Genomic DNA, 144,179 nt, shown 5'->3' with positions numbered 1-144,179 from the left:
TTACAAAGGTATTTATTACCCTGTGATTCAGTAGGAGCAAATGGGATGTTTGAATGAGGGGAGACAGCAGAGGTTGCATGCAAGAAAATCCTAGCCATCCTAGGAGTGGAGAGGGCACCTATGAAAGAACTAGACATGATCCTAAAACGTAAAGATATACAAATGAGCGCTAAAGTGAAGATTGTCCAAGCAATGCATGGATACAAATACAATAGCTGGACAGTGAAGAAACAGATAGGAAGAAAATCAATTCCTTTCAAATGTGGAGCTGGAGAAGAGTGCTGAGGACACTGTAGATCAGTGGTTCCCAACTTGTGGGTCGGGACCCCTTTGGGGGTCAAATGACCCTTTCACAGGGGTCACTTAAGACCATTGTAAAACACATATTTGCATGTAGCAATGAAAATAATGTTATAGTTGGGGGTCACCACAACATGAGAAACTGTATTAAAGGGTCACAGCATTAGGAAGGTTGGGAACCACTGCTGTAGATGGTCAAAAAGACATACAATTGGATCCAAGAACATATCAAGCGTGAATTCTCCCTGAAAGCCAAAATGATGAAATTGAGGCTGTCATTTTTTGACCACATCATGAATAGGCATGACTTTGTAAAAAAGGCAGTAATGCTTGAAGAGGTAGAAGGTAATAGAAAGAGGGGAAGATCACATGCCAGACTGACAGACTCACTGTGGGCCTCAATTTGCAGGACCTGAACAGAGCAGAGGAAGACAGGGGGGCTTGGAGTTCTCTCATCCACAAGGCCACCATGAAGTCAACTTGAGGGCAGTTAACAACAAACTTCAAATCAGTATCTCTCCCTAATCCACTTGAAGAGGAGAGAAAAGTGAGTTTGGGTGCAATCATCTAAACTCTTAGGAGGAAGGAAGTCACTCTTACCCAACACAACAGCATGGAATAGACTTGTAAATTCTCCAGAAATCACAGGAGGGTGTCATGTAGACACTTGGTCCTGGTACAGACTGCCTTGATTTACCTTTCCCTCCTACTGAGTGGACCCCAGACTTGTTTTGGTTAGGGTGACCAGATGTCCTCACCACAATGGAGGGCATGGCACCACAAAATATAGGACATTCAAGAGAAATGGAGGACATTCCCAATTAAAAACTAAAACCATTCAGAGAAATGTAAATTAACTATTCTTAATCTTGCTCAAAATGGAGGACATCCTGAAATTTCTCCTGGGCAGAAGGATAACATGTAGGAAAGGTCCTGGAAAAGGAGGATCACATCTGGTCACCCTGGTTCTGGTGGGCTAACTAATTACAGCCAGCTGGCCTGGCCTGTCTAGTTAAACTCACCCAGAAGAAAGAGTTAGGCATGCTTGTTACTGAGACATCACCATAACCCAACTTTAGGGGTGTCTGAGGAATAGAAGACCTCTCCAAGCTTCCTTTCACCCAGGAGAGTCGTCTAAAAAGGAATTCAGCCTCACAATTAGAAATGGAAACTAAAGACCACTTAAATTCGGAAGCATGCACCCAAATCATAGCTTGGAAATTTACAATCAAAGCACCCCCCAACACATGGCCATCCAGCCTCTGTTTAAGGACCTCCAAGGAAGGAGACTCCACTACACTCTGAGGGAGTGTGTTCCACTGTCAAACAGCCCTTACTGTCAGGAAGTTCCTCCTAATGATGAGTTGGAATCTCTTTTCCTGGAACTTGCATCCATTGTTCTGGGTCCTGTTCTCTGGAGCAGCAGAAAACAAGCTGGCTCCCTCCTCAATATGACATCCCTTCAAGTATTTACATGGGGCTATCACATCACTTCGTAAACTTCTTTTCTCCAGGCTAAACATCCCCAGCTCCCTAAGGCGTTCCTCATAGGGCAAGGTTTCCAGACGCTTCACCATTTTAGTCGCCCTCCTTTGGACATGCTCCAGTTTCTCAATGTCCTTTTTGAATTGTGGGGCCTGACCAGAGCAGAATATAGTGGCACTATTACTTCCCTTGATCTAGACACTATACTTCTATTGATGCAGCCTAAAATTGCATTGGCCTTTTTAGCTGCCGCATCACACTGTTGATTCATGTTCAACTTGTGGTCTGCTTGGACTCCTAGATCTCTTTCACATACAGTCTTGTTCAGCCAGGTGTCCCCCATCCTATATCTGTGCATTTCATTTTTCCGCCCTAAGTGTCGTAACTTACATTTCCCTGTATTGAATTTCATTTTATTAGCTTTGGCCCAGCTTTCTAGTCTATTCAAGTCATTTTGAATTTTGATCCTGTCCTCTGGGGTATTAACTACTCCTTCTAGTTTGGTGTCATCTGAAAATTTGATAAGTATGCCCCCAATTCTGTCATCCAAGTCATTGATAAAGATGTTGAATAGCACCGGGGCCAGGAGACACCCCTGTGGGTCCCCACCGGTCACTTCTCTCCAGGATGAAAAGGAGCCATTGTTGAGCACCCTTTGTCTTCAGTCAGTCAACCAATTACAAATCCATGTAACAGTTACATTGTCTAGCCCACATTTCACTAGCTTGTTTGCAAGAATGTCATGGGGAGCCCTGTCAAAAGCTTTACTGAAATCAAGATATATTATATCCACAGCATTTCCTTCATCTATCAAGCTGGTAATTTTATCAAAAAAAGATTAGATTTGTCTGGCATGACTTCTTTCTCTGAAACTCATGTTGACTTTTTGTGATTAGAGAATTGCCTTCTAGAGGTTCACAGATTCTCTGTTTAATGATCTGCTCCAAAATCATTCCTGGTATTGATGTCAGACTAACTGATGATAATTGTAGGATCCTCTTTTTTTCCCTTTTTGAAGATGGTGACAACGTTTGCCCTCCTCCAGTCTGCTGGGACTTCTCCTGTTCTCCAAGGGTTTTCAAAGATTATTGCCAATGGTTCCAATATTATATTTGCCAGTTCTTTTAATACCCTTGGATGTAGTTCATCTGGTCCTTGAGACTTATATTCATTTAGATTCAATAGTCAAAGTGCTCTCACTATCAAGAAGCTCCTTTTAAAGTTCAACTGAAATCTAGCCTCCTATAACTTCTACGCATTAGACCTGGTCCTACCCGCAGGGGAAGCAGAGAACAAACGCTTCTTCTCTGTGACAGCCCTTGAGGTATTTTAAGAGTGCATTCATATCACCCTTCAGCCTTCTCTGCACTAAGTTGAACATGCTCAGCTTCTTCAACTTTCCTCATGCTTTGTTCTCCCTACCTCTTATCATCTTTGTCACCTTTCTCAGAAGTGGTTCCAACTTGTCTGTATCCCTTTTAACATGAGACACCCAACAGAACACAGTACTCCAGATGAGCTCTGAGCAGCACAGAATCTAGTGGGACTATTTCATTGGACCTTGGTATCTATTATGAGTTGGTTCCAGGACTCCCATGGATAACAAAATCCATGGATGTACAAGTCCCATTAAATACACTGGATAGTAAAATGATGTCCCTTATATAAAATGGCAAAATCAAGGCTTGCTTTTTGGAATTTATATTTTTTTAATATATATATATATATATATATATATATATATATATATTCAAGCTCTGTGGCTGCTTGAATCCATGGATATGGAGGGCCAACTGTACTTCCCTTGCCTTGGAAGCTATGGTTCTAATTAATGCAGGCTGCAATAGCATTTGCCTTCTTTGCTGTTGCATCACACTGTTGGCTCAGGTTCAAGTTATGATCAGCAATAATCCCCAGGTCCTTTTCACACATAGTATTGCTGAGCCAGTTATCTGCCATCTGTATCCTCAAGTATCCCCCATACTTAGCCAAGTATGCCCAAATGTGCTTTTTGGTTTTTGTTGCCTAAATTCAGAATTTTGCATTTGTCTCTGTTGCATATTTCAGCCCAACTTTCTAGTTTATCAAGGGCCTTTTGGATTCTGCTCCTATCATTCAATGTGTTAGCTATCCCTCCCAGTTTTGTATCATCTGCAAATCTGATAAGGAGTCCCTCCACACCATCATCTAAATTATTGATAAAAATATTGAAAAACATCAACCCCAGGACAGAACCCTTCAGCATTCAGCATGAGACCTCCTTTCAATCTGAAGCACAGCCACTGATGCTTTTTGACCCAGGTTTTCCAACCAATTAAGGCTCCATCTGATGGTGTTCTCATCTATTCCATATTTAGTTAGTTTGCTAATCAAAATGTCATGGGGCACCTTATCAAATGCTTTGCTGAGATCCAGATAAATCCAGATAAATTACATCCACAGCATTCCCAACATCTACAAAACTAGTGATGCAATTTCTTTTTTATGCGGATAAGTTTGGCAGGATTTGTTTTTCACAAACCCATGCTGGCTCTGGCTGTCAAGATACTTGCAAACAAATTCCTGTATAATCAGTTAAAATATTATTCCTGGTATTTTGACTGGCCTGTAGTTTCCTGGATTTTCTTCTGTTTTTAACCTTTTTTAAAAAAGAGAATATTTGCTCATCTCCAGTTCTCTGGTATCTAAGGTTGTTATTTTGAAGGTGAGTATAGTGCCTAATCTTCAATGGATTAAGTTCAAGTGAATGAGACTGCCTGGCTATCAAGAGTCTTTCTTCCCTAGACAGGTTCCCTAATCAATTTCACTGCTATGGAAGAAATTAGATCATATAATGGGAGAGGAAGAAAGATCTTAAACACCAAACTTAAACAAACAACCAAGAGACCAATTAGCTGAACTAGGTGGTATTGATGGAATGCTCCAGGCAGGAGAGAAAGTAAAAGTAAAAAAGGTAGAATATCCCATCATGAAATCCACCCAGACTTTAGCCAATCATGCCTTTTAGCATTACACCAGAGTTAAACCTTCTGCATAGTCTGGACTGCAATTCCCATTGCTCCATATTATTGTTATGCCGGCTGGGGCTTCTGAGACCTGAAGCCCAGAAAACCCAGTTGGCCAAAATGTGCTCACCCCTGGCTTTATATAATAGTGGCTAAAAATAATTTTTTTAAAAATAGAAAATAAATGTGCTGAATCCCATTCCAATTCAAACACTGCAACTCATCAGAATATGTGTGACTGAAAGGGACCCCCTCCTTCAACCTCAAATACTTTTACTTTTAAAAGATCTCACAGGTGGTGATATGAAAGATCTCTTGCTGAGATCTTGGTGACCTACTGCCAGTCAGAAGTGAGAAAACAGAATTAGGTAAACAAATAGTCTAATCCGATATAAAGCAGCTTCCTGTGTTGCTAGTATCCTAGCTTTTGCAAAGGGAAATTGTGTGCAGTTCCTTCCAGGGTAAATGGCCCAGTGGGAATGGGGCCTTAGCTTGTTCCACAATTGGTAGTCAGGATTGCAGTTTTGGAAACTATTTTCAGAAGTGCATCCTAACTTCATCTGGGGATGAAGAGAGGAAAGCAAACTTGGTGATATTAATGGTTGCCAACAGCAACAACTGCAAAACAGGCAAAAAACAGGGTGCGGTGCCTTGTGGAGGCGGACAGAAATCTTTGGTTTCCATTTCCCTGGCATGAACTCCAGAACAGGTTAAGAAAGAGGGCTTGAACATGCCTAAGACTAGGATAAGGGTGGGCTGAATGCCCCCCCCCCCCCATGTGACAAAATTGGACCAAGACTCCTGGATAGTTGAACCTTCTCAGACATAATCTATCAGAAGTGTACTAAATGATTAAGCACTAAGAAATATTTGGACAGAGATTGTATTCCAGGACTAATAAAAGCTATCTGCAGTCTAGCCTATACAGACTTGTTTGGAAGTATGCTACGCTGAAGACATGAAGGGCACTCCTAAGTAAATATTGTGCTTGTGAGAGTCTTTATATTTAAGGAGATCTTGTAGCACCTTTGAGACTAACTGAAAGAAAGAAGTTGGCAGCATGAGCTACAAGATCTCTCTACATACTGATTCTGCATGCTAACATGGCTATATCTTTGAATTCATATTTAAGGATACTTGAATGATAATGGAGGAGAAATGTAATTTGCTCCCCCTCCCTGCAAACTGAACTTGCAAGTAAGCAAAATTAATAACCACTGGCCTGGTAGTGTTGAAGTCTCATTCCCCTTTTAGAAACAGTTCAAGGGGCCCTGGCTCCTGAGTTTGTTGCTTCTTGCTTTCTCCAAGCAGAATCTGAGTATCTCCTAAACACACTGCACCCATTTCTCCAAATGTCAGCTCGGTCTTAAACTCTTTCTGAAGAAACCGGCCAAGAAAACCTTATGATAGGTTTGCCTTGGGGTCACCACACAACAACAACAACAACTCTTTGGCCAAAGGGACAACATCAAGGTTCACTGCATAAACCAGTGAAGAAGCAAAACAGGGATTTTGCCACTTGTAGGACCTGCAATACTTCACTTGCAGGACCCTCCGTGCCTTGTCCAGAGCACCTTATCCTTCCAGAGCCAGATGAGTTCTTTCTGAGATCCTCAATCTTAGGGCTGCATCTACAATGCAGAATTAATGCAGTCTGATATGCTTTAACTGCCATGGCTCATTGCTATGGAATTCTGAATATATAGTTTTCTGAGATAGTTAGCCTTTCCTATCAGAGAGTTCTAGTGCCACAACAAACTACAAATTCCAAAAATCCATAGCATTGAGCAATGACAGTTAAAGCGGTGTCAGACTAGTTTACTTCTGCAGTGCAGATGCAGCCCCAGAGGATTCACTCAACAGTGAGCTTGCCTGGATCTGACCTTGAGGTCCTTAGTAGTCCCCCTCTCTCATTCTCAGGGGAAGGCCATGCCAAACCTCCTCTGAACAAATCTTGCCAAGAAAACCCTAGGGCGGGGGTCGAAAAAGGCTTGAAGGCACACAACAAGAAGTTAAAGCTTTAAAATAAAATTAATTTAGGAACAAAGTTAAGCCACACTAAGTGCAAAGGGAAGTTCTTTTTTTTTAATTAAATTTTTATTGAGTAAAAAAAGAGGGGGGAAAAAGAGGAAAAAAACCACAAGGGAAGTTCTAAGTGAACACATTAGCTCAACTGAAGGGTTAGAGCCCTTCAGCATTTATCTCATGTGTGAAAGTGAATTACAGCTGCCAGAGTGAAAATACCTTTAAAGGTTCCTATACCTTTAAAGGTTGTGCAGAAGAGAGAGATTCAGCAGGAGCTGCTTTTTGAGCAACCAGGCTGCATCAATAGAAGTATAGTGTCTAGAGCGAGGGAAGCAACAGTACACTCTATTCTGCTTTGGTCAGGCCTCACCTAGAATACTGTGTCCAGTTCTGGCCACCACAATTCAAAAATGATGTTGACAAGCTGGAGTGTGTCCAGAGGAGGGCGACCAAAATGGTGAAGGGTCTGGAAACCATGCCTTATGAGCAGAGTGTTCCTGCATGGCATGGGGTTGGACTGGATGGCCCTTGCGGTCTCTTCCAATTCTATGGTTCTATGAATTAACTGTTTAGACATCCTTCTCTGGACGTCTCCAAGAAGAGGCTGGACAGCTGATGGGATGTTCTAGCTGGAGATCTTACACTGTACAGGGGACTGAACCTGATTGTTCATAGGGCCCCTTCCAACTGTGTGACTCTATGATTCAATGAAATAATTCTGTATTAAGAGGAGGAGCAGGATGGGATGGTATTTGTCTTCTTCTGAGAAGGTAATATTGGTGCTGGACAAACTTGCCTAGGAAAGGAGGTCCCACAACCAAGAAAGCAAGCCTCTTCTTCTCATCTCATATGGAGGGAGGGCACCCTGGAAGAGAGCCTCTGAAGATGACCATAATACAGAGGCAGGTTAAGAAAAGATGTGCCGTTTCTCCCATCAGCAGACAGGTTAGCCTTCCCAATGCACATCTGTTGCTCGGTCCAGACATGCATGGGAGACAAATACCCCACTGTGGGCTAAGAAACATTGTTTTTCCAGAGAATTATAGCATGCTGTCAACCTTTCTGGAAACCATGCCCTTCTGTTTCAGAACTGCAGATCCCAGGGTTCTTTGTGGAGGAGGGATGCAGGGGTAAAAGCAGAGTTCTGAGCTATTTGGGTAGGAACTTTCTGCTATCTTTTCTGAATGTATGTCTACTTGGTCCACCAAAATTCAGTGTTCACCATTCTTTTACTCCATTGGCCTATTGGTTAGTCCACCTAGAAGAGACCCACTGAATCAATCATTGAATGGTGGGTCAATACAAAGGCAAATCCTATTGATTAAATGGGTCTACTCTGGCAGGGCCCAACAATAGGATTCAGGCCATAGTCCCTCTATGGAAAACGGAGGACAAACTAGAGTGCATTAAAGCAGTTTGACACCACTTTCTACCTTGACACTTTCCTACAGAATCCTGTGCAGACATGATCAAGAAGCCTTACATGGATCAGATACTGGACACAGTATTTCAGGTGGGGCCTGCCAAAGCAGAATAGAATGGCACTATTACTTCTCTTGATCTAGACACTAGAAAGGGGTGGCATTTTATTTTATTTATTCTCCCTTTTTAAAATTTTTCATCCAGGTTTTATAGTGGGACATCAGCCAAACAACTGGAAACACAGGAGGCCAGTCCACACGCTTCACTTGCTTCACTTTGGTGCCTGCTTCCTCAGATCTGACTGGGATCTCCCTGTTGAGATACTGTGAACAATATTGCAAAACCCCTGAGGGGCTTTTGCCTGAGAGAGCCAGCCACAAAACTTGAGCCACCCTCCCGGATTGTATCCTCAGGTAGGGCTGCCTGCTGGACTGCCTTGTCTGCCTTGGTTTCTGTGGGACGGTTCTCTCCTCGTTTGTTGCATTGTTTGTATTAATGGGAATATCTTGTTCTGTTTGTTTTGTCTCCTGGGAGCCAATAAAGCTGTGAAGTTTTTCTTTACACCAAATGCAGCTCTACGGGCGATCAATCAATGGGTAGTTTTTGGATAATCTGTGAGAGTGAGAAATCTAATAATGCAAGCAACAACAACAAAAAAGGAAAAACAGACTATTTTCTCTTAGGTTAGCTGAGCCAGGACTAGAAACATATAGTGTGTGTGTGTGTGTGTGTGTGTGTGTGTGTGTGTTTGCATACATTATATGTAACTACTCCTTTTTTATAGATAACATATTTAACCTGGAAATATATGGTCCTAATCATAGAACAGAAATGATCAGAATCCATTTGTCACTGACAGAGAGAGTATGTGTGTATGGGTGAGAGAGGGAGAAAGACAAAATAATTATTTTTAAAACCACAGACAGGAAGAAAAGCATGGAGACATATTGCAATTGTCAATTGATGCTGTAGAAGAAAAGCTGGCCATGGTCTAATTACTTAGGACTAAGATTGCAACTCTTAACACATTTCACCAGTTGGATTCAAGGGGACAACCCTTTTAATTAAATGTGTGTGAATGGACCTGCTCCCCTTATGGTTCTTGGGCTACGCCTCTTCTCTCAATGCTCTTGTTCTGATATAGGCAATTGCACTCACATCTTCACTTTCTCTCTCTGGCAGGAAAATTTACATTTCAATATCTGGAATAGCGGAGACTTAGTGTGGTATAGAAGTTTGAGTACTGGACTATTATGACTGCGGAGATCAGAGTTTGCTCAGCCATAGAAACCCCTGGGTGATGTTGGGCAAGCCACACTCTCTCAGCCAAAGAGGAAGACAAAAGTACCCTCCCCCCAAAAAAACAAATCTGGTCAAAAAAAGTGATAGGGTCATCTTAGGGTCCTGGAAAGTCCAAAACTGGAGGCACACAACAACAACCAGAACTATCCCCCCCCCCCCCCCAATAATACGTAACAAGGAAGCCAATACTTCCTTGCACTTCAGTATTTGCTCTTCAGCACACTGGCTGCTGGGAACACACCTTGAAGGCACACAACAACTACAGCAACAATCTGGAATAGTGGCAAACCAACATGGTGTAGGGTCAGGATATAACATACAGGTAAACCCAATGGATGATCTTGGGCAAGTCATACTCTGTCAATCTCAGAGGACAGGAATGGCAAACACCCTCTGAAGAAACTTATCAAGAAAACTCCAGGATAGGGTCACCATAATTCCAAAACAACTTTAAACCACACAACAACAACAACAACAACAACAACAACAACAATGTTTTGGATTCAGGCTTCAGGAGCCTTTATTTGAGCTACAAGCTCATTCTATGTTGTGCACATCTGTTGGGCTCCTACACACATTTAAAAGATGCATACATGTTTTGTTTGCGGGTGTGGGGAACTGCTCTGAGAACAAATGTTTGTAGGAAAGCAGCATATACCTTAAAAAAACCAAACACAAACACAACTCTCATTGGCCTCAGAAGGACCCATAGCACAAGTCTGCCTATGTCTACTCAGCTCCATTATTTGTCAGTGTAGGAGGAGACGTATTCCCAAGAGGTAGATATCTAGAAACTTAGTTGCAGATTCTGGGGAAACATGGGTTGGAGCCAGGTTTAGTCTGGGACTTGAAATAGACCCATGAAAATCAATGCGACTCCAATGGATTTAAATAGGCCTATTCTACCCAAGATTGAGGGCGTAGCCACATTGCAGAATTAAAGCAGTTTGGCATCACTTTAAATGTCATGGCTCTCTCCTACCGAATCCTGGTATTTGTAGTCCTGACAGACCAGGCTGAATGCCCCTTCAAACTACAAATCCCATGATTCTGTAAGATAGAGTCATGGCTGTTAAAGTGCTGCCAAATTGCTTTCATTCTGGAGTGTGGCTAGAGTAGACCCTAAGTCTGGATCTCACCAAAGTATGGACAGGACTGGGCTGTAAAAGAGTCCAGCCCACCAGTCAGTCCCCTCTTAGTACCTGCTTTGCAGTGAGAACCCCCAATGTGACGGGACTGAATTGATAAAATTGCACTAGCATTAAAAAATTAAAAATTAAAATTACCATAATCATCAAAACAAACTGAAGTCACAACCACACATACAACTCTGGAAGTGACAAACTTAACCCCCCCCCCCCCCCAAAAAAAATATATTTCCCTGGTGGCCCTGTTAATAAATGTAATTTGAGGTGGGTTTCTAAAAGAAGAGGGAACCCTCCCTCCTCGATGATGATCTCAGCAGCTAAAGCCTTGTTAGGAACCAGTCACATCTCCCAGATGCCTATGGACTCCTCGGAATTAGGTGTGAAAGAGACAAAAATGACCTAAACCGCCTTTAAAAGCACAGCATGACCATGTAATTCTTTTCTTCTTTTCCCCCCCTCACCCCCCTTTTCTTTTTTTTTTAAAAAAAAATATGATGAAACTTCTTTCCAAGTAGCTATCACCCAGATTTAGTGTGAAAAGTAGTGTAATTGTAATTCACGCCATCAGGGTCTATGGCTGATAGACTATCAGCTGTTCTGTAGTTAGGGGAGGCCGCCTTCTTCGCTTTTGCTTTCTCTCTCTCTTTCTCTCTCTCTCTCTTTTTTCTTCCCTCCAAAGAGGAAAGCTGCCAAATGCTCTGCGATACCTCCAGCAAGCTAATCGGATGCCAAAACAGCAGCTGCACACATATGCAAATTGGCAATTAATAATATAACATTCTGGAGTGGGGAGGGGGGAGGAAAGACAGAAAAAGAGAGGGGGAAATTATATATACACACACACTCAAAGGAGGGGAAAAGGAGGAGATAGGAGCTACCTGAACATATCATTGCCAAGGAAGCCTTGATCAAAATGGTTGGGGAGAATGAATGAGCCGCCTGGAGTTGTCACTGTTAGAATTATGGTTTGGGTTATTTGTGGGTATAAGTTGACCTCATGTATAAGTCAAGGACAGGTTTTGAGGGGAAATTAGTGATTTTGATATGACCCGTGGATAAGTCAAGGGTAAAACTTAGGGGCATATAATGAACAATGTAAATGACAAAACTAAGGAAAACAATGCCAAAGAACTTACAAAATTACAGCAGGCATAACTGTTTGTACTCATACTAAAGGCTTAACAGATGAGTGAGTGAGTAGAAGGGGGTCAGTGCTTCCAGGGCAGATAAAACTCTTGCTTTTCACCAGGGGATAGGTGTGTGTGTGTCTGTGTGTGTGTGTGTGTGTGAGAGAGAGAGAGAGAGAGAGAGAGAGAGAGAGAGAGAGAGAGTGTTAAAGTACAGTACTTATATTGACCCATGGATAAGTCGACTCAGGTTTTTGGGGTCAATTTTTTAACCTAAATTTCTAGACTTATACATGAGTATATATATTAAATCAGTTTAGCAGCAGCAGCGACAAGTGTGTACTCCACAGATATTTGGTAAAAACAACTAGATCTGAGAAATAAACAGGAGACATTGGGGCTTGACAGAAGGGCAGCACTGCGCCGCCCTTCTTTGCCCTGAGTTGGTGCTGCCTAGAGCGCCTTCTTTTTTGCAGCGCCACAAACAGGAAAGGGCGCTGCCATGATGTCACTTCCTGCCAGCAACATCTGAAGGTTGCACTTGCATCATCATGGCGGTTCTCATGTGGACAGGAGGCCGCCATGATGGAGCTGCCATTCTGTATTAGGGTTCAGGAGTGTGGGGTTGCTGCTCGCTCCTGAACCCTAATTTTGGCCCGAGAATGGCGCTTTCCGCCCGTCTGTACCAGGCCCTTGGTAGGTAAAAAGAAACTTACTTTATTACTACATCTAGGTTCTACAAAATAAATAATCAGTAGTGAAAATATACTTGGTAGAAGAGTCCCTAGAGCTAACTCTCATGTGTGTAAGCAAGAAGGAAAAACATATTTAGTAGCATAACCTGGTTTCTGCATCCATGTTTGGGGAGAACAAAGAGGGGAAAAAGGACAGAGAACAAAAGGCAATAAACTTTATTGACCTCTAGTAATGGGAGGGGTATGGGAAGTCACCTCTTCACAGGCAACACTGACCAAAAGACCATAGAGATATAATCAGTGTTCCTGCTAAAAGATACCCCCCTTCTCAAGAAAAGAAAACATAGATCTACAAAACAAGCATTGACGTTAATACACCAACAGTCCCAGCCCCAACCCTGATTCCAAAAAGGGACCAGATGGTACATCTACAACATAGAAATAATGCAGTTCGGCACTACATTAACTGCCAGTGGCTCCCTCTGACAGAACCCTGGGATTTATAGTTTGGTGTGGCACCAAGCAGCTCTTTGGCAGAGAAGGTTTCAAGACCTTGTACAAGTACACATTCCAGGATTACATATGACAGAGCTATAGCATTTAAAAGTGGGGCCACATTGCATTATTTCTACAGTGTAGATGCACCCTTAGCTTCATCAGTTTCACTTTGTCTTAGAAAAGTTGGGAGGCAATAATTGTACAGTGGACCCTTGATATCTGCTGGGATTTGGACCAAAATCCATGGATGCTCAAGTCCCATTATATATAGCTGAATAGTAAAATAGTGTCCCTCATATAAAATGGCAGAGTCCAGGTTTGTTTTTTGGAATTTATTTATTCATTTAATTTTTTCAAGTCATAAAACCATGAATGAAGAACCTTATGAACAGTTGAAGATAACTATGAGTAAATTAGGAGAAAAATGTTTCACACAATATATTACTTTCATATATGTCCCAAGGCTGGTTATGGCTGATGGATTCAGTTTGGAGCTGAGTTTAATGTGACTGAATTGACATGTTCACAACCCTTTTCCAGAAAGGAAACAGGTATGCTTAAAAGGGATGGAGGATTATACTGAGGCATTAGTTGTTTTGTCACAGTGGGCTAGAAGGCCTGAGTAAACCATTCCTATAGATTACTATCATCAGAACTTTCTGGAAATCTTGGCTCCTTCACAAACCTTTTCTTACAGTAAAGAAAACATATTGTTACATTTAACTTAATATTCCTTTTCAGAGTTTAATGTATATTTAGTTTCCAAATGCTATCATTTTCATAGAGCTAATTTTGAAAAACAGGATGCATCTTAATATTTGAGATATACTGGTACACACAGTATGTGTGAAAATATGGAACTATCAAGCAAGGGCAGTTGGGAAGAGGACAGTGGAATGAAGTCAGGGCTTTACTTTTGTCATACTTGCTGTTCTTTTTAAGGGTCTTTAGCATTATAAATTTTATCCCCTAACTATCATTATTATGCTGTCTCTGAGCCTCAGGGACATTTGAAGTATAAACAAACTCTGTTTCAGAATATGAAATAGAAAAGTAGCCAGTACATTTTTTAAAAGATAACTTTCTTTTCTAGCTTTTCATTTTACAAAAACATTGCATCTCAAAACAAAAATACATAAATAAAATAAAAACAACAGTTATCACACAATATGCTAATTAAAAAAACCTTGGAAATCAAATGCAAAACATTAAATTTCCTGCATGTGTGTATGTATATGTACGTATGTGTGTGTGTGTGAGAGAGAGAGAGAGAGAGACAGAGAGAGAGACAGAGAGAGAGAAAGGGAGAAAAATAGGGGCTGATCAGACAGATCAAGATAGTAGGAGCTGAGGCTGTGCTATCTTGGCCTGGGTCCCAACCTGAATTGGTCCCTGGGCTGGCATGGGAATAGGCAGGTGTTTATACAGCTGTCTGTTACTCCACCACAGACCCACTATTGTCACATGTATGTTGCTAGTGAGAAGACCTCATCACCTCATCTGATTTGGAAATGGGGTGCCTGGTGGCACTGACCATGTGTTCTGCTTCCACATCAGATGCAGCAATGGGGATCGTCTCACTAGTGGCAACGGTGGAGGGAGGTAAGGGGCACATGGAGCCACCTGATGTACCAGGGCTTCTTACAGAGTTTCCATGAAACTCTGCTGCAAATGGCAGGTAATTCTGACTTGTGCTAAGGCCCCTTTGACCTGGGATCAGGCCAGATCTGCTGGATCCACATCCAGTCTGCTGGATCCCAGGAGGAACACAAGCCTTTTGGCCTATGCAGACAGCCACAGAGAAGCAAATAATATTGTTCAAGAATGTGGCTTTTACTTCTACAATATTATTGTTTTGTAATCATTTCTTCATATATGAATATGGAGCAGGGCCATTGATACTTCCTGATTTATTATGTTTGCACACATTTGCTTTCTACTAAGTTTCTTCTAAATAAGTTGTTCTATGAAAACATTTATGAATTTGAAATTGCACAGCATATGGATAAATCTTATTCTTTACCTTTAGCTAACAGAGAAGACACATGAATACTGCTTATCTTCTTGAAAGACTCATTTAAATAAACACACCTACGGTGAAAATATATACAGTTTTGTTCCTCGGTTCAAAATAAAATCAGTCAATTGCCCACAATGTTTATGAACCTTTCTGGATTGTTCCCAAAATGTACATACACCAGATACAAAACATCAATAGCAAGTAGCAATAGCAAGTACATTTCTATACCTCTTATCAGTGCACTCAAGTGCTCCCTAAGTGGTTTACAATATGTCAGCTAATTGCCCTCAACAAGCTGGGTATTCATTTTAGCGACCTACAGAAGGATGCAAGGCTGAGTCAGCCCTGGAGCCCTGCCTGAGATCAAACTCACAACCTTGTGGCTGTGAATGGCTGCAGTACCAGCATTTAACCGCTGCGCCATCGGGGCTTTTGTTTTGTCTTATACATGAATGTGACACATCATCTTCTCTTTGCTTACATTCTTGTCTCTAGTTATATCAGGGATGTAGCTAGGATTTTAGGAAGGGGGGGTCCAGACTAAGTGCCACCATTATAATGGGGCTTGGGTGCAGCAGCGCAGCAGCACACACCATTCATTTTTCTAATGGAAGGGGGGGTCCGGACCCCAAGAACCCCCCCCCCCTTTGGCTATGTCCCTGGTTATATGCAGAATGGATCCTCTTCCCCAAATAGTAAATTGCTTTTTGGTGTTTCAACCATGCACATTCTTACAATGCCACTTCAGAACTATAGTCCTGGGCTAGGCAAGTACTACATCTTAAGTTCTTAACTATTATACGTTGTGGTTCTTGCCTGGATGCTGCAATATATAGAAGAAGGTGTGATCAGCTTTGATGGCAATAGCATTCTCCTCATCCACCAGACAATTGGTTTACCATCCTACAGTAAAGCAGGTACCTGTTGTGATGGGACCTCCTCTCAAACCTTAGCTTACCATTTCCTCTTATCCACAGAAGACCCCTAGTCACTGACACTTGCCCTGCATTTACCTTATTAATACTTATTTTGAAGTGTATACAGGCCAGGGGCAGCTTGCCTTTGTTCATAGTTCATAGAAACCACTCAGAGAGAGACATCTACTGTAAAAAAAATGAACAATAACTTTATTAAATAACATCAAGAACGTTTCTTATGTAGGTAACTTCAAGCTTAGTGTGGTTACATTAACAACAACAACAATGGCAAGCTTTTAAATACTCTGTACCCTACTCTATGACACTCAGTAGGAATACCAACCAGACCTGTCTAGTCTAACTGAATCACCGTACCCTCTGGAATAACTGAACTGAACTCCTTTGCCTGTCAAAATCTTTATCTGATCTTAACTGAAAACTCTCCATTTTTCTCTCTCCAGCTTTCTCCACACACACACACACACACACACACACACACACACACCAGATTTTATACATTCAAATTTCCCCCACAGCCCTCCTCTCACAGTCTTCCTGCACTGTCATTGACTTCTAGGAAGCGAGGCCTGGCTAGCAACTCTGCCACACCTGTTTTGGTGACATATATCCTATACTGCTCTTCTAGCCATCTTCCTCCTGTGGAAATGAAGTCTGGGGCTAGTAAACGACAAGTTAATTTCAGCAGAAGTGGAAATTGTGAGAAGGAATGTAAGACATAGAAAAGGAGGTACAGCTATCAGGAAGGAGGGACATCATGCAGTCTTTTACATTTAATTCTGAGTTTCTTTGCCTACCAGGCAAATCTATAAATCTCTTTCAGTCATTGCAAAAAATATATTTTATTTCTTAGAATAGGGATTATTTGAAAAAGAACTAAAAGCCTTGGCAAAACAGTTGGTTTTATTATAGCCATTCTAAAATGGATAAACAGAATTTTCCCCATTTTCCCAAGTCTCTTTTAATCTCTTGCCAGACTTTTACGTAGGTCTTTTGAAATAATAAACGGTGTTCTTCGTGATTGTAATGCCCTAAAATTTAATCCCCCTTTTCAATTTAAAATTTGAAAGAGCTGTTAGTTCATTGTCCTGTTCTTTTTAGTCAACAATTTTTGGTTTTTTTGCAATTCCATTTAAATGTGAAATATAACTCAAATGCCCCCCCCCCCCCAAAAAAAGTGCCTTCATTGAGTCCATTGAGTTTTCTGCCATTATCACAAAATCATCTGCATAAATTCTCACTTTTTGGGTTGATACAGATGGGCCCTTTGTGGCATGGCGGTGGTGATACTAGGGTAAGGGACCACATGGCAACTGCACGGTCCCTAACCCTAGTACAGAGTGGTGGCATAACAATGGCGGCATCCCATGTACACGGGTGCCACCATTGTGATGTAAGCGCTGCGCCACACCTACATGGTACTGCGCATCGCTTACGTTGTGAATGTGCTATTGGCACACTTGTGACATCTGCCCTGTGGCACAAAAAGAACCCAGTCTTTCCAGGTTCTTTTTACTCCGGAGGGAAGCTGCGCAGTTTGGCGGCTGTGGCTTCCCTCCAGAGGGAATTAGGCTGCCAGCAGGCTGCCTTTTTTACGAGGTCTATTCTGGGCCATACTGTTCTTTTTTTACCCTCTCCCCATAGATTCTGTTGTCTAATAGTGCCCAATAAGCCAAATTAAGTAGTAAAGATGGAAAGGACACCTTTCCCTGGCTCCCTTTGTATTTTAGTTGATCTCAGTATATTACCATTTGCTATAATCTGGGCTTTTTTCTTTTTCTTCTTTCTTTCTTTCTTTCTTTCTTTCTTTCTTTCTTTCTTTTCTTTTCTTTTCTTTCTTTTTTTTGCTGAGTAGATTGTCTTTATTGTCAGAATAATATTTTCACCAATATCCATTCTCTCCAATATTTGAAATAAATAGTTCCAAGAAATATTATCAAAGGCTTTCTCTGCATCTAAGAAAAAGTAAAATAAAATTAAAACATTTTTTTGTTATGATGTTCCAAAAAAAATCAGTAATATTCAGAAAAGTTCTTACATTATCCCTTAGTTGTCTTTTTGGCAGAAAACCACTCTGAGAAAACACATTTCTCAGAAAATTCATGAAAATCAATCCACTTGCCATGATGGTAATAAATATCTTAAAGTCATTATTTAGTAGTGAGACAGGTCTGTAATCATTTGGTAATGTCTCATCTGTATTGACTTTATGAATTACTGTAATATGAGCATTTCTCCAATAATCTGGCAGCCACCCTTTTTCTAATAATTAAGCACACACAATTTTTATTGTTTGATATAGCTCATCTTCAAATTTCTTACAATATGATGGATATAGTCTATCTACGCCTGGCGCTTTTTCAGATTTAATCTTTTAAATCACTTCAATAAGTACCAAAGTTGTTTTTGGCCCCTTCACGCCTTTTTGTTCCAGGCATAATTTGCCCAATTGAATTTTATTCAAGTTATCTTTCATATCTAAAATTTTCTCATTACCCTTTGTATATAATATCTGTAATATTCTTCAAAGGATTTTTAATATTTACAAATTATATATTACAAATTGATCACCTTTCCCATTCTTTCTTACATTTTTCTTTATCCTCACCTATCTCAGTTTATAGGAAAGCCATTTCCCAGGTTTATTTGCTAGTTCAAAGTTGTTTTGTTTAAGATATAATAATTTGGCATTTATATCTTGGACTTAAATAATTAGAACTGTTGTTGCAGTAACTTAATTTTTGTTGAGCCTCCTTATCAAAATGTCTTTTCTAAATTTTCTTTCAGTTGTATGTTTACTCAAATCTCTGGTTGGACATCTTGGATATTAAGGCTTAAATCTTAATGAATATAGGGTCAGTTTTGTATAGCCCAGCCTTGGACATTTTTCTGGTGGCCATGTAATAACATGTAAATCATTCTCTGTTTAAATTGCAGGATCAGAGACAATATTTATTTTTCCTTTTCTAAAATATGGCTTCCATATAGACCTTTTAATTGTTTCAGTTTTGTGGACAACAGTTCTATCTCTTATTTCTTGGCCACATTGCCACTTAATTTGATCCGGCAGGCCTTCCCAACCTAGCTAAAAAAATCCTAGCTTCCTCCCTTTGTGTATGTTTACAAATATGATCTCAATTTTGTGATGTATGTCTTTATGCCCGTCAAACTGTTTTTAATTTTAACCTAATGCTATATAGAATTTTATTGTTTTAAAATGTTGATTGTTTAATTGTAGTTTTAATATTGGGGAAGGGCTTGGGAAGGGATCAATTAGTATTCTATTGTATTTCTAATGCATTTTTACTGTTGCAGCCTGACTGGATTCCTAGTGGTTGGGCAGGCTATAAATAAATCATTTATTATTATTATTGATTATTATCTTCAATTTTAGAGCACCATGGTATTATTCTCTTAGACCGCTAATTTTCGCTTTCAAATTCTTAATGAAGACTGCACTTTGAATATTTATGATGCAAACTGTACTCACTAATGTGTAATAATTCACCAGCTGAGCAGGGGATTTTTCTATCCCTGTTCAGCATGGGCCACCCAAGCTACTTCCATCATATCTTTCTCTGGAGAAGCTTCTGCTAGTCAGCCTTAATGAATCCCTGTAACTCTTCAGTTTTACAGTAGGAATGCTGTAGTTTCCAGGGTGCGCATGTCTACTAGAAGCGCCCCAACCCACTCCTGAGCTGGGGGGTTATCCGGGAAACTACGTTTCTGCCCTTGTGGAATCATTCCATTTTTTTTATGCTTAAAGAATATAATAAATCCTGCTAAAATAGGAGCAGCATGGAAATTGTGCTACTAGTGATTAGTCATCTTGGCCAGAATCCTCAGAAAGGAGGGGAAGTTTCTCATCAAGGTCCAGCAAAACCATATTCTGAGCATGCTGAAGACACAAAATTAAGCCATAAGCTGTAAATACATCCCATTGTTAAATGACAAATAAAGCTAAAGTGTAATAATAAAGTTAGCATTAGAAAAGAAGAATTTAATGTTACAGTTCTGTTGCTTGCATCATCATTAAGTTTAATATTTTTGAGCTCCATGGAAGAAATACAATAATATGCATGTAATATTATAATAGTCAGTGCCTACATGGCTTGGAACTTAAATAGGCCTATAAAAATCTTTTCAGACTGACATGGAATCTAAGCATCTTTAATTGTGGGGAAATCTTCCCTGTCTCCAGTATCAGCCGAAGTCAGAGTTCCCCAAATTTGGATATTGACAGGAAATAAAACTTATCACTTTTCTAACGCCAAAGTAGACAGCCCTGAAGGAGTGGCCTCTGGCTGCTCCAGCCCCAATCGGGCCAGGACCACAGCAACCACACGGCTCGCTCTGAAGAGGGCTGCCACCACAATCCCAAACCAGCAACTGGCAGGAATGGATTAAATCCTAAAAGAGCCTGCTCTTGCTCGCTTGGAGTAGCTTCCAGATGATTTGAGGGTGTGCATCACCACGCTCCCAAAGTAGTCCAAAGCCACTTATTTGGCCCATCTGTTTCAGGTCACAGCTTCAAAGTTCATACTATTCTTAACATTTTTTAAAACATACATCAGGGTTGTAGGCACTCCATATATCATTTACACATTGAATTCCACCCAATTTTTTTAAAGGGCTTTCTGATACATTCCAGTTCATTTTTGAATGACTAAATAAAAAGGAATAAAAAAATGAAACTACATGGGGCCTTCAGGCATGGCTGCAGCCTCTGAAAGGACCATTTAGAGTGAGCGGAAAAGTGCCCTTTCTCGATTGCCCAGTAGTTGTGCCAGTCCCTCTGGGTATACCATCTCGCCAGGTGACACTCCCCTCTGGAGTGTCACCTGGTGCAGTCTGAATCCTCCACACGCCTCTAGCGATGCCACTGGTTATACTTTGCTAAGCATTTTTTCTTTCACTCTTTATTATTTGCACTAGGATTCTTGAGTTCAGCATGGCTGGCTTGCTAGAATCCTATACTTTGGGCAGCATTCATACTGTCTCCTGTACTGATGCATGTTGCAGCCATTAGTATTCCACAAATGACACCACCCCACTGGTGGAATGCAGGCATAAAACTAGACAACAAGAACACAAAGAATATTCAGTACAAGAGAGGCATCTATCAAGGGGCTTCCTTAAGCTAAGTCTGGATTTGTGCCAGTGTCAGCTCTGGAAAGTGGACCTGGTATTATTTGACTCCAAAATGCCAAAAAGAAATAGAATCATACAGCTTTTATATAGGTATTCTTCTTCTGAAGCTCTGTCTGGTGGCATTGCTGGTCAGGTTTACACAGGAAATACTTTTTTTTGTAAAATCCAACAGCTTTGGTGGAATGTTTGATATCATATTTTTAAAAAATCCTCTTGACTTCTAATGTTTAGTCTCTTTCAATTATTTTACTTGATTTTGTTGTTTTGTTATACAATAATTTGTAAAAAAATTATCCACATTTTGATACATGTGGTACTTTATACAAATAATAACTAACTGACTGACAGACTAATATGGTTAGTGACTAAATCTCTAGCTGACCTCAGTACAACCACAAACATTTAGTGATGACATTAAATGGTTGTTTTGGCACTGAACAACACATGGAAAATGTACATAAATACTTACATTAGATGGTGATTCCACTCATAAGGTCCTGAGAAAAAATCAGAAAAGCTTCTGAAGTTGAAGTCCTTATTGGCATCTCTATAATAAGTGGTTCTTTTAAATACTGAAAGCTGACTTTATTTAAATGCAGGTAACACCTGGGCAGCCCCAGCTCCAACATACTTCAGCCCCATTCCCACTGGCCCATTTACCCTGGATGGAACTGGGCAGATCCGGGTCCCCCCCCTCCTGAATCTCTCCAGAAGCAAGTTCCCACTATAATTTACCTTAATCAGGGTAATGTATTGCAGCTCTTTGTGGAGAGTTCACATTTGCAGGTACCGGTTAAAAAGAAGGCTCCTTTGCTGTCAATCAAATTCAGTCCTGCTTTTGTCAAGGTGATGTTTCCTACAGCAACTGGGCAACCGGATGGGTGCTTCCCCCCTCCTCTTTTTTAAAAAAACTGATGGCAGTGTGCACATATTTTGTCAAATTTAAAAACCTCCAGATGTGTGTGTGTGTGTGTGTGTGTGTGTGTGTGTTGTGTGTATTTGGGTCACTACAGATTATGGATCTTCCCCTGCCTCCATTTTCAACCCCAAAATGCAATCTAATGCCATCTCCTCATCCTCCCTCCTTGTGATCCCAGAATGCCTCATACACATACAATAATAAATTCCTCACCTTGGAATGCCATCTCTGCATCCTATGCTTTCCCTCAGCCACCCCAAAATTCCTTACAGACACATAGAGTAGCAAAAGCATTCTGTATCACTTTGCCAAATTGAAAGAGATACATTTGTAACATTCACATTGTAGCATTTGCATATAAAAAGTAATTTAGAAAAAAAGCCTCTTTCAAAGTGAGGTGCCACGCTGGGAGCAAGCTAATGAAAGGGAATGTAGCACAAGCAGACATATTCTATCTATATATGTATCTACCTGTAGAAAAAGTATTTGTATAGTCTATCAAAATAAAAATACAAGAGAGAGAGAGAGAAAGAGAGAAAGCTGCCTGTGAAAGGGGAGGCATGTTCTGCCTTCTGCCCTCCCGCTGACTTAAATCCCTCCCCTGAACTTGACCCTTCGCCCTGCTCCTTCTTCCTCCTCCTTCTGATTCTGCTCTTCATGGCCCCCTTCTTTCCCCAGGCTCCTTCTTCCTCCTCCTCCTCCTTCACCCCAATGAAGGGGAGGCATGTTCCTCCCTCTGACCTAAATCCCTCCCCTGAACTTGACCCAATCATGATCGGGGACAAGTTCATATTTGCCGGACCTGGTTTTTCTCAAAAGGTACAACTTTTACTCCGCTTTCAAAAGACCCGCGCCAAGGGATGTGAAAGCCTCGTTTTCGCTTGTGGAAGGACTGGGGCCAATATGAACTTCCCGTGGTTAAGTTGGGTTCTGATCTGGAGTAAAAGGTAGTCTGAATGGCCCCTTCAATAGTCAGAAACAGATTTTAATGAGACTGATAGATTAACCTATAGACTCATGATAAAGTTCAGACTGCATCCCCTAAATGGCCTCAATGTAAGGGCCATACATCTCAAGCTCTCAAGGACTGGATACCAGACTGGTAGTCAAAGTTCCTGGGTGTTAGATATTGTTAGGTTGCAGCTCCCAGCATTCCTCATCATTGACTATGATCACTAGTGCTGATCAGAGCTGCAGTCCAGCAATATCTGGAAAACTACATGCTTCTCATGCCTGCTCAAGACCAAAGTGATGAATAATTTCTACCCTCTTCAGTATCGATAAAGGAGAGAACTGAAATGTGGAAACCCAAAGGTAAACAAAAGGAATACCCAGAAAATCCAAACAGAGAAAATGCTTCATCAGCAAAGTAGCTATAAGAAGATCAGCTCAAAGTGGAAACATAAGATCCTATCACTGCAATTTACGTGTGTGTAATTGCTAGCAGTAAGTACAAAAATACATGCAGTTTTACATAATTAGAAAGCTCTTTCTAGCTCTCATATCAACTGCATGCAGTTTTGAAGGTTCTGTTTTTATTTTTACATCTTCAGAAGCAGCATAATAAACTAAATAAAAAAAAAGAAATATAGAAGAAAGGTGAAGATTAGGAAAGACAAACTGAAATCTCATTAAGCAAACAGGTACCAATCTTAAAAGTTATTTTTAAGAATTATTAAAGTGACACTCTGAAGACATCCCTATTGGGCAACGGTAGCTCCATCTGGAACTTTTAAAATATAATTTGTCTCTATATTAGCTGCATTTTTAAAAAAAGTTATTACTTTATTACTTTAAAAGTAACTACGTGCAGTGCTTGTTGCATTGCTTCTTGTAATTTCTCATTACTTCTTCTTACTTTAAAAAAATCTTAATAGAATGGCATATAACTTGAAAGAATCATGTCAAAATACTTTTCAATCACACTTTAAAATTATTTTGAAAGGCTAACTATAAAATCTTATTTATTACACCAAATAAAATGCATTCATTCCCACTTGAAATGTCCTTCTGTTACATCCTCATTACAAAAAAGAAGTTAAACTACATTAATTGTGACTTGTTATTTCAGAGCCCTGGACAAGATAATGCTCTGGGCACCAAGCCATCATTATACCACTGCTCAGTCATGGATTGCTTCAGAATATATTTATTGTACATAGCAATATCTTTCTAGATTAGCAGTTAGCAAAGAACAAAAATGCTTTGTAATAAAGGAACATATACCCACAGCTCTTTCGCACTGCAGAAATAAAGCAATTTGACACCACTTTAACTGTGGGATTTGTAGTTTGGTGAAGTATTCACCCTGGTCTGTCAGAGAGCTGTGGTGTCTCACCAGTCCTCAAATCCCCAGATTCCACAAGATGGAGCCATGACAGTTAAAGTTGTGTCAAGCTGTTTTATTTCTGCAGTGTGTATACACCCCTGATTTTCCATTCTGGTTCTAGTACAGCTATTACTAATGTTTGAATGAAAATTTTTTTTAAAAGTATGCTGGAAGTATTCCTTAAAAACAATTTTCTGCAATTTTATTATAATTATTTTATTCTAAATTATACCATCTTTGTTCTATTGTATACTTCCCAGCAGAGGACATACATATATTGAATAACTCACCTGAGCAAATCTATACAGTTCCAGACCCTGGAAGGTGAAGCACTTGAAAAAGCAGATACCAGATTGGCAATTCAAGACACCTCATTTGTTTTAATGTGCTTCATGCCCAAAGCCACACATAGCCTGAAAAACCCACAAAAAACTATGGGTGCTGGCCATGAAAACCTTTGACTTCCCACATCTAATTCTTTGCTTCACCCTGAAGCCCATCTCCTTGACCCATTCTTTCCTTGCTTTCCCCATCTTCTGCACTCAATGTCTTTGGATCCACAATGTGTTAGTCTAACATCTTCCCCCTTTCTCTAAAATGCCACATCCCTCAGGCCACTGCTTTCGCATCTAGTCTCCAGGCTTTTATAACAAAACAACTGTTCAGTGACACAGAAGAGTTTGCAGATTGATAGTTTGTGTCTGCCTTTCATTCTGTCAAATAAGTCAAATCACAGGTTTTCTGCTGAAAATGTACTTTAGTTTAACATCTCATTCATATCTCTGCAGCCATAAGAAGTGTGATGAAATAGCATCCATACAGAAACTTTAGCTTTGGTATCACATTATGAAAAATTGAGTATTTCCCCTCACCTTGTGGTTTTGTAAGCATTAACAGTCATATTATTTCAAGTTATTCTACTACATTCCCATATTTATTACAGTGTGCTCAGTTTATGTAGAACTGTGTGATGTCCACAGAAAGGCTATTATTTCAGGTAAGAAGTAAGCAATTAAATCACACTGAGAATGATAATCCTTGCAAATGTTGTAGGTGTCAGCCCATTATGAAATACTAATTGTTCACTCCTCCTGGCATATGGAAATCAATCACATGGATAAAATCTACCTATATGTCTCTACTCAGAGATACACTCGTGTTTTCAAGGCAAGGAGACCCTACTTACAAGTACAAGAGCATCAGCACTTAGGGAATACATATTCCAAGTCACCAGTGTCAAAATATTTCCCAAGATATCTACTGATCTTTGCCCACATATGACTTGTTTATACAAATACATTGAAGAGGTACAATATTTCAGTGAGATATATTTAGCTCATGCATTATATCTCATTACTTCTTAGGTTTTTAATGATGTTTCTTGCTAGTGGGCTAAACTATGCTATTTTTTATCATTTTATGACTGAAACAATGTAATCGTATTAATAAATGAACTAAATGAAGAAGGCCATTTAGGGAGCTTCTCACAGACATTTGATTAATGTCATCACACAATGCTCAGCTCTCCATTTGGGGACTCAAATGATTTATGCTTGATTTATTTAGATGTACATGGGTTCAATGTAAATCTCATCTGAAATTGCAAGAGCTTTCTCAGAATTAATTTTGCATCTTTGTTTTCACCAATCAACTTCTTTTATACTTCTCCAGTGTAATATTTCCAAAGAAAAGTCTTTCACAGAAAAATATGGGGAGCTATACTTTAGGGAGAGCTCCTTAAGAGATGCCCACCACTACATTCTTGAACATCATCCTTCCTTTCCAGGGCTTTATGCCAAGGTGCTTTTTATGCTCCTTGAGTTTCAAAAGTGGCCTATCATATACAACAAGTGTACAGTGTTGTTTTCTTTATGTCTTAGATACTCATATAATCATTGAATCATAGAGTTGGAAGTTGGAAGAGACCACAAGGACCTTCCAGCCCAACCCCCTGCCATGCAGGAACACATAATCAAAGCACCCCCGGCAGATGGCCATCCAGCCTCTGTTTGAAAACCTCCAAAGAAGGAGACTCTACCACTCTCTGAGGGACTGTGTTAACTGTCTAACAGCTCTTACCATCAGGAAGTTTTTCCTAATGTTGAGGTGGAATCTCTTTTCCTGTAGTTTGAACTACTCAGCTTAGTAGTTACTAGAATTGTAACCAAGACGGTAAGAGTAATTATTTAGACTAGAAGTCTCCAAATTCCCCAACCAATGTGGCATTGCCAAAAAGTAACTTTCCAAAGCTCTGGTCTAACTTTTTTTAAAAATCTTCATTACGAACCCAGTCTTGTTTTAATATTGTAAATAATGCTCCCATCAATTGCCTTAGAAGATGAATTCATGTCATATTTAAAGGAAACCATTCTGACTAGGCCTTGTTGCTTCATAACAGATGATTGTTTCCCATTTGGAAGAGAGAGAGAAATAACAGTTACTGCACAAGCAGTATCACACAGCCTGAAAAAAGCAAGGAATTTCTGAACCCATCATTGACCTTTCACTTCCAACCTTCCCAGCCGCCATATTAGTGTGCTCCCACCAAAATACCAGCTTGTGTTTACAGTCTGATTCCTCCTGATGGTGAATGGGCGCGTACTCACGAGCACTCGCTCTATGTGCACTCAATGGGATCATGATCTGGAGAGCTGAAAACGTAAACACAAGCTGGTATTATGGTGTAACTAGCGGTTTATGGAGCTTTGTTTGAATATTTAAAAATGGGCACACTGGGCAGAACAAAAGGAGGCAAAAGCTGTGCTGCTACACAGAGGAAACTTGGAAAGCTCTTGATACTCCTTCATAATTCAAGTCTGGATCTGGGAGAGGGGGGAGATGACTCAGTGAGAAACCCCTCCACCCGCTCCTCTGCTGTTGATTGTACCATTTTGTTTTCAAATGTGGTGGTATAGTTAATGTTTTGCTTTTAGTTTTATCTCGTCTCAACCATTATTCGCACCAAAGATCTACAACTTTCAAGCATGAACTCAAGCACTTCAAGCCTCAGGCTACTATTTCCACTTTCTTGGTTTACGCTCTGGTGTAATACATTAAATAGTGTCTGCTAGTATATACTTTAACATTTTAAAGCCCAGTAGAAGTCATGCTATTAATGATTTTCATGGACTAAAGACCAGGACTTGGACCTTTCTCATCAGAGGCTGAGGCTTCAGAATAAGGGTCATCCTCTTCCCAGACCATAGCAAGAAGCACACCACAAAAATGGAGGTTTCTATTGAAGAAAAATAGGAAGAAAATCAAAGGACATCTTCTGCTCCGGAAGTGTGTTTAAATGTCTAATTTTAAGGTAAATTTAAAGGCATATGAGGTAGCAGTTGGTAGCATATTGGATTAGGACTAGGAGAATTCAAGTTCAAATTCCCATTTAGCTATGAAATTCACTGAGTGATCACTGTATCTCAGCCTAAGCTACCTCATAAAATTATTGTGAGGATAAAATGGATGAGGAAGGAAATCGTGTAAGCCACCTTAAGAATCTTGCAGGAAAAGTGGGGTATAATTGATTTAAAAATATAATTTATTTAACCTATTGTAGACATGTTGTAGTTTATTTATTTTAATCCTATGCAGTCTTGAAGTGCACACCTCATAAACTGAATGTGGCCCTTTAAGAAGACAAAGTTTAAAGTACTCTGCTCTCTGTAGGAGTACGTTATTCCTTGGTAGTTCAGAAGAGCTTTCATGTCAGCAAGGTTTAACATCTTACCATCAGCAGTCCTGGAGGGCAGATTTAAAAAGATCCCTTACAAACACAGATACTGTCCTTGTGGCTCAGAGGAAATCGAAAATATTAATCATGTTCTCTTTGGCTGTTCTTTGTCTACAGAAATACATGCTTTATATATAACACCAATTGTGTTGCAGTTTCCAGGCAGACAAGAGAAATTTTATACACATTTTCTACTTGCAGATCAGAAGGAAGGTATAACGCAAGCAGTTGCACTGTTCTTTGCAGCTGCCATTGCAAATCATAAACAGTTTGTTAAACAGATGTAATATGTTATAATATAATCTCAAAATCTGTATAGATGGCTTGATTTAACGGTAAAATTTGTAAATGAGGAGGTATGGCCGTATTTTACCATACCATCAAATTAATCTAGTTGGGGACTAAAGTCTAATGAAGTTACCCCAATCAGTTGCATCTGATTAATGGCACTTTGTAGTTTAACTCTTGCTTGGATAGGGGATATGATTGTGATTTTGAACTAATATGTCTTGAATGTGGTGCTCTGTTACACAAAATGATAGAGTTGTTTGCGAGGTGATGGCAAGCCTACTCATTGTTGTGTGTTTACCTGATCGTGCAGTCCTATCCTTGCTTTTTATCCTTACTTTTTATAGACTGTCATTTGTTTATACTCTCCAATCTGCCTGTACATGAACCTATGTTGTGTTTTAAATTGGAATTTTGTAATTGTGCTGGTCAAATGGCCATAATAAAGTTATTATTATTATTATTCCTTGGTAGGCTTGAGTCCCGCATTGAGACTTTCAGGTTTACTTGGTCTTTGGCTTAGAATTGAAATCAGATGGTGAGTCAACTCAGGAGAATGAAAAAGTTTACCCTCTAAGGATTAAACCTATGAGTTAACATAGAAATTGAAAAGTACTGTAATGGGGACAGGATGCATCAGGACATATTGTTTCTGATATTTAAGGTATTATGTATATCCATAATGATAAACTGTCTGGCAAATATCTGCACATCTGAAGGTGACCAAAAAGGCATCAATGGCCTGTTACAGACTGCCAAAATAAAACTGCTTCGGGTCTCTTTGGAGGTATGCTGTTTAAATGATGCATGCATCCGAAGAATCTGGAAGCTGCACCAAAACTGCACTCTGGCGCTTAGGAATGGAGTGTGCCTTTGGTGCGACCTCCGGACTCTTAGGACCCATGCATCATTTAAATAGCATGCCTCCAAAGAGACCCGAAGCAGCTTTATTTTGGCAGTCTGTAACAGGCCAATGACTTTCAAAATAACTCTGGAATGGTAGTCCCTGGTCTGTGAGGATGTTCATTTGAGTGTGCCAGCAGCTGAGCAACCAAAAAGTGGCAGCTAATAGAACTGAGATCTTCACAATAGTACTCCAGTACTGAAAGACATTATGGGATGAGTTTATGCCCACCATTCTGGTAAAATAACATGGGTGTCAGGCAAGCCACTCCAGTCAAAAAAAGGATGTTATAACTTTTGAATGGCTAAGGTTCAGACTATATGGAAAAATTATCCCTCTGTAAAGACATGACAGAGTCTTCAGATCCTCAGATGAAGGCTTTATCTCAATCCCACCATCATGACAGCCCTGTCTTCTTGGTGGCTGCTCTCAGGTTTTGCAGTTCCCTTCTACAAAAGGCTAGATTGGCCCCTTTCTGCTCTCTTTTTGTTGGCAGGCAAAGAGCTTTTTATTCAAACATTCATTTAATGATAAATTGATTGGGGGAGTCTTTATTATGGAGTGTGTATGCTGTATTTTTTTTAACTTTCTTGTTATATTGTATTGTTATGTTTTAAAATGATTTTACACTTTTAAAAACCTAATAGTGTATATTATAGTGCATAATAACTGATTTAATTGTGTTTTAACTTTTTTCATTACCAGGCCGTAAGCTTGTTCTTGAGCCAGCTTGATAGAGTGGCTTGACTATGACTCTGGAGACCAGGTTTCAAATCCCTGCTTGACCATGAAAACCCATTGGATGATCTTGGACAAGTCACGCAGTCTCAGACTCAGAGGGAGACAAAGGCAAACCGCCTCTGAAAACATCTTGCCCAAATGGGTTCACCATAGGGTTGCCACAACAGCTTCATAATGCTTTAGCCTTATTACAAACCAACCCGGGTCCCATGCTGGCAGAAAGACAGGAAAATAAATAGATAAACACCAACAATTCTTGGTTTTGGGGCCAGGGCAGGTAAACAACTTTGAAGTAAGTTTATTGTTAAGCACATGAATCTAACAAGAATGCAACTAGAACAAAAAGGACCAACAAAAGGAAAATATTGTTCTAGCAGATCTATTAAAAGTGTGTAGCTGCATGAAGAAAAACATTGCGTTCAGTTTCCATTCAGGTTGATCAGTAATTTTGTTTCAGCAATTCTATTAAACTTTATCGTGACCCAGTAACTGGTTCAATCACTCTAGATTTTTTTTCATAGCAGTTCCAATATAAAGGTACATACCATTATTATTTCTATAGTTGCAGAGTAACTCCTGTAAAAAACAAAAATTGATTCAAAGATAATTATTCAAACTGAGGAAAAAATGATGTCCTTCCCCTGTACTGTAAATATATTGTTTTCAATATACTAAAAAGGCCACAGCTTCCAGAGCTCCATTACCTACAGAGAGAACAGAACAAATTTCAGTCCCAAATATTCTTACTACATTGACTTGCATAGCAGGAAAGTAAACACAATTTTAGCACAATTCGGGGGGGCTTTGTTTGTTTGTTAACTTTCTCCCAGTAGCAAAGAACAAATATATAAATCTCTGGCACTACTACATTTATAGAATATGGTGTAGAAATTCCAGACTTACTTGGATGTATTGCTTGCTTACTGGGATGTATTTACTACTTTTCAGAAAAACCCCATGACAGAGTTTACATAAACTTGTTAAAACAGTATTTTTAAAAAAATCTCATGTGCTTAAACAATAAACAGAAATTACACAAGTAAAAAACATTTTGAAAATAAATCTCCTCTCCTCCCAATACACAATTCCAGCACTATTCATCCGCTTTCACTGCCATGCTTTCACGCACCAAAGCACTCTGGCTGAGAATTTATAAAGAGCCCTCCCTCAACTGCCTATTCCAGGATTCAATAGGACAGAATTGTGGTAAGTAAAGAGAAATAATAATGCTATAGTTCTATACTGTGAATGGGCTCCAGGTGGTACCAGTTGGTAGAGTACAGGGCCACTTCAGTAGGAATTCTGGGAGTGAGGTGCTAGTCAGCCTGCATGATGATGATGATGATGATATTATTGTTATTATTATTATTATTACTACTGTTATTATCTTACCCACCCCATGGATTCCCCATGCAATTCTGGTAACTGTATTTAGTTGTGGCACTAAAGCTTTGCTCTGCTGCCAGAACCAACTGCAATTCCCAGAATCCCATAGCATTAAGCCATGTGAGTTAAATTGGTATCAAATCAGATTATTTATGCAGTGCAGATGCAGGCCAGACTGATTGTTCTAAGCCCTTTTTTTTGGTATTGGCATTAAACTGACTGGCTGACTGGCTGGTAGTTGGCCTTTTTTGGAGAAGAGGAAAACATTTGTCCTCCAGTCTGCTGGGACCTCTCCTATCCTCTTAGGAATTCTCAAAGTTTATTGATGGTGGCAGATGGCTCTCTGGTTCTTCAGCTGGCAAGGGACAAGGAGAGGGAAAGAGGACCTCTCCCCATCCCTTCTATTCTCTGTGTCACTCTGCAAATAATGTAGCTAGTAGTCCCTTGGGAAAGCAATTTTCCCCAAGAGCTGTTGCAATGTCAGTACCCTTGGGGAAAAATAAAAGCAAGGGAAGAGAGAGAGAGAACCCTTTCCCCATAGCTTGCTTTGACTTGCCACCATTACTGGAGCTTTTACCACTCCACTCCACTCCACTCCAGTCCAGTAGGTGGGATGTGAGGGAAGGGGTGAAGGGGTTTGAGGGATGGAGGAGGGGAAGACCTGCATAGGAGAAAGGTAAGGAGTCTGAGGAATCAGGCAGGAGTGGAATTATTTTTCTAAGCCTTAGGAGAATTTTCATATATATATATATTTTAAATTTAAGGCACGTTAACCTTTTCTTTCTTTCTGGGTAAGCCCCTTTTAGAACACCATGAAAGCCATGGACCCCCGTCTCTAGAAAAATGTACATAAATATATGCACAGAGAATTTTGCATACAGTTTATATATTTCATTGGAAATCGATTTCCTTCCGTAAACTAGTTTGGAATGGGGAAAAATGCAACATACACATCACTAAAAAGATTGTATTTTTACTTTAAAATTCACAGAAAAACAACAAGAAAAAAATCAAAGCAACAAGAAGGATATGGAACATGTTTTGCACCGAGTACAAGCACCACCTGAAGCTCATCCATAGACTGCAGGTTGTACTTATTTCAGGTATTTATTAGTAGGCCAGGGAACGCGTTGAAGGTAAAGCTTGGCAAAGTCACTCTTTGATACAACACTGGGGGAATTCTGCAAACTGTATCCCTACCCCTGGCATTATTTAAAGTTCTGTTTCAAGCCCAGAAATATGAGTCTTAGGACTTTACCACATGATGCAGTTAATTGGAATTAAAGCAAGATATTAGCGTATTTAGCCATTACTTATGACATGATGTTATGTTTACCATGTTGTTGCTTTTCATTTAATTTCTTTCTGTAGAGTACCTTTCCACTCACATGGGTAAACCTGTAAATGGCTCCTCCTATCAGTACTATACCATTAGTCTCCCAATGTGAGAGGTCCCTTCCACAGCAGTAATGCTATGATGGCAGTCACATGGCATGAAGGGATGTGGGTCTCCTCCTCTCCCCCAAGCAGTCCTAGGCTGTTTTCACTCCCCACCTTTTGTCATTTTAATTTTAACTGTGCTTGTGTAAATACAGTGAAATGATAAAACAATTTTTAAAGTAATTTCCTAGTAATTATGGAATCGCAGCAAAAATAAAAATTAAAAAATGGAAAGACACACATGCGCAGAGTAGAGCATACAAAGGTAGGAAAGTGGGGTCATGGAGTCAGTGTGGAAGAAACCATGGATGTACAAAGCAGCACACTCACTTGCCTACAGAGAAGTGTCAGACAGAACATTTTCAACATGATATGCCCCCATTTGCTTCACTAACATGACTGTTACAAGCTAGTGTGATAAAGTCCTTAGCAATATTCCTATCCTATTCTGACCTATCCTACAGGGAAGAACATGCTGTAGTGTTATTGGCAGAGTGCAACAGGGTGTAACCTCTAAAGCTGGAGAGCTTTCTGAGAAAGGGATTGAATGGGTGGCTGCATTTTAAATGAAGACAAAAGCCCCTTGGCAGTACTCTGAATACAAAGACTGTGAACTGCTGTCCCAGTGGACCGGTTTTCCCGATCTTTTGTAACGATTGACAAAAGACAAGTGTGTTGACAAAAGACAAGTGTGTAGCTTGCATGTATTCTTTTCTGTTTTCTTTGTGCATTTCCCCTCCCACCACATGCTTTGCACAGCATAATGTGTTGGGGTTTTATTTTTTTTTACATTATTTATGACACGTTCAATTGCTTCTTACAGGCTGCACAAGTGTAGCTGCCATGATAAGGTAGAGAACATCTTGCTTCTTTGTAATACATTATTCTATGTACAAACCCTTACAAAGACAGCTTGTGAGCATTTCACAAATTATAATAATGGAACCACCTACATGTATAGCAGTGCTGACAGATCTGGATCATCTTATTTTCACCTGCAGCAAGTTCACACTCAGCTGAAAACCAAATTATACAATGAACAGCTCTGCTCTAGGAATATGCCTTGATCTTCCACTAATATTCTGAGAATGTAGGCATGCTGCTTTGCACAAATGTTGAACAGCGATGGCTTAATGAAAATGCTTTTAATGAAGATGTATTTCAAAGAGCACGGGAACTGCTTGGAAAGGAGTCGGGTTAGCATGCTATAAAGAGGAGTGATGACACATTGCAGACTCAGCTAATCTGCAGGCAGTATCCTGTTTTACATTGCATAGATAGACATTGCACTAAATATGTAGGAATCAGAAGAACCCTTAAGTAATTTGGGGTCCACCACTGGTTGATTCAAGTTTGCATTCCAGAACCCCTAGCACCTTCTCAGACACTTCTTATTGGAAGAAATGCTTATCCTAGGCTAAAACAGGCCAGCCATCCACTCTAACAGAACTGACCTCGTCTCCCCCCCTCCCCCGGAGTGCTGGGGCATTGGGGGAAAATTAGAAATTTGGGGATGTGGGGCAGGAGAGGAAGCACTCCAAGATCCCTTGGGTGGCCATTTGTTCCCTTAACTTGCCCTCTCCCCAAGTTGCCCACTCCTGGTTTAGACCTATGGTTGCCATCTGAGGCAGGTCCAACAGGGAGGTCAACATCTAGTAGTCTACCATGCTGGCCAGGGGATTTTGGAAGCTGTAGCCCCCCCCCCCCCCCCGTAACTTTTGCAAGCACTGGCTGTGATACATACTCAGTCAGCTGCTTTCACCTTGGTGTGATCAGAGGAAAGTGTGACTGATTTATTGATTGATTGATTCGATTTATACCCCACCTTTCTCCCAGGGTGGGATCCAGAGGCTTCTAGAAGTTTAAAACAAAACTAAAATCATGACACAAATGGTTTTTTTAAAAGAATTAAAGAACAATATATTAAAAGCACAGTTAGAACAAAAACACATTTAAAACATAATTGCAATTAACAAATGGAAAATAAAATAAAATCTAGGAAAACAGGGCCCTTCCTTCTAGCAACTCAAGCTATTTGTCCAGTATTTTCTACTTTGATCTGCATTACCTTTCCAGGGTATTTCTTGTTATCACTGGCTACTCCGTCTTTTGTTTGGCAATACCACAGATTGTACTTGGCAACCTTGTACATGCACATATGAGCTCATTCACTGAGGTAGGGTACCTCCTCACTGGAAATGCATAATACAAGAGCAAAACCACACTGTTGTTATTTTTCCAGCAAAACAAAACAAGTGATAAACTCTATTCTATATTATTTGCAAAAGTAATACAGCCTAGGTCACTGTCTAATTTGGAAGGAACTACTGGAAATATTCACAGCCAGTCTACTCCTGAGCAGAATAAAAAGTGTGAAGAAAATATGCAAAATATTCATGAAAAGGAAATAATAGGGCAGAGTTGAAATAAGTGATACATTCAAATGAAAAGGTCTAAATATTATTTTACATGATGTCTAGGTAAAAAGTCTAGGCAAATATGTTATATGCAAAGAGTGTTCAAGGTTTCTCAGACAACAAAAGGAATCTGCAACTGAAAGAAGGAAACATCTTTCATCCTCCCCTTATGTTCAGCCCACCAGCTTCTCTCCAAGACCTGAATACCATGAAGCCTCATTTGCACATGATACCATCACCAAACTGGGTGGCCCCTGGAGAGAGCTGAAGCACATGGCACATGATTTGGGCACAATGGCTCCCCACACACCTTCAATGAATTTCATCACACCATCATAAATCATGGTGTTGAGCTCATGGGGAGCCACTTTACACAAACAGTGGAGATTCGTTGCAGAAGGTGTTTTTGTAATGGCTGTCCGTATGGGTGGTTGGTTGTGTAAAATGCACCCAAGTAACATGCTGTTTGCATGTGTTTTAGACAGACATGGTTGTAGTAAGAGAAGGCAAAAGACCTACATATGAATGCAAAAGTGTGATGCTTGTTTTGGGAATTGGATGCAATCATTCAGTGTGCTTGATAGCCACTCTCCCACCCTTTTGCCCAGGGCTTCAGCTCACACTAGGCCTCTCTGTACAGATCTGGATAAAGATGTTTCATATTCCTCATTTTGAACTGTGTTTCATTAACCATGAATTCTAAGTATGATGACATATACTCTTAGTTGAAAATGTGGCATTCATCTTAACAAAGAGAGGATAATCTAGTCATAGTTTTTGTGGGGTTTTCAGGCTATGTGGCCATGTTCTAGAAGAGTTTATTTCTGATATTTCTAGTCAGTTTGGTAATTTGGATACTTTTGAATGACATTCAGTAGTTTAAATTTGCAAATTATCTGTTGCTCTTCCTAGCCTTAAACACCACAGTAAACACAGAAGCAGGAAAAGAAATGTATCATCAATTCTGTGGTTCTTGCAGGAAAAGACAGAAATTTAAATGTGGTTAATGAAACATAGGTAAGTAAAATAAGTTTTCTGTACTTAAAATAATGATGCAAATGACTGTGTAATTTGTACAATAATTATTTAATTAATAACCAAATTTTTTTTGATTACATGGTTAGTATTGGTTGTAAATATTGCAGTTTGAAACTCTTACTGAATTGGCATTCAGTGACTAGATTGCACTTTTAAAATATCTAAACAGCTGTTACAGAGAGAAGAATACATGTTTGTTCTTTACTGCCTCAGAAGGTAGGATCATATCTAATGTTTTTACGTAACGGGAACATAGATTTCGATTGAACATTTTTGGAACTTTTTGATAATAAAGTGATTTGGCAATGGAATCAATTACCTGAGCCTGAAACCCAAAAAAGAGTGGCTTCCAGCATGACATGCAGACGATGCATGCCCCCGGATCAGCCAGAAGCTGTTCTGCAGCCACCTAAGGCAGCCTGAAGCAGCCAGAAAAGGAGTGGCAAAAGTGTCCCTTGCCAACGGCCTGTTCAGGGCTGCAGTAGCGGCCAACTTTGGAATCACAGCGTTCAGTCACCACAGTCCACACCTGATCGGGAATGACTGGGGCTGGAGTGGCCAGAGCCACCAGAGCCTTAATACATGAGCAAAGAAAGCTGAAATGGAGCAGGAGTGCAGTGGTTTTCTCTGTGTCTCTCCACATGCCACTGTAGCACTTCCATTCTCCTCCAGAGGAAGATAGTAATAAAAGTGTGTCTTGTGTTATGCTAGAAAAATCTGTTTCACAAAAGACACACTTTTACTTCTATCTCCCTCTAGAGGAGAATGGAAGTGCTATGATGGCACGTGGAGAGGCACAGAGAAAGCTGCTACTCTGCTGCTCTGTCTTGGCTTTCTTTTCTTGTGTGATAAGGCTCCTAGAGGGATGGTGGGATCTGAAGTCGAAGGCTTTCATGGCCGGCATCCATAGTTTTTTGTGGTCACACAGCCCGAAAAACCCACAAAAAACTATGGTGGGATCTCTTTCTCTGGATGTCTTCAAAAATCCTCAACAACTAACTGCTGGGGATGTTCTAGCTGGAGATCCTGCATTGAGAAGGGATTGGACTCAGTGGCCTGTGGACCCCTTCCAATTCTATGATTCTATCATTCCATGTTCATCATGGTAAACAGGTCACTTGTTACATGAATGTCTTACTTATCCTCCAATTAGGCTTCATTTGGTGATACTGATTGTAGGATTGGACACCAGGTTTCAAGATATGCTTGAAGAAACTTTTGCATAACAATCAAAAGCTGCCAATCTGGCCCTAGCAAACAGAGCAAGCAGAATGCAAGGAAGAAGCCAAGCAAAATGTTGACAAAAAGAATCTATGGGTGAATAATATGTGAACTACAAGAGGAGTAGCTCATATACATTGCTATTGGGAAAGTTTGTTCTTTTCTCAGCTATAGTGTTGAAGAAGAACAAGAAGAGAGGTGAAGAAGGAGAATAGACACTAAATTCCTTTAGCAATAAGAAACTGAAAGGGCTGTCATGCGATGATGTGCCAGGTCATCAGAATGTTTCAGCACTTTGACCCTTTGAGTCCTTGCTTTATGACGCTACTGTAAACAGATGAATCAGCTGATCAAACCAGACAGGATGAGTAAATGAGGTCTAAGGAGAGAAGGATGCCCAGAGATGCAGGGCAAGCTAGAATTATTATCAACAACATTGGGTAATACAGTCAGCCCTCTGTATCCATGAAGTCTGCACCCACACTTTCAACCATCCATAGCTTGAAAATATATATTTTTTTAAATTCAAAATGCAAACCTTGATTTTGCCATTTTATGTAAGGTACAACATTTTACTATCTCATTGTATATAATGGGACATCTCATTGTATATAATGGGACTTGAGCACCCACGAATTTTGGTATCCATGAGTGTTGGTGCTCCTCCTGGAACCAAACCCCAGCAGATACCAAAGGCACGCTGTATAGAAGCAGATGATGCACACTGTTTTACACTGTTTTAGCTTCAGAGTTATTAATTTATAATTGTTACATAGAAAGAAAGATAGGGTATAACATAGATGTTTATTTAAAATAATAAATTTCTGCCAAACATTGGCACCTATTTACTTTATTTTATCTATTTCATTTATATGCCACCTTTCTCTCAAGATAAGACCCAAGGCAACATCCAGAACAACAAATTAAAAATGTTAACAAAAAAAGGTTTTAAAACAATTTAAAATCCCCATATTAAAAGGTTATAAAACTGTTTTAAAATTATACAAATGTTAAAAACAAATGAAACAGATAAAACATACATCTATGAATATAGATATAAAAGAAACATAGAAAAGAATGAAAACCTTCAAGATAAAAATATAATGACAATGCAAAGTGAACAGCAGGGGAGAAAACCTAGTTCTCAGAACTGTGGTAAAAATAAATCAGAAACTGTACTAGCTGTCCAGAAATCATTACAATAATCATAACTAATTTTCCACAGCTTTGACTGTTGCACCAGCTGCACCGTTTCCTAGGGAAGGGAAAGGAAAGGAAGGGAAAGGAAATTTGATTACAGTCACGCATGCCTTAATTACGGCCTCAGATACATGAGCACTTTGTGGCGTGGCAGCAGCGATATTAGGGTTCAGGAGCACACAGCAACCGCATGCTCCCCAAAACTAATACATACGGGCACCGGCATCATGGCGGCCTCCCATACGGGGGCGCCATGATGCCGCCACTGTCGTAGAACAACCAGACGTAGCTGGCAGGAAGTGGTGTCATGGCAGCACCCCTTCCTGCTTCCGGCATTACAAAAAAGAACCCACTTTAAGCAGCTCTTTTTTTTGTGGCACATCTGTGCTGCAGCATGGGGATGCTGCAGCACAAACACAGGGCTTACAGGGGCGGCACGGAGCCTCCCGTCTGTACTGCCCCTACTTTACAATGAGACTACTTCAATTCTTTCTATGTGGGGCTTGAAAAGTGTTAAAAATATGGCAGTTGTTTGCCTAATAGCTGTTTCAAAGACAATACATCACTAGTCTTGAACCAACTGAACTGTTTCCAACCTGAATTCCATTTTCTGGTTTTGGCGTAGAAAGATCTTAATGGTTTAAACCCAGGATATTTGAAAGACAATCTCAACATATGGACCAAATGCCGAATTTGATATATTCCAACAGAGGCCCTGTTGCATGTCATGCCATCCCAAAAGGCTTGATTGGTGTATATATGAAACTTTCTTTTTCCTGTAGCACCGTCTCAGCTGTGAAATTCCCTTCTAAGGGGAGTCAGACTGACTCAATCATGGTGGCATTTGGTGATTCCCATTTAATAGAGTTTACAGCCTAAGACACCATGTGTTGTTGTACTGATATATGGGTATATCAATTTATTAAACCTTTTTTAAGCAAATGCCTTGAAGGTATTTCAACGCATGAGGAAATCTGGATTCTTTCTTCATATCTTTCACTGACCTGCTTTTCAAGGAGTTTACCATGCAAGTGGATTATTGGGGAAGGGTCTCTTCTTGTTTATCTGTTGCACCACAATGACTGGTATTATTTTGAATAATCTAGCTATGATATGAAATCACTAGCTAGATTTTAGAAGAGTCTTCACATTAAGGCTTACTGCTGCATGTAGCTCATGCAATTAATGGTATTTTATTAAAATGACACAGATGGTTTGCTTAACATTCATTTGCATACTGTTATTTAATGCTACAGTTATTGCAAAAATCTTTGTTCCATCATTACTGCAAATAAAATGAATCCTGGAATCTGATCTTAGGCTCTGACCTCTTAGAATAGCCTTTAATTTATCCCTGCTTTGGAAGTACTGTAACTGCTTTCATGTATTTTAGAGGGATAGACATATAGGCCTGATGACATCATAGAGACACGTTTATTGGTACACGAGATAAAGTTTAAGTCAGTGTGTAAGTACTAAAGATACATGAGATAAAGCTTAAGTCAGTGTGTAAGTACTCAAGACTTGTTGCTGTTGTTGAAAGAAACTGTCTTTCCCAACCTGCCATCTTCCAGATGACTTGGACTACAATTCCCATCATTATTTGCCATGCTTGTTGAAAGTCATAGGAACTCCAGTGCAACTGAAGGAACCCAGAAAACAAGTTTTATAAGTGGAAAACCTTTGCAGTGATGATGCTAAAATAAAACTATGCAGCACATATTCTTTATAGGCAGGCAGCAAGAACAAGTAGCAAAGGTTTGTGAAGTTAAGAAAATCTGGGTGGTTTTTTTCGGGGGGCGGGAGGACAGCTACCCATAGGTGCTTGACGGAGCAATAGCAGAATACTATGTACAATAGGCATACTAATGTTGGTTCACATACACAAACTTGATCACCACTTGAACACAGCATCAAATGATGGTATGCCTCTTTGGGAAGGTGTGCCAAATACACCTTTCAACAATGCCACTGCTTCTCTATGGCACTATTTTTACACTTGAGCAAGTGAGTATCAAGGAATCAACTGATGGCAAATCAAGTGATGTACAAATCAGGTATAAATCACATGATGGCAAATCTACCAGGGAAATGTAAACTGGCTCTGAAGAGTAAGTAATATTCTCAGATATAATTGCTGAATGGGTACAAAAATGTAATCTTAAAAAAGCGCTATTAGAATTGGTGGCACAAAATTGTTTTCTATAACACTGAGCAGGTTACCAGATTTAAGGTCCCTGAAGACATTTTGTATAAGTTATTAGCTTATTTGTACAAGATGTTTAAAGAGATTAATATGGAGGTGGCAATTAATTTAAGACATTAGTAAACTCTTGTAAAAATATATGTTGTGCCAACAACAATACAATAAAAATATGGTATAACAAAATTGGCATAACAAACAAAATATATTTAGTTTGTTGACAAACTGTTTGTACCCTGATTTTGGTGTGTTTTTCAGGCTATGTGGCCATGTTCTGGAAGAGTTTATTCCTGACATTTCACCAGTAGCTGTGGCTGGCATCTTCAGTCCAATAACAGATCCAATAACTTTCAAAGATGTTAATAATAGGCAAAAAATTTAAAAAAACCCACACTAATCAATAAAAGAAACAATGCAACAAAACAATACATCAACAACAGAAAAAAATGAACAAAAGAAAGCAACAGAAATTAGTGTGGTGAAGATTCTCAAAAAATAAAGCAATATTTGTCTTAAGCTAAACCAAAAGGGAGGGAGGTAGGTGCATCTGTATGCAGTGCAAAAGGCCTATCTTGCATTTCCAACATTGGCATTTATTTATTTATTTGTTTGTTTATTTATTTATTTATTTATTTATTTTGGTATTTATACCCTACCCTTCAGCCCTAAAGGCTATCAGGGCGGCTTACAATTATTATTTATAATTAGATGGTTCCCTGCCCTCAGGCTTACAATCTAAAAGACATGACACAAAAGGAGAAGGGAATGGTGCTGGGGAAGGGGATGAGGTCCAGTGGTTCTTCTCTCCCTCTGAGGCCTGGACCAAGGCAGATGGACTGCAAGGAAGGCTCTTCTTCTTCAGGCTAGCCCTGGTGGAGCTGGGCCTGCCTGTTCACTCCCTTGCAGGCCAAAGGATGACAGTTAGCATGGAGGGATAAGTGGTGAGGGCAAAGGGAGGGTTAAGTGGGAAATGCTGAGCCATTCAATATTATGGCTTCAAGCTGTCTGATCTGAAAGCAATTGCCTTGACTTAGGACTTCTGATGTAAACAGATAATGCAAACTTGGGGAGGAGATGAACTTAATAAAGCATCATGATTTCTTGACATGTGATGCAGACCCGGAAGGGGAGGCTAGGTGCCAGCAGCACCTCGCCCACACTGTGGAAGATGGAGGGTGTGCCAGGCAGCCTGGGGGTGACAGCATGAGTTACTGCACAGGAGTGACATCAATCCTACTGACACCATTGTCTTCAGGTCATTTCCGAATTAAGGTGACTCTACGACAAGGTTTTCTTGGCTACATTTGTTCAGAGCTGGTTTGCCTTTGCCTTCCTTTGAGACTAAGAGAGTATGATTTGCCCAAGGTCACCCAATTGGTTTGCATGGCAGGGATTCAAACCCTGGTGTCCAGAGTCATAGTCCAGTGCTCAAACTACTATAATATACTAGGTCTCAGTGTAATCCCATCCAAAAAGATTCAGCCTAAGTGTCTTTCCCCCAATTCTTACAGTTATTAGCCATCTGAATTTAACTTCATAAAATGCGGGAAAGGATGACCCAAGATGTATTATAAAAGCAATGAAAAATCCACAATGCAATTACTAGCAGTCTTGGAGAGCATAAAAAGAGACGCCTGAACAGTACCTAGACTTTCCAAGTGAAGTATTAGCAAGCCACGGTTGCTCAATGTTTCCATGTTCTTTTCAATACCATATGCAAGCATCACTTTGATTTGATTGTCACTTAGAATGCAATTCCCTCTATCTAATTAGTCTGTCTGCCTTCTAACAATTCAGATTTGCATCACTTAGATTTATTTTGTAGCTGCAACATTGCTTGCATTTCCAAAGCATGTTTTGGAAACACACACCAGGGGCTTTCTTGCATAGACCAAATTGTTCTTCGAAACTTTGAGCTTCTCTTCCTATTCATTCTCAGTTATATATTAGTAGCTAACAAACAACAAAAGAAAGAACCATTGCATATGACAGTGTGAAGGATTTCAACCTTCCCACTTCCAATTCTATTCTCTCCAGTTTTCTACAGACTTCGCCTTCAGCTTAACAAGATTCAGAAGGCTTGATTTGATTTCATCTTGACTCACTTCTCACACCATATAAAATGTGATACACATGAATACTGTCCTGGTTTTCATTTCCTGTAACCAAGGGTATAGCTGAAGAGAAGAGAGAGTAAAATGTAGTTGCTGTTGGTCATACATCCCCATGCCTTTTCCTCTACCCATGCTCTTTTAAGCACCTATTGCCCTATCTTTAGTCATGGCCCTTCTCAATCAATTTTTAAAAGAAAAATAAAAGTGCTTCTAGGCATGCCCAGAGTTTTTCCCCTTACCACCAAACAACTTCCACTTTCTTCCCATGTATATGGAATTAAGATAAATGTTTCTTTCTGAGCCCAATGGTAGTGTTCAACAGTGAAATATCTCTTTTTAGGAATTAACCATCTTCTATGCATCCCTTAGAACAGTCTGAAGAATTTTTTGAAACTTTTAAACATTCTTACGGTGCTCACATTCTGCTTCAGAGATGTTGAAAGATATTGCTGTCTTAGGGGCAGTCAAATGGGAGGCTCCATGCCGCCACTGTAGGCCCCATGTCTGTGCTGTAGCATCCCTATGCTGCAGCACAGACGGAGTGCAAAAAAGAGCCACTTCCTGCCAGTGACGCCTGGTCACTGTACGGTGGTGGCAGCATCATGGTGGCCCCTGTATGGATGGAAGACCGCCATGATGCCAGCACCCATATGTATTAGGGTTCAGGAGTGTGTGGTGTCTGTGAGCTCCTGAACTCTAATATCGCCGCCACCATGCCACAAAGTGCCTGTGTATACTGGGCCTTTGTCTGTTTCAGCATAAAAAAGATATAAAGGGATCCTGTGGACCCTTTAAGAACCAAGACAAATAAATTTCTAGTGTAAGAGTTCTTAGACTCCAGTCCACTTCATCAGATACAAGTGGACTAGATTCCAGACATGCTGATTTTATATTTTTTTCTCAGTTGGTCATAAAGGGGCTACAGGATGGCTTTATATTTTTTGTAAATAAAGTCTGATAATGCACAAATATAGAAACAGATCTCTGTTCTCACCACAGTCACATTAATGAAAGTGCATACATATCATTTTGGGAGCACTCCCTACTGCACAAACATTTATTAGCACAACCAGACTGTTGCTGGTCTTGTGTTCTCTCTTCTACCTCCGTCCTTAAGTCCGCCTCCGTGCCCTGTGCCCTACACAGCATGCCTTTTTTTGTGTGTGTGTGTTGTTTTTTAATGCAATTGAAGAGTTATACTAATGTGATTTAATGAAATAAATAAATAAAATATATATTTAAAATAGGCTGTTCTGGAATAGTGAAAAGAAGGGAGTGGGGGAGAGGAGAAGACACTGACACCATGCCCAATCCTGGAATTGCTACAGGAGTAATTTACCACACTTACCAGCATGATTGGGAGTTTATTGATGAGCTGACCATACTTTGGGAACAAGACAGTGGCAAAAGAGAGATGGCGTTGTGCAACAGGTATCTCCAAAGGCGCTATTATCAAGCTTTGATGGTGGTTTAAAAGCTGTGTGTAATAAAGTCCTACATCTGGGAAATCCAGCTGGGTGGAGGGAAAGTGTTTCCCCAAAATTTTCTCAAAATGTCCAAGCTGCAATTTCTGAATAGATCACTTGGGTGAATCAGAGAGCATTCTCCTGTATTTCAAAATGGCACAGTAGAAATTCCAAAAGTAACTCTTCCTTTCTGGATTGCAGTAACAGTACCAAGTCATTACTTTTTAGATAATCAGGGTAATGAATACAGAAAGTATATCCTTTAAAAAATAACATTATAAGCTCTGCTTGCCTCACAGATGTCCATACATTTTGCCTCCCCCAATTCAGCTCAAAACCAAGACCATTTAGACACCATGGCGTCTAACACCGTCAATTTCCTACCTTTCCTACAAGTTATGTTTTGGACTACAGTTCTTAGAATCATCGAGTCAGCATAGTCAGTTGGTACGCTAGCTGGGATATTCTGGGAATTATAAAAATAAAAAAATTAAACAACCCCTCCTAGTTCTGATCTTTCGTAACATCTTGCCATTTTCAATGTGGAAAAATAAAACAAAGAACTACTTCTATCTACCCTGAGCCTATGGCAATGTTGAGCCTCCACATGTCACTGGACTACAACTTCCATCACCCCTAGCCATCATAGTCAATAGTGCAGAATACTGTGAGTTGCAGTCAAACAACATCTGGGAGAGTGCCGGATTCCTGCTCCTGGTCTTGAAGTATCATTTCAGCATTATTGGAGAAACTGCACTTATGGTCCTTTCTCCATTACCACTTCACTAACCTAGCTTTTCTTTTTGTTAGTGGGATAAGTGACAGTCATCTTGTGGCACATTTATTAATAAAACAACAATTGTATACTAAAAGGGCAACACAAGGATCTCTCTTTCTGAGGATTCACTTTGCTGTGGACCACTCAGTTATGGGAAAGAGAGGATTTGCTGGATTAGACCATAACAAAAGGAGGCTCCAGAAAGATTGCCCTGCATAATAAATGATGATTTGGAAGTGTTTAACAACATATGGTCTCTTTTGCTTGACATATATGATTAAGAATATATATATTTTCCCATCAAAATATAAAATACCATCTGTCATAAGTAACAACTTGGATATGCAATTAATTCACTGTACTTCCTAATGTAAATATTTCTCTTGTTTCCTCTCTTTTCTTGTTCTGAATATGTATTTATTTTATGAGATTCCAATATATGTATCATTCATAAATAGACTATGCTGTGACTTTTCATCTCCTTAAGAATAACTGTGTAAGTCTGTTTCCACTTTGTGTCTTAAAAGCCAAGAACCAGATCTACAAATAGCAAAAATCTGTGTAGTTCCATTGACAACTATGGGAAACCCAGCATTTCACTTCAGTGCTTTTTTTGATAGCATATATGGCCCTCCAGATGTTGTTGGAGTGCAAGACCCAATGACCCTAACCAGCATTGCCAGTGGTGAGGAATTCTGGGCACTGCAAATCAACAATACCTGGAGAGCTACACAATTACTGCTGCTGCTGTACATTTGTTCAGCCCCACTGAGGTAAGGCCAAGGTAAGCAGGTACAGGATCATGGTCATAGCGTGGCACAATAGACAAGAGATAGGCAACCTTAACTGCCACTGATCAGCAGAACATAAAGGATGTAAGTAAATGAAGGAAGGAATACAGCCTACATGTGTTACTATATATGATCTAATGTTGCTGTGTTGGATCTCACAAACCATGGTTGGACTCAGGGGAATCACTAGGGGGTATGGGGAATGCAGACCATACCAGGTGACACCCTAAGGGCAGGGTGACATCACTGCTCCCCAAACATCTGACTTTGGCAAGAAACAGGCTGTGGAGATCACCTGCATCCCTTTAAAACATTGGAGCAAAATGGAAAAGATGATGTGAGTGGGACAAGGCTCAGTGGAAGGAGAAAGGAGAGGCTTCAAGTTTTTAATTTATTATTATTATTATTATTATTATTAAATTTCCTTTAAAAATCACATTTTATCAAATTTTCATTTTAACCACATTAAACTATATACATGTCAATACACTGTATGCTATTGTAATTGAAAGGTATGTTTTTAATTTTGCTAGTTATAGCACAAATATTGCCATTACATTCAGTATTATACAGGAATTGTGATTTATGAATAACATTAGTACAAAAACATTACTAAGGATTCTGTATGGCATGGTATAGGAGGAGGTCAGTGCCGGGGAGATACCATGAGTTACTGCACCAGGTGACACCAACCCTAGTGACACCACTGGTTGCTCATGAAATTATGGTTTCTTACCTCATATCTCTTGGCTGTGGCCCCTCCACCTTCAAACAACTGTTTCAGAAGGTCAGGCAGCCATACTGAATGGCTAGTGACCAGTAGTCATGATGGTTGGGAGGTTCTGGAAGTTGCAGTCCAAACAGGTAACTTTTCCATGCATTATAGTGCTGTGTATATGTAACTGCAAAACATTCATTTGGCATTACTGATGCAAATTATTCAGTGATGGAGGAAAACAAAATGCAGCTGTAAACATTATATTATGCTATATATAGCATGTGTGTTATCATATACAGTTACTGAAAATGAAGAAAGTCTTAATGTAGGCCTATCTGCACAGCTTGTGACCTACCAAGCCAAATACACCTTTTAATAACAGGAGCTAGTCACAGTCCTAGTTGCTACTAACCTGTGACTGTAAAACAGATGCTTCTAGGAACCTGATAGGTTGCAATGCATGCCTGGATGGCTGTGTTTGGCTCTGAAGGGAACCCAGCTGTCTTAATCCCACCTTCTCCAGAGCTGGTGTTTTAGACTGTAACTCCCACCTCCTATACCAATACCCATGCTGTCTGGGAAAGATAACAGATAAAGTTGAACACAGCTGGAAGGCACAAGGTTTCAGAAAGTTTCCTTGAGAGATCGTCTGTGAATCTGATTGAGCGTGTACCAAACATTACATTCTCCTGTCTCTTTTGGTAAGCACACATACAAAAAACCCTCTTTCAGAGCTGAGAGGGCATGACTTTGCATCAGGTCAACTGTGGTCCTCCAGATGCTTTTGACCTAAAACTCCCTGGCCAGTATGATCAGTAGTGAGGGATTATGACACACCAAAAACATCTGGAGGACCACATTTACTCACCTTTCCTTTGCACCATGCAATCACTCAGTGTATTTACAGTATCAGAAGTAGGCAACCTCGCACTCTCTAGCTATCTGGCCTGTAACTCCCATGATCGCTGACCATTGGCTGTGCTAGCTTGGGGTTTGGGGAGTTGAAATCCAAGCTATTTGGATAACCCCAGTTTACCAAGTCCTGCACAGTAGCATTCAGTTCTTTTCTCAGTGTCATAGTTAAATATACTGTATCTTTGAAATATGCTGCATATATGAGATACAGGGAAGTCAGTTAATATGTGTTATAATTCCATTCAAGTTGTGTAAAAACCTGTGGGGTAAAGACGGTGCATTTTAATAGTTATTTCGACAGACGTTAAGTACTCATTTGAGACTCAAATGTACTTTGGAAATACACATACTTGCTGTTATCTCTTTTGTTTGTTAGTGCAAATCGGAGTATGAAATTCCTCTCTGCAAAATAAAGGTTGGGAAAAAAATACACAATTGGGTGCATACTTCATTTTTACATGGACCATCCTCTAGCTTTCTTTCTTTCTTTTCTTTTTTTCTAGCTGAAGCAATTAGAATTAGACTGTTCATTCCTGGGAATGTTTTATGTGTATTTATGTATTTTATGTGTACAGTTGGCACCATTTTGCAACAACAACAACAACTTTAAAAGGATTTTTAAATTAGGAATTATGGTAGATATAGGGGAAGGAAACATGATGTGTAAAAAAAAGGTCATCTGTGGCATGGGCAAAAACGTTCTGTTTAAAAGATTACAAGGTTGCTACCACACTGCACAATTAATACAGTTTGATGCTGCTTTGTCTGTCATGGTTCCATCCTATGGAATCCTGGGATTTATAGTTTGTTGTGGCATCAGAGCTCTCTGACAGTGAAGGCTAAATATCTCACAGAAGTACAACTCCCAAAATTCCATAGCATTGAGCCAAGGCAGTTAAAGAGGTGTTAAACTGCATTCATTCTGCAGTGTAGATAGAGCCCAAGACATCTGTGGCTCATGGGGAAAATAGAGCATGCCCAATTTGTTCTTAGTAGGACCAAAATGGGAGCATGACAGGTGGCCATGATATGTTTCTGTGGGATCATTGCTTGAGTTATGGGAGAAAAAAGAAAGAACAGCAGCCCTGATATTATGCCCACCTACAAGTCCCAGTTTTAACCCAGTCATGCCTCCTGTCATCTTCTAAAAATAGTAGCTAAAGGAGACATCTTTTCCATCCTCTGTCATGTTTGAATATAAGGAGAACTGGTTGATAGTCTGAATAAACAGAACAATGCAAAGCAGGAAACCATCTTCAGCCAAACAGAGGGAGAGATCTCTAAACAATGATGCCATGGTGGGTTTTGGACATGTTATGTCTCCATTCTGCTCCCTAGTGCACTGTGGCACGTCACTGATGCAAGCACGGTGCCCGATATATGGACGCGGCACCGCGCTTGCGTCATCATGCCAACCCCCATGTGGATGGGAGGCCGCCATGATGGTGGCTTCCATATGGACTAGGGTTTGGGAAAGTGCAGTTGGTGCGCGCTTCCAAACCCTAGAATTGGCCGCTTCCCACCCGTCTGTCTCGGGCCATAATGTCCATACAGATAAGCTATAAGGAGGTATTTTTATTTGCAAATTATAGGAGAAGCAGAATAAAATATACGGACAACTGGTTTGGATTGCATATGTCACCAGGCACAAGATAATAAACCTTCCTAATGTAATTCTATGTACATAATAAAAGTGTGGACCTCACAGAACAGAACTTCAGGACCAGAATAACAAGAATAGAGTGAAGAGACAAAAGCATGAGGATGAGAACAAAGGAGTTAAACTCACTTCTATAACAAAATCATGTAGTAACCCAGCTGGACCGAATTAATATACGTATGAGGGACTGTAAAACTCTGGACTTCCTAGCATCACGACATACAGTACTGGGTTGCACTGGAACTCAAAGGAAATTAACGAGAAGGCCTCTTGATTAACCTTGAGAAACCAAAACATGAGATAGCAAAGGAGATCGAATGTAGTACGTGATCTCAGGCTGGTGAAAGATGAACTCCACTGAAAGATACAGAAAAGGAATTTGATTTCCTCACACAGGATAATTTTTAGGACAGTCAGTGTGAAGGGCTGATTCTCCCCTTCAGTTATCTCCTACCTAAAAACCCTAAGGGCACCAGATCCCATCTGATCTTGGAAGCTAAGCAAGGTCAGCCCTGCTTAGTACTTACATGGGTGACTGCCCATGAATACCAAGTGCTGCAGGTTATATTTCAGAAGAAGAATCTGGCAAAACCACCCCTGGGTATTTCTTGCCTAAGAAAACCCTATGGGATTTGCCATAAGTCACCGAGCAATTTTAAGGCACATACACACAGACATATTACTAATATGAGACAAAGGAATTTATCACACGGGAGGAATTTCTCTTAATTTTGAATGAAAAGAAAGTGGGGCCAGAACACATTCATGTGAATTTACTAGTTCAGTGAATTTACGTGAATTCGAATTGCATTCGAACTGACTTCCCATTGCCTGAAAATAGCTTGCCATTGCCTGAAATTGTGTGTGGTAGTTTATCACGCAATAATGTGAAACCCCATGATTGCATTCAGGCTGATTTCCCATTGCCCGAAATTGCGTGTGGTAGTCTATCACACAATAACGTTAAACCCCATGATTGCGTTGGGATTGCCATTGGATTATACTTCCAATTTCTCTTGTATGATAAACTCCAAACACACCGTAAGGAACCCCAGCATTGCTTTGTGAGACACACCTCCAAGGATAGTCTAGGGGCACTTCATACAACTACAGATGACTGTAGTTGTATGATACAACTACATCCAAAGAATGTAACAGTTGCTCTTCTGGGTCAGATCAAAGGTCTTTTTCATCTAGAACTCAGTATCCAATGGAAGATGGCCAGATGATTCACAAGTAGGGTACCATGGTCATATTGCCATCTGTGATCACCCTGGCCCGTTTGACATGGCTACTGCAAAAGCTCCATTTTGGGAGACTGCCAGAAAAGCTAATGTGTCTTGTTTGATATATGTATGGGTTGCCTGTTGCCTAGACAACAAAACTTATCTCTCTGTCCTTTTCCTCCGGTTTAGTTAATGGCCATTTCCCTTAACTACCAATGAATTTTTTATGGAACTGGTTGAAGTAGAATGGGGAAATGTCAGTCAAACTTTTGGGAGGATTCTCTGCATAAATGCAAACATGCGTTATTATTTGACTGAAGCATAATACCATCTACCATTTGCCCAGGTCTAACTGGCTGAAGTGGGACCACTGATATTCACCTTTTGCTCCCTCTCACTATCTAATGCTTATCCAACTATGGAACTGCTCTAAGTTTGTGTGTGGGATAGCATGCCCTCTAACATTTCAGATATGGAATCTAAGCCAAGCAGCTACAGTGTGAAGAAGATGGTAAAAGGTATTAGTAAGGAAGAATACCAAGCTAGGAGGGGCTGCAGCAATTTGCTTTTGCCTGAGTCTACTGGGAAGGATCAATTCCCCTCCTCACCCCCCTTCTGAGTTAATTGAGTGCAAACTACTTTTGAACTTTGAACTCAGTATGTAGTGACTGAAGTAAGCTGAGGACAAAGGGGAAAATGAGAGGAGGAGAAAGAAACTAGGATATTTTAAAAGCAGCTGGGATGAATGGTGCCATCAAGTTAAAACACGGTTTGGGTGTTAACTGAGTGATTTCCTCCACTAGCATTTAAAGACAGTTTGAAGGAAGTAAAACAAAACAAAACATTGTTATCAGTACTGGAGAATCTGTGGCTCTCCCTCCAGATGTTGTTGTACTCCACTTCCCATCAGACCTAGAGCGGGTGACCAATTATTAGGGATGATGAGAGCTGGAATACAGCAATATCTAGGGTGAGCAAATATGGAAGGCTAGGGGGTTGTATTAGCCGCCTCCTCCAAGATAATGGAGGGCTGTGTTCTCCCACCACCCCTGATTCAGCAAAAATAAAGAAATTAAATTAAATTAAATTAAAAGATGTTCTCCAAATGACATCAAATGCCCTGTGTTTTAGGTCCTTCCTGTGCCAGTGCAGGCCTAAGAGAAGCCTCTTTTTTACCATAGGAGGTGATGGGAAGTAACTGGTTCACTTTTCACAATAGAATCATAGAATCATAGAATTGTAGAGTTGGAAGAGACCACTAGGGCCATCCAGTCCAACCCCCTGTCATGCAGGAAATCCAAATCAAAGCATTTGGCCCAGCTTTCTAGTCTATTCAGGTCAATTTGAATTTTGATTCTGTCCTCTGGGGTATTAGCTTCCTGTTCACTTCCTGTTTTATAAAAAATGGGGGCTCTTCTAGGCCTAAATTGGCTGATAAGGGGGCTCAGTGTGATGGAAATGGTCCACAGATCCCTAGACAGTGTTTAGGGGCAACTTTTTTTTTATTTTTTGCAGTTTGTTTTGACTCCTGTGGGGGCTTCTAACATGATGGAAACTCCCTTCTCACACCTCCAAAGGGGGCATTTGGGAGCACTTTGGGGGCCACAAAACAGGTCTGGGGCCACATGTGTCCCAAGAGCTGCACTTTGCCCATTCCTGATCTAGAAGTGCAGAAGTCCCCAGTCTTAAATCAACTGCTGTTGTTGGCTTCCAACAACTGAAGTTCAGCTGAGTCTTATGCACCCCCAGTCCCCTTTTTCTCTTAGTCCTCTTTCTACCTCAAAGTGTTATCTTAACAGCATTGATTGGGATGGTGATGAAACAGGGCTGGGGAAACAGATTTTTGGTATTGGGTTGCATCATAAAATCTGCAGCAAACAATGCAATAAAGAAAGCTGGGAAAGAACAGGCAAAGTAAACAGCAGCTGCCTCCAGAATGCCTTGGTGACTATGCATGAAGACTAAAGAGAAAAGGGGAAAGTGGATAAACCTGCTTCACTTGGGCTGCATTCACACTGCAGAAATAATCTAGTTTTGGCCCCTTTGACAGTCAAGTTTCAATGCTATGGAATCCTGGAAACTGTAGTTTGTTGTAGCACCAGAACTCTCTGGCAGAGAAAGCTAAATGTCTCACAAAACTACAAATCCCATCATTCCATTGCATTGAGCCATGGCAGTTAAAGTGGTGTCAAACTGGATTATTTCTGCTGTGCAGATGCAGTTTAGGACTGCCTCCTGCTGTTAAAGAAGTGCAGATATATCACTTTGTCTTCCTAACTGGAAATCATAAGAAAAGGGGAGGCTGGTAAAAGCAAAAAATCATCCCTATATGCATTTCGGAAAGAGCTTTCAAGTGATCTGTAGAAAGTTGAACATGTTTTTGTTTATTTGTGCAAGGCTTATCTGACTTAGTTGTTTCACTTCACATCTGCCTGTGGTTAGTTTTGATTTAAAAGTCTGCTGAAATATTTTGAACCGCTTTTCTTTTTGTGATGTAGGAATCCATTTCTGTTCTTTCCATGTTATTTCTGAACCTGGTACCAAACTTTCTGTTAAAAGACGTAATGTTTTGAAGCACATCTACTTCTTTAACTGAGCTTTGCCTATATACCACCTTCACAGGATTTGTTTTAGGTGTCATAGTGAATAACTGTTCTGGCCATTAACTCTTGTAGTTATTTTAAAGCCATTTGAGGACCAGGGTTTAATATGCACTGCAGAAATAATGTAGTTCGACACCGCTTTAACTGTCATGGCTAAATGCCATGGGATTTTAGATTTGTGAGCCATTTAGCTTCCTCTGTCAGAGAACTCTGGTGCCACAACAAACTACAATTCCCGGGATTCTATAGCATTGAGCCATAGTAATTAAAGTAGTGACAAACTGCAATTGTTTCTGCAGTGCAGATTAGACCAAAGATACTCAGGGACTGCCATGAGGATACCGCTATGCAGGCTTTTGGGTCTAAAGTGAGTTCCCCCTTTGCCTGTCCTAATTTCCATGCACTGGTTCAGCACTATTACACTGAGAATCACCCTCACCTCCCACTGAGATGACACACAACCAACACAGTCCTACCAATGCTTACTCAGGAGAAAGCTTGGCTATATATTTGTGCTGCTTACTCCCACAAGGATTCCAGCCTAAAAGAGTCTTACTTCCATGCAGTACTGACCCAAAACAGTTTGGTGCCTGCAACAGAGCATCAAATGGCACAGTCCCTTCTCTGTTTAGGTCAAGGCACATAGTATCCAAAGGCAGCAATGTTGGTCTGGTGCATGAGGCAGAAAACCCCATAACCACCTCTCCCACTCCCTGACAGCTAAGAGATAGAGAGAGGCAGGAAGATAGCTAACAGTGCTTCTCTTTTATGACACTCAAAATCTGCTAGCCCTTTTAACAGAAGATGAAACGCCAGAGGTAATTAATTCGATCTTTTTAGCTGGAATCAGCCGGCTCTGCCTACACGACAAGTAAATCCTTAACTTCAGGTAGCTTTCATGACATGACTGTGATTCAGTGAATTCTAAATTCAGTTCCACAACACAACTAAAAGCATAACCTTGTTATTGTTTAGATGGATGCTTACACTATTTATATGGATCCTTACAGTGAAATGAAATGGAGATGAGTTGAGAAGGCCTAATTATCCAAGGGCTTCCCCCTCACTTCTGAGTTCACTTTGGCCTCTGATTAAATCTGTGAACATGAAAACAAATTAGAGATGGAAGCTTACTTAAGGTGTTGATAACTTGGGAAAATGGATCACATAAACAAGTCCTATATTTTGGGCTAGGCACCAAAGCTGTGGGAGGAAAGATGCCTATTGATTACATAAAATTCACAAGGCAGTACTGTGAAATAAACATTGTGGAAATAGATGTGGAAAGAATGAGATGCAGATTTCTTTATCAGAGAAAAAAATCAAGACTATTTTTTTGATGAAAATAATAATGAAACCATAATTAAATATGACATTGGAAATATACTTTATTTTATATCATATTTAATTATGTTGTTCATCATGATTAAAAGGTGCATGCTAATGACCCCAAATATATTTGATTGTGGCACATTTAGATTGGGAGAGCCAGCATGGTGTAGTGGTTTGAATGTTGGACTATAACTCTGAAGACCAGGGTTTGATTCTCAGCTCAGCCATGAAACCTACTGAGTGATCTTGGCCAAATCACATGCTCTCAACCTCAGGGAAAGGCAATGTCAAACCTTCTCTGAACTAAGAAAAACCCTTGCTAGGGTTGCCTTAGGATCACCATAAGTTAGAAAAACCTTTAAGGCACCCAATGACAACAACCATTTTGATTAAAATGATTAAAAAGTTGTACTTAGCCAACATCACCAATAATTACAACTGCTGGGAGCTGCAGTCCAACAACATCTGGAGGGCAGAACAATTCTCTCCATTGCTGTGGTGGTGAACTGATAAAGGCATTCTCTAAGAAATCCACAGTGCAGCAGAGAGGTCAGTGGAAACAATGGCCAACAAGAAGTGGTGGATGTGGGGATGGAGAAGTAATGAAGAAAGGCTAATTCAAAAACTGTTACTAACCTCATCAAACATGATGCTTTCATGTTTACGTTTAATTCTAAAGTATGATACTGAGACTGAGCAAGAAGAGAGATAATAGCTATTGAGCACAAAATATAGCCAAACAAATAACCCTGTTGAAGTTTAATTTTCATTTTCATGTGATAATGCTGTTGATGTATTATTTCTTTATTTGAACCCTCCATATTGTAAACAATCAACATTATCTATCTTAATATCATCCTGAAATATGTGATAGATTAGAGCTATAATCCTAAATACACATATATATCTGTGAATCAGCTCCATTTAACACCCTGAGATTTATTTCTGAATAAACATGTACAGTGGACCCTTGTTATATGCTGGGGTTTGGTTCCAAAATCCCCCGTGTATAACAAAATCCGTGTATACTCAAGTCCCATTAAATATAATGACATAGCAAAATGGTGTCCCTTATAAAAAATGGAAAATCAAGGTTTGATATTTGAAATTTATACTTTTTTGGAACATTTTCAAACCGTGGATGCTTGAATCCATGTATAAAAAATCTGTGTATAAGAAGGGCCGACTGTATAGGATTATTTTGCAGATGTGGCACTATAAATGAGGAAGGAGGTACAATATTTTAATTAAAAGACTTTTTATTTCACATGTTCTTGATAGTGCTAGTAAAAATGGTGAAAGATCACACAAATATGTATGCTAAGGACTGAAGAAAACCTGGGGCATAAAAACACCACAACTTTTACTCAAATCCACAGGTTCCAACATGCGTGGTTCCTCATTTATCTCAATGGAAAACAGCAGCTTGATACACAGTTCCATTTGTATTCTTGGAACTGCTCCATTCATTGAAATGAATAGGAAATCCCTTCTCTGGCGGGTGAGCATTATGTGTAGATTCTTGCACCTGCAAGGGACTGCTATATCAAGATTATTATCGCCGCGAAACACTGGAATCTTGTAATAGCATTGCGTGAGTTACAAATTGTCTCTTCAGTACAGGCAAATATTGGCTCAGTTCCCAGTCAATCCAATCCATACAGAGCGGACGCAAAACATGCCATTTTGTTCTGACAGGTAGAAACTTAGGCCACCTTGTTACAAGTAGCATAATATTCAAGGTCATTTCATTCTGATTAGTTGCTCCCTTAGCCTTCTTTCCCAGCACATTTTGTGTGGTTAAATAAAAAAAACCAGAGAGAGAGACAGACAGAGAGAAGTCAGCCGGCAGGGGAGGAGACTCTAGAGGAGAGAAGGCAGAGTTTCACCAAGCATATTCATTATTTCATTTAAAATGAGAAAACCATGACATCGAGACACTGTGAGATCATGATCAATAATGGTGGGCTCATGAAATCTGAGAAATCTTTAATGCTCCAACTTGATGGGAGCAACCTCACTTGTATTCAAACTTTTTAAAAGCATGCCCTCCAGCTGTCCTGATTTGGCACGGGTCGACAACAAAACTACAACAAAATTTCTGGTTTATAGTGCAGCTTGCTCTCATATTCACAAGTTAAGACATGGGTGGCACATGCTGCCTGCCAGGATACCTGCGACACCCATTGGCATCTAGAGGATCTGGATTTGCAAAGCTCATCTTTCATCTTATCACTGCATTTTGTCTCCTGGTGAAACACATTCTTGCACACATGGTTCTCCACAAACACTGATTAAAAATATTCTCCAAGCTTAAGCAGTGTATGAATGAAATTTAAATTCTGCTTAATAAGGAAAAAGGCAATCAGAGAAAACAATAATTGTGATATAGGTACGATGGCCAGGGGAAAAATTACCTTATACAGTGCACCCATGTCATACGCGGGCACGTTATATGTGGCTTTCAGCATATGCTGAAAGCCATCCAGGAGCATGTGGGGCGCAAGAGGTGGCGTGTCCCATTTGGATGAATGGGGTGTGCACCCATGGCATGCACACGCTGCCGCACCACCACACGCACAAGCCCCATTCACTTTAATGGGGCTTGAATATGCACGGTATTTGGCTTATGCAGGGGGGGTCCTGTGGCCTCTTTGACTGAGGTCCAAAACACACTGCAGAAATAATCCATTTTGGGACTGCCTTAACTGCCCTGGCTCAAAGTTAGGGAATTCTGGGATTGTAGTTTTGTGAGACACTGAGCCTTCTCTGTCAGAGAGTGCTCCGGATGCCACAATAAACTACAATTCCCTGGATTCCCTAGCACTGAGCCAGGGCAGTTAAAGCTGTTCAAACTGGATTATTTCTGCAGTGTGTTTTGAGTCTAACCATCTGACATATGGTCTTCCTCTCTTTCTACTACCTTCTACCAATAATGATAAAGATTATGATGATATTTATTTCTTACCCGCCTCTGCCCAAGGACTGAGACAGGGAATAACAGCAAATAAACAATACACATCAATTAAAACACTTTAATTAAAACATAGAACAGTTGTATGACGGAGAGGTGGGATATAAATAAAAATTATTATAATTATTATTATTTATTAAAAAGACAGGTGATAAGACACACTCAAAGACAATCCACATTTCCTAGCATTATTGTCTTTTCTAATGTGTCGTGCCTTCTCATGATGTGGCCACAGTATGAAAGCCTTAATTTAGTCATCCTGGCTTCCAGGGGGAGTTCAAGCTTCATCTGTTCTACATCTGGGGAGTATTGTTGTTTCTCTGAAGATGCCAGCCACAGATGCTGGCAAAACGTCAGGGATAAATGCTTATAGAACATGGCCACATAGCCTGAAAAACCCACAAAAAACTATAGTATTGTTGTTTGTTGTTGTGTGCCTTTATTTCAGACTTAGGCCAACCCTGAGACGAACCTCTTTTGGGGTTTTCTTGGCAAGATTTGCTCAGAGGAGGTTTGAATGTGCCTTCCTGAGGCTGAGAGAGTGTGACTTGCCCAAGGTCACAGTGGGTTTCCATGGCCGCCGAGCTGGGATTCGAACCCTTAGTCTGCAGAGTCATAATCCAATTTTTAAACTAAGTGCTTCATAATTCTGGGTCAGTTGAGCCAAGCCTTGACAACTGGAGTTTACCTCTGTAAACATATAATGTCTTAATAACATGATTCCTGCACACCAGTGCCAATGGGAGATGCATGTACACTGCAGAAATAATGCAGTTCAACCCCACCTCAACCGCCATGGTTCCTTCCCACACTAAACCCTGGGATTTGTAGTTTTGTGAGGCACCAGCCCTCTTTGGCAAAGAGGGCTGAAGGCATTTGTAATGACCGGGCCTCCAGTCACTGGAAGACTTCTTCCAGGTAATAAGAGTAAGATGGAAGGGAGGCACATGCAAATACGTAATGACATCACAGCTGATGGAAGGCTCCCTTGGCCAATCAGTGAGCAGGAGCCAGAGTTTCTTCCGGAACCTTCTAAGAGAAAAGCCTCTGAGACCAAGTGGCAGTTAGTGGTTTCTACAGCAGGAATTCAGGTGGATATATCTCCCTTGAGTTAGTCTTACAGGTCATGAAAACTGTAGCATTGTGCCTATATCAAGAAGGCATAATCAGGCAGACAGTCTATGCTAAGCGAAGACCTGTAACTATATTTCACATCCATCAAGGCTGGCATATCACATCCATGTATCAGTTGGGTGAGGATGTGTCAGATTGGAACGTTTAGGGCTCATGCTTCTAGAATTGCACATATTGTACCTCCAAGGCCCTTGGGATCTTGCATGATTCATATCTTTTGCCCTGTTCTGTTTAATTATAATACATACTTCCTTCAAGGTATCTGCTACTGTGACACTCTTCACACCTGTCTCAGATCGGTTGATGCTTGAGAAGATTAGCAGGAAGTAGAACTAGAAGTCCTTAACAAGTCCCAGTGTATGTTAAGGGAAGCCCAATATGAATTCACTGGGTGGTGGCAGCGTGATTCAAGGCTCTCCAGAAAGGAATAGGAACATAGACCAGGAGACTCAGGGAGAAGCTAAGGATCTGCTGGGACCAAGCGCCAAGGCAGGCCTGCTGTTTGTTTGCTTAGACCACAGGGGGATCATCACAGCCTTGTAAAACTACAAATCCCAGGATTCCATAGGAAGCAGCTACAGCAATTGAGACGGTGTCCCTCATCCCTCCACAGCTGTGGCTTTGATTATTCACGGATTTGATTAATATGTTCTCTCTAGGAATATCTAGGTCCTCTTCCAGTGCAACTCTAGGGTCAACTTTAACTAAAAGTTGCACTGAAAGAGCTAGAGATTCCTAGAGAGAATACTCCACTAGGCATTTATAGCTCCTCCAGTGCAGTTCTATGGTCAGTATCTGGCGGACGTTGACCACAGAGTTACCCTGGAGGACCTAGACATTCCTAGAGAGGTGTCCTCTCAGGTAAAACCTAAATGTTTGTTGTTATTTGCTGTTTCTCCGTATTGAGGGGGTCTTGTGCCCTCATCCTAATACTCCCTCAGTCTAGAACAGCCCCTGGCGTTTTGGTAATTCCCTTTGAGAACTGTGCATTCACAGAGTAAGGTCCATTAACTTCTAAGGCGGGCACACGCTGCCTTCGCTTTCGCTCAGCCAATCAGATTCTGAATCAGGCCGCTCTTTTTGGGAAAACAAAAAAAGCAAGAACAAAGGAGGCGGCCGTTAGGGGGCAAACGGCCTCCCCTCTTTAAATGTAGTCGCGGCCCTGGGCAGAGTAGTGGGCGTGGCTTAGATATACAGCGGGCGTGGCTTAGCTATATATGTATATAGTGGGCGTGGTTTAGCTGAGAGATTCCATTCTACGCGCAGCGAGAGTGGGCGGGACGTTCCGTCGCTATGGCAACGAGCGTGGGCGTCTATTGGCTGGGGCGCGGACGACGGGCGGAAGAGGCGTCGTGCTTTGACCCCGGAAGTGTTTACGGTGCCCCAGGTTTGAATGAATCGGGCTGAATCATCGCGGCCCGGCTGAGCGGAAGAGAGAAGGGAAAGAGGAGCCGGGAGGGACTGGGGCCCCGGCTGCTGAGCAAAGGGTAGGCCGCGGCTGCGGTGAGGGAAGGCTTCGGGGGCGGGAGGAAGGGCAGAAGGGAATAAGGGAAGGGGCCTCCTTCTGTCCGGGGGGGCTGGATGGTGAAGGGTGGGCGCCGCCTTCTGCCCTCCGGGGACGAGAGACTTTGGCTGCGTCCGAGCGCTGACTGCTAGGGAGCCCTGGGAGTTGTAGCTTACTGTGACCCCAGGGCTCAGTGTTTCACAAACACTACAGTTCCCAGGATCCCCCAGCATTCAGCCAGGCTCTCAAACTGGAGTATTCCTGCAGTGTGTCTTTGGAGCAAGGCTTCGCAGTGGATGGCCCCTTGGCAAGCCACACGCCGCCTCCTCCGAACCTCTCTCCCCAAGAGAACCCCAGGATGGCTTCGCCTTAGGGCTGCCATCAGGCAGGAAGGGCTGGAAGGCACGCAGCCACTATTCCCTGGCGGCTAAAGTGGCGTCAAAGGGGATTATTTCTGCCGTGCGGATGCAGCTCCTTAATCTAGGATATGGAGGAGACCTGGGGAAGGAGTGGGATGGACGTGTGTGTGAGAGAAAGAGTGTGGACTACAACTCCCAGAGGGCCGTCCTCCCCTCTCCCTCCTTCCTTGTCCAGTATCTTTCCCAAGCTCCCAGATGCCTATCGTCTTCCAGATATTCTAGGCCTAGACTGCCACCATCCCTAGTCCATAGCCAAGGATGGATGGGGACTGCTGTTCAAACACATTTGGGGGCCTCCTGCAGGGCCAGCCTTCATTGCTCTAGGCAGCCCCTAAATACTCTAAGGCACCAGATCCTGACTGATCTGGAAGCTGAGGCCCAGTGTTGGGAAAGGAGCGGGATACAAATACGCTTGGTTCTCCACGTTCGCTAGTGTTAGGAGCACAAGACTCCCCTGGATGTGGAAGACAGCAAGTAACAAAAGCGCCCTGTTTTTCCTGAGAGGAGGCCTCTCTGCGGATCTCTAGGTCCTAAAGATATACTTTCCCTTTGCCTCGAAAACCCTTGGAGCATTCTGAGGCCGTTGCAATCTGGCACAGAAGGGACTCTGCCGATTAGCCTTTCTGATCCTTGCTTCCGTTTTCTGGTTGTTGTGATAAAATTGTTGGTACTGTGTTCCCATTTGGAGTGCTATTAATCAGTTGCGTTTATATCCTGCCCTTTCACCATTGAGATCAAGGGAATATACATGACTGTAGTTTTGGGAGACATTGAGCCTCCCCTGTCAGAGGGCTCCAGCATTCCCTATCACTAAACCAGGGCAGTTCAGGCAGACTCAGTCTGGACTATTTCTGCAGTTGTTCTGGTCCTCAGATGCTGGACTCCTTCTGGCTGCAGTGGTGAGGACAGGGCTGTGTGCGTCTCAGTTCTCTGCTGAGGTCTGGAGGTAAGTCCTGGCCAGCAGTGAGAATTATGGAAGCTGTAGTACCAACATCATGAAGCCACTAGGTTGTTTGCTGTTGGGATACTGTGGGGCATAACCTTTTACCTTCATTAAAACTGTAGTGAATGTTTCACCTATTGCAGCGGTTTTACCTATTGCAACTGAGTTGCTCAAATGCTGGCTGCCAATCAGTGGAGACTTGCTAGGAAAGAAAGAGAATGGTAGTCATTGGGCACAAATACAGTATCTGTCCCTATGGGTTGCTGGTCCTCTACATTAGATAGCCTGAGGAGTACTTCATTAGAGAAAATATAGACACTCTTCTGTACTTTGTTCCATAGAAGGAACATTTATTTTGCCTATGTTTTAATATAAATTAAGTAAATTTATGTAAATCTTGGCCTTTAAAAAATTAACTTGGGAGAATAGAAATACAATTGTCCCTCCCTTTTCATGGACTTGGAATCCACTGTCTTGATCTTCGTGGGAGGGACAGGCGCCCTTTAATAAAATGGTGGTGCACAGCCCTGCACATGTGCCACAGATGCATGCCCCATTATTTTCTATGGGACCCGAATATGTGTGTGAGCCACCATTTTTGCGAGGGGGTCCCCCACGAATTGGGAGGGGCTACTATAATTCATATTATCTAGAACTACTTCGTGGTTTTTTTAAAAAAAATAATTTTCATTTAACATTCCTCCTTTTTAGATGCATTCTGATAGGTGTATATGTGTGCCTGTGTGGATGCCTGCGTCCTTCTAAGCCAATCTGTTGTTCTTGTTGCCGCTGTTTTAATCCCTGAGTGTGCAACCTGGTGTCCTCTGTAGGTTTTGCGCCACACCACTGATCGGTCCTAGCCACCATGGGCAATGGTCAAGTATAATAGAAGTGGTAAGGGAAAAAGCGCACCACTTTCCACTCCCAAAATGCACAACATCTTGCTTATCTTTTTGTCAAAATCAGTAATGGACTTGCTACGCATGTTAAGCAAGAGAAAAAGAAGCAGGGCAACATTTGAGAAGGGAAAGGAGGGCATGAATGCAACAAAATTAGCTCACACAGGTTCCTTGTGTTATGTATGGAACCATTCTACATTAACATGTTTTTGAAAAGCTTTGAAATAATTCGGTAACAGCTCCATGTTTATCAAGAGCTAATCATTTCATATGGTCTGAAACTGGTACAAATCAGATCATGAGAAAAGTTTCATGTGAGGTTTGTGCTGAAGTTAATCATTAGGTGCTTATATGGAAACTTGCAGCTTGTTAGACTATACAAGCTATTAATAGAAGATGTTAACAAAATCAATAGTAGTATGTTTACCTTGCTTTAGTTACATCTCACCCCAGTTTAAAATTCTGAATGGTATTTTTGCATGGGAATAGCATTAAAACAATACTGAATTATGCATAAATATTTGCACATGGAAATGTTGTGATAATGGAAGTGCTTATTGTATTTGTGGAGAGCTCCTGGTGTATTTGTTCATTAACTACTTCTGGTAGCTCAGCAGCATCCATCTGCAAAAAGGTGTATATAGGAAATTGTGAAAAATATTTCCCAGATTTTGTAAAACGTTTAACCATTGTAAATAAGTAATAAAGGCTGGTTGCCAACAGTCTTTTAGGATGACCACACACTTATAATTATATCTTCTTGGTGTTTTTACGATTTTATTGTTGTCCGTATTTTACTATGTGATGCTTTAATTTTATAACTTGTTTGTAGATTGTATGCTGTTTGGCAGGTATTATCTATATTTTTAACTTTCGTGTGTCAAGTGCTGTGTAAAATTTTACAGCACTATATAAATAAATGTTAATAATAATAATAACAATGTTACAATTAGCTTGCATTTAAAGATTGAGCAGCAGCATTGTGTCCAACACAGGCACGTTGTCCGACATCCTTCCCATCACCTTTTCTCTGGGTTCAGTGTTGTGTGCAATTGTGTGTCAACCTTGGTCAAAATGAGCTGCTAATTACATATTGGGAATGCTAATAAAAACTGGATTCTCAATGAATTTAGGAGTGTTGCTGTGCTGAAATTGTCAACATTAGCATGCAGCATTGAACTTGAGTGGATTGCAGAAGTGATAATGTTTAATAGTTTTTTGTGGGTTTTTCAGGCTATGTGACCATGGTCTAGAAGAGTTTCTTCCAGACAAAAGTCTTCTAGAACATGGCCACATAGCCGAAAAACCTACAAAAAAGTATGGATGCCAGCCATGAAAGCCTTCGACTTCGTAATGTTTAATATTTTTCCCCATCAGTTAATTGCCGTTTGACATTTGCAGGCTCAGTCCTGAACAGTTCACAAGTTCATGATAGGTTACCTCTAAAACAGCAGCAGGCAAAGTGCTCTTGATGGGCTACATGCAGCCTGCAGGGACATTTTTGTAGCCCACGCCTGCTTTTTGGGTGGCCTCCTGGACCGTATATTTTGCACAGGTGGTCTTGGGGCTAGATGAGAAACAGGAGTGCACAATTGGCCACTCCATGGGGGGGGGGGGGTCATTAAGGGATTGCTTCTAGGCCTGGTGTGGCCTGTGGGAGGTACCTGGAGGTGAAAGTTTAGCCTTCCAGACATGTCAGGCTTGCTAATTCCTGCTTTAAATGTTTTACCCAATTTTAATTGGTGTAGATGCATGATGGTTTTAGAATGCGCATGTGCTTGGAAATTGGTATATCATCCTTAAATAATCCCATGTATATAGTGTATTCCTGCACATCAGGAGGTTGGACTGGGTGGCCCTTGTGGTCTCTTCCAATTCTGTGATATTTATTGGTATACTTGAATATGATATACATTAGGTTGGCATGCCCTTTGCCAAGGGAAGTCGGTGCTCTAGTACCATTATACACACAAAGCAGCTGAACAAGACATATCATTAACAAGCTACAACATATTATGGAGAACAATGCTTCCTTTTCAAGAGCTCTAGGTGCTGGACCTTTATCACCTGCAGACAGTCCCCAAATGTCACTCACCCATAATGGGACACAGCATGGATGGAAAGGCAGGAACAAAACCCGTGACAAACACAGGTGCCAACTCTGTTTCAACGTCTACAGTATGTGAGCAGCAGCATCACAAGGCCTAATACCATCAACACTTGCTCATCTTATAAGGCAGTGATTCCCAAACTTTGGTGCCGCCATTCAATTACATGGGACTCCAACATATGCGAAATTTGCCTTACACAGGGTGGGTCAGTCCAGAACGAATCCCCTGCGTATGGCAAGGAAGGACTATATTAAAAATCTGTTTTTCTCACTTGGTCTCCAAGGTGCTACAGGATTCCTGTATCTTTTTATAGGAGATTAACTTTGGCAACAGTTAATGTTTTCATACTGTCTAATCTTGATTATGTAGTAAACTTTAACTTAATTCACAAAATTGAATCAGTTATATAGCACCTGTAGTGTGACAACCTGAGATCAGAATAAGGTTCCATGGTCCACCTGGATCTTTAGTATGTCTCTGGAGATCCCCAAGATAGAAAAGCTCTTGCTTTGTTTGTTTGATATTAAGATTTACATGTTTACATGTTCCTTCTTTCTCTTCACATGCATGTGACATACAGAAAACCTGTCCACAAATAATTCCTTAGAAACTGATAATACTAAAAATTTAAACAATTTGTAATTTCTCAATGTTTAAAAAATCAACAAGCGTTTACAATTTTTTAAAATCTCAATGAATCTCTAATTTTATAACAAGAATTCAATCACAAAAACCATTAATAGAGCCCTAATTTATTCAGCAGATTGTTCTTTTTATCAGACTCAGAGAAGATTAAAGACATTAACATAGTTATATCTAAGATTCTTGGAGACTCATAGCACTTGTAAGTCCCATTGGTTTCTGTGAGTCTACTCTTATTTGTGACTACCCATCACAACATTTGTTTTAAATAAGAGCATTATTTCTCGTTGTCAATTTAAAGGCTTTGGGGAAAATCACTTCTGTTCTGCATAATTTTCATAGCTTTAAACAATGGCTATTTTCTGTGCTACATTCAGAAAGTTTTGGGGTCTGCACGATCTTGGGCAGGAGTAACACACTGCCTAAAACAATAGGAATGTTTTTGTATGCTAACAGTTGCTGTTCCTTCTGTTTAGGTAATAACTGAAGTTCACCTCGATCAGTTATTGGTATCAAGCAAAGACTGAAACAAGGTTGGTGAAAAGAACTGAAAACTAAGTGAATGTAAGGTAACAATAAAATAGCTCATTTAGAATCTTATGTTTATAGCATTATTGCTTGGGATTGCCTGGAAAGGTAATTCTACTATCCAGGATTTTGAGAATTCATGGAACTAGATATGCATTTAGCATCACTGGTTCTTCTGTCTCAATTGAGCCTGTGCCATTAGATTGGGGATAAAACATTAAAGGAAGTTGGTGTGCAATGCCAGCACAACTACTCTGGTGTAGTTAGACAATGAGGAAATCAAAATTGTTAAAGAGTTCCTGTACCTTAGATCAATCACTGGTCAGAATTGTGACTGCAGTCAAGAAATAAGGCTAGGAATAGGAAGTGCAGCTATGAAAGAAATAGAAAAGATCTTAAACAGCAAAGATATACAGTTGGCCCTCTGTTTTCGCAGGGGATCCATTCCGGACCCCCCCATAAAATGGAGGCTCGCACGTATTCAAGCCTCATAGGGCGTGGCCCATTAGAAATAGCAGAGATTGCCCTTCTGCAGATAGTTGAGGCACGGACCTCAGATCCACGAGTTATTATTATTAACCTTTATTTATGAAGCGCTATGAGGGGCAACTGTATATCTAAGCACTAACAATAGAATCATCAGCGCCATTCCCCATCACCATGTACAGATGTGAGAGACAGTGAAGAAAGTGGATAAGAAGAAAATCAACACATTTTAGATGTTGTGCTGGAGAAGAGTCTGAGGATACAATGGATGGCCAATCCCAGACAAATGGGTCCTTGAATAGATCAAGCCTGAACTCTCCCTGGCAGCCAAGATGATCAAATTGAGGGTGTTATTTTGGCCACATTATGAGGAGGCATGAATAATTAGAGAAGACATTAATGCTAGGGAAAGGTAGAAGGTAGTAGAAAGAGGAAGGCCACACACTAGATGTTGGAAGCAATCAAGGAGGTCATGTGTCTTAATCGGGGGGGACGTAAACAGAGCAATAGTGGGAATAGGATAGCGGGGCTCATCCATGGGGTCGCCATGTGTTGGAGTTGACTTGGAAGCAGTTAATGGTAGTTGTTGCACCAGCAGTGACAGAAGGAAAAAGGCTGTGGGCATGGCAGGTGATCAGGAAGTCAGACATTTAAGAAATACATTGTTTGGAGTGGGAACATTTTGTCAGGCTTTCCATGTCACTGCTCTGCAGCCTTGGAAAAAGTGTAAGGCTAGAGTAGTACATAATAGGGTTCTTGACTAACTTGTGATTGATCCATTACTGAAACTCAGCACCTCACGAAAGGGCTTCTACTCACGCAACAAATGTTCCTTCCTCTCTTCCAAATTCCATCCCCTTGTGTTGCAAATGGTTCCCAAACCTCAGGAGCAGATTTTTTAAGTCATGGGAGGTGTACTAAACAGAGGAAAAGAATTTTCCCTCCATCTCATCCACTAACTAAAGCTAATGGAACTAGCACTAACTGTTAGTGAGATGGATTAATTGGGTATCACCCATTGTAATTTGTATTAACTGGTATACTTAACACAGAGTACAGTCTAGGGAAGGCTGAAGATTTGTTCAAAATAGTGGGTCTTTTTATTCTTGTACCATGTTGGGATATCTACATTTTATTAGCTTCTTTGTCTTATATTTAGAAATGATCCATTACATGGTCTCAGGCAAAAAAAGCCATTTTCTGTTGCACAAAAATCATATTACAAGTAGAACAAGAAAAGAAAAGAAGAAGAAAAAAACTTGATGTGATGTGTGAACCCATATGTGTTGACGAGGCATATAGCCACAAACCACAGTTTGTGGTGGTTGTGCCTTTAAATCATTTCCAGCTTATAGCAATCCTAAGGCAAACCTGTCACAGGGTTTTCTTGGCAAGGTTTGATCAGCAGGGAGAGTTGCCTTTGCACCTTTTCTAAGGTTGAAAGAGTGTGATTTGCCCAAGATCACCCAATAAGTTTGCATGACGAAGTGGGTATTCAAGCCCTGGTCTCCAGAACCCAGGTCCATTGCTCAAACCACTACAACACACTGGCTCAATTAGAAATTGGAAATCCATGAATCATGGCTTGTCTTAATGGTAAAATCCACAGTTAAATCATTTCCTTGACTTGTTTTCCTAACTGCCAGTCCTGAAATGGGAAGTGATAAAAGAAGTGGGAGTAGAAAAAAATGGGGGAGACAAGCCACAGTTTAGTGATCTGCTGTACAGTTTGTAGATTAAGTAGCAGATCATTATTAACCACTTGTTCTAGAGATCAAATGCCAGAGAATCAGAGGAACACCCTAGGTTTCTTATCCAAGCTGAGATTTTCATATATGTGTGTTTATTATTTATTAATAAAAATATTTCTATCCTCTTATATCAAAAGGTATATCAGGATGGTGTATAAATCAATTTTAAATAATTTTTTAAAACAATACAAAAATAATTTGCAGTCAAAAAGCATACTGAATAATTTAAAAACTACAACAAATTAAAACTGTTTAAAACTATATACCTGTAAAGGTTTGGGCATTATAGTACAGTTGAAATAGATTGTCCATAACTGAAATCTTTTATTATTAACCTTTATTTATGAAGCACTGTAAATTTACACAGCGCTGTACATACAATCTTTTTAGTTAGACGGTTCCCTGCCCTCGGGCTTACAAATCTAAAAAGACATGACACAGAAGTAGAAGAGAGTGGTGGAGGGAAAGGGTAAGAGGTCCAGCAGTTCCTCTCTACCTCCAAGGCCTGGACCAAGGCAGATGGACTGGAGGGAGGGCTTGGGTTCTTAATGGATGGTTAATCATTTTCCAGGGAAAATACATACTCTCAAGTAGGATAATGCATATACAGTACATAGCAATACAGGAAATGGTTTGATAAACAGACAACAAAAGAACACCAAATAGCAAGCGACAATTATGCAATGCCTGGGAAGGCTACTCTGAACAGGTTGGTTTTCAACTCCATTTTGAAGCTGGTTAAAGAAGTGATGGCTCTTGCTTGTGGGGGAAGAAGGTTCCAGGAGTGAGGGGCAGCAAGTGAAAAGGGGCGAATCCGGGATGGGGCAGAGGAAATCCTGGGCTGAGACAGGAACCCTTGACTACCAGAACGGAGGGCCCTGGTGGGAAGGTGAGGAGAAAGAAGGTCTGATAAGTAAGGAGGGGCCAGTCCATGGAGGGCTTTAAACATCGACAACAGGAGCTTGTACTGAATGCGGAAAGGGAGAGGGAGCCAGTGAAGGGATGCCAACACAGGAGAGATGTGGTCAGAGCGGTGGGTGGAAGTGATAATGCGTGCAGCTGAATGCTGAACAGAGATTAAAGGACGGAGGTGAGAAAGAGGAAGCCCAGCCAGGAGGACATTACAGTAATCAAGTCGTGAGATCACTAGGGCATGGACCAGGATCTTGGCCGTAGAGGCGGAGAGATATGGTCGGATTTTGGCAATATTGTACAAGAAGAATCTACAAGCCTTGGCTGTGGTCTGGATCTGGGGGATACATGACAGAGAAGAGTCAAAGATAAAACCAAGACTGCGGGCTTGCTGGACTGGTTGAATAGAAATGTTGTTCACAGAGACAGAAAAGGAGTGTTGAAGGGTGGGCTTAGGAGGAAAGACAAGAAGCTCTGTCTTGGACATGTTGAGCTTCAAACTCCGATGGTGCATCCACTGCGAGACAGCTGTGAGGCAAGACGAGACTTGCTGTTCAAGCCTTGGAGAAAGGTTGGGGGCGGAAAGATACAGCTGGGTGTCATCGGCATACAGGTGGTAGGAAAAGCCAAAAGAGCTAATGAGTTTTCCTAAGGACGGTGTGTAGAGAGAAAACAGAAGGGGACCCAGAACAGAGCCCTGGGGAACTCCCAACAGATAAGGGAACAGGAGAAGAAGTCTGACCCCCTGCAACTACTGCAAAAGATCTGCCAGACAAGTAAGATCTTAACCAGTCGAGAACAGAGTCGGAGAACCCAAGGTCAGAGAGTATGTCAATTAGGAGAAAGTGATCAACAGTGTCAAAGGCTGCAGACAAATCGAGAAGGATGAGAACAGAGTAAAGGCCATTAGCCTTGGCCTGTAAAAGGTCATTCGAAATCTTAGTGAGAGCTGTCTCTGTAGAATGCCTTGGGCGGAAACCAGACTGAAAGGGATCGAGGATGGAGTTGGCTTCAAGAAACTCAAGACAGCGCGAATAGACAACCCGTTCCAAAACCTTAGAAAGAAAGGGGAGAAGAAAAATCGGACGATAGCTAGACAGAGAGGAGGGGTCAAGAGAAGGTTTTTTCAGAATTGGGGAAATGAGAGCATGTTTGAAGTCCAACGGGAAGGAGCCTGTAGAGAGAGAGAGATTGAAGATATGGAGAAGTGAGGGCAGAAAGGAGGGAGCTATAGAGATTAGAAGACGAGTAGGAATTGGATCAAGAGAACAGGTTGCAGGTTTGGAGGAATTCAGAAGTGTAGAGAGTTCATCCAAAGAGGCAGGAGGAAACACAGAAAATTTGTTAGGCGAGGGCGATAGAAGATTAAGAGCAGAAGAAGAATCGGGGGGACTATCTCAGAGCGAATAGTGGCAATCTTAGAGATGAAATAATTAGCAAAGTCATTAGGAGATAACGATGAAGAGACAGAGGAGGAGAGGGAGGTTTAAGCAAAGTGTTGAGGGTGGAGAACAAACGCTGCGGGCGCCTCTCATTGGCGGAGATCAATGATTTGTAATAATTCTGTTTTGCCATAGAGAGGGCGCGTGAGAGGAACGAAAGAACAAATTTGAAATGAATAAAATCAGCCCACTCTTTGGACTTTCTCCAAAGACGTTCAGCTGCTCTAGAGCAGGACCGGAGAAACTTAATGTTGGGGGTAAGCCAGGGCTGAGGCCTAGTCTTAGAGGAAGAAGTGCGGACAGAGACAGGGGCAAAATGGTTGAGAGTTGAGGAAAGAGTGGAGTTAAATAAAGACATTGCTGAATCAGCAGAATCCCCAAGATTTAGGGAGGAGACAGATGAATCTAGGGTCAGACCAAGATGGTTAGAGTCGACAGATTGAAGTTCACGAAAATGGCGTTGAATAGTATGGCGAGGAGGAGGGGTATAAGTAAGAGCAAAGGAGATTAAATGATGGTCAGATAGTGGAAAGTCAAGTGCCAGGTAGTCTGAAATGGCGCAGTTAGCAGCAAGAACTAGGTCAAGACAGTGACCAAGAGAATGAGTTGAAGAGTTGGAATGGGGTTGGAGGCCAAAAGAAGCTAGCAGAGAGTTAAAGCGAGATGTTGTAGGGTTATTGGAATCGTCAACGTGGATATTGAAGTTTTAAAATCAGTTTACTTCAAAATGGAGGAAGGCAAGACATAATTCTAATTTTAAAAAGAACAGTGAATTACTTTAAATATGTCTAGTTGGAAATACACCTTTACCCTTAAAAGACAGGAATATTTGCATATAAAATTGGTTTACATTTTATAGATGTGTGTATTTGTATGCTTTCCTATGTATATTGATCTTCCATTCGAGTGTACAGTCACTCCTCCTTTCTCGCGGACTTGAGCTCCTCTGTCTTGGATATTCACAGGGGCAACCTCCTTTATTGTCAATGGAGAGTGCCCCTGCAGTGCATGCCCTGCACACGCTTGTAGGCACGCACCCCCATTCAAGCATATGGGGCTTGAGTATACGCAAGTCTCCATTAATGGGTGTGTTCCGGAACGGAACCCCTGCAAAAGGAGAGGTCCAACTGTAGTTAAATCTGATGTATAGATGCTCCAGGTGTGTAAAGAATCACCAGACTTAATTATCTTTAATTAATTGAACTAAAAACCATCTTATTACATCACAGATATCACACATGAGATTTGTACTAAGCATATCAACACCTGAGCAAGAAATGCGCCTACTATCTATTATTATTATTATTATTATTATTATTATTATTTACTTGTACTCCCAATATAGAGACTGTAGGTGGCTAACAACAAATTTAAAACAGGACTGTTTAAAAATAACAGAACATTTAAAAATATAAATATATATATTTTTTAAAAAATGACACAAGTTAAAAAGTTAAAATTGTTATTAATTAACAACCTAACATGGGGTTTCCATGGCAAGATTTGTTCAGAGGGAGGGTTTAACATCTACCTTCCTCTGAGTCAGAGAGAGTGTGACTTGCCCAAGGCCACCCAGTAGGTTTCCCTGGCCAAGCTATCTAATTATAAACTGCCAAATTGACTGTAACTGACTTTAAGTCCATCATACTCTCATGCATTAAACAAGGATATGGCAAGACCAATTTTTGGTACTACACCTCCCCATCTCCACCCCTGATAATAATATGCCTGACTGTTGAACCTAAGTATGTGGACATCTGTAGTACTCAGAAGTGAGAAAGCTGATGTGCCTGTGTTCAACTTTGGCTCAGAACAATTAATAATGGTTCGCACCATTGTTATCTAAGACAGTGAGAATTTCAGAACTAGTAGTGACATGCTGCATATGAAAATGTTACTACTACAGCACTATGACAAAAGGATGGAATGTTTGTGGCACAGACTCATTCTACAGCATTCCATATTTAACAAGATTTGGAAATGTGTCGAACAAGTGTATAGCCTTTGGTATTTTAACTAAAGCCATTTCATGTTTACAGCATTCTTTTGGTGTAATGAGTTCATTAAAAAAAGCTTTTGATGCTAATTTAGTAAATCTATAATTCATTCAGCATCTTTCATATGCAGTTTTGATGCTAACTGACAAGCTGTAAGTTAATTAGCACAGAACCTACTAATGAGGATGTTAAAAATCTTAACTTTTGAGTCTTCATATTGATGTCCTCTGGACATACTGAAGGAAACTGATATACTGGTAGGGAGGTGTTATTGTTTGCTAGCTTGCTATGCTGATGCTTTTTCAGGTGAGTGGGGTCAAGGGAGGAAGTTATTTTATTTTTATTTTTTTTGCAATTTTAAAGAAATGAATATTGCAAGAAAAGCTTGTCTTCTCCCCCCCCCCCCCAAAAAAAAAAAATCTGGGTATAACCCAAACCCAGTATACTTAAATTAAGGTTTTTAATTAGTATGGAAGACAGCTTCTTGAATTAATATGTGGTGTTAATTAATAGGAAGTCTGATGTTGTGTTGTAATTACTACCAATATATTTGACATAATGAGTGACTGTAGGTGACTTGCATGGAGCATAATTTACTAAACACATTAGAGCCTAGGTATGCAATCACTTTTTGTTTCTTTCCATTAGAAAATATGGATAGACTTCTACGACTTGGAGGAGGCATGCCTGGTCTGGGACAGGTTAGTATCCAGCTTGTTGGTATTTTTTCCCCTAAGATTTAAATAAATTTACAAGTCATACCTCTCACCTTTGTTTTGTTTGTTTGTTTGTTTGTTTGTTTTGTTTTTTGGTTAAATATCACTGTGTGTGAGCTCTGTAAGAGCAACTCTGTGTGTTGAACCTGACCATGCTTGAATCTCTGATGCTTAGGAATCAGCTGTTTCCAGTGGAAAGTACAGTGATGGGACAGCATATTCAATAAGTTAGAGTTCTTGGATTTCACTGCCTTATCATTTTATTAAAGCACACCTAGTGTCATCTTAAAGATTTGGCGTGGCATGATGTTTAATAAGTAATGCCCTACTTCATCATGTAAATTAATGTAAATTATTTCAATGGCTTTAATGTAGTTTAACTATCCAAACAGAATTTGAGAGTATGCAAGGTAAGAAGAAGCAAGATATTTTCATTTGTCATACGGATTTGGATGTTGTTCAGAGGAGACGATTTGTCAAACTAATCAAACAGGCAATGGAAAATAGAAATCCTTTTCAAACAAACTTTCCCTGGATTGATCAAGAGTGACGGTTCATTTCTTATTCATATAGCACTGTATGTATGTGAGCACACTTCATGACGCATACAGCTTGGTCACCACAGTAGGTATGTTAGACTGTAAAAGCATTCTGAACACTTTCTGCCATGGTTGATAAAATATTCCAATAAACATAGCTGTTCAGTTTCATTTTTAATAACTTGCTATGGAATTAATCATCCAGTGTCTTTCATCCAGTGAACAGTCTTATTTCTGCCTCCATAAAATAATGCACATTGTTCCACTCTCTTAGAGAACTTCTTCCACCCTTCACTGGTCTGTGGCTGTTTACAAACAGCAGTTTGGGTTTTGAGACTATCCTGGCCTATTCATATCATTTAATTTGTTTATAAAGATTCCCATTTTGGCTTCGTAGTTACTTTTAACTCTCCTAAGAGCTAAAGTGACCCTGTTTTTTAAGATAGTGGTGCTTGACTTAGTTGGGCTCTTAAGATTTTTTTTAGTACACACAGACATGTGTATGTACACACGCACCACTCTTAGTTCACAAGAGATTCTCAAGCAGTAAGTGTAATGTTATAAAAGATAAATACAGTATAATAGTATAATTACAAAATAATTTACAGAAAATCTATTTGACCAACAAGCAAGCAGAGTACTTTTAAAGAAATATCAAATAACCTGGACAAAAAGGGACATTTCACTTTGGTTCCAAAAGGACAGCAACATCATCACCAATAATTCCTCCCCTGGGAAAGCACTTCAGTATCTGGGCACTGCCATGGAAAAGGCCCTTTTATGAATGTATATGTATTTCTTCCACTGATGTAACTCAGAGAAGAGTCTCCTCTTCTTTATAAACAGGTGGGGTGATATGGGATCAGGACCTTTTTCTACTTCCTGATTGAGCAGCCAAGCCAATCAGTCTTCAGTACTCGATTACTCCTTAAAAACCTATATATAGTGTTTCTCCCATCACCCAAATTTTATGTCACCTCCACATTTTTTAACTAGTATCATGCTGCTGTCATTGTAAAGGTTTTGGGAGGCAACTGCTGTTTTATTTTGTCCTCAGCCAAAATTTTTGTATAAAGTTGTTAAGTATGTTTTATTTGCTCAAATGTCAGAATGAATAACCCAGTATACAATTACATTTCCTTTGGCATTGGCATTATAGCCATGTTTGTCCTTAGATTTTTTCTCTCAATTCTTTGCAGAGCCTGGTGCTCCTAAACCCACTCTTTTAAATGAACTTTAAAAATAAGTTACTTTAAAATAGCCAGAAAATGAGAGTGACTGAGACTGATTCACATGAGAGTGAATCTTGGCAAGAAGATCAGGGGCTTCATTACAGCAATAGTGTTCTGTCTCTGTGACCAAATTCAGAACTGGGTATGTTGTATGATATTACCCATGTCCAGTTTCAAGTGTGTTTATGCTGTTTATCTTTTAACATTTTGTTTGTGAGATCTGTTCTGGTAATGCAGTTCACAATGAACAGGGCAACTGATCTGCCAAATCACCAAGACTGGAATATGGACAGTAAAATTAGCATAATGCTTTCGCTGAATTTTAATGCTTGACAGGTTCATGTAAGATTTGAGAGTGGGCTGTCTTATTTTTGGGACCTGTCTGATTTTTCCCAGGTAGGAAAGGAGAGGTGTTATGAATGTGTTTGAGTTAGGAAATTGAACACTGCTTTGATAGAACTTCTGATTCCAATGGATACTGGGTATTTGAACCATTTGAGGCCTCTGATAATAGAATTCAGACATTTGATATTTGCCAATTTACCATACATCAACTTTTATATTGCTCTGAAGGATCCTCCAACTATTCAGAGCAGGTTTTTGGGTTGTAGAGGGGAAGGAGGAATTTGGAAAAATGTGTTTTTCTGCCCCATGTCCACTAGATCAAAAGTCTGTCTGTGAACGTGGGGACAGCACTGGATGCAACCCGTAGTACTTTGTTAAATATTAATCCTATATAGGCATGCAGAATGTGAGGGTGTTAAACATGAAAGGCAATAGAGCATGCTAGCCCACCTTCCATTTTACAGACCTCCATTTATCTCTCATCTTGTCCTCAACATGTGACATATAGTGTTATAAAGGAGAGTGCTCCCATGTATGTGGAGATGTTCCATATGCAATTGGACACTGGAAGGACTAGCACACTCCCTTTCATGGCTTCCTTACAATGCATACATTCTGAAAACCTATGTAACATTACAGAATGCTACCAGTATCGCAGAGTTTATAGAGCTGTGTGTAAAGTTGGTCAGTACTGTACCAGGGATACCTCAGAGAAATTGGGAGATAAATGTTGTGGTTTCATTACAGAGAAATAGAAGACCTTTCTTATTTACATAAATGTCTTTGACAGAACAACAGAATTTGTGGATAGAATGTAATGGTGTTCTATGGCTTTTGGTCCAGTAGATGCCACAGTTAATGGAAAAGTAATTTTTATTTCCCCCCTCATAACTGCCTCCACCTCCTCCCAGTCTGTTCTAGACAGTTGGGGACAGCTCTCTAGGACAGTGTGGAAAATTTCAGCAAAGGTGGGATCTGCAGAGGAAAGAGCAGATCAGCAGAAGTCCTTATCCCATTAGTGGAAGTATCTTCTGGATCAGAAGCCACACTGAGCTGAAAGACACTACTTGGTTCCACACTGTATATCTTATTAAAATTGTTATAGTAACTTGTGAAAGTATGCTTCTGCCAATCCTGTTGCATATGCCTGCATCTGAATGCAACTCTGGAACACTATACATGCATGAAATTTTATCCCAAACTGAAGTTATTCCAGCATTCTTCGTTAGTATTTAAACTGTATGGTGAACTGCTGTTTTAATTTGCCTGAATTTTAGCTATAGCTATCTCATGGAGTCTTGTTCAGTAAAAGATCGTGACAGTAGATGGAAAGAAAAGTATGCAGTTATTATCCAGCTCTTATAGTTGTTTCTGGTTGAATAAAAGTTTATTAATATAGTTGAAACAATGCTCTGAATGTCTTGTAGTTTGGTATTATTTTTATTAAGCAAGCATACAGCACTTAAAAACAAAACTATAGAACTTAAAATCTAAAAAGCAACAATCAAGAATAGGTGCAATATCAAATGCATGTGAACTTGTCCTGCCTGCTACATAGGCATTGAGGCAGCCTAGACCTCTTATTGGGAGAAAGAGCAATGCAGTGCATCATCTTTTCATAGATCAGTTCAAACTACCTTCTTAACCATGCCTTGGAGCAGTAGTTTGTAATGGTTTCAGATCTCACACATACCTTTAATCCACACATGCATTTGAGGACTTTTATTTTTTAGAATACGTTTGTGTAGTAGTAGCTGTGTAGTAGTAACCTGCCTAAATTCATACTATGACCCTGTAAATGGATTCCAACTCCCTTTCCCCTTTGTTAAAGACCTGTCATTTGGAGAACTGGAAGCTAGTAAAAGTCAAGCCATGTCTGACTTATTCTCCTCTTTTTTTCTTTTTCTTTTTTTCTTTGGTGCCTGAAAGAAGGAGTTTGAGATTTCCAGTGGCAAAACATAGCTTATCATTACATCTGAAAGTGCCACTTATGATTTACTGGAATCATAGTTTGCTTGTGCATTAGAAGCCTAGATCTTCGATCGTGGTTTGAACTGTCACCTGAATGTGGTGTTTTGGAGAAAAAGAGAAACTGTTGTCACTTAGCATGTGTCTGAGCAGCCTAGTTAAGTTTTCAGCATACTGGGGAAAGTAGGGTAAAGCTGAATAAATGAATGGTTAGAACAGATTCTCCTTTCAAATGGCTTGGTGTGACGTATTCTCGCAAAGCTGTTGCTCTTACTGTATGCTTCCAAGTTGTTTCTGTCTTACAGTGACACTAAGATGACCCTCTTGTAGAGTTTCTTAACAAGATTTGTTCAGAAGGGTGTTGGCTTTGCCTTTGTCTGAGGCTGCGAGTAACTTGGCCAATGTCACCCCGTGGATTTCCATGGCTGTGCGAGGAGAATTCAAACCCTAGTCTCCCATAGTCCTAGCTGGCTCTGACACAGTACTCTGGGCAAATGTTTTTTCACTTACAAGACAAATTAAGTAGAGATTTCTCCAATAAGTTACAAGACATAGCTTTACAATTCCATTGTGTTGACTAAGGATTCGGAAATTACTAATTTAATTCATTAATGCTAGTTAAATGTTGTTGCTGCATTTCCTTTTCTGAATTTTAAAATGTCGTTTCTTGTGCACAATAGCATTGACAGCTGGTGACATGATGATGTGTGTGGGTGGGTAAATAACCCAGAGTAACACTGTATACAGCCCTCAAAAAGAGTAACTGAAACGCCAGCTAAGTCTGTCCTTGAATACAGAACACAGTCTCTGCCATATTTGCTTACTGCAACTTTGGCTAGATGCTTTTAACTGATGTCTTGTGGAAATAGATGTTAAGGTGGACCACTTCTTTAAAAAAAAGAAGCAGAGGGAGGGGTGACCTGTCTCCTAGCAGTGTTAGCACTTCAGCTGGAAATAAAGAGGCAAGAATTGCAAATAGCTATTTTGTTTGAATAATAGGCTTGCCAATTAGCCATCAAGTGCTTCCATCTGTGAAATTGTTGATCAGATGGGTTAGCTGGGACACTTCCAGATTAGGGCATTGTACGTGGCACTTGAAAACTGTCACTTTGAAAGAGGTTTCAAGTACTGCACTGCTTGATACTATAGAAGCACTTTCCTTTATTTATTTATTTTTATTTTTTAAAGTTCATTGATAAAACCTGAAGCACTTAAGAGACTTGTTACTGATCTAAAAACCATGTTGAATGTGCTGATCTAGTTTATGTAGAGCTTAAGTTTATGGTCTAGTTTTCTTTGGTTGTTTTACAATTTCAGATTTAAAAACTAAGTGTTGATTTTCATGTATTTATTGTTCAGGGCAGGTTATGGTAGGCCTTCTTTGTGAATGACAGGCTTATATTTAGTAAGACACTTTGGCTTTTTAGAGGAATTTGGAGTGTTTTTAATTATAAGCTGCTCCAGAGATTGCTATTGTAATAGTAGGATAGTTTAGTTTAACAAATGCACAAAACGTTCAGCAATTCTTATTGGTGCAAATATTAATATGCTGATTCTGGTTTAATTCACTGTGACATATTAATGCATTAGTGGGACATTTTGAGTAAATGTGCATGACTAGGCTTGAGGAGATAAACGAAAAACCCTGTATTGGAGAATTTTCTAGAAGTGGCCCCTCTCTTCCCCCAGTAGCCTTTCATAAAAGCCAAAAGGTGCAGAAGGCAAAGCTTTCAGCACCAGCTGTTGTCATGCTGGGAGCTCAGCATTCTTACTTTGCCATTAGTATTGATCATCTGTAAATTTGGGGGTGGGAGGGCACTGCCCCCTTTTGATCTAATGGATGGCTGCATCATCTCTTCAGGAAATAACTCCATACCTCCATACTTCATCAATGGATCAAGATCTCTCAAAGATCTGTCTTTATGGGCCCAAACAGACAGGCCAAAATAAAGCTGCTTTGGGTCACTTTGGAGTTATGCTGTTTAAATGACACTTGCATCTGAAGAGGCCAGAAGCTGCGCCAAAGTTTTGCTGCAGTCCTTAGGACTGGAGTCTCGCTTTGGTGCAGCTTTTGGACTCTTAGGACACATGCATCATTTAAACAGCATACCTCCAAAGTGACCCGAAGCAGCTTTATTTTGGCCTGTCTGTTCGGGCCCTAAGTCAGGCTGGGCAATTTGTGGCCTCCCAGGTGTTTTTGAACTGCAAGGTTCTGCAACTCTTCACCAATGGCAGCACTGGCCATGGCTGATGGGAGTTGTAGGCCACAAAAACATCTGGAGGGCCACAGTAGTCCATTCCTGCTTTAGGCAAAATATTATAGTGTTGACTGTGTACTGTGTTAGAGCAGGAAATAAATATTTCCATCACCTCATTCATTTTTGTTGTTGTTATTGTGTGTCTCCAAATTGTTTCTGGCTTACAGCAACCCTACAATACGTATCATCGGGTTTTCTTGGCAAGATTTGTTCAAAGGAGGATTTCCTTTGCCTTCCTCAGAGGTTGAGAAGTATGACATGACCTAGGTCTCCCAGTGGGTCTCCATGGCTAAGTGGGGATTCGATCCCTTGTGTTCCCAAGTCCTAACCGACTCAGTTAAGTTTAGATAGATTAGTATTATGAGCTTTACCATTTGTTGTTTGTGTGTACTTGCTACTCTCCCCTCTTCCCTTGACTCAGATTTTACTTGAGTGGATTTACTTAATTGGGGTGAACTGATTTTCTACATGCCTTTAGAGGCCAGTTTACTCTGCCACTTTGCCCAGACCATTTTTGGGGTAACACTTAAACACTTAAGTTGTCTGCTTTTGAGACAGCTGGGTTACTTCGTAGTGTTTCTTCACAACAGTGGGTAGGCTCTGTGGGTGCTGCTATGGCAAGAAAGTGATAGGGATTCCTGGAACATTCGCTCTGCTTATATTCCGGCTAAGCCAACTTTTATGAGAAATATAAATCCTTCTTTGGAGAGAGGAAGAGCTGAAGATGCTTCTCTAATTTGGGTGGAGATATAGCAGGTTGTGGGCTGAGTTCCGCCTCTCATCTCTCATGCACTTTTACTGTGGGGAGGAAATGGCCTCCGTTTGATCATCTGATTGTAGTGTTGTATGTGTGCTAAATGTCGCTGAAGATTCAGGCAATGCTCTCTAAGGTGAAAATCATAGAAACTTCCATAAGCATTGAAATGATCTAAATGATGAAGATGTAAGCATCGTTTTGGCATTTTTTCCAAAAAAAGAGAAAAAAATTAAATCAGACATATGTGGCCTCAAGGAAACAGTTTGTTGTAGCCCCCCCCCCCCACAAAAAAAAAAGGTTTAGTCAGTTTTTAGTGATGTCATGCTAACTAGGGAGTCCCTCCATTTAATCTGCTTACATACATACACCTCATTTCTAAAGTTTGATTCTCTTCTGCACTTTTCCTAATCAAGATAAATGACCTTCCATCAATTCTCACACAGTATTGCTTTATACAGGCTTTTAGAGGTGCTAAAATCTAATGTTTCAAAACAGAACACACACATAATCAGCATTCTGAGACACCTTTTGCTCATATGTTTTTAGAACAGTATAATTGTATTTGTTTTTGCAAAATAGAACAAAAAAACCCATCTGGTATAACTGCATGTGACAAATCATCTCCAACATATTAGACAATGAAATTTTTACAGTATCCTGATGTATGGAAGCAAAGTATCTTTGTCTACTTTTCACTTGTGCATAATGACCAGATGTTTTTAGTTAGTCAGAATAGCTTATTAGCACATCTCCTTATAAATGTTTTGGAAAGAAATGTCCACCAGCAAGCTCTCTAAATAGTATCTGACATGTGTCTGTAGACAAGGGAATGCTTTTAACTGTTTTCCTCAGGTCTAATAGTGGAACCAGTTGGTATTTTGAGTGTTCTGTTGAGTGTGGAGTGAATGGTTGATGTCTGAAACCCTTGGAGCATTGGCCCTTCAGAGATTTTGGTACATATGTAAAATGCATGTGTGCCCTTTATCAGTTTGGTATTGGTATCTTTTTCTTACATTTTTAATGCCCCTTGTTGGGAAAGAAAGCAAAATTATAAATTTCTAGTCAGATAGAGATTATTTTGTGGGAATAAACTAGCTCACTTTTTTCCTGATATGAGATGGTAAGAATGGGAAGAAATCAGTTTAAAAGTGCATCCGAATCCACCTTATTTGTTTCATTTGTAGATGATTACAAGTGTACTTCACCATCACTATTATTTGAAATAGTTTGATTGAACAAGATCATTTTCAAAATTCCTTTTTCTGTTACACTTTTATCCTACCTTTCTGCCAGTGTTCTAGATGAGACTGTTATCGTTGCTCCCCGTTCCCAGTTTTATTCTTCCAGCAATTCTGTCAGCTAGTTTAGGCTGGAAGATTATAATGGTTCCTAGGTTCATGACGGAGCAGAGGTTTCAACCTTTTCTTCTAGTCCTGGTTACCACATTAGAATTGTTTGGACGCATTGTTTGCATCCACATAGTTTGGAAGCATGCTCAGCTTTAAAGAAGACCAAAATTCCACCAGCCTTGCTGTTGTGAAGGCATAGGCATAGCTATCAACAGATTAAGTCATTTGTACTCTCCTGCTTTATAACAGCTACTTATGGCACCAGGCACAAATCTTTGGTTGGATATTAAATCATCATTTATTTTTGTTATGGAAAGCTGCTTGTTTCATTCTCTTCCCTTGCAAGTGGACAAACTGTCACTTCTATTAAAATATATTTATGTAGCATTAGTTGTAAATCCGCATGTGAGGAAGTGTGTGTTAACCCTTAAGTGCTCTTACAGTTATCTGTAGCACACAATAACATAATGTATACATAACACAATGGTTCTTTAAAGAGGCGAATAGTTTTTCTACCCTCTGAAGTAGTAACACACACTCTCAATTGTCTATAGGTGTAACAGCTGAAAATCTGCACTCCAAGAGTTAAGTCAGCATGAAAGAATTCATTTCCACTTTAATGACCTAGCCTTGCTGGGTTAGGACGATGGGGAACATGCTTCTGACTTGCACTCCTATTGCCAATTAACACCTCCTATAACAGGTTGTCTCAGCTAGTCATTGAAGCACAGGCAGTAGAAATAGTTTACATGCATCTTGTTTTTCACACTAGTTGTTTAATACTCACAGAATTAAGTATTAGAAGGTTCCCTTTTTCCTTTGGTGGTTAAGAATAAACATGACAGTGTTGGATAGTTGTACATTTGCTTATGCCTGTTTTGTTGTGTTTCTATTTTAAAGGGTTTGATTGTGAAAAATAAAGGTTGGAGATGCTATCAGATCTAATCCTCGTATCTAAGAGTTTTAGTTGCAGAGATTTCATTTATGATGGCAGTAGCATCAAGAATGGCCTCATCCTCCACTCCGCCCCCCCAATATTTTGGAACGTGGGTTTTTGTTGTTGTTTTTTAAAAATATTTGTTAAAATGAGATAGGTGGGGAGACAGTATCAAGAGGTAGCTGTTAAATATTTCTTTGTGGTTCAGTAGTTCTTATTTTTATAGGGGTTTTTTCAAATGTTTGCGATTACATCACTTTTAAAGAATAAATGGTACAAGTGAAGGGCAGTGTTCTAAAATGACACATTGATTCATGATTAATCAGCAGGTATTCTAATAACATAATAAAACTGGCTAAATAATTGATACCAGTTCACACTAAGAGAAAGGTGGAGTAATATACCTAAAAGTGTTAACAAATTTGCTAAAAGGCCTGAGTAGGTAACACTTTGAGGTGTTAGTTTTATGCTGTTATAATGGCAAATGCCTTTTTTTAACACTTAGTCAACAAGAGCTGCCCAAGGAAAAGTCACAGCTTTTATAGCTGGATCATATTTGAATGCTCCTGAAGAAAAGTGGCATCTCATTTTAACCTCATTTGATTGATTGGTGAGTCGATTGCTTGATCTCTGTTCTTTTAGAGTTCTTGAAAATGTTTACATCATTAAATGGAGATAAAAGAAATGCATTTTGATAATGCATGCCTACCTTAAATTCAGCATTCACTAATAAGTGATGGCTTAAAAGAAATGATTGATGTGGCTTACAGCTGATATGATTGCCCTGCAGGCAGGTCAGTTCACTGCCTAACACTTGGTAGACAGTTTAGTCAGGGAGAAGCATCTGTTTTGTCTCTTAAAAAATATAATCATGATTGATTTCTTCAGCCTCCCCTGGCTTTGTATGCATTAGGTACAAAATAACTTTTTATATTTGTTTGTTTGTTTGTTTGTTTATTGCTTTTTATGGTTTATTTTTCTTGTATGTAAAGGATCAAACGTGTAAGGGGTTGCTTCAACTTCAGTCCTTGGTGGTGATATTAGCACATAGATTCTCTGGGGAATATGCTACATCTGGTATATCAGGGAGAGATATATTTACTTTTTGTCACCTTTGTAGATTATTGGGTTAGAATGGAAGATGACTGGCAGATTAGGTTTTATGTATAATGTAACAATTCAGTACTCAGGCTCTATGCACCTTCATTAACATTGCTGGTTGGTAAATGCAAAGTGAAGGAGACACACTAGGCACTCTAACATTTTTGGCTTAAAGATATATTTTCTTACATATAAATGAGTTTATAGACATGCATGGGAGAGTGCACAGTAACGTGAATCGAAGAATGTCTGGTCTGTTTTGTCATTTGCAGAAAGCATTCTCCAGGCATTGTTCTTGAATATAATTTGGAAGATCAGCTTCCATGCATGTGATTTAGTCTAGGTTTTTAATAAGTGAATTTTCTACATTTACTTTGTCATTCACTTTTCTATTTCAGACTAATTGTTCAAGTTTCAGTTCAGTTGGATCTTTGCTGTAATTCTGAAACTACTTTCTCTGGAGTAGTCATAATGGATGTTTTAAAGCTGCTTACAAGACCTGGAGTTCCAATAATATGTCCATGTACAAGATAATATATTTCTAAAATTAATGTGGAAATATATCCTCATGATTGTGTAACATTTGGAGGTAGTAGTCACACTAAGCAAAACAGAGAATTGATACATAGGTATTCATTGCTAATTAGAATATTTGGGAATAGGACTTGGAATAAGCTAGTTGAATACACTCTGTTGTGTAAAGTACCTTAGGGGGAAATTTGTTTAGCATTTTTAATAATCTAGAAGTGGGAATAGCATAGGCTTGCATATTAACAACTTGCTGCTATATTAAGAGACATTGTGAACACCAGTGAGGGCAAAGTGATAATGTGTAAAGGCCTAGAAGGTAAGAAGGAAGTGTCATTCTTTAAGCAAGTATTTTTTAAAGAATACAGGCATTTGTTAGCAGGCTTCAGCAATGGAGTCAGTTGAAAGCAGAGAGGAGAATACAGTTTTTAAGATGTTGTATTCTGGACCATGTAGTAGTATTCAAGTCAGTTACAGCAGTAGCATAACTGACAATTGGAAAAACAATTCAAAGTAAAGGTATTGAGACTTTTCAGAAGATTATAGAAGTAACTCTTGCAGTTTTCCCTTAATGGAAGGGGTTATTTAAGGGACACTGAGAGTCCCATGCCTGTGATGGAGTTTTCTTCAGAGTATTGACTAAAATATAACAATTTTCTCTTCTCCTGTTGCTGATGCCCTCTTACTGTTATACTAAAAATAGCTTCCATCCTTGTAGAGGATGTTGAACCAGATCCTCTTCTGCTGTAAACCATGCATTCTCACTCCCTTTGTCTGTTTCCCTTACGTTTCTACAAAATATCCAAATGGAGCTGGCCACAATGCATTACCTCTTGTAGGCCTATTTCCCCGCAATTCCTTGGGACCTGTACTTTGTGACAGCTGGTTTCAGAGTGACTACCAAGAAACATCTTCCCATACAAGCATGCTCAGCCATCGGTGTCAGCTGACCATTAATGTTCTGACCTGCAGCAGATAAGTATCATCTGCAGGAACTAGAACCAGGGCTTTGTAAAATTTCAGTCCCATTCTTTATTATTCTAATCTGAATTTGAATTCTCAAAATAACAGTAAAATCCTGTTTAATAAATAGTTTCAGGGGATGTTTTAATTCATATATTTATGTTTTACTGCTTCAGTTGAGAGTATGTGTGCCTTCCCTTCAAGTCATTTCTGACTTATGGTGACCCTAAAGCAAATCTAGCAAGATTTGTTCAGAAGAGATTTGAGATTGCCTTCCCCTGAGAGTGAGAGAATGTGACTTGCCTAGGGTCACCCAGTGAGTTTTGTGGCTGAGCAAGGAATCGAACCTTCATCTCCAGAATTGTAGTCCAACTTTCAAACCACTATGGCATGCTGGCTCTAACTAACTGGAGGTTATGTATATCTGGTGGATACATTCATGAACCTTTTCCTGATGCCCTCCAAATATTGTTGTACTTCAGCTCCCATTAATCCCAGTGAAAATGAAACCGAGAGCTGCACACTAAAACAGTTGGAGGGAAGCTAATATGAGGAGGAGTATTATATTAAAAAATCAACATTTCTTTTGAGTTCACTCAATCATCAAATCCTGTCTGATCTCAGAAACTAAACAGGGTTAGGCATGGTTAGCACATGGAAGGAAGACTCTCAAGGAATAAAATGGGCTTTAGGCTATATTCATTTGGGTAAGCTGGTTTAAATGTAGGTGAGAGAAACAAGCGACAACTATTTTGAGTTAAAATGTTTGTTGTGTTCTTTAATCATCAGAAGGTATTGGATGTTCTCTTTGAAATTACACCAGACTTACAGAAAAAGATTTTGTATCACTGTGTCATCATTTGCAGGAAGTGCCTTGCTTCCTGGGAAGGACATAATTTTTACTCTCAGATGCTATAGTTGGCATTTTGCACTTGAGCAATACACAGTATTGGCTACGGTCGTCATTCACACCTGGGACAATTGTGCTAATTTTTTATTAGCTACTCATGAAGCAAAGAGCAGAGTATTTTGTTCACAGCTTTTCTGCCTAGGGATTGAAGGTCCATTTTTCTTTCGCTGCACCAGTGGATCTGCAAAGTGCTCCTGTAGCCTTTCTCTTCAAGTCTTCTTTAGCTGAAAACTGATGTAGCAAAGGGAAATTGTGTTTGTGTTGGTGCCAGCTAATCATGCTAGCACAGCAGCACTTATATTCACACCACTGTAAGAAATATGTAGTTAATTGGGAGATAGCATGTGTTTGCGTGTGTGGTGCCCAGAACATAGTATTTGTTTCTTTGTTCATGCTTTTTGGTTTTTCACTCTTGACTGGATGATAAAATACTCAAACACCGGAAAAACTAGTTTCTGTAGGACAGTGATTGAACATATAATTGTGGTAATCATGAGAAGCAGCAGCATCTGCATTCATATGGCACTATAAAATGTTGAGAACATTTCACATTATTTTGTTATACCTGTAGAACTCCAGTAAGGTATGTGTCATTCAGGGGTAAGACTGAAGGCTACACAGTGAGTTTGGGATGGCACAAAGTTTGATTGGGAACACTGCTCTGTATGCTTCCATATGCGGGGGTGGGGTGGGGTGGGGTGTCTGTATTTTCCCCCAAAAAAGCAGTCCCTTGCCACTCAGGTGCTATCTCTGACCATTGGGGAAGTCCTTTGAGGAGGGCAGGAATAGCTGATGTTATGAGTGGGAAATGAAAAACCTCTACAAATGTGCAGATGCTCTGAGTCACTGGTCAGGTGAGAATTCAAAAATGCTGTATTTTGCCCCTAAAATAAAATATATTTTGTCTATAAAATAACATGTGTAAACAGAGTTCAAAGATATAGCCGTGTTAGTCTGTAGAGTCAGTACGTAGAGAGATGTTGTAGCACCTTTGAGACTAACTGAAAGAAAGAAATTGGCAGCCTGAGCTTTTGTAGACTTCAGTCAACAGGAGACTTAATGGTGTGTTGCTTCCTTTCCCAGGGACCTCCTACTGATGCTCCTGCAGTTGACACAGCTGAACAGGTTTACATCTCTTCTCTTGCACTTTTGAAGGTAAGTGTTTGTACAGGTTGAGTTTACCTCATCCAAAATGCTTGGACCAGAAGTGTTTTGGATTTTTTCAGATTTTGGAATATTTGCATGCACATGGTGGTGGGACCCAAGTCAAAATATGAAAATTATGTTTCATGCAGGCCTTGTACACATAGCTTGAAAATAATTTTATAGAATATATATAATAATTTTGTGCATGAAACATTTGTGTACATTGAACAATCATAAAGCAAAGGTGTCAGCCACCATACAAAAAGTTTTGGATTTTTGAGCATTTCAGATTTTGGATTTTCTGGTAAAGGATATTTGACCTGTATTTTATTTGAATGGTATTGCACAAAGCATTGTTGATAGCAAGGGTCAGGGGGCCTATGGCCCTCTAGACGTTTCAGACTACAACTCCAGTAATCTTTAACCATTGTCTGGGAGTTGTCCAGAAGTGCTAGAGGCAAAGTGCTCCATTTGTATTTGGCATAAAGGTTTGGAAGGCAGAGTTCTTCAGTTCCTAATATCAGGAATGAAATATGTCTATATTTTCCATATTAACTGTGCCCTAATTTGTTCTTCTATAATTACCTGGAACACTCACCGTAAACTTGTACTTTGGAATTCTTTGTTTTAACAGGTAGAACACATGCATTGCAACACTTCTATTCAGAGTTTTTGCAATCCACTCTATTCCTGTTTTCATCCTGACTTTCTTTGCTTCCCCCCCCCCCCATTAATCAGTAGTCCATCAGTACTGAACATGTTCTTTCTGCATCGATCTGTTTCAAGCAGTTTTCTCCTGCATTTTAATTTGTCTCCATAATTAAGGGGCCTTGCAGAGGTGACAGTGAATAGTGGTGCCAAGTTATATTTATATTAAAATATTTTCACATTGATTTATGTTAGAAACTATCTGTTTCTTCCTGAGACATAACCAAGTACCTTCTCAGTATGAACCTAAAAGTGACCTTATCTGGACAATGTGGTAGTGGAATTCTTTCCCTTTCTTTTTCAGCCACCTTATTCCATTCTCCTGCCTGATAATTTTTCGTTTCCTAGTTCTTCAGCACTCTTGCCATTCAGTTCTGCTCAGGCTGCTCAGGTTTCTTTCCTTCTCCCACTAACCAACAAACAGATTTGTTGTTTAAGATTATCCAAGTTTGCTGATACTTGGGTTGTACAGCGTTGAGAACATGAGCACAGGAAGATTAGAATCAGTATTGGAAGTATTGTTATGTTACTGTTTTTTTAATGCATAACTCACATATCTTATTTTAATGGTTTCACCAGGTTTCTGGCTTTCCAAATCTCAGCAACTAGTTGCCATCCCATTGCCTTCTGTTTTGTCCCAAGAGCAATACTATGGACTTTGGGTGTAGTAAGGCCTCTGGCTCTCGGGATCACAGCCAGAACAAAAGACTTGTCCACAAATTTCTTAAGTTTCAAAAGCTTTACTGATTATAAACACAAACATGAAACTGATCTCCTTTTTCTTAATAGTCCTTCCTAAATACCTTGTTCTCTCTTCTTGGTGGATTCTATCTTTCGTCTTCTGAGGACTATCTTTCTTCTTTTGTGGACTTATCTTTTTGTCAAAGGAAAATACTCTCTCCAGGTCTGATTTGGCTGAAATCTTACTACACACTGAGACTAGCTAGAGGGAGACAGCATAAGACCCTGGGATTTCCCACAATCCTTGTCTTTCTTAAAGCTGTAGATCTCTATTTTCCCTTCTAAACTAATACATAGAAAAGCTAATATAATCTCAACTAAATATATGTCTCAAGAGCATCAAAGATGCTCTGGAGGCATGACACCTTCAGTATTCAAGCTTTTGAGTTCCTGTCTTTGAGTCTGGGATGCATCACTGTATAAAGCAGGGAAAGAACCTTTATAGATGTGAAGGGTAGAATCTCCCTTCTCCTGTGATTTCTGCTTAGACTGGATTTCATTGTGGGAAGTGCAGGAACTTGCCTTTCCTCTGTGGCATGTGTTTCTGTCTGTATAGTGAAATGGGGCCTCTTTGCTCTTATAGGTGTGGCACCTCCAGGTACTTGCCACATTTTACATTTGCTTCATGTGTTGCTTCCTATCCCATTTGGGATGGCTTTCTGTAGGTCGTTGTTGATACTGCTGATTAGCAGCTCATGGGGGAGTTGCATCTCCAAGCAGCAGTTAAGAGTGCACATACTTCACTCACTGTTAACTTTATCCTTATGTTGTCTTGGACTATTGAATGGAAATAACATTGGATATTCTTCCCATGTTGGAAAGATCACAGGGAAGGGCTTGAGGGTCACAGACCACATGGGGAACCTCTTTGGGCTAGATTAGGCCTGTAAAATGGAGGTTTACCATCCTTTGCATATAGAGCAATAATGTACTTTGCAAAGTGCAGGGAAGCCAGTTTGTCTCTCCCCCCCACCCCTGGCATAAAATGTCATTCTCTGTAAGACATTGTAGTTGTAAAGGTATGAATATGCAATAGAAAAAACAAATTCCATAGAATCATACACCTGACCCATCAGTAGTATTTCATTAGAATTCTGATCTTTCCAGATGCTGAAGCATGGTCGAGCTGGTGTCCCTATGGAAGTTATGGGGCTGATGCTTGGAGAATTTGTTGATGACTATACTGTCAGAGTGATTGATGTGTTTGCTATGCCACAGTCAGGAACGGTGAGTACTCTTCAGTGAGTAAATGTGTGGTGTCACACTATCCTCTAATGTGAAGTGTATTTAGGATGTTCAATTCCTGATTCTAAGATTCTAAACTGCTTTTATATGACGTTTTAATTAAATGTATTCTTGATTGTATTATATATTGTAAATTGTTGTGATGTATATCTGTCTTTGAACTTGTAAACTGCTTTGATCTCCCAGGAAAAGCGGTATAGAAATAAAGATTTTATTATTTTATTTATTATAACACTATGTGTCAATTTCTTCCCTCCCCCACATGCATAATAGTTGTGGAAAAGATTCTGGTTGTTGAAATGCATATATCCAGGTTTTAAAAATGTGATGTTCTATGTAACACTTTTCATTTCAATGTTTAATACTTACCGTATATACTCGACTATAAGTCGAAAAATTTATGCCCCAAAGTGAACTCCAAAATCCTGGGTAGACTTATGGAAGGGTCAATGAGTTAATACTAATAAATTTTGTGAAAGAAGAAGTGCCCACCTTCCTCTGTAGCCTTGTAACGGCTCCCTGTTTGAAGCCCCGGCGCCAGCTCGCCTCTCCTCCTCTCTCCCTCTGTGTGTGTGTGTGTCTGTTTCCCAGGCTCTCAGCCTTCCTGCTGAGCCAGACCTAACTAGCTGCTGCTTGAGAGAAGGAACACAAAGAAAGTATGCCCAGGCTTGTTCCCTGTTTTGCCTGGAAGTCTTGGGGATAAGAAGGAGAGAGAGAGAAAGCCCTGTCCTCTATTTCTGAAAGCTATGAGTCTTGGGGGTGAAAAGCAGAGAGAGAGAGAAAGCCCTGTCCTCTATTTCTGAAAGCCATGAGTCTTGGGGGTGAAAAGCAGAGAGAGAGAGAGAAAGCCCTGTCCTCTATTTCTGAAAGCCATGAGTCTTGGGGGTGAAAAGCAGAGAGAGAGAGAGAGAAAGCCCTGTCCTCTATTTCTGAAAGCCATGAGTCTTGGGGGTGAAAAGCAGAGAGAGAGAGGGAAAGCCCTGTCCTCTATTTCTGAAAGCCATGAGTCTTGGGGGTGAAAAGCAGAGAGAGAGAGAGAAAGCCCTGTCCTCTATTTCTGAAAGCCATGAGTCTTGGGGGTGAAAAGCAGAGAGATTGAGAGCCCTGTCCTCTATTTCTGAAAGCCATGAGTCTTGGGGGTGAAAAGCAGAGAGAGAGAGAGAGAGAAAGGCCTGTCCTCTATTTCTTCAAGCCCTGAACCTTGGAGTCCTGGGGGTGACAAGCAGAGAGACAGTGGGGTCTGTCCTCCTTTTCGCAAGCCATGTGCCTTGGAGATGCTTTTGGTAAGGGGAAGTGTGTGTGTGTGTATGCGCGCACTGAGGTTTGTTTACCCTTTTCCATGCTGAGACTGATGCTTGGGAGAGGTCCAGAGAGTGAGATATAGGGAGGGAAGTGGTACTTTGTCCCCCCACACACACACACTTTAGATCTTTTGTAACATCCTCCAGTGTTTGCCCCTCAACTTATTCACGGGTCATATCAAAATCCATGATTTTGGATCCAAAAACTGCCCTCGACTTATACATGAGGTTGACTTATACATGAGTATATACGGTAACTCTCCAGTGGTACAGAGCTACTCAGTTTATACCTCAGTGTCAAAAGTTGCAGAAAGCTTTCAAGTAAAAAACGCTGAATGTGGGATCAGAATTGCATCCTATTTTATAATAATAATAATAATAGGATTTATTTATATGCCGCCAATCACAGGGAATCCGGGCGGCTTACAACAGAGGGGATAATAGACGGTTCCCTGCCCTCAGGCTTACAATCTAAAAAGACACGACACAAAAGGAGAAGGAATGGTGAGGAGGGAGGGGATCAGGTCCAGCATTCTTCTTTCCCTCTGAGGCCTTGGACCAAGGCAGATGGACTGGAGGGAGGGCTCTTCTTCTTCAGGCTAGCCCTGGTGGAGCTGGGCCTGCCTGGTCAACTCCCTCACAGGCTGGAAGATGACAGTTATGGAGGGAGGAGCCTCTATCTTCAGGCTAGCCCTGATGGAGGTGGGCCTGCCTGCTCAACTCCCTCACAGGCCAGAGGATGGCAGTTATGGAGGAAAGAGTCTCTTCTTCCAGGCTAGCCCTGATGGAGCTGGGTCTGCATGGTCAACTCCCTCATAGACCGGAAGATGACACTTATGGAGGGAGGAGTCTCTTTGTCCAGGCTAGCCCTGATGGAGCTGGGCCTGCCTGGTCAACTCCCTCATAGGCTGGAAGATGACAGTTATGGAGGGAGGAGACTCTTTCTTCAGGCTAGCCCCTTTGGGAATAATTTTATCAATAATTACTCTTCTGAGCTTGTATTAAGAATCTTTTGAGTAGCTATAATTTGTTTAGACCAGTGATCCCCAAATTTTGGGGGGGGGGGGGTTCTGCCCTCTTTCCTATTAGGCAACAACCCTACCATACCCCAGCGTCATCCCAAGACAAGCATGGTGGGACTGCTTCCTCACCATTGCTGGTCCTGTTTAGTGTAGCAGCAGCCGGTCAGTGGTGTCTACCTCAGCTGCACCCAGCTTGCCACCACCTCCTCCTCAGCCTCTCATTGCAAATACAGCAACGGCCAGGATGCCTGTGCCAGCCTTGGAACAAAAGGGATACCAGCTGGTCAGCTGCTTGGTTACTACTCCCAGAGTCATCAAGGGAGCAGCAACCAAGCAGCCAGTCGAGCAGTGACTGAGAAGCCTCTCATCCACACCAGCTCTTGCCGCAAAGCTGGCACAGGCGAGAGGCTTCTCAGTTATTGTTCAGCCAGCTTCTCTGTTGCTGCTCCTAATGTGACTGGAAGCAAAGGGAGAAGCTCCTCTGCAGTAAGGAAAAGCTCTCAAGCCTTCTTCGCCAGGGCAGAGAGGCACACAGTTGGTTTTCCACATTTTTCTCTGTGAGGAAGGACACTCAAGCCTTTGCCAGGGCAGAGAGGGACACATCTGATTTCTCACCTTTCTCTCTGGTGAGGAAGGACTCTCAATCCTTCTTTGCAGGGATGGGGTGTGTGTGTGTGAAGCTGACTTCCCATTTTTTTCCTGGTGATTAAGGACTCCTAATCCTTCACTGAGGACAGAGGGGGCACAGCTGATTTGTAGGGGGTTTACAGAGACCACAGGATCTGGACTGGAGATTGTGTGGATAGGAAAAGGGAGAAATTTTAACTACAGGAGCCATTCCGAGGTGAACAGTGTTTTCCAAGAATTAACTGTCAATACTCCTCCCCCTTCTTTCCAAGAGACATGACTTCTCCACACAGCTTCAAGTCACACAAACACCCAAACATGGTTCTGCCACTTCTTCTCTTAGCCTGTCCAATGAAAGAAGGCAGGAGGAGCAGTGCAGCTCTAGCCTCCTAGTTATGTTATAGCAAAGCTCACAGAGTTTAAGCAGGGTCCCAAATGTGAAAGTTCCTTTTGCTGCCACTTCTCCCTCACCCATGTGCTTGAACTCCTTGCCAGTGAGGCCATCTGTCCCAAAATGCTGCCATTCTAAGCCACAGAAGGAATGCTCTATGCTTAAATCTTGCAAGAGTTTCCCAACCACCATGGTCATTGCTAGTGAAAGACAAAGTTAAGGAAGTGAGCTCTCATGGGCAGGTGAAGAGCAGGGGACATCACCAAATGATCAGCAAGGCTGCATGTTTAAGGGACCCTGAAAAGAGAGGTTTCATGCAACCCTTATCCCCACCATACTCCTGAAGGCTGCTGGTTCCCCTTGTCTTCCTTGTGCACAATATTTTGACTGAAGTTCCCCCCCCCCCGCCATCCCCTTTTTTCTCACTACCCCCTTCAATCTTTCTACCACCCCCAGAGTCACAGTCCCACCCACTTTGGGAATCACTGTTCTAAACATTCCTATTCTAATTAGATAGGATAACTATTTAAATGAGTAATTTTTATGTCGTCACATGGCTTCATGTTAACTTTTACTTATAACATGCTATCATAGGGTTGTCTTGGCAAAATTTCTTTAGAGGAGGTTTTCCATTGCCTTCCTCAAAGGCTGAGAGAGTGTGCCTTGTCTAAGGTCTCCTAGTGTGTTCCTATAACTGAGGATTTTTTGAACCCTGGCCTCCTGGAGTGATAGTCCAGCACTCAAACCACAGCAGCACACTCTGCACAAATACTGCTTGAGTATAGAGATTTATAAATCTCAGTTCAAAATGTAATATCTGCCAATTTAGATAGCTTTAAAGGAGGATTAGATAAATTCATGGAGGTTAGGGCCATCAACCATTGATGATCAGAATGGTTGTACATCACCTCCTGCATGAGAGGCAATATGTCTCTTCATGTCAGTTGCTGGGGAACATGAGACAGAAAGTGCATTTGCACTTGTGCCTGCTGGCAGGTTTCCCATAAGCAACCGGTTGGCCACTCTGGAAAAAAAAATGCTAGATTAGATAGACCTTCAGCATGATCTGGCATAGCTCTTCCTACATTTCTGTATGCTACTCTTTAGAATAATGCTGCAATGGATTTTATCATTAAATGGGTGTTGTTGTCTTTCTGTTTGTCTTTTGTTTTGTTTTTTGAAAATATAAAAGATAGTAAGATCATGCAAGTATGAGAATAATCAGATATGAAATCCCAAGGTATAAAAACACTAGAATTAGCCTAGTCTACATGCTGTAGATCCTGGGAAAATGGGATTCAAAATGACATACAATAATTTAAAAAAATTAGAACTAAAACAGTGATGATCAAAGTTAAAAAATAATTAAATATTACCAATATTAAAATGTAAGTTAAAAACAGCATAGTTAAAATCAGTAAAAACCACTGAAGCATTAAGACAGCCCATCACACTACCCAAGTAGAAAAGAAGGCAATAAGTTGTTTGGGATATATCTACCGATAAACATTTGAGCATTCCTGAACCATACTTGGACACTATCCTTTGAGTCATGGAAGCTTTGATTTAGATTTCCTTCATGGCAGGGGGTTGAACTGGATGGCCCTTGCGGTCTCTTCCAACTCTATGATTCTATAAGGTAACTTGGTTGTAGCACTTATTTGAAATCCTCTTCATACAGAAGCTCACATGACACCAACATGGAGGTTATTTCAATGATAGGTAATGACCGTCCCATTTTGGGATAAAAGCGGAATATAGATCCCTTGAATAAATAAATAAATACAGTCGGGTTTACAGTTGCATTTTTCAAAAATTGATATTTTTGAGAAGTCAGTCTTTAAAGACAGCCTCTCATATATATATATATATATATATATATATATATATATTACACTGTGATAATTGAGAGGTTATGAAGACAAGGAAAGCTGGGCCCAAACTTTTTTTTTAAGGAGATGTTAATGAATTGTTTTCTTCTGTTGGCAGCAATGTTTCTGTCAGAACTCCCAAACTGAAATCTGACCCATTGAGGCAGGAGTGGATGAAATGTTATCCCAACATTCCTCCCCATTGGCTGTGCTCACACTTTTTCCTTCAAGATGAATAAGAATGTTTCCTCTCACATATAGGTCTTGGTTACTTCCTGTTCATCATTTCTCTTTTCTTGGATATAATTAGCACCAAAAAGCAGTGCTGAACAAAAAAGTAGTTAGCTACATCACCATGTGCTTTGTTGACTTGAAGATATGACCCAATGAAATTCATTCAGTGAATCGTGACCTCTGGACTGTGCTGTACCATTAGATAATATTTTAATAGGGTGTGAGCAACTTTTTCTTGCTTAAGTACTTCTTTGATAAATAGCAATAAATCAGTGAAGTTTCCTTTTCATTTGCCCTGAGGTGAAGAAAGACCCAGTTTGAAGAGCTCCGTAGGAGAGTATGTCAAAGATGATGGAAGAGCATTGTTTCTTTGTCACCATCATTGTTACAGAATAGGCTTGTTAATGAATTCTCACTTGTATCCTGTCAGATGTCATATACTCATTACTGTTCCAAAACAGTAGGGTAGACTTTACTTCATCCATTTAGCAAATGCCAACACTTATCTGAGGAAGGACAAGTCTTTCACTGGTATTATTATCAGGACCGCCAGGAAAATGATGAGGTACATGCTGGCCTCTTCTTGTGTTATGGGATACTCAAGAGCCTCAAGGTCTTGAGCAATCTTGTTAATTTGGATTGTAATCAGATTTACTTATAAATTTAATGGACTATATTTCTTGCTGATGTATACATACTTGATTGATAGAAGATATTTAAGTCCCACAAATAAATTTGAAACTGAGATGATAGTACACAGAAAATATGGAAGCTCAACAGAACAAGGAAAGAGTATATTGACTTCCAGTTATTGATGGGGATCATGCGAAAAACTTCTGAAACAGACACTAGAATACATACGCATAGGGATGTTTAAATTCTTCTTCTTTTAGTTAAAATGTTGACATTTATAGTATTTTATAAATTCATGTAACTAACTTCTGGCAAACATGAAATTAAATCGTCTAGTCTGTATGATACAGAAGCTGTTAGACTGGGTTCGTTTAACGTTGGCCTCAGGGCAGAGTGGGGGTGTGGTGGCTGCACAACGCATGCCTTGACTCCACCCCCAAGCTGCCGTCATGCTGACCAACCATATGGTGGGTGGCGTTACGGCACTTCTTTGGCGTGACGGTCAGATGACAAATGCCAAAAGGAGTGCTGGAAATTGCTATGGCAGTGGCAAAGGTATCCTTTTTCCGACTCCAAAAGGAGCTGCATTTTGCCGTTCTTGTTATGGCCAGAAAAATGCCGGATCAGGGCCGCGCTGTGTAGTTGCCGCAGCCCTGATCCAGCGAGGAAAGGGGCAGCAGGACGCCGCTCCAAAGAGGTGGTCTGTGTAGCCCCTAGGTTTATTTTAATACAGTTTCTCTGAAATCAGAGAGGCTTAAGTTTAGTTATGATGAATTTGTTCCATTGAGTTCATTGGACTAATATAGTCTGGATCCAACTCATTGTGTCTGAAATTTAAAAGTTTGTGCTGTTCCTAATGTGAAAAGTCTATAAGTGACTGATAGGTTTATCACACTATACTCTTATAGTGCTACTATTCCACTTTAACTGCTCTAGCTGCCTCCTGTTGCATTCTGGGATTTGCAGTTTTAAGGAGGGGTATTTAGAATTCTCAGGCAGAGAAGTTCTCTGCCTGAGAATTCTAAATACCCCTCCTTAAAACTGCAAATCCCAGAATGCAACAGGAGGCAGCTAGAGCAGTTAAAGTGGAATAGTAGCACTATAAGAGTATAGTGTGATAAACACCTATATGTGCAAGGGAATTTATGTTTATAATTGCTACTGTTAACCTGTTTCCAAATGCAGGGGGTCAGTGTAGAAGCAGTTGATCCTGTGTTTCAAGCCAAAATGCTGGATATGCTAAAGCAAACTGGAAGGTAAGGGAGTTGTATGATTTGTTTTATATATATATATAAATATATATATGGAAGTTAGTAATATACATGCAAACTCTATTTGACCATTTGCTAGTATCAAAGCCAATGTGATTTTGTTCCCTCTTGTCCAACTCATGCAACCTGATACATTAGTCCCAACCATACGTTTTATTTAGTGAGAAGGCTCAGTAGAATGTATCCAACTGAGTACTTTTCAAGTTGCCATTTGTTTTTGGAAGAGGGGGGCTGTTTCATTCCATGAGGCAGTCTGCAGCTGACAGTTTATATGTTCGTACTAATATAATACAAAAAAGCCTATTACCATGCTAACTCTGGTTTTTTACCCCCAGCTATAGTGTCCCTTTGCACCACTCTAAAGATTTCCTGATGAAAAGACATAGAAATATTTAAACAAAATTTGTGGCTTTGCTTAGGTTCTCTCAACAGTTGTCATCTGCTTGCTCAGATTTTTGTACTGCAGCAAAAACTCCAAAATTAATGTTAACAAAAGATTCAACAGCTGAGCAGAATAGTGCAAATTGCTTTTTGACCAAGTTCCTAGTCCCACTGCTGTGGTTTAATTGATATTTAATCTTTTCCCGTCGCTTGTTCCTGTCGTCCATGTCTGAAATGGACATTCTGCTGTGAAAAACCAACTTTGGACGTCAGTGAGTTAAGAGCAGTTATTTACTGAAGTGCTGAAAGGGTAAAAACTGAATTGGAAGGTGTGGTAACAGGGTGAAAACTGAGACCCTGACCTATTGATGTTAATATGCACCCCTTAATGATAGCACTCCTTCATCACATGTTTATGTTTTGGCCATAATTTGTGAGCTTTAATTTCAAAGCTTTTATTGATGCTTTTTCCCTCACTTTTGTGTTTTCTTTCTATAATGAAAATATTCTTATTTTGTTGCCGCTTTTTGTTTTTTTGCTGGAAGTGGTCATGAATCTCTGAATTACTTCTTTGTTTTAGGCCTGAGATGGTTGTTGGCTGGTATCACAGTCACCCTGGTTTTGGCTGTTGGTTGTCTGGCGTGGATATCAATACACAGCAGAGTTTTGAAGCCCTATCAGAACGAGCTGTTGCTGTAGTAGTGGATCCCATTCAGAGCGTAAAAGGAAAGGTATGTTGTTAATTGCTATAAAGGTTGTGTGTGCCCACCATGTATGTTTCCATAGGCTTTAAGTTAAAACACTACGTAGCCCTTTTGGCTTATCCTATGTGTAACAGTTTATAAATCATACCTGCCATGTCAACATTTCATTAAGTGAAAATGTGTAGAGAGTGTATGTTTTTTGTTTAAAAATTGCAGAAATAATTTGAGAGATACATAATGTGGCTTAGCCTGGTTCTATAACTGCTATCATTGTTCTGTTCCCTTGCCCTTGAAGAATTCTTTGACGTTTATGAGTGAGTACCTTTGCTTAAAAAAAGAAAATCTTAGGCCTGCCATCTTAAATTGGAAAGCAAGTCCCATTCAAGTGATGTACAATATGTCTTTTGGTCAACATTTTATTATCACTTTCTAAGACCAGTAATCAAAGCTTCCTGTGCTATTCCTATTCGGGTGCAGTATAGGATAGTGACCCCAATTAAGACAAAATTATAATGCCATTTATTTATTTTAAATATTTCTATAATTTTTACCATTTGCAGAGATCCAAAAGCAGTTAACAATAACACAGTGTGGGGGAGGGGGATACCCAGTGAGCTACATTTAATCCTTCCATGGATAGAAATGACATTCGTACTTTATGGAAACAGAACATGACACTTTATGTATATTCCAAATGTTTCAGAATAAAAACTTCCCTCAAAGACTTTGCAGCCATTCACATTTTAGGGTAAAGTTTGCAGATGAATGATTATGTGAAATCATTATGAAAAGAGATTAACTTGCAAACCATATTGGGTTATAGTTTGTCCTTTGTTGAAATCTCTTTTGTTCTTGTTTAGTTCTTTTTTTTATTATTTCTTCCTAGCCCCATATGCCATTTTCCTATTTCCTGCCTCATGACAGCAGGGAGCAGCTCTATTATCACCTTCACAGAGCTGTCTGCAAATGTGAGAGGCAATTCGATTTTGCTCAGCCACAGGGAGAGTGGATTAGAAAAACTACAGAAGATACAGAAATTGGCTAGGTGGTTACTGCTTTAAAATACTGCTGAGGTGTTTTGTTTGAGCATGCTCTTCTATTGTATTATAGAGTAGTCATTAAATTAATAATATGTATGACATTTTTATAAATATTTGTAGTATTTAAGTTGTGTCAGTGATTCCATGATCCTAAAACAGATAACCAACTCTAGTTGCTGTGATTCTTGAATAGTGAGATGGTAACTTGCATGAGTATCATAATAGTAATATATACTTAGATTTGTTGTTAATTTTCATTTTAAAGGGCAAGAGTGTTTCCACATGTATTATAATTTTAATGATAACAAAAATGCATGAAAAATGAAGAGACTTCAACAAGTATTTGTGTAAAATTGTGCATTGGCATATCTAGATCTGCTGTAATATCTGCTTTCAGAGAGAGTGAGCAAGAGCATGAGAATCATTTTTCTGATGCAACATTTATCTGCTGTTTGTTTCCCCACTTGTTTACGGAATTTCTCCTCTGGTACAAAGCACCATGACTTTTGTACTGTTTCAGAATGTCTAGGGCTTCATGTAGGTTATTTGCTATTGTTTCAGCCAGGTCCAACTATTGCTTTCTGTAGTGCACATTAACAATGTGGAAAGAGCTACTTGGTCTTGTTCACCGCAGGTTTAATTGGCACCTTTTGGAATGAGTGGAAGAAGGGGATGTTTCTTAATATTAATACTAGGTAGCTCTTGGACATTATGATTCCTTAAAGGAAGCCTTATGGAGTTGAAGCTTTCCTTGCTGCAGCTGCACATGATCCAGGCATAATGAAACCTGTAAACTATATGTGCAGCAGTTTCTTATCATTTGTTAATTCATGGGTCTGTCTAATAAAGTCCCGACTCTGGTTATACCTGTAAACCACCTATCTTGCATTTGTAATAGGGTCTGGGTAGAATAGGGGCTTGGACTTATCCAAGCAGAGGACAGGATAACGGGTTATGGTTTTGTACTCTTCCAGAACTTAGTTGTTGTTTTCTCTTAAGAATCTGTGTTAAGTTTAAAGCAAAAACAAAAATAATTTCCTGGTGAAATTAAAAATGGTTTTGAACTTGTAAGCCAAAATGGGTATTTCCCTATGATAGTATTTGTGCTTGTCTCCTAAGTCTTGTCCTGTCTGCTGCTCAGAGCCTTGTTTATTGAAGAGCAGACAGTATTCCAGAATCTGTTGGTAGATCTCATCCTGTTTACAGTGGTCCCTTGGACAAGTGTGTAGTATTTGGTGGTATAAATGTTTTATTGATCACAACATGGTGATTCCATCTTAAGTATCTGCTGCTCTGGGGGCTGCATTAGGCTGGTGTGAGATAGATGTGAGAGTCTGATAGGAAGAATCTAATGTTCTGGGGCCTGATTTGTAGGAAATGGTTTCAAAAAGTGAAAAGATTTGGGTTGGAAGGTATCAGATCACTTAACAGATAGGTACTCCTGCTTCAAACCTCCTAGGGCAGGAATGGGGCGCTCCAGATTTTTTCAACCACAGTTGCCACATTCCTTTATTGTTGCCCATGCTGGCTAGAGCTGATGGCAATTGGAGGCCAAAACAGCTGGCCAGCCAACTGTTCCTTCATCCTGTTCTTGGAATTTCCTTGATAAAAGCCTCAGAGACTACAATAGAGAACCACCTCAAATATCTGTTCTTCCCAATTGCAAAGCAGTGCATGAAAAAAGGAAATAATATTGGTAATCTGTTTTGCTTCTTCCACACACATTCTGATATTGTTTTTAAACAGTTGTGCCAGATTACTTACATGAGAGAACATGCATCCTGGTCATTATTTTCCATGAACATCTTGAAATAGGCTAAACTGGATCTGGACATGAACTTGACTTCTGAAACTAGTACAACAGGCTAGAATAGAACTAGCATAATGGAGTAGAATCCAGTACAAAACTAACTTGGATAAATTTCACCATGTGAAAATGATTATGTAAATGACTGCACCTACCAGAGATATCACATGGTGACAAAGTGATGCAATTAGTGTAAATCCCCATACATGGGCACTTGTCATGGGATTGGTTGCTCCATTAACCTCAGTTTGTCTGTTTCTTATATATTTGACAGGTGGGAGTTGCCGCATTTATTCCTACTTTAGAATTGTACTTTAGTTCTTGATTTTCACATAATTCCCTTATGTGAAGGGATCAAATTTGATAAATTGAGAAGTGATTATGCTTAGTTGGAATTGCAGCATTGTTGGCCATGCTTATTTTTTCATTGTTCTTTGGGTAGTACTGAGTGGAAGGATCCATGAAAGCAGCTCATCTCCACCCCTCAGGAGCATTTTACAGTACAATCCTATATAATGCTATATAGGCAGAAATAAGTCCAATTGAGTTCTCTGGGTCTTATTCCTAGGGAAGCATGTATTACCTAGCCAGTGTGGTGTAGTGGTTTGAGTGTTGGACTATGACTCTGGAGATCAAGATTCGAATCCCGGCTCAGCCATGGAAACCGGGATGCTTTGATTGAGATTTCCTGTATGGCAGGGGGTTAGACTGGATGGCCCTTGTGGTCTCTTCCAACTCTATTATTCTTTGATTCTACAACCCACTTGGGCATGTCACACACTCTCAGCCTTAGAGGATGGCAATGGCAGACCCCACCTCTGAAGAAAGTTGTTTAAAAAAAGCCATAATAGGTTTGCCTTAGGATCACCATAAGTTGGAAATGACTTGAAGGCACACAACAACACAGCATATGCAGAATGACACCCTATGTTGCTTAAAACTCACTTAGGTTTCTTCCATACAAGAAGAACTGAAGATGATTTTTTAATGCTGGTTTTGTACTACAGTTTGGTTTCTGGTAACTAGAGCAAAATCCTTTGTATTACCCAGCAAAATATCATTTGTAATAGTGTTTCCCATAGGACAGCAAGCTATCTCTGTAGCAAGGCAGTGGAAACAGCATGGGGGTGGGGAATTTTCTGTGCCAAGACGTAAAACTAGAGTTGTGGTCTGCTACATGGTATCCTGCCTAAAAGTACCATGATAGATCACTACTGTCAGGAATGCAGGTACCTTCAGTGGTTCTTCGTCTTCTCAACACAGTTTGTCCACTGTCTCCCATTATATATTTCTTCCCTTTGCTTTCCCACTCATATCTCAAGAATGCGTTAACTGTATTTGTTTTCATTTTTTAAAACCAATTTGAGTCCAGGTATTGGGGGAGAAGGTAGGTATAAATGAATACATTTGGTTAAAATTTGGTATAGTCATTCTTTCCTTCATAAATCTTGATTGAGGAAAGAGGGAGGAGGTAAGAGTATGGAATACTTGGTTTTTAGGCTTTTTTTTAAAAAAATGCAATGTCTGCTATATTATGGTTAGATATAGATTAAACCACATACTTTTCTATATGTAAATTGTTTCACAGTTTAGTAGTGTTTATATACAATGTGTTAAGCTATACACTGAATACTGTCCTTTCTTAAGCATGTTATTCTTAACCTGTCTTTGTTTTAACTGGTTTATTTGGGCAAGTAGAGAGAGATTAAAGAAACAGTTAAGAGGGATGTTAACCAGATCAAGAAAATTCTGTTTATTCTCTGCATTTTTGTAGGCTGTGTGACTGACACTTTCAGATCTTCTATAATGCAGGAAGATGTCTTTGGCACAAATCTCTGGCTGCTTTGAAATGCAACTTCAGTTCTGTCAAGTTGACAACTTGGAGCTGAAGCTCTCATAAGCTTTTTTTTCCAGCTTACTAGTGAACTTCAACTAGATTGATTCTGGAGTGCTTTCCCTCCCACCTCCAATCAAATAATCAAAGTGCAAGATAGATTTCCAAAGACTTAAGTCTTGATCATATTAGAATGTTAGGATACCCATATGAAACAGTTTTATGGGTTGCATGTGGATGACTTATATTGCATGAAAGCTTGATACAAGTAAAGTCTGATTTTACTATTACAGCAACTTCTCTTTGAAGACTTTTTCTGTTTATAAAACAAATCCTAACCACATGAATGGGTACAGCTAAAGCTAAAACTCATTTTTTGAAATACAGGCGGGATACAAACCGCCATATAGTACGTATAGGATACGTACTAGGGTTAGGAAGGGGCGGTGCTTCCGCACCCCCCTAACCCTAGTACGTATCCTATACGTACAAGATGGCGGCGCCCCTTCCACATGGGCGCCGCCATCTTTACGTACTGGACGCATAGTGTCCAGACGTGTCGCGTCCTTTGTGACATAGTGAGTGCGCCCCTGGCGCCTCGCTACGTCGCAAACGCGACTCCAAAAGAAGCTCCATTTTGGATCTTTTTTTTTGCTCCGCGCGGGAGCCGCGCGGTTTGGCTGCTGCAGCTCCCGCGCGAAGCAAACGGCGGCGGCGGGGAAGCGCCGCAAAGCGGCGGTTTGTATCCCGCCACAGTTCCCAAAATGCTTCTCTTATCAGCTGTAGTTTACGTATTACCATGACAAAGCCCAAATGGTCTTCCAGGACCCCCCCCCCCCCCGCCCCGCCGCTGCCTCCCTGCATTGGGTGAAACCAGCCCCAAGTTAATGCATCTGATGAAGTGAACTGATGTCCATAAAAATGTGTTGTAATACAGTTGTTACTTTTTCAGGTACCACAGACCTCAGTTTTGCTACTTCTCTTTCTCCCTAATAAAACAAAAGAAAATGGTTACAGAGGTCAATCCAAGCTTACTTCAAAAATGGGGGAAACCAAAAATAATATAGATAGCACAGAAAGACTTCAGTGTTGTAAACAAAGATAAGCAGTGCTGAGGTATATTAAATGTTAGTTTGTGCATACTAACTCAAAGTCCCATTTGCTAAAAAAAAGATTATCAAGAAATAAAATTTTTGCCTTTAGTGAAAGTTGCCAGTTTCACAAGTGTTATGTCTGATAAATGATTTCTGTTCAATCATGACATTCAAATTCAGTATTTGCATGTTTTGTGGAACTAAACATCAGGTATGTTCAAATGTAACAGTCAGCCAGAAATCTGTCTTATCATGAAGAAGCAAATGTGCTGGTACACATGGCTTGATCATTCCCATTTGGATCCTACTACAAGCAAGAATGAGAAAACTAAAGACCTTTTTTCTATTGCTTGTGTGCTGAGATGTGTTTCTCCCCCAAAAGCTGGAGTCATAAGTGACACTTGTAAATAGCAAGTCAGAGTTGCCCTTGAACCCCAAATTATGGTTATATGTATGTGAAGCAGACCAATAGCTCAGTTCACCCAACTGAATCATGAATAAGCTACACAGAACCATCTCATCTATTTCCCTGTCTGTATACTGTAGTTTTCTGTATACTGTAGGCCATAATTTTCTGGGTTGCCTGAGTCATCAAACTTTGGGAAATGAGATTTAGAAATCGTAGCTGTTAGATTTCTTCTCCTTTTGCATAAACACTAATTGTTTTGGATATTAAAGTGAGCTGTGGTTAAAAAGATGGAATACACGGTTATGGTTAGTGCTAAAATAGGTAACTGAGAGAAGTTATGTGTAAAAAAAAAAAGGAAAAGGGGATAAGGAAGTGTATGATCATCTGAATTGAGCCAATATGTATCTCCAAAATTGGCTATGAAAGTCAAGTTGTGATCCAGTTTTAGCATTCGTATGATATAACTATCTCTGTCAGCATTGATGTACATATAATCCTTGCATATTTGTGGATTTTATTTCATTTTGAACTGTGGAGATGTTTCCATAGATGTTATAATGAGATACTTTATTCAATATATGAAACCCCTGCATGTGGTGAACTTTTTTGCTTTAGTTTAGTAACACTATTTAGATAAGGCAGAAGCGTTTGGTTGTTAAACTGCAAAGGTTATTTCAGTTTATTTCTCTTCTCCAGACCAAGAAGTTCCAAGTACACTTTTTTGTTTAAAAGTATTAATTTTTAAAAGCCTTTTACCATAGTGGATGTAGAATAATCCATCTATCTTCATTAAGGCATATAGCCTTGAAACTTGTGGTTTTGCTACTTGTGGGGTTACAGATGCATGCCTTCGCTTGTCAAGATAAATGTATTATTCTGTAGCTGTCTCCCCTCCTAGTACAGTTATTCAGGTTGCATGGTAGACCTCACCAAAGCAAGCAATTCTCCAAGGATGAAAAAAGAAAATGTACATACTCCTAGGAATCTCTTTTCCAGAGCTAAAATTGACATTTTTATAAATAATTTCCATGTAGCAGACCTCAAACTCACAATCACAGCAATTCAGTGATATGCATTTGGCATGAGTCAGTTTCTGTTCTTAGTGCTTTTCATTGAAAATGGCATAAAAAGTAAGATTTCTCTGAATTTTTTATGCTGTGGGCTTACAAGAGACCAAAGATGTTCTTCAGTTGTGATTGTCAAAGTGTGCATGGCAGCATAAATAACGAAGTGGTCATAAACCTCAGCTGCACTTCGAGGGTCATGTGTTCCATTTAATTTTTAAAGAATCTAGAAACCAACTAAGCAGTTGATAACAGGTCAGTTGCAAGTGATAAAAGAGATTTTAGATGGGACATTACTTCTTCCACACCTGGCATAGCTGCATTATATCCTCTGCATAGCACTTCTTATGCCGTGGTTTGTTTCTTCGTAAACATATGGCATGAACAATAGCTGGATGCTTGCATTCCAAAGCAGCATAATGCATTTTTAAAAGACAGGTTCCATATGTCATAGGCTTTGAGGAGGGCAGGTGTGTGCTGTGAAAGTATTGATGGAAGATACAGCTTCACTTGTGAAGTAACAAAGCTGAATTAACTGATTACAGCATCACTTTAGATATTATATTAAGAATATGTCTTCCCCCAGTGTTATACCATGTGTCGATATTTACAGAGTAGCTATCCTGAACTATATGGGCCTGTATAAAAGCTGTAGCCCTCCAGGAAAGATATAAAACTTAAATGGACACATACCAATATGTTAGAGAATGAGATTGACTGAGGACAGTACTGTAGTTGAAAAATATGGACTGTTAGGTGTTTCTCATACAGTGATAGTTTTTAAAGCAAACATGCATATATAGATATAGTTTTATTTTGTACTGTTAGCTTCCAAACATTTAATATCTCTTTCCAGACACTGCAGTTATTAAAGCATCTTTTATTCTGAATTCGATGCATCCCATAAACTGATTATATATGCAAAGTCAGAAGGAATACACATTTTTCAGGAAAATATAAGGTTATATAAATGTGTCTTCTGCTTGGCTGTTATATCACAGTTTGTTGATCTGGAGTATAATGTGTACAATTCACAAATTTGTCTGATAACAGAAAGTGGTGTGTGATTGTGTTTATTTTACTAACCAGTATATTCACAGCAATCACTTCCAAATATCTCTCCAGTAAAGATGTGTTAATTACAAAACAGACAAGGTCTTCTATTATATTAAAGCTACTAACAAGAAGACAGCAGGAATCACACATGTAAATAGCATCATCAACCCCTATTTTAGTCCTCTGTTTTGATCTGTGAGTTGCGCATAGACCAAAGGTGCTATTAAAGACTCACTGTATGAAATAGGCAGCATTATATGAACAAAATTTATTCAACAAGAAAACAGACCTTTAACATGAATTTAACAAGCCTGAGAAATTATAAACTATCATATGCTGCAGATTCATGCAGTGATAATAAACAAAAAAAGAAAATAAGAGGTTTCCTTAAGCTAGCCAAACTGCTAATGGTTTTGTTATAAGCTGTCTAGTGCTGAAGTGACCTCTCTAGAGTCTCAAGGCACTTGCACCAGGCAGAATTAAATTGTCCAGTTGGTGAAAGGAATAACAGTACAGTATAGGATGCAATAATAAAAAGGCCACCTTAATCTGTATACTTATTTTTCAAACACACATACAAAACCATCCTGTAGTGTTACACCCTTTTGCTGGGAAAGGGGATTCAGCAAGAAGTCTTTGGGCTGCATTTTAATGCATTTGCTGCAAATCAGTATAATCAAAGGAAGTAGGGTGGTCTAAAAACATTCAGCTGTTTGCAAAAATCCATGCAAATTTTTTTCTCTTGAGTTGATCTTTGAGATATGTCCTCCTGTGTAAGTGTCCATCTAATTTCTAATTCTAAATACAAGGTTACAACATTGCTTTCCTTGCATCACACAGAGCTTAAAAGTACACAAATCTGAAGAAGACTTGAGGTACCACATATACCCACCAGGGCTTTATCCTTGAATCTTATTGCAGCATAATTAACACCTCCTTCATCCATTGCTCATTAGTACACTGGACATTAATGAGCCTATTTATTTTGATACGATTCTCTAAAGAAGGAACTCGTTTGTTCTTGCTGAGCAAAAAAAAGCAATTATAAGATTGCACAGAATTCAAAATGTGGTAGGGTGTGTTGCTGCATTTATTCTTTTTATTGCATCCCTAATCTAATTTTAGGTTGCAGGTTGTTGAGCATGTTAGTTTTCCTTAAGACAGTTGCTATAGTGATCTCAGTGAATTCCTTTAATCTTGATGTAGTTAAAAAAATCTTTTTCTTATTGGTTGTAACAATGTTAAGTAAAAGCAAAATGTCATTGAAGTTATATTTTTGTCCACTAGTTTATATGAATTTAGTATTCTTTAGTTCATAATAGAGTGCAGTTATGAGTATTGATAAGTCCTGGAAGTCTGTTGCAGACCACAGGCATACAAGCCAGAACAATTTCCTCCTCCAGAAATATATCAGATTAAAAGCACAGTGAAATAAGCAAGTTCATTAGTGCTGATGTTTAGAGAGATAAAACTGTAATCACTCTATATAAATAGAAATAGGCAAAATATTTGAAACTTTAATACAGCAAAGCTGTTGAAAAATGATGTGTATTTGTGTGTTTTCCACAGCAGACCACTAGATGGCTGAAGACATTTTATCATAAAGAGCACCCAAACATGACCTTGTAAAAATGGGCCGTTACAGTCATAGCAGAGTTGCAAACCCTGATGCTTGGCCATTTATTTAGTATGTTTTGCAGTAAGCTATCATGAAAAGTGCATATGGAGCTCGACTTTGAGTAGAAGCAATTTTGTTAGAAAATACCACTGCAATCTTGGATGGGTTCCATCTTTTCTAGTGGAGCAGTCAGTTAGAATCCATTCTAGGAGTATAAGTGTTAGTATTCTAAAACATGAAGCACCTTGTGAGTCTGATAGACTGCCAAATAATAATTGTGTCTTTCCCCTCAGAGTGAATTCTTTATTTCATTTCCTATCAAGTAAACCTCTAGAGGACTGCAGTGTAGAATATTTAGTTTTGCTTTTGCTTACTTTTTATTTATGCTCCCTCTTTGCTATGGTTGGGCATTTGCAGGTGTTCACAAATGAGAACATCTGGTTCAAACACTGTTTCAAGAGTTTGGGAAATGGCTAGGAACCAGTGTTGTGTGGAAATGCTAGATTTATATTTAAAAAGTAAAAAATGGAATAGATCTCTAAAATACTACCTACTATGATTCTTTCCACACTATGGTCCTGGTAAACACAGAAATCCTTGCATGGAAACATCTATCTGCACAGTGAGAATGCTTAAATATAGAAGAGATTATTCAGAGGCAATTGAATAGCCATATTCAAATACTTAAAAGGACCATACAGTGGAAGATGGAGTGAGCTGTTTGCTGCTGCTCCATAGGGTAAGATTTGAACCAGTGAATTCTAATTATAAGAAAGAAGAGTCTGACTAAGCATTAGGAATGTCCTGATGAAAGAAGCTTTTTGACAGTGGAACAGACTACCTTGGAAGATGATGGATTTTCCTTTGGAGGCTTTAAAGAGTGGTTGACTGGTCCACTCAGGAGTGGATAACCTGCACTAGCAGAAAGTTGATGACACTTGGGAGTCCTTTCCAACATCACAGTTGTGTGATTCTGGTGAATTATTTGCAGAGCAGTTCAGCCAAGAGGAGACTTATTTTGAAAAATGAACCCCCAAACTTTTAGCAGGGTGGGCACATGGCTTGTATATGTGCAATGTCAGCTGGGAACTGATATGAGCATAGTGTCATATGGTACATATTATGTCTTAAGAAAATCCATACATTATTTGTAGCTCTGTTTCACTTTACTCAGGTTTATGTCCTAAGTAGAAAGAATGACTTTGATTGCATAATGTGCAGTAAAGTTTATACTCAACATATGTATCACATCTCTGTGCTGTTATTTAGACATGAAGAACATCTAAGCACCTGAAAGTTTTTCCGACTTCCATTTCAGACAGTAGATGTTTAAACTCTAAGCTGCAGTTATTTGATATCACTTAAATAACAGAGGCAAAAATCTTCTGTATTTGAGGAACCGAATTGAGATAGATAATTCTTTTATTTTGCTGACTGTATTTCTTTTTGACTTCAGTTACTTTAGTCCTAGGAAGGCTGATGCCTTGGTGGTGTTTCTAACTGCCTCATCAGTCTTCTTTATCCTTTCATTGTGCTTCATTTCATGAAGCCTCTTGGGAATGAGCCCTGGACACCTCTCGTCCCCTTTTTCTTAACACTTATTGGCCTCATTGTTTGATTGAAATGCTATTGTTATAGCAGAAAACATTTCTATGTAAGAAGACACAGAATAACAATGGGTAGTTCTTCATGTGCCCATTGCATGCATATATGTCTCATTGGTGCTTCCTTAGTGGAGATGAATTGCCACAACAATTGGTTACTGGGATTATTCCATAGGGCAGAATGGACTCCCCCAGCTCCAAAAGAGATAAGAAAACTTTTCCTTTGGGAGTTTTGCTTTCCTCTTCAAAGTGTTCAAAGTACTTTACACATTTTTTATGAATTTACCAATCTGATGGTCACTACTACAGCATGTGTGGGGAGCTGAGAGTAAGAACTTGTATTAAATTGTCAGTGAGAAAATATGAACTGGAACACCAGTTTCCTTTTTTTTAAAAGGAAGAAAATAGATGTATTCGATGAATTTGTTTATATGCAATTATGTGCCTATCACTGTAATCTTTAATACATGTACTGCCACTACTGAAAACTTTGCAAAATGAGTTTTGTAGTCATAATCTTCTTAGACAATAGGTGGACAGAGTATTTATCTTCACTGATACAGTTCTGTAGGAATGAATAAAAATAAGTAACCAGGTTCTGAAAGTTGCAACTATATAGTTACTATCGTGAGTGACCTTCATATACTAAGTTCCACTCCCTTTCTGTTCCTAGCCATGACACTGACAAGGTCGTCATAATCCATTCGACAGTTTATAGCCTCTTTCCTACTTGCAGGGAGTAAAAAGCATCTGACTAGAAGGGAATACATGGGGCAAGTTCCTTGCTGACTATAATTTTGTTGTCATTTCAAGTATTCCAGTGGTATAATTGATGTGACAGGGCTGGGCTTTAAACATAGTCCCTTAGCTTGTGCTCACTTTCAGGTTTAGCTTCCCTGTCATTCAACTGACTAGGTAAGATATAGGTGACAAACATGTTTTTAAAGTTACATAGCATGTGTGTGTATATATGTAAACTTAGCCATCAGAATAATAGAGTGTATCTCTAAGCTGTTTGAAAAATATAGTAATTGGTGTTGCCTTACAATATTAGACTGGGTTGGTGTGCTGATGACAGAGACAGCAGGCGGTTCTTCTTTATTAATATTATAATTAAATAATTTTCTGGAAAAAGGCCAGAACCAGATGTGAGTTGATCGTGACTTCTCCACTGTTACTTGGTGTAATCGCTTGCAGTTTCTACAAAGAATTGACTTTGGCATCTTGTTTTTACAGGTTGTTATTGATGCCTTCAGATTGATCAATGCTAATATGATGGTCTTGGGACATGAACCAAGACAAACAACTTCAAATCTGGGTCACTTAAACAAGCCATCAATTCAGGTAAATTCAGTATTTGGTATTGGTGTGTTCATTTTGATGTATGTGGCTTCTTCCCATTCATTTTCTTGCATGCAGACACACACATTATTGCTGTGATCGTTTTAAATTTAATACCATAAAGCAACATTTATTTGAGAGCCTTTGTAGCTGAAGAGCAAGGAATAAATATTCCATATAAATAAATAATAAAATAAGGAGGGCCTGGTAGGCTGAGTGGAAATATACAAATACTTGAAAGTAGTTGTAATAATACTAAAAGGAGCAGCATCAGGAATGAAATGTTTTAAAAACTTGGGCTTATAAATATATAATAAAAGATTGGATGTTGCTGGGGAAATCACTTAATACCAGAATTGCTAGAGGTGAAGATGTTGATAGTGAATGTAATTAACTTTTCTCATTGCTGTACTTCTGTTATAAGTTGTCATTATTGTTGAGATCACATGCAGATTTTTTATTCTGATGAGGTTATTTCAGATTCATGTTGGCTGACAGAAAGTAAAATACATCGGTGTGTTCTGTTTTAAACATTTTCTTTAAGCTTTCTTACCATTGGTGTCAGTTTTTGTTATAGGTACAAGATCATAAATGTACATTGGGCCCCTGGTATCCACTGGGGCTTGGTTCTCACTCTCCCTGTGGATTCTGTAATCTGTGGATACTCAAATGCCATAATATACAATGGTGTAATAAAAAGACGTTCCTTATTTAAAATGGCAAAATCAAGGCTTGCTTTTTGGAATATATATATATATATATATATATATATATATATATTTCCAAGTCATGGATGGTGGGATCCGTGGATAAAGAATCCATGGATACAGAGTTTCTTTGAAGTAACTACATGGAAAGTAGACACTAAATTAAGTATATCTCTAAATTGATGTCCAATAACATCCAAACAATGATACCTTTATTGGCATAATCAAAATGCACAATTACATGTTGTAAGCTTTCAAAGTCACACTGGCTTCTTCATCAGGCAAACAGGAGAAAAAAATTGAAGGTGTTAGTCATAGGCCTGCATTTTCTATTTCTGGTCTTAGTTCAGATGGTAGGGAGGGCTATTTGCAGGCTGGCACCTCCCCCTTTGGCCATGTGGTCACTGGTAAATTGCATTTTGTTGTGTTCAGTTTTGGAGTTCTAATACCTTTAGTTCTGCAATATTGACATGAGAAAATGAGTGTCTTCAGTTGTTTCCTTGTCTGAGGCTTTTCGTCATATTTTGCTAGCAGGTTGTGTGTTTGTGAGCTTTCTCCTGTGATCCTTTTGATGGATAAGAGGTAAACTAGGTGATGCTGCAGCTCGCAATGAAGGAAAAATCCTAGGTGCCTCAAACCTTCAAGTTGATTAGAATTCTAGGACCAAAGGAACACATGAATGAAACCCATATGTACAAGCTATTTATTGTATTTGTGCTCCTTAAACATATTTACAAAGAGGGAAGGAAAATTTGGGTGTATGACTTCTATTATTTCCAGAATAAATACTTTGCCAGATCTTTCAGGAATGAATTGAAGCTTTAAGGCTGCAGTCTCAATTATGATTACATGAGAGTAAGCTCCATTTGAAATTGTGTGTGTGTGTGGGGGGGGGGGCTCTTTCTTGATAAAAGTTAGCATTATGCTCCTAGTTCCAAAACAGTATGTCACAGACATTTTACTGTCTTGTTAAGAATTATGATCTAGCCTTGTTACTTTTTTCATTGGTCCTTCTATAGACGAATATCAGCTTTGATCCTAGCTACAGTTAATGATAGCCTTCTTTAAGTATTTGAAGGGGTGTCACACTGAGGATGGAGCAAGCTTGTTTTCTGCTGCTCCAGAGACTAGGACATGGAACAGTGGATGCAAGCTACAGGAAAAGAGATTCCACCTCAACATTAGGAGGAACTTTCTGGCAGTAAGGGCTGTTGGACAGTGGGACACACTCCTTCCTCAGAGTGCAGTGGGGTCTCCTTCCTTGGAGGTCTTTAAACAGAGGCTGGATGGCCATCTGTCTGGGATGCTTTAATTGTGATTTCCTGCATGGCAGGGGGGTTGGACTTGATGGCCCTTGGGGTCTCTTCCAGCTCTTCAATTCTATGATTCTATAAATGCTCACCAGGTTTCCTGTTTATCCATGATGTGAATCTAGGCTTTGAAATTTTTTGACAAATCCCAATGAAAAGGGGACCAAGTTGATGTTAACTACAGTGAGAATTGATATTGGGTCATTTGTTCTCTTTGGTTAAGTCAAAAGGGAAGGAACTCACTCTTTGTGGATGCTGTGGGGGCAGAACATGTAGTTGTACAATAACAGTGAAATCTCCGATAGGAGATGGTTGTATCTGGTCAGGATCCAAAGGGGCACATCTACTGATGGAACTACTTCTATCTGTGGAATGGGGAGGAGATCATATTTCCCCTTGTACATCTCAGAAATCTCTGGAGGACTAAAAAACACTCTAGACGGAGCCAGGAACACCAAGACCTGCAGGTGGTAGAGGGAAGTAAAAAGGTTCTTTTTGCATTGCCACTGCAATGTTGATATGGTTAAATGTAGGCTGCTGTTTGTAGGTCTGTTGTGTGCATAAATGATGTCTGTATTGCTTTAATTTATAGACAGAGGAAAGGAAAACAAGTCAACCAAATATATTTCTGTGCCTTTTAAGACCTGTTATCAAACTCAGTGTACTGTTCTGTAGGCAAAAAACTTGCAGACCAAGGTGATTAGTTTTCTAGTGATTATTGTCATGTCACTTTTTATATTCCAGTTCCGCATTATTAGATATATGGATAAACAGAACTCCATGCAACTTGCAGCTTGTTCCTTAAATGAGCATTCCCTCATGAATGGTTAATGTTTTGCCATGATCAGTATCACGCACTAATGATAATTTTGTTGAAAATATTATTTTCTTTTTAAAAGTTTAAGAGGCCCAGTTAGTTGCCACCAAGAAGCCTAATTATTTCTCTGAAGATTAATTACAGGAGAACTAATAGCAACATATGCTGAAAGCATTGCTTTTCTGTTTGAAAACAGCATCATAGTACTGTTGAGCTGCAACCATAATCCCCAGCATTTGGTCTCACCTGGAAATTTCCTATCTAGCCATAGCTTAAACCGTCAGACTGATAATTCACAGATTTCTCTAACAGTAGCTTAACAAAATCTCCTGCAACAAAGGAATTTTTGTTTTAATAAGGCTGAAGCAGATTGTTCTTGAATCAGTACAAGCTGCAGAGCATAATGAGTATGGAACAACCCATTATGTTTTTGACTGGGTGTAGGCAAGCCTGTGCATGTTTGTTTCTAGAGGATATATTAGTGGGCTGTTCAAGGCACTATGTAATGACTTCACATGGAAACCCCACAGTGTCATAGTGCTTCATTATTATCTTTTTTAAAAGTTAAGCAGCTCCTTGCTCTCAGACCAACCATTAACAGCATACTCAAATACTCAAAGTTTTCTGTGTATTCAAGCACACTCTTGACCTGTTCTATATGCAAACATTTCCTTAAAATTACCATGAATTAAGCTGTGTGGTTTGCTAGAAACAGCTAGAATTAGAAAATCAGGTATGCCTGCGTATGGCATATCTTGCAGTTGGAATACCACTGCCAAAGAGACATGCTGCTGTTTGGCTTTTAAATGCTGTCTACCATTTCAGCTGTAGAGACAGTGGCACATAACAAACACTCTACCTTTCAAAACCTAGCAAATTCCAGGCAAGAGTGCATGTCTCAACACATGTTGACATACATGGTATTTCTTTGTCTCCTAGCCAGAAACAATTCAACATGTTTATTTACTTGTAATTTGTTTTAAGACCTCTGAGAGAGTCATTCATATATGAGTGCCTTTCATAGTCTAAAAATGATCTCATTCTTGTTTTGTTGAAAACTTTTATGGGTGTGTGTGTGAAATATTTTTGCCCATCTGCAAAAATTAAAATTCTTGACAATTTTAAGGCAAAATTACAAAATTAAGTATATGCTGCACTACATTATTTTTAAAAAATTATAATTTTAGTCTGTTGTACATTTCTCCTGTCTACTACTATGTTGTTGTTGCATCCTTGAAATGTACATTTGAAGTTTCAGCAATACAGGTACAACAGAGAAAGCACAGAGAGACTGGCAATACTGTATTTTTCTGAAGCTCTGGATATAGAATATATTATCTTCATTAACAGATTTCTGAACCAACTTTCAGGATTCAAAATTCCTCATGAAGGAATGTACCAATCTAGGTGTCTTTTTACAATTTGTTCAAAGTAATTCACAGTCCAACCCCCACTATTTCTTGATTTTAATCTGACTCTTCCGTGTATTTGGCAGAAATGATCATGTGGATTTTATTTGTTCCTTTTATATGTTCATTTCCTAGGCTTTAATTCATGGACTGAATAGACATTACTACTCCATTACGATCAATTACAGGAAGAATGAACTAGAACAGAAGGCAAGTTTTGTTTTTGTTTTTATTTAGCGTTTTCTTGTTCACTCTAGGGGTATTAATTTTCTTTTCTTTTCCAGCATAAAAAATAGTGCACATAGATCAGACTGATTATCTTCTCCTCCTGAGCAGTTCTGAATTTTAATTTCTCAAATTTTTCATTATCATTTCTCCACCTCCCATGTCATATATTCAGTGCATTTGCAGAGCAAATGAACCTTAGTTTGAACTCTTTAAAAAACCTACATATTTTCCAAAAGACATCTGCATGCATAACTAACAAATGCTAAGTTGGTGAGAAGCAGTCTGTCTTATCTGAACAATTTAGGAACAGCTTTGTTTAAATTATGACAAAAACATGCCTATTCTATTTTTGAAGCCACGTATTTCTGAAAGCTATTTTCACTTTCTGCTGTTCTGTTACAATAAGCCTGATAATTTCCTTGCATTTATTTTAAAAAGCCTATACAGAGGACCCTTGTTATACGCTGGGGTTTGGTTCCAAGATCCCCCGTGGATAACAAAATCCATGGATGCCCAAGTCTCATTAAATACAGTGACATAGCAAAATGGTGTCCCTTATAAAAAATGGAAAATCAAGGTTTGATATTTGAAATTTGTACTTTTTTTGAACATTTTCAAACTATGGATGCTTGAATCTGTGTATTAAAAATCTGTATGTAAGAAGGGCCGACTGTATTATACTTCCTTATACAGTGGAAACTTGCCATACGCTGGGATCCGTTCCGGATCCCGCCACGTATGGCGATTTTCGCCTATGCTTGAGCCCCATTGTAAACAATGGGGCTCATGTGCGGCGGCGCGCGAGGCGCAACGGGTGCGCACGCCCATTCAATTGAATGGGACGCGCCGCCCCTTCCGCCCTGCGTGCACCGGCGGCTTTGAGCGCCTATGCTCAAAGCTGCCTATAAAAAGACCGCGTATGCGGAGGCTCCACTGTATTGTTCAAAGCAGCTCATAAAATTAATGTTAAGAGAAAGTGAGCTCCTCATATATCATATGTGATGGCATTGTGACAAAGCAAAAAAAAAATTCTGGGGAAAAATACATAAGAACATTATAATCATATTTTTAAAAAACATACTATTAAGACCAGAATTTTTCCTGTTAAATATAACAGATATAATACTGGATAATTTAGTACAGGATGAAGTGAGTGTACTGCTATATATGATCACTGCTGCCCAAATGATATACGCAAAACATTGGAAATCAGACTTAATACCATCTGTAGAAGAATGGATTGTCAAACTGAACAATTTAGCAATATTAGATACTTAAAATGTATGGAAGTACCAGAACAACCCAACAATATAAAGGCAAATTAAAAGAAGTAGCAAAACTGTGGGAAATTAAGAAATGATCATAAATATGGAAAGTTAGATGTAGCTTAATACTGTATATCTGTAACATGAATTGAAGGATGCAAACTGCATGTGAATCGATATGGACGGAATGAAGCAAATGGTATGTTAATTAATGTGAAAATAAAAATAAAATAGATGTTGAAAAAAATCCATACAGGAACACTTGCACTACAATTGAGCATCTAGAGCCAAGTTAATGATGTAGCAAATAATTAAGACTTCTCCTGGTAAAAACAGTCAGGTTTGTAAGCTAGCTTTAATGGCTGACCATTGGAAGAGTTGTCCAGGAAGACAATTTTATAACATCCAGGCCACCAGTAAAACAAGTCTATGCCAACAACCCACAATTCTTAAGGATGCAAGTCATAGAATGATGCATTGCTTGAGGTATAAAATGTTACAGATATCAATCCAAATCTTCAACGTCATCTAGAAGCAAACAGGTTATGTATGCAGTTGCCACAATATAGGACCACTATGTTATGCTTAATAGTGACCATAAGTAGCCAAATGGTGACATTCTTCTCCTGCAATACATTATGACAGGATGTAGGAGAGGGTCTTCTCTGATGCAGTCGCCTGGTTTTGGAATACCTTCCTGACAGATCACAAATGGTTTTATTTTATTTTTTGCAAAACCTTCAGAGCCTGATTGTATTCAACCAATTCCACACACGTGCATGATTTTAAACTGTCTTAAAACATTTTTACTGGTTTAAAATTCTCTGTTTTAGCTGGTCAGATTGTTTAATACACCTTCAGCTCATTTATGTCATTCTTTCTGTTTTAAATTGTTTTAAACCAGTGATGGTGAACCTTTTAGGGCCCAAGTTGCCCAAACTACAACCCAAAACCCACTTCTTTATTGCAAAGTGTCAGCACGGCAATTTAACCTGAATACAGTACTGAGGTTTTAGTTACATGAACATCTTTTATCTTAAAAGAAAAACACAATACATACAGCTTTTTATTGAAAGGTAAAAGTTTATACTTGGTATGCTTCTGAACAATTAATGGAAGGGGAAAAGAGTAATTGGAGGACAGGAGAGCCACAACAAACTGGAGCAGTGGTGAGCGTGCCAACAGAAAGGGCTCTGCATGCCCCCTCTGGCACACGTGCCATAGGTTCGCCATCAATGTTTTAAACTGTTCAAACTGATTGTAGTCTGTCACTCTAATATCCCTGGATATAAGGCAGGATACAAGTGGTACAGTAACATCAACAACAAAGAATCTTCCAGGACAACTGCATGTAAGCAACATTACTGTAACTTATGCTCACATTTATGAAGACATAAAACAATAGCAGAGACTCCTTTCAAAATCTGATTAAAATGATAGATCCCTCTGAGAAAATACATAAGAACACACAAGCAAAAATTTGCTCACAGTTTATTTTATTGAATTGTAAATCTGTTTCCTTCACATAGGTAGAATATAAAAACATTTTTATGAAGTGTCTACTAAATTTAATAAAAAATAATTCCGGAAAAAGAGGAATGTTTATTTTTAATACTTCTTGCATTTCCTTATGTATGTTTAAAAAAAATTCACTATATCGCATAAATTTATTCTTTTGAGTTTGTTTCTTTTGCAGATGTTGCTCAATTTACATAAGAAGAGTTGGATGGAAGGATTAACCCTTCAGGACTACAGTGAACACTGCAAACTCAATGAAACAGTGGTGAAGGAAATGTTGGAATTGGCAAAGAACTATAACAAGGTACAATTTTAAGCATTTGCTAGAAAATGTTATATAAATGTTATCCAGACATCACCATATTATCTTCTTCCAGTTCTGATTCAGATGTCAATTCCACATGTTATAGTGGGATACCTGTCCATCTTTCAGTACACAAAAAGGCCAAGGTGTTTTAGACAGTAATGGGAGTACTTAACTTAGGAAAGAAAATACACTATTTTGGAAAATTGATTTGTTGTAGAAATGGACATGCCTTGCTTGAGAAAAGGGGAATAGCCTCGCTGGTATTTCCTTGTTGTTCATTGTTGTTGTGTTCCGCCAAGTCGTTTCCAACTTATGGCAACCCTAAGGTGAATCTATCATGGGATTTTCTGGGGCTGAGTGTATGTGTGATTCACCCAGTGAGTTTCCATGGCTGAGTAGGGAATCGAACCCTGATCTCCAGAGTCATACAGTCCAGCATTCAAACCACTACACCACACTGGCTGTCTACTTACTTTTTTTAAAAAAGCCACATGAGCACTTCCAGAGAAGCCCTCAGTCTGTACAACAGTAAAAAGATGCCCTGAGTCATACGAAGTGATCCTTCCTTTTTCCCATAGTTTCTCCGACTGTCAAAAGTTAAACCTTAAAACTCTTATAAATTAGGAAAGACTATAGCCACTTGTAGACCCAAGTAGCAATTTAACAGTTCTTTAAATCCAGAAATCAGGGGGGGAACATAGAATATTTCCAACAGAATGAGAAATGAAAGATATATGTAATTGCAACTGATTACTGAAGATAATATGAAAGGGAAAATAAGTTTAAGAAGAACTTATAGCCCAAAAAACCCACAAAAAACTTTAAGAACTATTTCTTAGCTGAAAACGTTAGGGAATGATTTGAATACAATCAAGTATCATTGTATAAAACTCCTGTACTCAAAGATGATGTCACTAATCTGGTAGGCTAGGAACAGAAAATAATAGTCTCAACTGAAGTAGACTCATTGAATTAATGAGGATTGGGGAATGAACACTAGGTAAATGATTCCCTTCGGTGGGTCTATTCTAGTTTGGAGTAATATTTGAATCTAGGTTTACATTTCTTTATGTGGTTCTGTGAAGAATCGTGTTCATTGTTAGTGCTATCTTAATAACCACACTCCACAGAACACTTGCAGCTGCCGCGAAAACACTTTCTTGAGAAGGGAAACATGCAGCTTGGCTGTTGACCTGATATGTTATGACTCAGTGTCATTGCTAAATCAATGAAGTTAGCTTCCTTCTTAATTAGATATGTAGTCCTTAAAATAATGCTATAGTTTTGCTTTCAGTTGTACAAAATCATGTCGTCTTTAAAGGAAATATGTGTCTGTTGAATTAATAAGATCTCAGGTGCTAAGATTTTCTGCATTTCCTTCACAGGCTGTTGAGGAAGAAGATAAGATGACACCTGAACAGCTGGCAATAAAAAATGTTGGCAAGCAGGTGAGGTGTAATGAATTATACTGACATGAAGTAACATGCTTTGTGTGTCTTGTTTAGTCACATGGTGGTGATTTTTTCTTTCTCCTTAACTCCTGATAAATAGTGCATTTATTTCCAATGATATGAATTATTTCAAGTCTTCAACGTCAACAGTGGACATAAAATTGCCGTTTGGCATCTGCCAGTGTTTTTATCTGCTACATTCTTGCTACAGTTGACATTTTGGCATTGTTTAAGGCTGCTTGGACAGAAAAGCCAACAGAACAAGATATAGGTATCTTTACCATCAACAATATTGATGCTTATTATTAGCACACCAAACCAGTAAATAACCTTTGGATAATAAGGCAGTAAATTGAGATCATTTCTGTGACTGTAAAGATCTTGGCCTGGATCCAAAAGAACTCCTCAAATAGTTCCAGGTGCCCAGCAGAGCGTAGGATATCTCTTCTGAGCTAAAGAGCATAGCTGATGGGATATTCTTGCTGTGGTCACTTAAAGCTACAGGGAACATCTTTATTGCAAGTTAGCAGTTCTCCCTGGAAGTAAGAACTAATGTAGCTTAACATAGAGGGTGGCTAAGACTGAGCTGCAAGTCAGGAAATCCATTATTTAAATCACAGTTTAAATGTGAACTTACTAGTTGGCAACTAACCCTCTGCCTTAGTTCGTCTCCTCACCATAATACAGGGTTGGTAATGCTGATCACCTTACCAGAGTAGTTGTTGCAGGGATGATACTCTTTCAGTAATTAAAATGCTATGCAAACAGTAAATATTGAATGCCATTATTCTTTCCAGTCCCAAGCATGATTACTGGAAAGGAATGTCTGTTGATGTCCAGACGTTCAGAACTATTTGAAAATTAATTTTAGCCAATCCAGTAGGGCAATTATGATGAAGGAGGCTATTAAAGAATATAATATTCCACAGTATGCTTGTATGGTTTTTAAGGCATTTTTAAAAAAAACTTGAGAAGAAAGTGATAGCATTTATTTTACTACTGTACTAAATGAGTATGAGACACATAATTTAGGGTTGCTTTTTATATTAGTTGTTAGTTTTACTTTCCTTCTGTCATTGAAATAGTGTAGAGGCTAACTAATTCCTGTGTGGTAACCCACCTTGTTAAAATTCTGGCCTTGTTAAGTAGGACTCACTGAGTGCTTGAGAAAAATGAAGCTGAAGAAGTACAGTGGGGCAAAAAAGTATTTAGTCAGCCACCAATTGTGCAAGTTCTCCCACTTAAAAAGATGAGAAAGGCCTGTAATTGATATCATAGGTAGACCTCAACTATGAGAGACAAAATGAGAAAACAAATCCAGACAATCACATTGTCTGATTTGGAAAGAATTTATTTGCAAATTATGGTGGGAAATAAGTATTTGGTCACCGACATACAAGCAAGATTTCTGGCTCTCACAGACCTGTAAACTTCTTATTTAAGAGGCTCCTCTGTCCTCCCATTACCTGTATTAATGGCACCTGTTTGAACCCATTATCAGTATAAAAGACCCCTGTCCACAACCTCAAACAGTCACACTCCAAACTCCACTATAGTGAAGACCAAAGAGCTGTCGAAGGACACCAGAAACAAAATTGTAGACCTGCACCAGGCTGGGAAGACTGAATCTGCAATGGGCGAGCAACTTGGTGTGAAGAAATCAACTGTGGGAGCAATAATTAGAAAATGGAAGACATAAAAGGCGAATGATAATTGCCCTTGATCTGGGGCTCCACACAAGAGCTCACCCCGTGGGGTCAAAATGATCACAAGAACGGTGAGCAAACATTCCAGAACCACACGGGGGGACCTACCGAATGACCTGCGAAGAGCTGGGACCAACGTAACAAAGGCTACCATCAGTAACACACTATGCCACCAGGGACTCAGATCCTGCAGTGCCAGACTTGTCCCCCTGCTTAAGCCAGTACATGTCCAGGCCCGTCTGAAGTTTGCTAGAGAGCATTTGGATGATCCAGAAGAGGATTGGGAGAATGTCATATGGTCAGATGAAACCAAAGTAGATCTGTTTGGTAGAAACACAACTCGTCATGTTTGGAGGAGAGAGAATGCTGAGTTGCATCCAAAGAACGCCATACCTACTGTGAAGCATGGAGGTGGCAACATCATGCTTTGGGGCTGTTTCTCTGCAAAGGGACCAGGACGTGTACAGGAAAGAATGAATGGGGCCATGTATCATGAGATTTTGAGTGCAAACCTCCTTCCATCAGCAAGGGCATTGAAGATGAAACGTGGCTGGATCTTTCAGCATGACAATGATCCCAAACACACTGCCCGAGCAACGAAGGAGTGGCTTCATAAGAAGCATTTCAAGGTCCTGGAGTGGTCTAGCCAGTCTCCAGATCTCAACCCCATAGAAAACCTTTAGAGGGAGTCGAAAGTCCGTGTTGCCCAGCGACAGCCCCAAAACATCACTGCTCTAGAAGAGAGCTGCATGGAGGAATGGGCCAACATACCAGCAACAGTGTGTGCCAACCTTCTGAAGACTTACTGGAAACGTTTGACCTCTGTCATTACCAACAAAGGATATATAACAAAGTATTGAGATGAACTTTTGATATTGACCAAATACTTATTTTCCACCATAATTTGCAAATAAATTATTTCCAAATCAGATAATGTGATTGTCTGGATTTGTTTTCTCATTTTGTCTCTCATAGTTGAGGTCTACCTATGATGTCAATTACAGGCCTCTGTCATCTTTTTAAGTGGGAGAACTTGCACAAATGGTGGCTGACTAAATACTTTTTTGCCCCACTGTATGTACCCATTATATTTTTTATCCTGCTTGAAGCATTTGGGATATGTTGAGCCTCTCCTGAAAGTTACACCCAAGACCTTGGAGGAGCAGAATTGGAGCTAAGAAGTGTGCTTGTTCTGGCTATGTAGTATTCTAGAAAAACGAAATTTCAGAAAATATATTAAATATACAGTTTCCTTGTTTGCCAAGTTTTCATTAGAAAGTAAAACTAAGTGTGTTGATAAGCATCTTTCCTTGGTCATTGATGGAGCCACATTAAGTGATCCAGAACTGGACAGAGATAAATGCTAATTTGGTAGCAAGCAATGCAGTTCTTTTACATTCAAACTGGAAATTTTCTAATAAGAGCATGTTTGCATTGCTTCAGGTTTTTCTATTTCAGTATGTTTTCCTGACTGTGTTTTATGGTTTGTTTTCATTTATTTAATTGGAAAGCACTTTTGTTTTGAGTGAGGATATCTTAAAATAACATGGGAAGAAGTCCCAGTTCCATTGGAAGCAAATGGCAATGCTCCCATTGATTTCAATGGAGCCCAGATTTCATTAATGAATTTGATAAATTAATAAGAAAAAAATGCAGTGTCATGATGATAGTATAATAATATAGTATAATAACTGGGTATTAATTTGAAGGGCACGACATACCCAGATAATTTAAATAGTTGTTTTTATTTAGGATAATGTGTGTAATGTTGAAATAATATTGAGAATTACTATGCAGTTCTGTATTCAGTCACAGTCTTTATTCTCAGTGGGACTACTCTGAAGTAAGTCCTGTTGAATTCACAAGGCTTACTCCTAAAGATGTGAGTATATGGTTATGGTTGAAGACCTAAAGTGAACAGTCCATACTCCTGACACCATTTCACTCAGCAATTGGGAAGAAGAGTGTTGGTTTCGTAGACTTTGCTACTCAGCTGATTGGCAGGTAAAAAGGAGTGGAGCTGCAAGAAAAGTTAAACAAGTTTCACAGCTCTTTCCCACCAATCTGCTGAGTAAAACAGAGATGTAAGAGAAAGGAGAAGTTTAACCGTCTTTTCCCTTCCCTTCTGATTTGATAAAAGTAGTCCCATCCTTTCATCCTATGATGAGGGGAACATTTGGCAGTGCAGAAGGCGATGTTTGTTGGAATTACATGTGGAGAGAAGGACAGTAGCATCCAATATCCACACAACTGTGATACTTTTATTGGCCAACCAAAATACCACAAATGCATGATGTACTTTGTGCATTTTGTCTGGCCAGTAAAGGTAACGCTATTGTGTGGATTTTGGATGTTACTGTGCTTCACTGTATGGTCAGCATGGCTATGTTTTGTGGGAGGAAAGGGTTAAATATCCCCTCCTTCTGCAAACCTGATGAATGGGTATAAGGAATGAGGCAGTTGGGCAGCAACCAGACAACTGACTGCCCACTCCCCCCATCAGCGTTACAGTTTGGCCAATATGAGTAAGAGCTGAATTACATTCAACACAAATGCATTTAACTCTGCCCGTAGCAGTTTTTGTGTGCTTTTTAATGAAAATAGTCTGAAGCTTTAACAAAGTCTGTCACAGAGTTTCTTTCTCTTCTCCCATACAGGTACTAAATGACTTGGAGCATATGATTTTGAGTGGGGAAACATTAGGAAGGGGAAATGTTAAAGAGCCTGTTATCTACCTCTCCCTTTCCGCCAAATACTTATTCCACTCTTGAACCATTCTCCATACAGCTTGGGAACAAAGAGAAAATTGTGTCGTTTAAGTTAAAACTTGTGGGTCGCTTAACCCTAAGCTAATGATTCATAATAATTGTTGTTCTTTAGGTGTTTAGCCTCTTTTTTAAATTTCAACTCTCACAGAGCATACATATTACAACTAATTAAAATACAAAGTGCATGATCAGACCCTAAAAATAATATTTAATACATCAACAAGTAAAATAACAGATAGTATGTAACACTTAAAATAGCAGCTGTAACTGAGAAATCCTTAATTGGAAGCACAGTTCATTGAACAAATCAAAAGTAGACTGGAATAAATAAGTCTTTAAAAAGTTCCTGAAGGTCTTTAGAGAGGAAAGTCATTTAATAATATGGATGCACTTTCTAGGGGAAGACGCTCGGAGATAAGGGGCAAAAGCCTGTCTCTGGTAGTGACAAATCTTAACTCTTGCTTGCGAACCAGAGAACAGGATTGCTGGCAGTCTTTCATATAACATGATCCTTGGCCGTGTACAACTTTTTAAAAGTTATTTCTAGCATCCAAAAGTGGGCTCAGAACCAAACAAGCAGCTAATTTGGAAGAGATTTAACATGAAGTATACACCTGACTCATATAAGCATTTTGACTGTTGCATTCTATAGCTGTTGTAATTTTCAGTTTATCTTTAATGGGAGTTTGATAAAGTGCATCTAACTAGTAATGAAATCTGGTGTATGTCTTATGAGCAATCTTGACCCTGAGAAAGTAGCTTCTGCCTCAGCTGAGCTCAGTTTATATAACATCACAATTGAAGATGCTATTGACTATAGGCACACTGATCCCGTGCAGTGAACATCCACAGACTAGTTGTCTTTGTAAATCCCAGCTGCATATTGGGTACAGGCAAGATCAGCATGAGGAACATTCTCTAAAATAGCAAGTATTGTGCTAACTGGTAGATGTCATAACTCTTCACTACTACATCTGATCTAATGCAACCACCATAGAGTGGTTGTGGAACTGTCCTTAAATTTGTGTAGAGTGAAATAGTTCCATGTTTGAAAAGAGTGGAGGGAAACTGCTATCTGTGGACAGGTTTTAATGGCTGCCTTTTAAAGGCAGTTGGAGGAGTACAAAAGCCAAAGTATTATAGCTGTAAGCTAGTCTGAATGGCACAAAACAGTTGTAGGCAGAGATTATTTTGTTCTCAGAATCTGATATGCATTCCAAGAACCTCTTGGTCAAGGCAGGTTCTCCTTCCATTTGGGTCCTTTGCACATAGACAGCTGAGCATATCACTGTAAGGAAGGAGAAAGTCATTGCAAATGTGGGTACTGTCATGTGACTAAGTGCCATCCTGTAAAGATTCCCCACCAAACTCAGGCTCTTGGTGAAAAATGACACATATTTCTGTCATATGGTTTAGTCCTGAATTTACTCCAAATGGCATATTCATGTCAGTATCTGAGGCACCAATTAGCCAAATGGAACACCATATTACCCCAAACATACTCAAACTCTGATTTTGGGAGTTAAGCAGAGTCAGGCCTGATTGTGAGATCATCAAGTAATATTGGTTTTCTGGGTAGAAAAGAATCCTGCCAGAAATCCTGGATTGCCTGTCAGTTGACAATACTGGAATTGATGAACTAGTGATTTTTCTCAGTATAAAGGCGTTCCCTATGTTTCCAGCTGTAGACATTATGCAGCCACTGTCAGTAGAAGAGTTGGACTAAGATGTGTTTGACTGAAAAATGCATCAAATAGCTTGCATAATAGAATTTCAACATTTAATTGCTCATTGACTGCATCAGTTCTACCATCGAATAGAAACTTAGAACTGTTTGCAAATGTGATTTCTGTTAATGTCTACAAATAACATCTTCTACTTATATTTTAGGACCCCAAACGCCATTTAGAAGAACACGTGGATGTGCTGATGACTTCTAACATTGTCCAGTGTTTAGCAGCAATGTTGGATACTGTTGTATTTAAATAATGACTTACTCATAAACGCTGTTTCTTGTCTATAATCATCCATTGTTTAAAGCACCAAAACTAAGATATATTTGGATGTCAAAGACATCTGGCATCATTTACAGTCTAAGAGCATCACTCTAACACCTTTTCCTCTCTTGTGCAATTACTTTGGAGATTTCTTTTTAATGTCACGGTCTTTGCCTATTCCTGAGCAATTCAAGGACTGAATTATAAAATGTGTTGTGTTTCCATTTTAATATTTCAAAGTTAATTGGCTGTACATTATACATTGGTTATTGCTTTGTAGTTTTTTGTTTGTTTGTTTTTGTTTTTGTTTTTTTAAAGTATGTTAACCTATGTAATGTTCTGTTGGGGTTCATGAATTGGGAAAGGGTTGTTGACAATGCTTTACCAACTGTAACAATTAGGGGGAAAATATTTCAATAAGTTGATGAAAAGTAGACCTGTGGCATGGATGTGATTTTTGCAAAGTGTTCCTCTGTGAGTAAGATGCATAAGACACACACTCTTTCTCCCATTCATTTGTATGTGTGTGTGTATGCCTTCAAGTCACCTGTCAACTTATGGTGACCTCGTGAATTTCATAGGGTTTTTCTTAGGCAAGGAATACTCAGGTGGTTTTGCCAGGATCGTCCTCTGAAATATAACCTACAGTACCTGGTATTTGTTGAAAGTTTCCCATCCAAGTACTAACCAGAGCTGACCCTGCTGAGTTTCCAAGATCAGATGGGATCTGTTTCCTTTATGAGATTTACGCCTGCTCATTCATTCAGTAGGAATATCAGACTTTGTCTGTCTGTCTTTTTTTTTAATACCTAGGTTCAGCCTTGAAATGCAAGAGGGAATTCTAGAATCCTTTCAAAAGTGAGCAAGCACTTCTTTAAAAAATGAATATGGAATTTTCTTTCATTGCTTCTAGGATTATAACTTTTCAAATCAAAGGGATTGCAGCTTCCAGGCAGGCTTGAGCGTGTCGTTGCAGCCTGTAACCACTGAACCCGATTCTTCACATAATGACCACTTAAACATTTGCATAAGAGAAGATGGAAACAAGATAGAGCTACAGCTGCATCAAGTAGTTTGATGAACATCTTCTGAAGTGTACCAGTCTCATTTGATAGTTTAGTCTGATAGTTTAAAGTAATGATTGGTGTGGTCATAATTGATATGGTCATGATAAAATTGAGCAATAGTTTCAGGGAGGTAGCAGGAGATTCCTGTTGTGATCAAATCTATACTCCCTCATGGAATCTGGATGAAGGAGTAGATAATTTGAGAGAACCATCCCAGATTATCAAAACCTCAGTTAACTGATTTTACTAAAATATTTATGAGAATGTGGTAATTTAATCATGAAGCTGTTTTCAGGTTCCAGGATGAGTGCTCTTAAGTTACCATATTCCACAACTTCTCCGTCAAGCATGGAATTCCATACCTCTAGAACTTCATCTTTTGGTCGTCTTTTCATTAAAAAAAATCCACCCACCCCTTCTTGTTCATAGGGCTGCAAATAACCTTCAAAATATTTGGGGAATGTGTTGCACAATCTAAGAAAACTCAGAAAAGGTTTAGTCTGTGATCCAGTAAACTATCATAAAATACAGAAATTCTTTGTCCACATGTTCTGTAAATGAATGTTTTAATTATATACAGACAACATCAGATCACAAACATACCATAAAAGGTATCTTTTTGGTTAAATTGTCATGTTTTTAAAAGCCCTGATTTTTTTTAAAAAAAACTTACTGTAATAAAACTTAATACGAAATAAAAAGTATGCAATAAGCGAACTATCATGACCCATTCTAGAGAATGTGAATGAAAACAATATTTTTGAATTAAGTTTTTGAAATTGAATAAAGGAAGCCCAGTTACTAATAAATTTAAAATCCAATTTGTCTATTTTCTTTCACTCCTTTATAACGTGAATGTTTAGCTATTGCAGCATATTTTACATCTAATATCCACTGTTTTAAATCAGACACCTTTTTCTATATGTAGCATGCAAACTTCTAGAGGCAGCTATCATATAGCTTGCTAGTGGAGGCTGTGTATTTTATGCTGAGTATCAAAAAATAAGTTATAATTAAATCTAACAGAATAACCCAACATTTCCTCCTAGCAGAGAAATTTGTTTTTCAGTTTAGGTTAAATCTTACATTTGGTAAAGAAAATCTCATAACCTAGATGAGGTCTAAGCAGGGCTTCCAGTAGTCATCATAAGAGAATTCACTGTCCTGTATTTTTCCCTACCATCCTGTATTCCCCCACACACACATTACCTTGATTAGTAGAATCTATGTAAAATAAATATGTAAAACTTTCATAATTTATGCTGCTGCAGAATTTGGGGTTAGCTGTGATTTTTGGGGGCAGGGTAGCATTCTTACAGGATGTAAAGGCTTTTTTAATATATTATCTGCACAGCGGCAAAGGTTATTCAGATCCAGTGTCTCTTCTTTCTGTTTCAGTGTAGGATATTGAGTTTTGCCTGTGGAGAAGAAAAGAAGGAAACCAACACAGTGACAGCCCATGTCTTGTATGTGTTTCTTCTTTTCTTTGGAGCTATAGGTTGCTCTGAGTCAATACTTGCAGTCCTTAACTATAGCACACACCAGCTTCTGAAAATGATTTTTGCATTTTCACTTTGGAAGAAGAGAACAGAAGATTAGGTTAATATTAGGCATAAACTGCTCTGGGTTCATCTGTCCTGCAGAAGGAAATTTATTATTAATCCTGAACTGGAAGTATGTGCATCTTCTAATTTTAGTGCCTTGGCCTGATTTTGGCAGTTGGATATTGCTGTTGCCATTTCCAAGACATCTTTAGTTGGCACCTATGTCCTTGGAAAACGTTTGTCAAAGATGTGATCTTTCATACTGCCAAATTCCTTATGAAAAAAAGGATACACATGTTGCACAACTTCACTGCACAGCTTGGGTGTCAATGCCCCACTTAATGCACCCATTGCTAACCTTACTGTCAAGTTGCTGCTTCTGTTTATCTTGTAACTTCACTTTGGACAAAGAGGGCCAGTCAAGTAAATTAATGCTGTAATATTTCAATAGTAGTGTCATCTGTTCCCTGCCCAGTCTTAGGAATAATAATAATAATAATAATAATAATAATAATAATAATAATAATAAATTTATATTTCCCTGCCTCTCCCTACAGATCGAGGCGGGGTTACAACCCGATAAAAGCATACAAAATACAATATCAATATCCAATACAATACATCATCTCAATGATAATAATATCAAAACTAATTTATCATAGTACAGAGTTTTATAGCAGTGGAATTACACAGAATCATCATTAAAAACTAAAGGATGGGTCTTAAACAGGGTCAGATGGATAGGCCTGCCGGAAGAGCTCCATCTTGACTGCCTTAAAAGCGTCCAAGGTGGTAGTGAGACAGATCTCTTCTGGCAGGCCATTCCATAATTTAGAGGCAGCGGCGGTAAAAGTTCTTTGGGAAGTCGTAGTTAATCTAGTCATTTGTATTTCTAGTAGATTCTTCCCGGATGTGTTAAGAGTGTGGGGCGGATTATATAGGGAGAGGTGTTCCCTCAAGTAACTCGGGCCCAAGCCATATAAGGGCTTTAATGAAGGTCTTAATGGAATACAGATAACTGGTGTCTATCTGGAAATCTTGTCAGTACCATAATTAAAAATGAGAAGCTAAAAATCTAAAATCAAATAGCTAGTTCCTTCATGCTCCTAATTTTTAGTCCTCAATCACAGTTCTTCCCTTTAGAATGTTTTTGCCTACATGAGCCCCAATTTGTTGCATCTACACAATGAAAGACCTAAGAGGAAAGTATGTCAAATGACATTTTGAGCTGTAAACCGGGATGCCAAGAAAGGACAACATGCATGCAGCTCTCATTCCACATCTTTACAGCAGAACAGATCATTGATTTTACCGATGCAGATTGTTCAGAAAGGTCTTGGAGGACATTGACATGACCTTTCCAGGAACTGGCAGCAGATGACTTGGGTATGGCTGTTCTGTGCTGCTGAAAGTGGTGGTCCATGGATCCATGCTTCCAGGAGAGAGAAGTAGTTACAGCCAATGGCCACAGATATTATGCCAGTATCTGGGAGACAACAACAACAAATTTCTCCTGCCATCTCCTCCACTTGCATCCCCATCCAACCTTCTAATGCTATCATTTTCTGTGCTACAGCAAGAACTATCTTTAATGCTTGGCTTAAATCAGGACTATGGTCCAAAACACACTGCAGAAATAAACCAGTTTGAGACCACTTTAACTGCCCTGGCTCAATGCTAGGAAATTCTGGGAACTGTAGTTTTGTGAGACATTTAGCCTCTGCCAGAGAGCTCTGGTGCCACAACAAACTACAATTCCCAGGATTCCCTTGTGCTGAGCCAGGGAAGTTAAAGCAGTCTCAAACTGGATTATTTCTGCAGTGTGTTTTGGAGCTATGTTGCAAAGGTAATACTTCAGAATTTGCCTAGCAGATCTGAATCTTTACCACCTGGGGCCAATTTCTACACAAATAGAAGGCAGCCTGGGTATAATCCAATGGTTAAATTCAACTAGCATAGACCCACTGAGTGAAGGTACTTACATAAGTGTTGACTTACCAAATGACCATTGGGTTCACTGAATTTACTCCAGTTGGAGTTAACAATTGAATTTAGGCTGAAATGAATTTGAAAATGTTTCCAGTATTTGCATTAGAACTGTTTTCAAGATAAGATTAACAGGCCACATGTCATTAAGACTCAGCAAATCGGGGCTGGTCTGATCCAGTGTCTTCTTACAACATACAGGCCTGTTCCGCACGGGCCTTTGCAGTGCCCTGTCACGTGCTAGGGGTTGGCCGAGGACCTAGCGTCCATACCGGCCTCACCCCTAGCACGTGACGGGGGCATAAAAATGGCCGCACCCTATACACACGGGCACAGCCATTTTTATGTGCTGGACACTTAGCGTCCACACGTAGCGTTGCAAAAATGGCACGTCGAGTGCGCCATTGGCGCTTCGTCATGTCATTTCCATGATGCAAGAAGAAGCGCCATTTTGGAACTTCTTTTTAGCTGTGCCGGGAAGCCTCGCGGTTTGGCCGCTGGGGCTTCTCGGCACAGCTAATGACAGCGCAGGCAGAGCGCCGCTTTTCGGCGCTCTGTAACGTGCCACAGTTACCATGCTGATTAGGTCTGGTGGAAATTGTACTCCAAAACATCTGGAGGAGTTTAGGGACAGTGATTTCATAAACAGTAATGTGCTCTTCAGATATTTCAGAGATAATCTTGTGTGAAAGGCTGCTGTGTGGAAGAGGGAGCTGATTTATTTTCTGTTGGTTTAGACTACAGGATTAGAACCAATAGGTGGCCTTTGCAATAAATTATATTTTCACTAAAATCTTGGAAGAAACTTCCTAACAGTTGTTTAATGATAGAACAGACTGTGGGGTGGTGGATGGTCTATACTGGCAATATTTTAGCAGAGGCTGTAAGGTCATCTACTGGGGATGTTGGCTATTGGGGCTCACCCATTAGGGATTGTTTGGCCACATTTTCCACTGCAGAACTTGTTTTCAGCAGACACTTGGATCAGATTGGGGTGTGCAAAGCCCATACACGACCACAGTTCCCACCATTGGCTAGGGCTGATGGGAGCTGCAGTAAAGAGCCACTCTGAGCTCTTCCCTGGACTAGGCGATGCTCAGGGTACTCCCTGTCTCTGATCCATGGATGTATTAGATACGCTGCTGTTCTAAGAAGGATGTCATAGTAAGTACTGCCAAGTTGCCTTTGATAATGACTGCCTTTTGGGTCATAGAAGCAGAACAGAATAGTGCTATTACTCTAGAAGATTAATCAAAACATTCTTCTTTTGTGAATGTTCAGTGCTCATTAAATATTAATTTTAAAAATGTACAACTGTGATGGGGTAGTCATCAGTAAGAGGGCATTTGAAGAGAAAACAGATTCTAGCTTTGAATCAGAGGATCCAAACATGTTTATGTACCTCATTCTCTCATGTACCTCAGAACATTACTGACTTAATACTGTTTATACTCAAATACTAATAGGGCGATGGATGATTCTCAATCTATTCTGAACGATGACATCTCCCTCTCATCAGCACACTTACTTAAAAACAGCAGCCAACACACTGATCAGAAATTAGACAAATCCAGATGCCAACTGTGTCCCATATCTGTTCTAGCAATACTACTGGGATGTCCCTTCAAGTTGTTTCTGACTTACAGTGGCCATACAACAGGGTTTTCTTTGCAAGATTTGTTCAGAGAAAGTCTTTCATTGCCTTCCTTTGAGACTAAGAGGGCATCCAATGGGGTTTACATGACCAAGTCAGGATTCGAATCCTGGTCTTTCAGAGTCCTACACAACATTCAAACTATAGTTTCACACTGTCTCTAGGTGACCCTATAAGACTCATGGAATTGACAACACTTGCAAGTTCGTACTTCTGCTCATCCTCCAATGTGAAATGTGCCACTAATTGCAACGTTCTGTGTGGTGCAGTGATTTGAGTGCTGGACTACAACTGGAAATCATGGCTCAGTTACCTGCTCAAGCATAAAAACTCACTGGGTAACCTTGAGAAAATCACACTCTCTCGGCCTCAGAAGATGGCAGTGGCAAACCCCCGCTGAAGAAACTTGCCAAGAACACGCTACAATAGGGTCACCTTAGGATCGCCATAAGTTGCAAATGACTTGAAGTCACACAACAACAAAATACAGGATAAGCAAACCACTCTCTACACCAGGTGTAGGGAAAATTTGGCCTGCAGGCAGCCCCAAACTCCTTTTGAGCATCTTTTTAGTCCTCCCTTAACACCCCTGGAAGATAGATTTTTAAAATGATCCCCCAAAATTCCATGAAACAAGGAGTAAAAACAGTTGAAAATTGCAGCAGTAGTGCTCCTTTCACCCTTCCGGTTCCCTGCGTGAAAACATGAAGCTGAAAAAATGCACCCAGATGTTGCATCATATCACTTCCTGTGATGTAGTGCAGCAGTGTAATGCAACCCACCAGAGGTTTGGGGAGGGATGATGATGCCCTGCTCTCCACAGTTGGCCACCTTCTGATGTCTAAAAAGACAGAAAACACAAGGAAAAAGAAATGGCAATGGGGCTAGGGATTAAGTCCAGCAAATGCTGGCAGCTTTTCTCTTCTTCAAAGGCCAAAGCAATGATAGTTGTAATGGAAGGAGGGCCTTATTTTAGATGGAAACACGGCATGGCATGGTGGTGCTATGCCTGGCTGATGTTCTCTCCCTCAAAAGCCAGAGCAATAATAATTTGGAAGAGGAAGAGGAAATGGACTTGGAAGTGTTTGCATCTCAGTCTAGATTATAAGCAAAAACGTTTTTCCCCCTCTGAAAGAATTCTGATCTTGTGACATTTGCATGTGCATCCCTAAGTGCTATCTGTTTTCACTGTGTAACACATTAAAATGTGTTAGAGAACAGATGACAATGACTTTGCATATGAGTTAGGCATACATAAATTCCTTGAAAATCAATGAGATCAAGGCTACAATCCTAAATGCTCTTAAAAGGAAGTAAGTCCTGTTGGAATCAATGGCATTTATTTGTTTATATAAAATATGTTTAAAACCCATTCTAGGCTGTATTACCCTGATGGAGCAGTTTAGAGGACCCCCCCCCAATTTTTTTAATGAAAATGCAGTAACAACAGCAACAAGGAAAGTACAATAACATCCAAACCCCACAAAACAGTGATACCTTTATGGGGTCAAGCAAAATGCATAAAATACATGGTGCAAGCAGTGGCATTCCTAGTACTTGTGTCACCTTATGCAGGTGCGCCACAAGTCAGCCAAAGCACCAGGGAAGATGGGGGATAGGTGCACACATGTGCTTGCATGCTCACCCATCTCAATCAGGTGTCATCCCTCCTCTCAGGCGTCACCCAGTGTGGTCTGCACCTCTTGCAGCCCCCGAATGACACCACTGGATGCACGCTTTTGATGCTGCACTGGCTTCTTCAGGCAAAGGTGTTGAACAATCAAACAGGAGAGAGAGAGAGAGAGAGAGAGAGAGAAAATGATAGTGTTAGTCACAGGCCCCCATTTTCTCAAGGTGTTCTCCACAGAACAACACCAGGGATATCTATGCAAGCAGGCCTCTCCTCCTCCTGGCCTTGTGGCACTGGGAACAAAGCATTCCAAAGTCTAGGAGGAAAAAATTGAATGCAATTAGCAATGCAGAAAAGTACTTCTTCTGAGATCCAAGGGGTCTCCTCTCCATCTTTTGTAAGGTCACAGCCCCCTTAGTTAGGCAGAGAACATTGAATTTCTCAAGGGAAGCCTCCAAGCTTTTGCATCAAGAAAAAGTTAGGTATTGTTTTGGTAAAACATTCCAAATCTAGTCCCAATTAAAAAAAAAGTTTTGCTTTTGTTGGAGGTAGAAAACCCAAATAGAAAAGTCCCAGTCCATTGGTCCTAGGATTCCCTGTAATGGTTAAAATGTGATATCTTCACATCCAGGAAACATATTCAGGGGTAGCCATGTTGGCCGTATAGCAAAGTACAGTAACACCCCAAATGGAAAAAGCACAGTGCAGCTCAGTATATTTCCCCCCAAGTATATCACCATTCATCCAAAATACAAACAGGAATAAATATGCCTTCAAAGTTTGTGGTTGTTTTTTCCATACTGGATATGCCCATACACATGTCCCTAGAAAGTTGCAAAGGTGCGGAGCCACCAGCTCATCCAAGTGAAGACAATCCTTCAAACAACATATTTTAAAGTCATTTAGGGATTGAATAGCCCAGCCCAGACAAACAGTACACAGCTGAAGGGTATTTATATGAGTTTTTACTATTCCAGTCTTGTTGGAATCCTTAACATGAGGTTTTGCCACTTGAGCAAGAAGTGGGCCTTTGTTAGAGTAGGCACTTTCCCTACCTCTGCAGTGGCTCAATCTAGAGGAACAAGCTGGTGTATCCAAACAGAGTCCTGTGTGATGCCTTAAACCAAGTCTATTTCATCCCTAGTTTCATGGGCTGCTGCATGTCTTTGGTGATGCAAGAGGGAAGGGATACAAAGAGGGAAATAGACATACAAAGTAGGACTAAAATACCTGTACAATGTCTCTGGTTATGATGTAGAGTACAAATGATTGAATCAGAATTGGAGTGACACATTTCTCAATACTAATATCTTAAAATAAAATAATATAATGCAATATGTTAATATATATTATATTCATTATAATTAATACTAATTCAATGGGGGCATGGAAACCATGGAAATTGGACCAATAGCTCCTGTAGTGAGATGATCGTTGCCAACCACTTTCTGTAGTGTCTGAATGACCTTCAAAATTTGAAGTTTGCTAGAGGTGGAATTCACTTCCATGGAATTCATGGAACGCTTACTTCTAAGTAGGCATGTGTCTGGGCACAGTTAAAATCTTGCACCGTCTTAAAGACATGGAACTACATTGTGGCATAAGCATTTGTCAGAACAACGAACAGAACCATCTCTCAGAGTAGTGCTTTGTGAATTCCAGCACAGCATCTTTATATTGGGGTTTTCCACTGAAATGTTTTGTAATTGTGGCTGCTATAGAACAGCTTTTGGGACACTTTGTCAAGCTACCTAAAACATCTTGGGAAACTGAACATTTCCCATCCTGGTTGGGAATGTTACCACTTTGATTGACTGAATGATGCCCCCTTACCATAATGCCTAGACGCCAATCTGACTAAACAGGCTGTCATATTTTGGACATATCATGAGAAGGCAAGATTAACCAGAAAAGATAATAATACTAATACTGTTTATTTATAGCCTGCTTTTCCAAGGAGATCAAAGCGGGTTGGGAAAGGTTGAAGGCAGTAGGAAAAGAAGATGACCACACAACAAGTGTGTGCTGACAGTATAAAGACACTCCCTCAGAGAGCGGTGGGGTTTCCTTCGTTAGAGGTGTTTAAACAAAGGCTGGATGGCCATTTGTCTGGGATGCTTTGATTGAGAGTTCCTGCATGGAAGGGAGTTGGAAACTCATTATTAGCAATGAACAATTCCAAATGGCCATACCAATAAACAATACAGACAATAGCACCTTTGAGTGTTAGTCTCAAAGGTACTACAAGATCTCTCTACTGATGCTACAGACTAACGTGGCTATATCTTTGAATACAGACAATAAGGAAGGCACACACACACACACACCTTTTACTCCCAATTCCATAGACACAAACATTGGTGCAAGATCTCCAACAGAGTGGTCATTACACGTTAATCTTAGCAGCTCTTGCTTTGTCTGCGTAATATAGTCCTCTTTTGGGGTGTATCCATACTGCAGAACTAAAGAAGTGCGGCACCACTTTTACTTGTATGTAGAGAGATCTTGTAGCGCCTTTCAGACTAGCTGAAATAAAAAAGTTGGCAGCATGCGCTTCTTAGACTAAAGTCTACTTCCTCAGATGCGCTTGGTCAAAAAGCTCAAAGCTCATGCTGCCAATTTCTTTTCTTTCAGTGAGTCTCAAAAGTGCTGCAAGACCTCTCCACATACTGATCCTAGAGACTCACACAGCTATAGCTTTGAATTCTGCAGATTTAACTTGCCATGCCTCTGTCCGTTGTTTGGTGAGGCACCAAAACTCTCCAACCTCACTAAACTACATCTCCCAGGATCCCACAGGACGGAGCCATGGAAGTAAAAGTGGTGCCAAACTGCTTTATTTCTGCAGTGTGGATACATCCCCCCCCCCCAAAAAAAAAAAACAGGCCAGAAAACGTTTCTTAGTCATTCCGTTGTGTTAAAACCCTTGCAAGTCAAAGCAAGGTTGAGAAGTTTCATGGGATCAGCCCAAGAACAGAGCACCCGACCCAGCCCTCTCTCTCTCTCCGGTTCCCAGGCAAGGCTCTCCTATGGCGGGCACTGCGTGCGTTTCTTAAAAAACGGACTATGTAATAGCCTTCCTTTTGGGGGTCTTTCCCCCGAAAACGCATTCCTTCTACATCTTTGATCTTATTCCAGCGACGTGTTAATTTGTTCCTCCGAAATCCAGGTAATTACTTCTGGCAAGCTTCTTCTTCTCACAGGAGAGATCTCCCTCTGAGAGGGAAAAATACACACACACACACACTATATATATATATATATATATATATATATATATATATATATATATGAAATGGAAGAAAGAAAGGAAAGAAGATATATATATATATATTCTTCCTTCCTTCCTTCCTTCCTTCCTTCCTTCCTTCCTTCCTTCCTGTCTTCCCTTTACTTTCTCCCTCTCTTCTTTCCCTGCCTGCTTTCCGTCCTTCCTTCCTTCCTTCCTTCCTTCCTTCCTTCCATCCTTCCCTTTACTCCCTCCCTCTCTTCTTTCCCTGCCTGCTTTCCGTCCTTCCTTCCTTCCTTCCTTCCTTCCTTCTTTCCCTGCCTGCTTTCTTTCTTTCTTTCTTTCTTTCTTTCTTTCTTTCTTTCTTTCTTTCTTTCTTTCTTTCTTTCCCTGCCTGCTTGCTTGCTTTCTTTTCCTTCCTTCCTTCCTTCCTTCAAATCAGGGAAGGGCCCAGGGCCGGAGGCAAAGAGAAGGCTGGGTGCTGGGGGAAAGGTAATGGGGGGGGGGGGGGGAGCGAGAGAAGGATGGCCTCCCTGGCTCCAGATGGATGCCTTTTAGGCTGGGTTCTCCCCCTCCTCTGTTGCTCTCCCTCTATTCCGCAATTCCTGGGCGGAGATCAAATATTTATTTCCCAAAGAATGCGTAAACATCGAGGCAAGAGGCATTAAAGGCACTCCATCTTATGATTATTTCAAGGGGAAGAATACCTTGAGTGTCCAAGGCTGGGGAGAGCCAAAGGGATTTCAGTCTCCCTCCCTCCCTCCCCGGTGGAGCAGTTACTTTTTTCTAGGCTGCGTTTGTTGGGAATGAAAGCGGGGGAAAGAACCGAAGCGGATTCTTCCTCCTCCTTTCTCTTTCCTTTCTTTCTTCCCCAAACGCTGCAGCCGTCGGGGAAGAACCTGGAAAGCAACGCCTTCTCAAAGCGTTCTTATCTTTGTAGACAACCTGGCTCTGCCCTCTGCCTCGAGGTAAATCCGTGGTAACTGGGGACGGATCCTGCCCTCTGTCCAAATGCTGAAAGCAAAGAGGGAGACCTCTCAGTTACCTCTGAATCTACAAAATCCCTCCAGCCTCAAGTCTGCCCCCGATGAGTTGGGGATGGGGAGTGTTGGACTCCGGAGACCAGGGTTCAAATCCCTGCTAGGCCACGGAAGCTCACTGGGCGGCCTTGGGAGAGTCACACTCTCTCAGCCTCTCAGGAACCAGTCTGGCCAAGAAAAGCCGAGGAAATAGGGTCACCTCAGGGTCTGCACACAACACACACACACACACAACACAACAACACACACCCAGAGGATTCAACCCCGGGGCTGAGGTGAGGAAGGCTGGCTGTCCACGCCGGCGAAGGAAAAACTGCCACGTTCTCGCTCTTTGACTTTCGGTACTGAACTGATCGAGGCAGAAAAGCTCAGAGAGGGAAGCTCCGGAGCTCTTTTTCTTTCATTCGTTTTTTGTCCTTCCTTCTTTCCTTCCCTGTTTTTCCTCCCTTCCCTCCCTCCCTCCCTCCCTCCCTCCCTTATTTTCCTTCCTTCCTTCCTTCCTTCCTTCCTTCCTTCTTTCCCTGCCTGCTCTCTTTCCTTCCTTCCCTGATTTCCTTTTCTTCTTCCTTCCTTCCTTCCTTCCTTCCTTCCTTCCTTCCTTCCTTCCCTCCCTCCCAGTCTGTCTGTCTGTCTGTCTTTCTTTCTTTCTTTCTTTCTGTCTTTCTTTCTGTCTTTCTTTCTTTCTTTCTTTCTTTCTTTCTTTCTTCCCTTCCCTTCCCTTCCCTTCCCTTCCCTTCCCTTCCTCCCTCCCTCTTTCTTCCCTTCCCTTCCCTTCCCTTCCTCCCTCCCTCCGTCTCTCTTTCTTTCTTTCACTTTCTTTCCTCCCTTCCCTTTCCTCTCTCCCTCTCTGCTTTCCCTGCCTCCCTGCTTTCCTTCCTTCCTTCCTTCCTTCCTTCCTTCCTTCCTTCCTTCCTTCCTTCCTTCCTGGGTTCCCCCCTCCAAGGTCTCACACAGTCCTAAGCCTGCCTAGCCAACACAAACACAACCCCTCTTTCTCTTTCCATCTCCCTCAATAATATTCATCTTTTTGTCCTACGTTGGGCCGGGGGGGGGGTGGCCGGCGTCTCCCTGCCTGCCTTTGCCTTTGCCTTTGCCTTTGCCTTTGCCTTGATAGCGGTGGCGATCGGGAGCCAGGTGATTATCCTAATTAATGTCGATCTAATTAAATTACTGTCTTCGTTGAACCAATGGCAGGAGCGCTCGGCGGGGCTGGAGATCAAAAGCGGGGCTCCGCTGATTGCGGCGCTGTGTCAATTGGCCAATCGCTCCTCCTCGCGAGGAAGAGACAGGCAAGGCGAGAGAGAGAGAGAGAGAAGGAGGGAGGGAAGGAGGGAAGGAAGGAAAGAAAGAGGGAAAGAAGAGAGAGAGAAAGAGAGAGGAAAGAAGGGAGGAAGGGAAAGAGAGGGGGAGGAAACGTGGCTCCACTTTGATAACAGCTTTGGGGGAAATTGTGCTTCTTTTGGAGTCCTAGGATGAGAAAGACCAGGCTGAGGAAGAGGAGGGGCCGGTGGCCTTAACAATCCCAAACCCAAACCAAGAGAAACACCCCGATCTCCCCCCCCCGAGTCTCTTCCTTCTCTGCCCTTTCCACTCCAGCAACATCTCCTTATTCTTCCATTTTAGTTTTTATTTGGGGGCGGGGGGGGGCCTCTGGAGCGATGCAGCTGGAGCCTTGTCTGTCGCCTCCGTCGGTGCTGCTCTCCAAGAAATGCCTCCATCTGGGTGGCGGAGGGGCTGCTGCTTACCCTCCCGCGTCGGGCGGATCCGAGCTGGCCTTGCCCGAGCCTCCTCACCCTCAGCCCCCTCGCCCCCTCCATGCCCAGCGCCCCCACCCTCCCAGTGACACCGCCAACCTGGAGAGGAGCTGCTCACCTCTGAAAAAGCTCAGCCTCGCCAGGGGGGCCACCACGAGGATGACGACGAATCAGGCCCAGGAGGAGGAGGAGGAGGAGGAAGAGGAGGAGGCAGGCCCTTTCCCTGGCTCCAAAGACCCGCCAGGGGACGCCCAGCAGCCGACGCAACCACAACAACACCAGCACCAACCACAACACCACCACCACCACCAGCAGCAGCAGCAGCAGCAGCTACAGCAGCCACAGCAGCAGCACCAGCATCGCAGCAAAGTCCCGCCCGTCGCCTTGGACGGCGGCAGCGGCCAGGAAAGGCTCCGAGCCGCCTTCGATGGAGCGGACCGCTGCCTGCTCCCTCCCTCTCCTTCCTCCTCCGGGCCTCCTCCTCCTCCTCTTCCTCCTGGGGCTGCTGCTGCTGCTGCCATGTTCCCCTACCCGGGCCAGCACAACCCCGCGGCGGCGGCCGCCTTCTCCTTGGCCAGCCCCGGCCGCTACATGGCCCACCATCACCCGGTGCTGAGCAACGGCGCCTACAACAGCCTGCTCTCGGGGCCCTCGGCCGCCGCCGCCCCGCAGGGCTACCCGGGGCCCCCGGGCTACCCCTACCCGCAGCAGTACGGCCCCGCCGCCGCCGCCGCCTCCCCCTACCAGGGCTCGCCCTTCTACCAGTTCCCCGCCGCCGCCTCGGGAGCCCAAGGCGGAGGAGGGCTGGTCCCCGGCAAGGCCCAGGTCTACCTCTGCAACCGGCCCCTCTGGCTCAAGTTCCACCGGCACCAGACCGAGATGATCATTACCAAGCAAGGCAGGTAAGGCCGGCAGAGCAGGAGGAGGAGGAGGAGGAGATGGAGAAGAAGGAGAAGGAGAAATAGGAGAGGGAGAGCGAGGAAGAGAAGGAGCGTTCTAAATAGCGTTCTAGTTATTTAATATGTTGTCTATTTTTAAAAATCAACTTTATTAATTTTTACCCTCATAAGGAGAAGGAGGAGGGAAAGGAGAAGAAATAGGAGAAGGAGAAGGAGGAGAAGGAAGAAGAGAAGGATAAGGAGCTGAAGGAAAAAGAGAAAGAGAAGGAGTAGGAGTAGGAGAAAAAGTAGATGGAGGAAGAGGAAGAGGAAGAGAAGGAGCAGAAAGAGAAGGAGGAGAAGGAGGAGAAGTAGGAAAAGGAGCCCGGCTGGAGGAAGCCCGCAGGGCTCCGGTCCTCTTCCCAGGGCTCCCAAGGCGCCTCCTCCTTCCCCGGCCCTTTGAGGCTCCTCTTCTCTCATCCCTTTTCTTCTGGGTTGACCTTAACAAACATCATTTTTTACAATTTAATTTATTTCTATTTCTATTTTTATTTTTATGTGCTTCGGATAACGCAGCCGTCCAGGAGGAGTCAGTTCCTCGCACTGGAGGCGGCTGGTTGTTGTTGTTGTTGTTGTTGTTGTCTTGAGGCGGCAAACCAATGCCTCTCCAGCTTTTTCTTTGTTTTTCCCTTCGTGTATTTGCGGGAGAAAGATTTGTCGGTGCGGGGCTTTTCATTCTCGTTGTGACATTTTTCGTTCCTCACCTGGCCATTAATGATGATGATGATGATGATATAGAAAGATCTTGCAGCGCCTTTGAGACTCCCTGAAAGAAAGAAGTTGGCAGCACGCGCTTTCCTAGACTTCAGTCTACTTCGTCTGAGGCATTCTTTGGATCATGATCGTAGTCGTATATTACTGTAGATATCATCCCTAAGTTTACTACTAACTAGATCATTGGCTGTTATTGTTCTTATCTGCCTGCGGTAAGACTCATGGCGACCCTGTGGATGAGACACCTCCAAGAAGCCCTCTCTGCTCCTTCTCTGCTTAGTTCCTGCAAACCTGTGTCATCCAAACCTGCGTCTGAGGAAGGAGGCTCAAGGCCCGCAAAGCTCACGCTACCAACGCCGGTCTTTCAGTTAGTTTCAAAGGGGCTGCAAGATTCTTTTGCTGCATCATCATCATCATCATCATCATCATCATCATCATCATCATCATCATCATCATCATCATCTATTATTACCATCATAATCAATCACCACCATCATTATTATTATCATCTCATCTATTATTATCATTATAATCAATCAATGATCGTCATCATTCTATCTATCTATCTATCTATCTATCTATCTATCTATCTATCTATCTATCATCAAGAACTATTATTTTATTACTACCATCTGTAATTATAATCTATCATCATCATCATCCTCATCATCATTGCTGCTGCAACGTTTGCCCCTGTCCAGACTTTCCCAGCCTCTAGCCGGTTCCCTTTCCCTCGGCGACCCTCCTTTGCCGCTTCTCTTCGGTGGACGCCTTGCTCCTCCATCCAGGGCCACCAAAACGCCACCAGATCCCCCGGGACTTGCTTCCGTGGCCTTTGGAGGGGGGTCTTTGGGGGTCCCCAGTGGCCCTCCCTCCAGCCCCATGCTGCCAGCCCTGGATCTGTGGAAGCCTCTCGCCGCCTTTTCGGGATGAGGCTCAGCCGCCTTTGCGAGGGAACTGAGAGGGGCTTTGGGGGGCTCTGCTTCGCTTTGCCATCCACCCGACAGCCAGGTCTCAAGGATGGGCAGGGGAGATTGATTCGTGTTCGTATTCGTATTATTATTATTATTATTACTGTTATGAAACTCTCACTTCCCTCCTTTTAAAAAAGTCTCTCTTTTCTTTCCTTCCTTCCTTCCTTCCTTCCTTCCTTCCTTCCTTCCTTCCTTCCATCTCTCTCTTTCTCTTTCTCTCCCGACACAGGCGCATGTTCCCTTTCTTGAGCTTCAACATTTCTGGCCTGGATCCGACGGCCCACTACAACATTTTCGTGGATGTCATCCTGGCCGACCCCAACCACTGGCGCTTCCAGGGAGGCAAGTGGGTGCCTTGCGGCAAAGCCGACACCAACGTCCAAGGCAAGCCTGGTCGCCGCCTTCTTTCCCCTTCTCTTCTGTTTTTTGTTCTTTCTCACTTCTAATTAACACATTTTCCTGAAACCTCCCGCTACACACACCCAGACACCCAGACACACACATAGGAGACACACACAACACCCGGGGCTGGAGGTGCGAAGGCTTAATGAGAGCGCCTTGGCGGACTTGCCTGGGACACAGGGACCCAGGCTGGAGAGGGATGGATGGATGGATGGATGGATGGATAGATAGATAGATAGATAGATAGATAGATAGATAGATAGATAGATAGATAGATAGATAGATGCTACATTTTAGATTTAAAGAAATTAAACAGTCACTGGTCATTGATGTGTAGCAATTAAGGAGTGATTGAAACTATAAATGTAAAATGTTGTCCCCCGCCTCGATCGATGGGGAAAGGCGGGCAAGAAAATAGTAATAGTAATAATAATAATAATAATAATAATAATAATAGACAGTCTGACCCTGGAACTGTTTTTAAGGTGCATATGGGAGATCAGCATTGGCAAGCAGATCTTTATTAATGTTGGCCGCTTGCAGGTACTGTATTTCTGAATACAACAATGGAAACACAGAACAGCTTGCGTGAAAACCCTCAGCATCCAAGTGAAATTGGACGCCTCCTTCATAGCACCAAAACAATAGCTAAAGGGGGTCGTTTTACAGTACAGTAGTTCGCTTCTTCTGACTGATCGTTCCTCCGGGGCTCAACTCCAGAGGAGTTTGGGATGGTGGTCCA

General features: G+C 40.3%; 2 protein-coding genes across 4 annotated transcripts in view; both read left to right on the top strand.

Moving 5' to 3' along the window:
• Positions 1 to 59,988: 59,988 nt before the first annotated feature.
• On the top strand, positions 59,989 to 126,939 carry PSMD14 (proteasome 26S subunit, non-ATPase 14). 2 transcript variants are annotated; one of them, XM_089519895.1, is made up of 12 exons: positions 59,989 to 60,130; positions 65,638 to 65,694; positions 72,926 to 72,978; positions 86,964 to 87,035; positions 89,583 to 89,702; positions 96,985 to 97,055; positions 98,032 to 98,182; positions 110,918 to 111,025; positions 115,401 to 115,475; positions 118,455 to 118,580; positions 119,969 to 120,031; positions 126,399 to 126,939. In XM_089519895.1, exons 3-12 carry the CDS (start codon positions 72,931 to 72,933, stop codon positions 126,495 to 126,497), a joined length of 933 nt encoding a protein of 310 aa, XP_089376021.1. In that variant the 5' UTR covers positions 59,989 to 60,130; positions 65,638 to 65,694; positions 72,926 to 72,930; the 3' UTR covers positions 126,498 to 126,939. The 2 variants fall into 2 exon arrangements, with proteins under 2 accessions (XP_089376021.1, XP_089376022.1); XM_089519896.1 differs by lacking the exon at positions 59,989 to 60,130 and adding an exon at positions 62,353 to 62,403.
• A 13,849-nt stretch (positions 126,940 to 140,788) lies between these two features.
• TBR1 (T-box brain transcription factor 1) overlaps positions 140,789 to 144,179 on the top strand; it is a 19,873-nt gene continuing 16,482 nt past the window's right edge. Inside the window, exons 1-2 of one of the 2 annotated variants that reach the window (XM_089519894.1) lie at positions 140,789 to 141,311; positions 143,265 to 143,419. In XM_089519894.1, coding sequence (XP_089376020.1) covers positions 140,929 to 141,311; positions 143,265 to 143,419 — 538 coding nt within the window. In that variant the 5' untranslated portion in view covers positions 140,789 to 140,928. Of the gene's footprint in view, positions 141,312 to 142,872; positions 143,105 to 143,264; positions 143,420 to 144,179 lie in introns of those variants that run through there. The other variant, XM_089519893.1, reaches the window with a different exon arrangement.

This window comes from Sceloporus occidentalis, unplaced genomic scaffold, assembly GCF_023333645.1.
Source record: "Sceloporus occidentalis isolate IW3139 unplaced genomic scaffold, rSceOcc1.0.p SCAF_4, whole genome shotgun sequence".
NCBI lineage: Eukaryota > Metazoa > Chordata > Lepidosauria > Squamata > Phrynosomatidae > Sceloporus > Sceloporus occidentalis.
The sequence above is the reverse complement of the archived record's forward strand: the minus strand, read 5'-3'. Positions and strand labels throughout refer to the sequence as shown.

Coding starts and splice junctions, on each gene's coding strand:
- PSMD14 (XM_089519895.1), top strand. CDS start 72,931: ATGGATAGACTTCTACGACTTGGAGGAGGCATGCCTGGTCTGGGACAG. Junction 98,183..110,917: donor TTCAGAGCGTAAAAGGAAAG/GTATGTTGTTAA, acceptor TTGTTTTTACAG/GTTGTTATTGATGCCTTCAG. Junction 120,032..126,398: donor TAAAAAATGTTGGCAAGCAG/GTGAGGTGTAAT, acceptor CTTATATTTTAG/GACCCCAAACGCCATTTAGA.